Genomic DNA, 143,334 nt, shown 5'->3' on the forward strand with positions numbered 1-143,334 from the left:
TTTGTGTGTTTCCACAGGGAGAACAGCAGCCAATTTGGATTTCAGAGAGATTAACTAAAACAATTTCTACAGATCGAAAAGAAGATGATTTGACTCAAATCTATAACAGCTGATATCCAGAACTCCAGCTTGGCCATTCTTACATCTGCGACAGTGATTAACCAGGATGCTTTTTTCAATATCTATTTTATTATTGCATTTTTCCACATCATAAGGTTCTATTTTTATTTTTGAGCTCATACAAACCTAGGTTAATGTTTTTCTGATCAGTTTTATTTTTTGAGTGTGGAGTTTTTAAACATTGCAATGGAGATTTCACCTAGGTAAAGCTACAAGGCCTTTATTATTGTCTTATGTGTTGTACTCTTGTGTTTTGTGTTGTATGTCTGTGTGTGCGTATGTCCATATTTCATATATGAGGAGCGCTCATGAAAAAATGGATCCGGATTATTTAATTTTTATTCACGTGATTTAAATGGCTTAATTTAAATTAGGTAAACAGCTGTTAAGGATTGTTTTTAAAGGTGGTTAACAGATCTGTTTGTTTACTAATTTAAATCAGGTAAACAGCTGTTAAGGATTGTTTTTAAAGGAAGTTAACAGATCTGTTTGTTTACTTTCACCTTTCCTTTTCATTATATTTAATAATTCTTTTCAGGATAATGAATTTTTAACAACATTGCCAGAATTTCTGTCTTTATCCCAGTGCCAGTGAAGACAAAGATAAAACCAAACTACAGCTTCTATGATAGCTATCACAGTAAACTGTATAAACTGATGCATCAATGAATATAACTCAACAAGTAATGCTCAATCAAGGAGTCAACTTACTTTGGGAGGAAACGGACTTTGGGAGGAGACGGACATATTGATAGATTCCTCCACTTTGAACTGCTTGCAGAACTTGCCTGGGCTATGTAACTATCGTTTGGTGCAGCGAATTGTGGTAACGCTGGCATATCTTTGCTGATGGTGTCACCAGTGATGCAATTTTTATTTCCTTGTCAGCACACCCCATGTTAATTGTGGTATTGCTGGCATATCTTTGCTGATGGTGTCACCAGTGATGCAATTTTTCCAAAGGAGCCGTCAATTGGCTTGGTGTCGTGGCATTTCTGTATCCTCCTCCCTTCTGCTAGTAATGGTCTAAAATTTGTGGGCCAATGGCTATATGGTGGACTGGTAGTCAGTGACGGGTATGATCCAATTGCAGTTGTATCAACCTAAGACAGGAGGCCGATGCCTAAAGTTCAGTTTTCCAATGACGGGTAAGAACCATATGTTGAATTGGACAACCTACCAGGCATGGTCCTTAAGCCACATTAACCTCACTCCCCCACTGGCACCAAGGTCAAATTTGGGGGCCAACAGAGGTGAGGCAAAGAACCTCACCCCCCTACTGGTGCATAGACCTATCCACAAGTATGGCTGTATGCTGGACCGGTAGTCAGTGACAGGTATGGTCCAGTTGCAGTGGTATCAACCTAAGACAGGAGGCTGACGCCTAAAGGTCAGTTTTCCAATGACGGGTAAGAACTATATGTTGAACTGGACAACCTACCAGGCATGGTCCTTAAGCCACATTACTTGTTGTTTAATTAATCAGAAGGGGGGAGATGCTGGGAGCCATTAGCCAAGTAGGTATGACAATTTCCTTGCCAGCGTACCACATGTTGCTTAGTGGAAGGACTCCTGTAAGGTGACCTTGCTCAAGGACCAGGGCGGATCCGTGTTTAGGGCGTTCCCGGTTTAGGACAACCTGGGTTTAGGGCATTCCCGGTTTAGGAAGGTTATTCCTTCTGGGAATAGGGTGTATCCTGCTGCCTGAGTTCCCCTTGAGTTCTCAAGGGATTCAGACAGTATTTTTGGGAGACAGTGGATTTGGGCAGAGAATGTGGATTTCCCCAGAATGTGTTTGTAGATGGCTGGTGTGATATCGGGAATAAATAATTGCTGTTTGAATCTACAAAGCTGTGAGTGGCTCGTGATTTGTGCCCAGCCAGACTGCGGCAAACCAGGAGCTGGGTTTTGCCAAGTGATCCCAGTGCCCAAAACCCCTTTATAGTCTTTCCTGGCTGGAAGCCTTTCTGCTCTTGCTTTGTTGCTGTTCAGAGAAAGGGTCTGATTGGCTGGGTATAGGTATTGGCTGTGAGTACTAATTCTTCACATTAAACTAGGTATTGAAGGATGAATTGAAGTATGCTAAAGGACATAGGGAAGAACATTACAGGTAAGAAAACCATTTGTGACCTAACAATGAAATTTGTGTCTTCTCAGAATCACACAACCACACTATGCCAGGTGCTTTTCTAATCATGTCATTCAATGTCCACAAAACTTTCAAAAATAGTGGCATATTTTGGGCAACTGTTTGCATTGTTCTACAAAAATGCTAAAGGCTCCTATAAAGAATTCAAAATAAGAATTCAAACTATAGTATACCACAGAATACTGCAAAATGGGCGAAAGGGTGGGAATCTTGCCAAAACCCAGTGCCCCAAACACCAGAATTAACATTAGGTAGTATCATTTCTCAGGCCTTTTTAGTCACATAGATTGGAGGGTGAATTAAAAAGCAAGGGTGGGTAGAAAAAATGAAAAAAAATTGATTAAAATGGGGTTAAATGTGGGCTGGGTTTGTGGCTCACTGGGAGAGTGCTTGCCCAGTGCACACGAGGTGCTGGGTTATATCATCAACACCACATAAAAATAAATCATAAAATAATGGCGAAAGTTATAAAAAAGTTATTAAATATAAAAATAAACCATTTTCACTTTAATTTAAGGAAAAAAAAAGAAAATCAGTAAAAGAGAAGTAATTGATACCATGACATATTTACTTTGTGACCAAAGTGCTTGTTAGATATAAGAATACGCTAATATTGTGATTAACAATGTGTCTCAAAAGTTAAAAAATAACATTAAATAAATCTCAGAAGGAGGCTCAGTGCTATGTGCCCCTAAGTTCAAATCCTTGTACAAAAACAAAGAAAGAAAAAGAAAAAATGTGGTTCCTTTTTCTTATGTTACATATTGCAATTTTAGCATTCATTTTTACCTATTGTGGAGGCTGTGAAAAGTCAGTCTCTCACACATATGTTCATGCCCACACCTGACATTTTGCTGTCAGGCTATTGTTTTATGTCAAGGTCTATACTTTACCTGCCACCTCACTTTAATTGGATTTTTTTTTTAAATCCTAGGTTTCTCTGGAGGCAGTGTTCATCTTCAGTCCTTGGACCCTGGCTTCTTCCTTCTATGTTCATTTAGATTCAAGGCTTTTTTGGAGAAGACCCACTTCAAAATTGAGAACAGTAAGGCGTGCTTAAAATCACTTTCCCAATGGTCCATCAGTGCAGGAACTGATATTGGGACCAGTGTTAGCCTGTTGTGGAACAGTTTTCAGGAGAGTCATGAGAGCCCTAAGATTTTGGACTTGAGTGTTAGCATCAAAAGAAAAGATACTAACTCTCTGAGAACATTCTGTCCCAAGTGAGAGATCCTGGAGATGACTCAGGCCTAACTCTGCCCCAAGGGCTCAGATTTGGTAAAGTCGAGGTTTTGTGTTGTACTTTCTTTTCATCCCAGAGACCTGAATAATAATTGGTGACAAAGATGGCTGGTTCTCTTATCTTACATTATTCCTGTACCTGAGGACAATGAACAGAAAGTAAAATAAGGGAGAAAAATCAATGCATCTGTCTTTTGACTACTAGAAAAATATACCCATCAAATACTGAAAAAGATTTCCTTTTACTTGAAAATCAAAAAAGCCCAGTGGTTGGTATTTTGGGTTGCTATGGTTATCCAGCTATGCCATCATGCCCCAGAACACTTTCTGGTTTTCATTCTGCCATCCATTCAATACAGCAATCAGGGGAAAGGGAAGAAGAAAAAACAAAGATCTAAGAGGCCCAGTGGCTTCCACTGATATCTCACTGGCCATGGCCAGCACAGAATCATAGAGACCGCTACCTGCAAAGAATATTGGGGGATACATTTGTTTTTCACTTTTAGTTTGGGTTTGGTTCTGTTTTTGTTTGTGGGGACTGAATCTAAGATTCCTTAAACACTCAACAACCATCCCCAACCCTTTTTGTAGTTTAGAGAGAGTGTCTCTAAGATTTTTAGGGCCTCACTACATTGCTGAAGCTGTCCTTAGACTTGTGAGCCTCCTGCCTCAGCCTCTATAGTCACTGGGATTATAGGCATGTGCCACCAGGCCTGCCTGGCTTTTTTTTTTTACATGCTGAAGTTGGATCCTGTGGGAGGCCATCCTTACATGTGATTTGAGTTACCTCCCTGGCTGGGTGAAAGGCACTTAAAAACAGCCTGTGTTCAAAACCCTTCCCTATGCTTTCCCAGGTCCGAGGGCTTGTCCCTGTAGAGGTATGCCTGGCCACTGACCTGAGGACCCAATTCCCGGCCATGACCTTGGGATGCCACCCACCCTTATCCTTTATTGGATGAAAATTTTCCCTTGAATTTTTTGTTCCCCAATAAAAGCTCACTCCCTGGCATGCTTTCCCTCTCTTGCTAGTCTCTTTTATAAACCTCGCCACCACATTAGGTGGCTGAAGGTGAGAGCTAGAAGAAGCTATCTTGGAGCTGTGTTAAAGTAATGAGAGCCTGTTTCTTTAATTTAAAACTCACTAGCAATTTCTTATGCACCAAATCTTCTTTCATGACGCTTGCGCTGGTCGCGTGGCAGAGGAACCCAGAGCCAGGCACATGTGAAACACTCGTTTTACTACTGAACTGTACTTTCAGCACTAAACCTGTCATTTTGAATTATTAGAAATCCATTTTATAAAATATAAGGTCCCAGTAGAATGAATTAGAGATACCTGCACCTGGACCTTAACAGCCAGTTGTGCTTGGGTGACTTAGTGAAGGCCCAGTGCATAGTCACACGGTGGCATGAAAGAACTGGCATCAAGTGAGGAATGGGTCCTCATGGGCTGTTAAAGGAGAAGTGCTGGATAGTTGGTCAGGCTGAGATATTGTTTTTTCATATGTGTTAGGATGGGTATCCCAGGTGCAGAAGGTACACAGCGTGAGTGCATTTGGGTGGTTACCCACTGAGATACATCACCCGTTTTTTACATATTTTTTTCTTTGTTGATAGACCTTTATTTTGTTTATTTATATGTGGTTTTGAGAATCAAACACAGTGCCTCACACATGCCATACAATTCAATTGTGCTACCACTGAACCACAGGCCCAGCCTCATCCACAGCTCCTCTTATTTATTTATTTATTTGATTTGGCCCTTCTGGGATTGAATTCTTGGATATTCCACCACTGAGCAACAGCACCAGCCTCATTTTGTATTTTATTTAGAGTCTCACTAATTTTATTAGTTCATCACCATTGTTGAGGCTGAGTATGAAATCATGATCCTTCTGCCTCAGTCTCCTGAGCCACTGGGATTACAGGTGTGTGCCACTGTGTCTGGATCCCTTTTTCTTTCTTGTTTCTTTTTTTTTGTTGTTGTTGTTATTTTGATACAGGGTTAAATTGTTTCTCAGGACCTCAACAAGTTAATGAGGCTGGCTTTGAACTCTTAATAATCCTGAGAATGATAGGACTGTACCACTGAGCCAACTCTAATACAATTTTTAAAGTTATTTATTCCATGGTAATAAGGATCTATTTAAACTTACAATACAAAAACATACATAAAATATATTCACTTCTTATAAATAAATTTAGAAGAATTAGCATATGCCATTTTTATAAAAATAGATGTCCCAAAACTTACTCCCATTGACCAATTGTGACCCATAAAATCTTGAAAACATATAGATATTTGATTTATATATTTTATTCTTTTTCCAGGTTTATTATTGTAGACAAGTTCAAAACACTGAATGAGTGAATGCAGAGAATTATGCCAATTTCCCAAATTATTAATTGAGGATAATATTTTATTTTTCCTAGTAATGACATTTATTTTCCCACAAATATTGCATGTGGCATCTATGTGTTGAAGCTAAAAAGTTGATGATACAGAAACTGAAAACTGAAATGCTTCCCAGATTTATGATAAGAATGAGAAAGAGACTGATTGTGTGTAAGGAGTGCCAAAAACAGTTAAGACCAGAAAGCAACTCTTAGGTTTTAAAACACAATAAGGCGATTGCATTCTATAATATGTTCTTAAATCAAAATAGCCAGAGATATGCAGGTTTCAAAGAATAATAATTTTAATGAGATGAAAATTACCCTGATCTAATAATTACACACTATATACACATGTTCATTTACAATAATGGCTCTCATATCCAAGTACAAATAATAGATTCCAGTTAAAAATTAAAATAAACAGAAATCAACTCTTTGATATTTTAACCAATATCTACATCACCTCAGATTTTAAAATGGTATCCTATGTTCATAAATGTTTCACTATTTTGGGTTCTCTTACTGTCATGTCTTTTATATCTAAAAGGTCTAAAGAGTCATGGAACGATTTAGCCTCATCCACATGGTTTTCTGATAACTGCTATTTTTTTCAAACCTTGTTTACACTTTCTTATATTATTTTATTTTTTATGTGGTGTTGAGTATTGAACACAGTTTCTCACATGTGCTAGGCAAGCACTCTACCACTGAGCCACAATCTTAGCCCTGATGACTGGTATTTTTTAATATGTGGCTTGAAACAATTTAAAATACATACCTACTATATCAGACACTTGACTTAAAACACAACATGCCTTGTATAGAAAATATTTCATCAGATTAACATCAAATTTTCTGTATCAATTTTATGTGTGGTTTCTTTACTGAAGAAATACAGTGCTTCCTTCAAGCAGATGAATATTGGGATTTTATGGAATTTCATCATTTAGGCTTGGGTCAAATTCCTGTTGTTTAATCAAAATCCTTACAATGGAATGACTTTGAGTTTATCTGAACTGTAACTTTAATTACCACCTTTATTCCAGATGACTTAGGAGAAGAAAATAATGATATATTTCTACTGATATTCAATAGCTGGACTTTGGTCACTTAAGATATTTTTTTCTGGTCATGATAATAACATATATGCAAGGTTGATAGCTACATTGGGGATTCAAAGACAGGCCTAAAATACAGCCAAAGAGCTTTCTACACATATTGCTAGAATATTTTAACATTATGAAAACAATTTGAAGGAACAGCATATGTAGCCATGATTAAAAGAAAAGATTTAAATCTATTAAATCACATATATGAGGAACTGCATATTTAAAATATAATGGCCATTATTAACCCACTTGAATCTAATGTATGAAATATGATATGTCAAGAGCTTTGTAATGTTTTGAACAACCAATTAAAAAAATAAAAAATATAACGGCCAGCATTTCTACTGAGGACTTTTTATATCAGAAATCCATTCATATTTGATACTTGTTCTTCTTTCATTCACAATAGCTCTATAATATATGTAATATGACTCCTTATATGTCATAAAAGATGATCAGATTTAGCATCAAGGTAACATTTTAACTCAATAATAAGATCATAAATATAAATTTAAAAAAAATCATCTTAGAGGGCATGCTTTTCAGTGTCATATTAGATGATATATTAAAGGCATTAGGTATGGTAATAAATGTTAAAAGACAGCACTAAAAAATACATCTATGTGCACACCTACTACATTAAGATGCACTTTTGAGAAGGTTGCAATTCTTTACTTTTGTGCAACACTTCCATTTCCATTCACTGAAAATTGTAGAGTTTTCAATATATTCCTACTGCTTAATCAAGAAGAGAAAGATGAAATCAAAGTAACACACTACCCCAGAAAACTTCAAGATGAGATTATGCCAAGAACTATTTTGATAACATATGGTAATTCTGAATCTATGTAAAGTGGGAGCACTGCTACCATTACATGATCCAGACATAATTTGGTAATAATATTGGAATTGCACCTGGAGGATATTAGAGGGACTTGATAACTGAAGTGAGAAAAATGTGCGTTGGGTGAATCCACATATATTCCTGGTAATAGGATAGGAAGATGACACTATTTGAAACAAAGGCTTCTGCTTCATTTTCTCCTAAGATATATACTATTAATATGGAATATGAAAAAAAATATTAAAAAGATCAACAAACTATATTATTTTATTAGTTAAGAAAACATTTTCCTCTGAAGTTTATCTTGAGATTTCAGCTAACACCATAATTTTCTTCTGCAACTTCACATTCCTTTTCTAGCACAAGATCTAGCCCAAGAACTTTACCATTGGTATCTTGGCCCTAAAACCTCTAGGGAAGCTGATAATTATAAGGTTCATAGTTATAGATGTTTTTGTCTCAGAATTTTGGAGATGACATCAAGTAAAAATTAATAATCTACTTTGACAGGTTTTTTGGGGGTGCTTCTCCATTTATACCACCTGCAAACTGAGTGTTCTCTATGATATCACCTTCAGCCCCAGAAGTTCCTGCTTGGCAAAGTTCAACCATCAATTCTCACATCAGAGCCTGTAATTCCTTGTTCCCTGTGGGTTTTCTACATGTTCTTGAATGCTTGATTCTCATTCTCTTCTACTGCCATCATCAATGTGACCTAACATGATCTTATATATATTACTGTATGCTGAAAAATTGTATGAATGTATTACATTCTAAGGCATTTATTTTCAATATTGGGGGTGTTCCTGGAAGTCTTTTTTTCTAAATCTCATGTCTTCAGGTCTTTCTAAAAGTTAATAAATAGATAAAACTCTAACTAAAAAATAAATGATTCTATCACTATTAATACATGAACATTAAAATAAATAAACAATATTTAAAACTCTCATCCCATAGGTATAAGGACTTAGATTACATAGATCAATTTGTTGGAAGACACAAACCACCAAAATGTATTGTATCCTTGGTGATTTTTTACTGGGATGAAATTATTGGTTTTAGCATTGGACTCTTACCAAGCCATGGGTTCATTTAGGGTAGGACACTGCTGTTTTCTTCTGTAACCATGACATGGTATCAATCATATGTAAAAAGAAAAAATATCAGAAATAGGAAATGGTTCTCTCAGGGAAAAAAAAAGAAATTACAAGCACATTGTGATAGTGCAGAGAATATCCAAAATGTGGCCTCTGTATACAGGGCATCTACAGAAAGCATGAACTTGTATACCTGCTGGGAGAAAGAAAAATGTTGCAACCCTCCAGCGAATTGGGCTTTATAATTTGAAAGTATAAAAAAAATAGCAATTGATAAAGCACTATTTCTTGCAGGACTGAACATTGAATGTACATTTGCAATAATGTAAAATAGATTCCCAGAGCTATTCAATACAGAAATATTGTTAAGAAATGCCATTCAGAAATAGCCCTAATTCATTTGTTTAGTTCCAATTTTGGTCTATCTATACCATGGAAAGTAAAGATTTTTGCATATGTGGAGTGTTTTTCAGGTTACTTCATTGAGTGAAAAATAAGGGGCAGACAGGATATACAGGAGCACTCCCTTTTGGGTAAGAAAGAAATTTACATAATAACATATCATTGTTATTGCATCCTACCAGAACAAGAAACAGTAAGAATATATACTAGAAACAATTAAATCAGTTGTTCATGAAAGGTAATGGTTAAAGTTTAGTGGGCACAGAATATAGGTGAGTCTTCAGTGTATTTTAACATGGGTTTATATTTGAACCACATAAACAAAAAAACATGTTCAAAACATAGAATTAAATCAAAAGACAAAAATCAAGCCCAACAGACAAAGAGTTTTGTAAGAACTGGCATGGGGGCTGCCAAGCCCCCAGGAGGAAGAGGAGGAGGCGTAGAAGCAGGGCAGGGTGGGGGGACACTTGGACCCTCCTCACACCTCAGACACTCACCGGGGACTCTCCCAGCACTCGGGGCCCATCACCCACATGCAGGGCACCCTTACGGCCGTTTCTCTCCACCAAGACCCTAATCCAAGAGCCCAGGGCTATGGATTCCTTGCTCCTGTGAGGAAGAGGCTGAGTGAGCAGGCTGTGGGCTCTGCCTACCCATTGAGTGACAATGTCAGGAGCCCCAATCTTTCCCCTGTCCAGTCCCAGGCTTCCAGGCCCTCCCTGTGGGCAGCCCAGGACAGAGCCCCCAGCCCTCATGCTTGCCCACCTGATGACTGCTGCCCCTTTGCCCAGGTCATAGCGGAATTCCAGGTGCTGGTCATGCAGGGCCAGTGACACGAAGTCCCCTTTGCCATCTGTCTTTTGCCCATTGTACAGGAGCAAACCACTGGGTCCTCGGGCCAAGAACACCACCTCGAGGGCCATCTTCTCCCTGGGTCACGTGGGTCAGGGTGTCTCACTGCCCCTTCCCTACAGGCTGCCTCCCCTCCTCTGCCTCACCTACCCTACTGACCCCAGATCTCTTTCAAAGGTGTGCAAGCCTCTCAGCTCCAGGTAGGAAAAGCCATGGAAGTCCGCCAGGAAGGGCTGGGCACTACCATCCATCTCAGACACTGCAGAGGGAGGACAGGGCTCACTCAGGCCGTGTACCCCACTGTTCTGCCTAACTCGACAGAAACCCACAGGACCCAAATCCCAACTCTTCCTGGACCCGAAGACTGGGCCACAATTCAAACTGAACATTTGACCCTGACTTCTTGTCCCCTCCCGACAGCCTGGTGCCCCTACCTGTCTGGCAGAGCGTGCCTCTACGTCCTGCGGGGCACTCGCACTTGGCCCTGCCCTTGGGTAGCACGTGGCAGGGGGCTGCACCGTGGCAGGGGTTCGGCTGGCAGGGGCTCTTCTCTTCTGTACAGGTTGGGCCTGGAGGGAGATGGAGATGAGTTCCAAGAAGGCAGGCCCCCTGACACCTGGTTCCTAGCCCTCACCCAGATCCCAACCTGCCCTCACCAAAGCGGCCAGGTGGACACTGGCAGTGAAACATGTCGTCTCCCAGGGCCTGGCATGGTGCCCCACCATGGCAGGGGCTGGGCATGCAGGGGTGCTCTCCACACTCTCCCACACTGGAGCTGCGGGACACAACCCCTTGCCAGGGGCCCAGCTCCAGGCGCTGATTGTTGACATCCAGCAGGCGGATGCAGCCCTTCAGGCCCATGCCAATGAAGGTCCACTCATGGGCCCTGCCACAGGAAGGGGTCAGAGTAAGCTCAGGCAGAGGCCTCCTTCTCACGGCCAGAGTCACAGGGGTACAGTTAGGGTCAGAAGTCAGAGCTGCTCCATCCCATCACCCTTTAGACAAAGCGGCCAGTCCCACAAAGAGGACCAACCAGAGGGTGGGGCCGAGGTTAAGGGTTAGGACTGGAGGTAAGGGTCAGCCCAGGCCCGCCTCACTCTGGCACCAAAGGAAAGCCACCCAGATGAGATAGGGAAGGACCAGGAGCCCCAGCTGAGCTCAGGGTCCTAGCCACACTCACACCATTCTTCTGATCCTATTTGCTATCCAATGGAGGTTGCTCTGGTGGAGTCCCAGGCAAGATCAAGGTCAGAGACCCAGTTTGATGCACGCTCCACCCTCTTGCTTACACATCAGCCTGGTCCTCTGGGACTCCGCCCACAAAGAGGTCGGTATCTAGGTTGAGGCCATCTGTGCCACTGGGGCTCTCGCCCAGAACTGGGGTCTCGCCATCCACAGACAGTGTGCCTTGGCGCCAATGCCGTGATAGTTCTAGGCGGTGCCACCGGCCTGGTTCCACAGGTACTGATCTGGTCAGTATTGCTGGTCCAGAACCTGTGTCAAACCTGGAGACCCAAGCAGGTGCTTACAGCACTGGCCTGGCTCCATCCACAGTCTGGTCAGGAACCACCCACAAATTCCTCCCTGGAAGGTCCTGGCCCCACCCACTGAGCATTAGCCCTGCCCACCCACCAGACAGGCAGGAGGCCCCGCCCTCTCTGCACCTGAGCTGCACGCGCCCACCGAGCAGCAGCGCCAGTGCCAGAAAGTCCTTGCCACGTGCGTTGCCATTGTATAGCAGCAGTCCCTGAGGCTACAGGGATCAGAATTCCAGCGCCAGGCGCAGCGTGTGATATGCACAGAGGGTGGGGAAGGCCAGAAAGGAGGTACCCCCAAAGGCAGGAAAAGAGACAGAGGGGCGTAGCACTGCAGGGGATAGGGAGGGTGAGCTGGAAGAGTACCCAGGACCCTGCCCCTACCACCTCCTCCTGGTGGCTTATCTCTGCCCTCCCTCCTTGCCCCCATCAGCCTCCCTGTCCTTCCAGAGAGGTGGACAGAAGCGCCTACCGTCCTCACAGAAGGTGCCTCCCCTGCCTGCCGGGCAGCTGCAGGTGAAGCCCCTGCCAGAGTCCTGGTCCTGGCAGGTATCCCCATGCAGGCAGGGTTGAGAATCACAGGACCTTGGGTGCTGCTTGGGACTGGGGAGCAAAGGCCGGTGTCCAGCCACATGGCTGGGAGCTGTGGTGGGGGGCCGGTGTGTGTGTTGGGGGGCCGTGGTCCTTCCAATGGGCCTGCTGGTGTGACTGGGGTGGACCTGAGGGGTCACGGAGGAAGGTGGTTGGCCCACAGTGGTAGCTCTGGCTGTGGCCACTGCAATGGTGGCTCCTATGGTGGCTCCCATGAAGAATGCAGGAAACCAGTCTGTGGGGCAGGGAGTGGTTAGGGTCTGCAAGGAGCAGGGGGCGGGGCAGTGGAGGATGGGAACAGACAAGGAGGCCCGGCCTGGTGCTCACCAAAGTCCATGAACCGCACGTGCTCTTGCAGAGGCCTCCTCAACACCAGGGCCTGGCGCCTGGAGGCCTGGATCTGCCGAAGCAGGGCCCGGCCCATGTCAGGTGCCCTGAAGGCTGTGGCTGGGGAAGAGGGGGTACTGAGCATGGCCTGGCGCTGTGCGGCCCCTACCCATCACCTCCTGGGAGAGACTTAGCGCGGGTATCTCACTGGGGTCAAAGTGCACATCCACAGTGGCACGGACTGATCTGCCAGGCCCCAGGTCCCGCAGGTGGACACCCCGGAAGTCCTTTTTGACGTCTGAGTTCCGGAAAAGGTTGTCCAGCTGTGGGCAGGGAGTGAGTGAGGATACTGGGCACCGCTCAACGCACTGAAATCAGTCCCCTTACACTGTGGGGTTCCTGCCCTGGCCCCCTCTGGGTCTGACCTGGGGGGACGCCCCCACTTACAGTGCTCTCGATGCTCCTGGCTGTCTCCCCAAACAGCTCTGACTTGGGGTCGGCCATTTTGGGTGTGTAGAACAGCTCTTGCCCCTCAACCCCCTCCAGCTCCAGCACGCCCTGGTACGCCTTGGTGGCTGTGGGAGAAGGGGCGGTGAGGCCCTGCCTGGTACCGGCCTGGTGCAGGCCCCTGGAGCAAGCCACATAGGGTACAGGGGCAGGTGGATGTTAGTCAGATGGTCATGAGGTTAGTGACCAGGGCTGGCGTCAGTTACCAGGCAGACTCCTCAGAGCAGTTGCCCCAGGCTTGCTTGCAAGGAGAGAGACGGGTTAGGTACACGGTCCTGGGCACGCACAAGTGTTAGGGCTGAGACCACACGTGTGCACATGGGTGCTGGATCCCCAAGATCTCATACACATTTGAGACCAAAGACCATAAAACCTGGACCCACCTGCTGCCAGCGGGTAGGAGCAGCACCCATGGCTGCCCAGGCTGCTCCTCAAGCTCCACCTGCCCTGCCACCCACTCACCAGGACAGTTGGAGCCCTCTGCGTCCAGTGAAGGTGTCTTGCCATCCGAATAGCAGCCCAAAGGTGAGTTGTAGCAGGAGGCTCTCTCAATGGGTGGTCCAGGTGTCACCACGCTGCTGTCCATGGAGAGTTCCAGTCCTAGGGATGCGCAGTCTGAGTCCAGCCACAGGTGGGAGCCTCTCTGGGCCCTGCCCCAACAAGCCCCTGCTCACTCCCCAGGCCTGTCCCATGTCCCAGAGCACCTGCTCACTCCCCAGGCCTGTCCCATGTCCCTGAGCTCCTGCTCACCTTCCAGGCCTGCCCCACACCCCAGAGCCCTGCTCACCCCAGGCCCACCCACATCCCCGAGCCCCTGCTCACCCCAGGCCCACCCACGTCCCCGAGCCCCTGCTCACCCCCAGAGCCCCCCCACTGGCCTCCTGGTCCCCACTTAGTTCCTCATCGCCACTCCCATCAGTGCTGCCAGATTCTCCAAAGGCAGACGCGGAGAGACTGGTTGCAGTGGAGGTTTCTATGAGGGGCATGGTCAGCGCGGGCCGACCTTTGGTCTTGGGGAGGCTGGCTGTGGTCCGAGGTCGTAAGGTGGGTGGAGGGGTGGGCCGGCTCTGGGGGTACTGCTGAGAGCCAGGGGGAGGGCACTGGGTGGAGGCAGCAGAGGCTCACTTGGCAAGTGCCCCAGGGCTGTCATGGCCCTGGGGGTTGGGTGAGCGCCAGGAACAGCAGCCTCTGTAAGGAGAGGGAAGCTGGTCCTGGAGTCGGGGAGGGCAAGGCCCTCCTGTCAGTGCTGGGTGGTGGCTCCCAGACCCTACCCTGGCACGGGCCGAGGCTCTGGGTGAAGATGTCCAAGCCCTGGCAGCAGGTGATGGTCTTCAGTTGGCACTCGCTGCCGTAGGTGATGCCATCTGATCCACAGACCTGAGGCGCAAGCCAAGGGCACTCAGGCGGTTCCCCCACCCACTGCCTTTCACACTCTCCACCCTCACCTTGCTCACCTTGGTGGCACTGGCCTCTGGGCAGGAGAGGGCTTGGCAGATGCAGTGGGCAGAACCTGCCTCTTCCACACAGGAAGCGCCAAACTCACAGTGCATCTCCGCACAGGTCACCAGTGCTGAGGGATCTGGGGTGGACAAAGAATCTCCACCAGCTCAGGCTGTCCCTCTGCACAGCAAACCCCAGGCCAGCCCAGATCTTGTCCTCACCTGCCTCACAGCCGGTGGGGCCCAGGGTGTGGCCATCAGGACACTGCCCACACTTGGGACCAGCAACGCCTGGCTTACAGGAGCACAGCCCAATCATCTGCTCATAGTCATCCCGCACAGCGCCCCGGGGGTCACAGCTGCAGGCTGCGGGGAGGGGAGCCTGAGTCTGTACCTAGACAGTCTTCTCCACCTGCTGCAGAGCCTGCCAGGTGCAGTGCAGGCCAGGGCCTGAGCACAGGGATGGGGGTGGACAGGCAGGAGGACTTGACTGACAGCCAGCCCTGGGGCCCTGTCACTCACGAGTACAGCCGCTCCGGCTGTCAGTGACAATGCCACGGAAGTTCCAGAAACCAAGCTCACATCGGTCGCACTTGAGGCCGCCCACGCCTGGCCGGCAAGAGCACTGGCCTGTGGCTGGGTCACAGGAGCCGTGCGGGTTGCACTGGCAAGTGCCTGCAAGGGAAGGGGAGGGACAGGGTCAGCACAGTCACACAGCTGTGCCAGGCCAGGGGTGAGGGTACTCAGATACTCACTGGGGCAACCGGCCAGGCCCACACCCCGGGCAGCAGTGACATTATCCTGGCAGCATCCGTAGGGGGTCTGGGCACAGTGAGCAGGGGCTGCAGGCAGCAGTGGGGCCAAGGTGAGGCCTGCAGAGAGGGGTGTGGGGTCAGACTTGAGGCAGTGCTTATGCCCACCCCTCTGCCTCAACCTCCTCCACACCACCACTCAGCCTGACACCATGCCCCTCAGGTCTGGAATCTGAGGCTAAGGCCCTGGGTGAGGCCACCACAATCATACAAGGACATGCAAGTGCCACATGTAGGACCCAGCACACAGGAAACATACAGGGCCACATACACACAGAATACCCAAAGTCACGGACACAGCCTGTGTGTACACAGAGCTATGGACACACAGATAAGTGTAAAGGCAGCACACACACATGAAGACGGACATGCACTCACATTCCTCCAAACCATGCACATTTATATACAACTGTACAGACACATCTGTGAACGTGCATGAGCATACCGTGAGCACTCGTGTGTGACATGTGGCATTTACAGACCACTGTCAGTTCCTGCCCAGAAGAGCAAAAGGGCCCAGAAGGTGCCCTGTGGTTTCCTGCTGCCTCCTGCATAGAAGCCTGGCCTGACCTGCAGTAGGTAGTTGGCATACACTTGCTTTTATGAGGCAGGATCTCACTGCATGGCTCAGGCTGGGCTCAAACTCACAATCCTCCTGCCCACCCTCCTGAGTGTGGTGCATACTTTGACAGACGGGCTTGTGTCCACAGTGCACGTATCAGTGCTTTATACTCAGAAGAACACACAAGACCACAAGCCTACCACAGCACACATGGATGCCCATGTGCCCACACCAGTGCAGGCATACACCTTTGAATATGCACACACAGAAGTGCAGAGGCTGCTGCACAAGCCTACAAGAATGTGCCCCGGCCCACTCACCACGGCAGGGTCCCTGAGCTGCGACGTACAACTCTCCTTGAGACTCGCACCTGGCCCTCTTCAGGTCACACTCACTGCCATAGGTGACCCCATCTGAGCCGCACACCTGGAGGGTGGGGTCAGCATGGGCAGCCTTGGCCCCTTCCTCACTGCCCCCCTACAGCTGGGGGAGGTGGGGGCTCACGGGTCTCCTGAGAACACCCTGGCAGCTGAAATCGCAGGCGCATGGTCCATCCTCTGAGTCCTCATCCCACACCCCGCCACGCTACCAGCAGAGTTCCTGCTCACACTCGCTGTCCTCCCCAGAGCCGGAGCCTCCTGAGCCACATTCAGCTGTGGGGAAGAAGGGCAGTTCACCCACAGGTTCTCCCCTGAGGCTGGTGCCCCACAGCTCAGGCAGCTGCCCAAGCCTACCCTGCTCACAGGGCCCTGCCCGGGCTTCCTCAAGCTGTATCTGCTACTGGCAGGCAGCCTCCCGTAGCTCACATGCACTGCGGTAGGTGACACCATCGCTGCCACACACGGGGCCAGGCGGGGGGCACTCACAACGAGGACACACACACACTGCCCAGCTGAGCACACAGCCCCAAAGGCACACACTGTGTCTCCACAGGTCTCTGAAACATATGGAGCCAGCAGGGGTCAGCAGACCCAGCCGGAGAGTGGTGGGACCCTAGCCCGCTGGCCCCCATGGCCCCACTCACGACAGTGTCCAGCTGATGCCACATGCAGGCTTATCTGGTGCGTGCAGGTGTGGACATGCAGCTCACACTCGCTGGCATACGTGTACCCATCAGAACCGCACACGGGTTGGGCTGAGGCCACACACACAGAGGGGCACACACAGCGCCCGGTCTCGGCCTCACACAGGGCTCCAAAACGGCACTGCCCGCATCGGTCTGGGAAGGGGGCTCTGTCACCACTGTGTCAGGAAGGCCATACCCCCGAGGCCTGCTTGTCCACTACTGACCACAGGGTCCTCTGCGGGCCACCCAGATATCCCGCCCAAGGGCACAGGCCATGGCCTCCAGCTCGCAGGTGCTGCCATAGGTGACGCCGTCACTGCCGCACACGGGGTCGTAGGCGCCTGCACACGCCTGCTGGCACTCGCACGCAGCCTCCCCGTTCTTCACCGCGCACGTCGCCTCGAATGCACACTGCACCCCACGGCACGGGGACGGAGCCTGGTCTGGGAAGGACAGGGCACTCAGCCCACCTGCTACCCCCCATACTGGGAAGAGCCCCCAGCCCCACGCAGCAGGCCCTCTCCCAGGGTGGGGTGGTCAAGGAAGAGCTAGATGTGCAGGACATAGCAAAGAAAGGGACAGACACACGACAGAGGCAGATGGGGACACAGGAGCCTCCTGACTGCCCACAACAGGCCACTGACCCCGACCACCAGCAGCCCTGGGACACCCATGCATGTCGGGGCTCTCTCCAGGCTAAGAGGAGTCTGCACCCCAGAGTCACACCCAGGGCTGCACAGGGAGGAGGTGTCTGTCCACTTGCTCTGAGAACCACAAGGCCAGGCAGTAGCGAGCCATGCCCCCCAGCCGCACAAGGGGCAGACCTCGGGCTGTGGGCTCCTGGTGGGCAGGCGCGGCACCTCATCCTGCCAGCAGGTCAGGCTGGAAGACACAAGAGGAGGAGCCGAGAGGGAAGGACTGAGGAGAAGACAGACGCAGAAAGACAGACCAGAGAGATGGACAGAGGATTGACCCAGATGGTCACAGGGTCACTGCAGCCCTGGTCCCCATGGGACATGCTGGCCACTTCCCAGCTGCCTCCACCCTCCAATGGCTCCTTGAAATCAACTGAGATCCTGCCTCTGAAGGGGCTGGTGACAGTCATGTCCCAAGAGTGAGGGACCCCGCCGCTGTATCCACTTCCTGCCCACCAAAGCTATCTGTACCCTCAGGCAGAACAGAGACGGGTGGGCAGACAGACTAGAGGACCTGCAGCCTGGACTTGCACAGCCAAGTGCAGGCCCATCTCTGACCGCCTCCCCACATATCCAGGCACCCTCTCGCAGCCTCTACCGTCCACACCCTGCACCCTCCCAGGGGACCCACCCTGGCCCAAGACCCTGGGAGGTGGGTGCCAAGGAATGAAGATGGCATGTGATGGTGGGCAAGGACTGATGGCGGGGACCACAGGGTGCTCACCACACAAGCCCTGGTGCCTGGGAGGGATGGCTCACTGCTGCCGGCACTCAGCCTGCTGGCGCCAATAGTCGTTGTCATACGTGTGCCCATCCTGGGCACACACCGGTCTGTAGGCCCCATCACAGGTGACACGGTCATAGGAACAGCGGGGTCGGCCACGGCGGGACAGGCAAATGGCACTGAACTGGCAGGTCCCGGAGCACTGGTCTGGGGGTGGGCAAGGAGATCAGAGAGGCCAGAACCACACCAGCACCTCCACAGCAGGGACCCGACGGACATGAAGGCAGGGGACACACTGTGTGCAGGGGAAGCAGCCCACCTCCAGGCTGGCACTGGCCAGAGCGCACTTTCTGGAGGAGCAGACCGCAGATAGCCCCTGAGTGGCCCATGACGCAGTCGTTTGCATAGGTGACCCCATCATCCCCACACACAGGCAAATGCCAGGGAGGGCAGGTCTCTGGGCGCAGGAGCATCTCTGGACGGCGAGTGCGTGGGTTCACACGGCAGACGCGGTTCGTGTCAGCATGGGCTCCCTGGCAGGGGTCTGGGGGTGGACAGGCAAGAGTCAGGGTTATTGCCTGCACGCCCAAAGAGAGGAGCCCCACATGGGGTGGACACTCACCACAGGGACCGTCGAACTTCCTAAAGATGTTCTCCTGGCATGCACATGCCTGGCACAGCAGCTGGCATTCACCGGGGTAGTCCATACCATCACTGCCACACACGGTGCCCTCCGGGGCCCTGCGGCAGGTCGTGGGACACAGGCAGGAGGCGGTCTGCCCATTGGCGGAGGGTACACAGGTACTGCCGAAGCTGCAGGTCACATTGGAGCAGGGGTCCCGGGAACCTGTGGATAGCAGGGTGGGGTCACCCTGGCTGTCTGTCCACCTCCAACACCTGGCCCACCCCCCCGCCCACGCTGGGCACACTCCCTTACCACAGGGTCCGCGGCGGAGCAGGCGGATTCGCCACTGCAGGCGGCACTGTGCACGCTGCAGCTCGCACTCGTTGCTATAGGTGGAGGCATCTGAGCCGCACACTGGCGCCACGACAGCAGGACAGGCGCTCTTCTTGCACACGCAGGAGGCCTGGCCTGGATCCTCTGCACTGGGCTCACAGACCGCGCCAAAGCCACACAGCATTCCCCTGCAAACTGAGGTCGGGCACAGGAAGGGGTTGTTGAAGCCAGGTCCCAGGGCTGGGCACTGCTGCAACCCTCACAGGCACATCCACACCCGGGTGTGCAAGCATGTTCAAGCCCACGCATGGCCACAAGTGTCACGGACACTCTATTGTGCATGTTCACTGGGCCTGGCCCCCTGGATGGCTCCCCTGCCAACCCAGGGACCTTTCCTCATTGGAGAACACTCTCTATACCCTCTACCAGGGGAGAGGGGCCTCCTGTCCCCATAACAGGACAAGCCACCCACTCCCATCCCACCTCAGCAGATTCCCCAACACACAACAGGAGAGGACCCCAGGCCAAGTCCGAAGCAAGCAGTTGAGGGCCCACTCTGCCCAAAGCCCTCTCCCACATCAGCCCCAGAGTCCATCTGGTTACCCCCATGCAGGCCAGGCTCATCCCAACTCAGGCCGTAAGTTTCTGGGGCCTCATCTGGGAATGCCTGGGTGTTCCCCATGCCTGACCCGGCCTCTTGGCAGCTCCTAGCCTTCTCCCACAGCCCCTCCCAGGGCAGCTGCTCTGCAGAGCCTCACACAGCTGTTGGCACAGCTGGGCCTGTCATCGGAGTCTGCCACTTCAGCCCTTAGTTCTGCAGACAGCAGGGTGCAGCACACGCCCCATCACCATTAGGCCTCCACTGCGTCCCACTGTGTGGGCACAGGGAAAGGCTGGCCCTCTGTCACAGTGTACAAACGAAGAGAGCACGGGGAAACTGAAACCCAGAGTCATTAGGGATAGCCCCAAGTAGCCACCCTGAGCCCAGCACTGGGACTGGGGATAGGTTGGCTCCTTAGGTCAGTGTACCCATGGGGGAGGTGGGTCCATTAGGGATTGCAGCTGCCTGGATCTAATAAATGTTTAATCTGGCTCAATTATCATTAATAAGTCATGGTGTCAGGGCTCCCATCAACTCCCGCAGGTGGTGGAAATGTAGCAGAAGACCCCTCCCCATCTCCTAGGAGAGGTGCATAGCCCAGGAGCTAGAGCCAGCTGTTGCCATTCCAACAGCCCACCCCAGGCTTCCACCTGCCTGACCCAACCCTGGAAAGCTGAAAAAACAGAGGCCACAGCCTGCCTCCCCTGCCCCCACCCATGTTCCCATTCCCCCCACCTCACTATGCCTCAGTGTCCCTTTCTGTGAATGGGACAGTAGGACCTGCTTCCAAATGACTGCAAAGCTCAAGAGGCACCGGGCACAAGCACCAAGTGGAGGATGAGCTACACCTACAATAATGGATGGTCACCACTGGCCTCCTCTCTGTCCTGGCTCAATCTGGCTCAATCTATGTCTGCCAGTGTCCCCTCTTCATGCCAGGATGTAAGCTCCCTCCATTTCCCCTTCTCTCTCCTAGTGACACATCCCTCTTTCTTGCCCAGGTTCCTTGTGACTCCCAAGCCAAGTCCAATAGGCCCATGCTAATGCCCAGCGGTGCTCTTAGGCTTCAGCTGGACCTGCTGATCAAGGTCTCCAGGGTTGAACCCCAGGGTCAAGGGCCCAGTCACCTCCCTGCCCCTGGGCTCCTTAGCTTCTGCTATCTGTGCCCTGGGCTTTCCCTCTCTCTGCACAGGGTCACCTGAGCCACCAGCTCTCTCCCAAGGTCCTGACCCCACAGCAGGGAAGAGCTGTTCTTGGGGAGCAGCACACTCCTCCCCACCACAACCTGGTTCTCACTCCACAGTCCATCAATGTTTCCACTATAAAGCCACAGTTAAGAGCACACCATGCTGGTCCCTACTTCTGTCCCCTGCCAGGACAAAGTAACTTCTCTTTTTCCTTGGTTTAAGGTACTGGGGATGGAACCCAGAGATACTTAGGCATTTTCACATTTCTTATTTTTGAGACAGTCTTGGTGAGCTGCCCAGGCTAGCCTTGAACTTGTGACCCTACCAAACTCCCCATAGCAGCTGGATCACATGTGTGACCAGCAGCTGGTCAGAGCAAAGTAACTTCTCAAGTTAATTCAGGAATCCCCACTTTCAGGATGGGCCCCACTTTGTCCCATGCTTAGGCTGGGAGAGGGGCTACTCCCTGGTTCCCTGTTGGTACCTATAGCATGACTGCCCCTTTATGTGTCTCCCTGGCCCATGGGACCAGGAGATCGGGAGGGCTGAAGATAAGTTTCTTGATTAAACTTTCTTGAATCATAAACACAAAGACGACCCACCCCCCCCACAGGGCCACCAGCAAGCACACACACAGGCACACCTGCGCACAGGTGCAGGCAGGGCCTGCCACAGCAGCCAGGCCCTCCTAGATGACCCACCGCCACACAGGCCCACCAGCAAGCACACACACAGCAGCCAGGCCCTCCTAGACGACCCACCCCTCCACAGGCTCACCAGCAAGCACACACACAGACACACCTGCGCACAGGTGCAGGCAGGGCCTGCCACAGCAGCCAGGCCCTCCTAGATGACCAACCCCCCCACAGGCACACCAGCAAGCACACACACAGGCACACATGCGCACAGGTGCAGACAAGGCCTGCCACAGCAGCCAGGCCCTCCTAGATGACCCACCCCTCCACAGGCTCACCAGCAAGCACACACACAGCAGCCAGGCCCTCCTAGACGACCCACCCTCCACAGGCTCACCAGCAAGCACACACACAGGCACACCTGCGCACAGGTGCAGGCAGGGCCTGCCACAGCAGCCAGGCCCTCCTAGATGACCCACCCCTCCACAGGCTCACCAGCAAGCACACACACAGCAGCCAGGCCCCTTTAGACGACCCACCCTCCACAGGCTCACCAGCAAGCACACACACAGGCACACCTGCTCACAGGTGCAGGCAGGGCCTGCCACAGCAGCCAGGCCCTCCTAGGCATACTCCTTCACACACATAATGCCCCTCCTCAAGCCCACTCAGCAGAAGAGGAAACTGAGGGCAGAGGTCTCCTGAAAGTCACTACTAAGGAATGGAAGAGCTGGACTCAAGACACACCTGCTGCTCGTGACCCCTCATAAATTCAGGTGACATGGTTCCCTAGTGGGTCACCTCTGGGGACCCCACCATGCATGCCCTGCTCAGTCCCCAGTGGAAGCCTCTCCCTGGCCACTGAGCGTCCCACCGGAGCCCCCTCTCGCTGCAGTGCGGAGGTGGAAGGACTTTTTATAGCCACAGATGCCACTGATATATTTAAATCTCCTCCTGGTCTAGGGTGGGCTGGGGGATGGAACCACTGCCCAGAGCCCTGCTTGTGGCCACATGTGTGTCCTGATGGCTAGGGTGTGCACAGGGACTCAAGTGGGCAGCTTCGGGGAGGGTGGGTTAAATCGAGGGACTCAGGAGAGAGGCTGTAGACACTCAGGGCTCAGCCCCAGCCCAGTGCAGATTGGCTTCCTCCTTAGTCACCCCACTGGAGGACATGGAACCTTCCTGGAAGATGTGGGACCTGTCTGGGTCACAGCCTCCTGCCCCAGGCCAGAAGGGGGACAGTGGTCTGAGACAAATGGGATGTACCCACATCCACTTACCCCCTCAGCCACTGGTCCCCTCATTACATGCAAATACCAAGGGTCACATACCATGAAGGGGTGCTGCATTGCTCTGACCCCAAGGCTCCTGTGTCTCAGGAGAAGGACTGCAATCCCCCAGAAAGAGATACCTCAGAGGCCACAGACTCCCCTCCCACAGCCCAGGTGGGGCTCGGACCTCTGAGGGGCCTTCAGGTCTGGTGGGAGCAGTGTGAGGAGGGGCATTGCTGTCAGAGACATGGGTTGCCCAGCAGAGCCCAGGATGTGTGTCCCCACAGCCACTATCACCCATTCCTACTGCCCCACCCTAAATGCTGTCCAGCCCTGGGACTCTGGTACATTTAAAAATACGCCTGTGATACCAGCTACTTGGGAGGCTGAGGCAGGAGGATTACAAGTTCAAAGCCAGTCTCAGAAATTTAGTGAGACCCTGTCTCAAAATAAAAAGTAAAAAGAGGGTGGAGCAAGGGCTGGGACTCAGTGGTAGGGCCTTGGGTTTGATCCCCAGCATCACAAGGGAAAAAAAAAAGAAAGCAGTCAATAACCCTGCAGCTTCCAGGAATAAAGAACAGCGGGTCACAGGTCACTCTGTTTTCTCTCTTTTTATTGAGAGAAACCCGCGGGCCGGGGTTCACGGGGCCGGGAGAGGGGGTGCTGTGCCGAGGTCGCGGTGTGGAGTCGGGGGAAGCGGGGAGAAGCCCCGCGTCCAGGGCCTGGCCGCGGGTCGTGGTCCGGGGAGGGGGCACGGGCGCGTGCGGGCTCCGCGGAGGTCTTCTTTGGGGCCGCGCTGCTCCATCCCGGCGCGGACCCCGGCGGGCGCGAGGCCCCGGCCCGGCTCGCAGGCCTGCGCTCACAGGTGCGTGTCCTCCTCGAACACGTCCGAGTCCTCGGGGTCCCGCTTGCCCCCCATAAGCGCGCTGCAGCTCCCCGGGCCTTCAGGCTCGGCTGCTTCTGCATCTCCGACTGGCTGTCGCTGGCCACGTCCAGCGTGGGGTTGTCGTGGCAGCCGTTCTCTATGAAGCCCAGCTCCTCGCCGTGCGACTGCAGCGGTGGGAGAGGGCGCTGGGCGAGGGCGCTGGGCGCGGGCTTCGCTCCCCGGCCCGCCCAACTGCCCCGGGGCTTAGTAAGACCCAACGGGGCACCCCCAGGGGACCCCCTGAAGCTGGCATGCTCCCACTTTTCTGGTCCCACCCTGAGCTCCTGAATGACCCTTCGCACTAGGACACCCTGTCGCCCCCTGGGCTCGTGCGATCCCTTCCAACAGCCTTTGCAAGTCAAAGTCAAAACGCGCACTTCGGTGGGCTTGGAGCCGGGCCTTGCTCTTGGGAAACCTCCGCTTGGCGCCTGCGCAGGGCCGGCCCAGGGCCTGGCTCTGCCACGGACCCTGCAGAGGCCCAGGTGGGACCCCGAGGATGAGGACACATCCCCTTCCCGCAGTGCCCGTGCGGTCCTCGGCACAGCCCTCTGCACCTGGGACACCACCACACCATGCCTAAGGCGCGGGCACTGCGTCTGGTCCTTCTCCACCGGCTCCGGGGCCCAGCCCCGTCCCGTCCCTGTCCCCGGGGCTCACCACGTGCTTGAGCTTGGGCAGCCGGCGCTGCCAGCAGTTGTAGAGCAGGCCGAGCACGATGATGACGAAGCAGATGACCCCGATGATCACCAGCACCACAAAGAGCGTCCCGTAGTCACTGCGCACCTGGGTGGCCCGCGCCTGGCAGCTACTTGTCGTGGAGTAGTTCTGAATGCCAATCTAGGGGGGGAGGGGCCGGGTCCGTGGCTCAGGACCTGGGGGGGCTGCTGGAGCTTGGGACTGGGCTGGGGACAGGCACCTGGGCTCGGTGGGGACTGGGGGCTACAGGCTCCCACCTTGCAGCGGGCGCGGGGGATTCTGGTATGTTCTGGTCATTATGGGCCAGCTTCACTTCCCTGGGACAGTGCTGGGTGCTTTGGGTAGTTCCTGCTGCTGGAGTGTCACTGATGACACGGTGACAAGCACGCAGCTGGTGGTTTGTCCCGGGCCTGTCCTGTCTGCCAAGAGGCTGCTGTGCCCTGGGGCTGAGCCCCGAGGGCAGTGACGCCAGGTGGCTGTGTGGCAGGCCTGGGTGCACCACCGGGTCTTTAGTTCTTTGCTGGGAGCCATCAGCCAAGTAGGTATGACAAATTCCTTGCCAGCTTACTCCCATGCTGTCTAGTGGAAGGACTTCTGAAAGGTGACCTTGCTCAAGGACCAGGGCAGGATCCGTGTTTAGGGTGTTCCCCCTTTAGAATAGGGCAGTTTAGCATAATAGAAGAGTAGGGTGTTTCCCCTTTAGAATAGGGCAGTTTAGCATAATAGGAGAGTAGGGTGTTTCCCCTTTAGAATAGGGCGGTTTAGTATAATAGGAGATTAGGGTGTTCCTCTTTTGGAATAGGGCGTATCCTGCTGCTGAGTTCCTCTTGAGTGCTTAGGGTCAGACAGTATATTTTGGGAGACAGAAGCCCATGCGGAGTGGATTTGGGAGAGAGTGGATCAGGGCAGAGTGTGGATTTGGGAAGAGAACGTGGATTCCCCCAGAACGTGTTTGTAGACGGCCGGTGTGAGTTCGGGAATAAAGAATTGCTGTTTGAATCTACAAGCTGTGTGGAGACTCGTGATTTGTGCCCAGCCGAGAGACTGCGGCATCTGGTGGCTCGTACGCGGAACGCCTGAAGCTTGGGGGTAAGTGAAATTGCTCGCCCCTGAAGGAGAGCAAAAGAATGGGTGACCATTTCAAAAAACAATGTGTTCTTCTTCTGATTTATTTTGTTTTTCTTTCAAGCTGCCTATCCCTTGAAATTTCTCAGGCAAACTGGAAAAAATGGTTGACTAAAGGTTTGAAGTTTGTCGGCCCTGAGGAAGAGAAAATTGATACAACGATTTTTTATTCCGTTTTTGCTTCATTCAATTTCAGTTTTGTTTTGTGTTACCTTATTGGGTTGTGTTATCTTTATAGTAGATTAAAACAAACTGAAAAGATGTTAAGTAAATTGTTAGAGGTTCAGAACATGGAGAAAGACGTTTTAGATCAAGCAAAAGAGAAGGTCTCTCGAGCTAGTCAGACAGAGGAAGAAAATTTAAAGGAAAAGGGGTTGTTAGGAAAAAGGCCACAACAGGAGCCTGTTACTAACTCCGTTTTATCACAAGAGAGTTTAATTCAACCAACAGCCCCACCGATAGAGACAGCTGAGTGGCCCTCAAACCCCGTAGTTGATAAATGGGATCCTGAGACAGGACCTCAAAGATTAGCATGCCCTGTACTTGAACAGGTAGGAGGGCAGCGAATTCACTGTGCTTTAGATTTTAAAACAGTGAAGCAGTTAAAGGAGGCTGTAACAACCTATGGTCCCCAAGCTCCCTTCACGGTGAGCATGGTCGAGTCCATTACTAACTTGGACATGACGCCAGCAGATTGGGCTAGCATGTGTAAATCTGTGCTAAATGGAGGACAATATTTGTTATGGAAGGTTGCCAATGAGGAATTTTGTGCAGAGACAGCTAGGAGAAATGCAGCAGCCGGTTACCCTCAAAGAAATCTAGAAATGTTGCCAGGAAAAGGACCTTATGAGGGTCAGCGGCAACAAATTGAATATGATCCTGCTATATATGCACATTTGCTGCAGACGCAGTTAGGGCATGGAAGACTTTACAAGGACATGGAGATTTACAAGGTCAGCTATCTAAGGTAATACAGAGAGCTAATGAACCTTACGCTGACTTTGTAGATAGGCTAATTCAAACGGCTGCCAAAATTTTTGGGGATACGGAACAAGCAATGCCATTAATAAAACAACTGGCTTATGACCAAGCTAATCGTTGCTGCAGATTCAGGACTGGCTCCTATCTTATCTAATAGGATTTTGATCTTGAGATCTATTCCTTGAAGCAGTTTTGCCACTTGACAAAAATCTCAAGGGCTGGAAGGACCAATTCTGTTCCTAGAACTTCCTTAGGATTCATTCAACACTGGGAAAAAGTTAATTAAAAAAGCATTTCCCTTCTAATTGCACTAAGATCTGCAGAATTGATTGTAGCTCTACTACAAGGTCTGACCTAAAGAGAACTTGTAAATGGTGTAGAGTGATGGGTATGGCTCATGGTGTAGAGTGATGGGTGTGGCTCAGTATCAGAGTGTATAGGAAAGGAAGCTTTGACATCATCCGGTCAGCTAGGCCCACAAACTGTGTTTAAAAGGTGTTCAGTCTCTCCTGTACCTAGCACTATAAACTGAGGACTCATGAACATCTGAGCAGTTCTGTGCTTGGAGCCACCATTTGACAAAAATGGCTCCATTTTTCCATTCCGTGGTTTTCTTAAAATAGTTTAGTGTTTTATAGTCTCTTAATAGTAAAGTAGTGTTGCTTTCTAAGCTATAACAGCTGACTTTATTCTTCTACTCTGAACAATCTTGCCTTGTTTGAGTGTATATAATATATATAAAGGGAGCCTTAATGGATTTGTTTTCATAATTTAATATTTTTTGTATTTGCTCTTGTATAATTGTTTTTAATGGAAAGTATTACAGAATTGAGGGTGGAAATCATAGAACCAAAGTTATTCTTAATAAAAATCACCACGTGCTTGGACCATGCAGCTGTGTTTGTCTGATCTGTTTAAGGTGAATGTCCAGAACGGGATGCGGCTATATTCAATTCAGAGATCAGAAGGTAGTTCCAGGGTCTCCCTTGGTGACCATGGTCTTTGACAGCCTTCCCTGCAAATGTCCTGTCATCTGCATTTATACAGGCTGGGAATTTGTATGTCAAATAAGTTCATGCTAAGTCCTGCAAGGAAAGATTGAGCATTTTAGGTAGCTTGACAGGACCAATGGAGAAGCATTTTGAGAAGGGCCAGTTTTTAGTGCTTGTGAGCTAGTATAATTGTGATTCTGAAAATTTTTTTTTCTTACACAGATTAATGTTTTCATCAAAGAAGTTATTTTGGAAAACTATTTCATGATTGCATTATCCTCTTGTTTAAAATAGTTTGGAGGCTCAGGTCCCTTTATTTGATAATTGTGCTTTTATGATTTTATTTTTCAACCATAAATTAATTATTCAAGTGTTCAGTTACCCAACTTCTAGTGTCTCTGGACTAATTTTTCATTCGTTTGTTTGGTTTCTTTGTTTTTTCAAAGCCTACTTAGCAGAGTAGATCTGCTATCTCTAAGGTATATCATGAGCCCTAAAACCCATGCAGAATATGGATTCCAGAAATGATTTGAACAGTAGCTTCAAGGTTTTACATGGTGACAGTTTTGAAACCGTTTTGCTGGACTAATGTATGTGTGTTTTACAATAGTAATATATTTGAAAGAAGACGGGCCAATAAAGTGTTAAGTGAGTTTTAACATACTACATGCTGTAGTATATCTAAAAGAAGCATTAAAACATTAGTCTTACATTTACTTTAAGAAATGAACTTATTTTATTTCTAGGGTCTTGAGAGTAAATAAAAGCTTTATGTGCTATCCTTTTAAATCATAATTTCTATTTTCTTTTTTCCACCTGAGCAAATTAGTCTGATTATCAACTGGAAGTGTTTTGAGGGTCTCCCTATTTTGCCCCTTGATTTTCTGGAATGATAGTAATTCCCAGTGAAAGTAGTAAAAAGGGCTGTTAGATTTTTATTGAAGATATGTTCATTGCTCCTGGGGTTTGTGCACCCAGGTTCCCAATGTATATATGCATTAATATTTATTTTTATCTGTACTTATTGAATCATGAGCAATATCCTTAATGCCAACCCAGTTCTTCTCCCTCTCCTTCTTTCCATATTTATAGCTCTTTTCTCCAGCAGTGAAAACCTGGTTGCCAGCCTCCTCCTCATAGCTAATGATTTTTCCTCAGTCCCCTGTGTGTGACTTTTCCTCAGACACCTTGCTCACTCTGGCCTTGCCTAGTGGTTTTTCAACTGAATTAAGGAAAAAGAATGGAAACAACAATTTTTCTTGAGCTTTTAAACATGTGTTATAAATTTAATTAACTGAGTTGCCTCAAACAACCTCAACTACAACTACAGGTTTAGTATGGCTGATTGGGACCTTTCAAACTCCTTAAACAGTATACAACCCATGCTTAAATACAATTAGCACATTTTAAACTTACGTAAATTTGTTTCTAAAGCCAAGTCTATGTCAATTATTTTTGCATATTAAAAAATGACTTTTATACTACTATGGCCATTTTACTTTCATGTCTTCCTAGGAACATAGTTAAACACAACTTCCTGGACTTGTACAAATCTTATCAAGCCTAAAGGGAAAGGGATGCCTGCTTAGACCACATGAAGGAGCAAGATCTGGGTTGTTGACTGATTCTTACTTAGACCTGGATCCTGGCTGGACAGTCCAAGTTCATTGAACCATAAGTTAAGGCCTTGGACCAAGTCTTTTATATAATTAGCTCTTATTTGCTTTGTCATGGGAATTTTACTACCTCCCCATTTATTTTACTTTAAATTTTCAAAACTTGGTGTTCTTCCCAGAAATGGTGTGTGTTTTCACTTAACATGACCAATATTACCTACTCATCGTCAGCCTTTATGATATATAGGCCTTTTTTGTTACCATTATTGAAAACTTATGTATGGCCTTATTGATGTTCCATATAATTAGTAGGATCACTTTGAGATTTTGTGTATGAAAATATGTGTGGAGAATTATTTTCTTCAAGATATTTGGCTGTTTATTACCTTGGACATGCTGTTGGATTTTCTTCATCATTGTATATGATCTACTGGATTCCTTTTCTACTTAGTTATTATGTGTCTCCACTCTTGGTAATCAGTCGTCTTCTTGTACTATATATTTCTGGTTTCTTTATCTTGACTGTAAACTTTCCATATTCATAAATAGAAACAAACACATTCTTCCACTTTTAAAGAAAAGATATATTTTTCATAGAATGAACAAAATACACATACCTGTGAATATTCCCTTAAATTCCCTTTAATCGTCCTCGTTTTGTATTATTACCACCTTTTCTCCTGTGAGTATTAGTACAAATCTGTGACTCTTTGTAGGCTGGCTCAACTTCTTACTTTAATTTCCCTCTCCTTTTGTAGATTTTCAGAATATTTCAATTTAGCCAGAGAAAGTGCTTGAAGCTTATTATGTCTTTGTTTTCTGTTTATTTATAAAACATTGCTTTTAACATTTCTAGCAACATCCTTGCTTTTTGTTATATAGGATGTTTTGAACCATCCTCATTTTTCTTTTCTCTGACATGTTACATAGGACCTGTGCCCATCAAAGAGTCCTGGTTCCTTTCAGTGGAGAACAGAAATACACCTCAAAGTCTGTCATGAGGGGTGCACAAAAGAATTTATAGTGGACAAGTATCCCTGCAATTTTAATAGTGACAGAATGAGAGAACATGAAATTACCCTGGCTTTTCCCATTTTAAACCTTTGTTTTTCTGTGTTATTTTTCTTTACATGAACCAGAAGATTTTTCTTTACATTAATGAAGATTAGCCAAGATGTTCTCTTTGAAAATAAGAATCAGGAAAGGGGACCTGCTTGCCCAGATACCCAAATGCACTTTCCAAGCAATAGTGACTTAACTGGCCCTAGACTGACCCAGGTTGGTCAATGGAGCAGAGTTTATAGTCCCCCCCCAAAACATTGATTTGCCCATTGAAATTACTATGATTGAGGTAAAATTTTACTTCAAATTAGGAAAGAATAAATTTAATGAAAAGTTTGGGGGCAATTGGAACCATATATTCTTCTACTTAACACCATATTGAAGAATAATTCTCAAATTTATTAGTGTTCAACACAAAAATAACACTATAGACATATTCAAAGAAATATAAAAATACTTTTATAATCTTGGGAGTGGGAGAAACTTACTAAGCAAGACATCTAACCCCAAATTTATAATGAAGAAAACTATGAAAATTTAAATTTATAAAAATAGAAAATGGACCAGGTATAATGGTGCACAACTGTGATCCCACCTATCAGCAAACTAAGGCAAGAGGATCACAAGTTCAAAGCCAGTCTCCACAACTTAGTGAGACTGCCTCAAAATAAAAAAGGGCTGAGGATGCAGCTCAGTGGTAAAGCACTCCTGGGTTCAATCCCCAGAACCTGAAAAAAATTACATAACAGACTAAGATATATTTCATATATGTTAGCAAGTGAATTACAAATGGATTACACACAGATTATCTATTAATGTCAATAAATGAACAGAATTTATGCACAGGAAGTTTACAAATGAATAAAATGGTCCAGTGGCATTTGAAGAGATGCTCAGTGTCACCAGCATTAGTGAATGCAAATTAAAATAACAGTGAGTAATTTTGTACAAATACTCACAAGGCAAAAAATAAACACACAGTTGTGTAGGGTTTTTGTTTAGTGTGCTACTAAAGATTGAACACAGGGGTGTTCTACCACTGAGCTACACAGACAAGGTCTGCCCAGGCTGGTCTCAAATTTGTGATCCTCCTGCCTTAGCCTCCCAAATAACTGGGATTACAGGTATACATCACCGCTCCCAGAAATACATAGTTTGATAATAGCTATTAGTGATGTTATGGAGATATGGGTATTATTTTTCATATATATTATAAATATATATTTATATCTTCAGCAAGAGTACAAATTAGTAAAGCCAATTTGAAAGTGCAAATGTCTTAGTATCCCTTAAGATGGACATAATAAAAAAGACAGTCAAAAACAGGTATTGATGAGAGTGTGAAGAAATTCAAGCATTGTTGCATTACTGGTGACAATGTAAAAGGGGCAGCTACTCTGGAAAAGTTTAGCCGTTTTTTTAAAAGTTAAATATAGATTTACCACAAAACCCAGCACTTCTAAGTATATACTCAAGAGAAATGAAAACACACAGATTTGTGCATACAAATGGTCATAATAGGAATATTCATAATAGCTAAGATGTGGAAACAACCCAAATGTCTATCAATTGATAAATGGAAAAGCAAACTATGGTATATCCATATAGTAGAATATTACTCAGTTACAAAAAGGAATGGAATGCTGATAGATTCTAAAATAAGGGTAAATCTCCAAATCTGCAAGTAAGAGGAGGCAAACAAAGGACCACATGATATATAGTTACATTTTCTTTGTAACATCTGGAATGTGAAGACAAACCATTTGATGGCCTAGTTGGCTGTAATGGATGATTGCAAGGTTTCTTTTTCAGGGTGATGGAAATGATTTAAAATTGTGATGGTTGTAAGACTCTTTAAACATATGAGTAATCTGCCTGGGCATAGTGCCACACACCTGTTATCCCAGTGGCTTAGGAGACTGAGGCAGGAGGATTGCAAGCTTAAAGACAGCCTCAGAAACTTGGCAAGGTCCTAAGCAACTTAGCAAGACCTATCTCAAAATAAATATAAATAAGTAAAAATAAAGTGCTGAGAATGTAGCTTAGTGGTTAAGTGGCACTGGCTTCAATCTGTGGTACAAAAGCAAAAACAATCATATGAACAATAGTATTAATATGAACAATATTAATATCTACTTAATGGGTAATTTTATTGTGAGTTATACCTCAGTAAAACATTTAAACGTATGGATATATTTGACACAATTACAGTTCTAGCAATTTGTCCTTCAGAATGATGTATGTTTATATACCTTGTTGTTCAAAGATATTTGTAGCAGCTCTCATAATTTCTGTTATGAGACAATCCCCATCCAGTAGTATTTTACTAAATTAAATATAATACCTATCCCCTTTAACAAACTATAATACATGTCTTTCAATATATTATTCTTTATATAGAAATTTGGATTTGAAGTTCTACTGTTCTATAAAAAAGGCTATAGAACAATACATGTAGTATAATCCCATTTACATGAAAAAGTCTGAAAGTATATTTGGCCACACATCTATTAAAAGTGTTTAGAAATCGGCCTGAAACCTTACCTATCCAGTTAGTAGTAGTTACTTTCTGGGAAAGGAAACTGTTTGGGCTCAGAAACAAAGGAGGCTTCCATGTTTAATCTGCTATTTTTATATTTTGAGGCTTTGTGCAATGAGAATGAGCCACTAGTGTTCAAAAAGACAGACACAAAGAAGAACCTAACTGTAAGTATGCTTAATACAAAAGTATCTCTTAAAATTTAAATGTATTCATTTTATAGTATTTGCTCACAAAGTGCATATGTAAGTTCACTATGGAGATAGAATTTTACTACAATAGAATGCTTCAGTGTTCAGAAACCCCAGACACCATAACTGATGAAGTCAAAGGGGGAAAGGGACCCAGTGAAAGAATAAAGAGAAGTTCAGTCTTCAGAATGGCAGTAAGGAAGGTTTTGACCCTTCGTCACCCCCAGTTGACGGTTACCTTGATTGTGAATTGACTGGATCAAGACACTTAGAAAGTTGGTAAAGACACTTCTGCATGCATCTGTGAGTGTTTCCAGACACGATTGCATGTGCATCGCTGGACTGAGGGAGACCCATGCTGAATGTGGACAGCACCGTCCATTTGGCTGGAGACTCAGAAGGAAGAAAAAGCAGAAGCGGGAAGCAGGCTCACGCAGGCCCAGTAGGCTCTCCGTTTCTTCATTGCTGTTATTGCCTGTGGATATCAGACTCTGGCTCCTTCAACCGTTAAATGTGGACTCTCACCAGCGACCCTTCAGCCTCAGACTGGGCTGCACCATTGGTCCCTCTTGTTCTGCAGCTCCAGCTATTTGGGACTAAACAGCTACTGGTTTCCTGGGCTCTCCGGCTTGCAGACAGCCATTGTGGGACTATCCAGCCTCTGATCGCATGAGCCAAGACAATAAATTCCTTTTTATAATTACGTACAAGTTGTGTTGGTTCTGTTCCATAGATCCCTAAGACTCCCTTCAGAGTGGAGCAGAGAGTGAGTGAGCCAAGGTTTCTTGAGAGAGATCCAAGGGACATAGGTTTTGCTTGAAGACAGCTTTGTCCTTTACATTTTTCTACTGCTACTGGAATTTCAGGTAATGTGCTTACAGTCCTCTGGGTCTTCTGCTGCTGTTTTTATTGGCTGGAGTCAAGGTGATTGAGAATGTGAGGAAACTGGTACTTGGTGTACAGGGCTTTCGGGGAGCTCCTGATTGGCCAATCAAGGTCTTGCTGGAAGATGTGCTTCCTGGTAGGTGGTTAAATTTCTGTTTGCCTTTTTCCTTGATTCCAGGTGGAGTCTTCGTTATATTACTGAGTACATTTCTTCTGCCCTGTCTGGCTGCATACTTGAGACTTAAGCTTGGAAAAGGAGCTAGCCAAGAATTTGGAAACTGCTGACTCTAGGCCCTTTCTGAAGCCTAGAAGAAGCTATCCCTCAATAGAATTAGCAGCAATGAATCTTAAGTAGCCACCTCCCCTATTCTGACTCCTATGTGGAAGCTTGACATATGTTCCCACTCATGTCTCTTAGGTCACTTGTTCATAGTTATTTTTTGTTCAAGAGGTTTCAGGGAGTCATTGCACCTGTACCGGATAGGTGTCAACAAAAAAGAAAGCAGCAGGATTAAAACCATCTACAGCCAGGCGCAGTGGTGCATGCCTGTGATCCCAGTGGCTGGGGGTGGGTACTAAGGCAGGAGGATGGCAAGTTCAAAGACAGCCTCAGCAAATTAGCAAGACTCTAAACAACCCAGCGAGACCCTGTTTATAAAAAAAATATGTAAAAGGAATGGGGGTGTGGTCAGCAATTAAGTACCCCTGGGTTCAATCCCCAGTACCAAAACAAAACAAAACAAAACCTACAACCTTGCAGGAGGGGACTGTCTTACTTAATGAACCATGAAGCAGAATTGGGGTTCAGAGCTAGTTCCTGGAGAGCCAACAGACAACCCAGGATGTGAACCAGAAAAACATTCACTGTGTAACCTCAAATGAGCCAAGAGGATTCTCTGGCAATGGCAAGTTGCCTTGAATTTGCTCAGGTGGTACTCTGCTATCTGGAAGGAGGGTCTGTATATTTTCTCAATTTTTTTCTCAAAGATAAGCAGCCCAGTCAATTAATTACAAGTACTTGCTACATATGTTAACAAGATATCTTGCGAGGAGCTGGTTCTAGTCCTTGTGGTATTCATAATCTTGTTCAGAGGTAAGGTGTTGCATGTGGTGTAATAAAAATAATAAGCGTTAAATAAAATGCCATATGAACACTTAGAAGATAGTACCTATAGGAGCAAATTAAGAAAAGAAAACGCACACAGTAAATCAAATGGTTTTATTGCTGAATAGATGCTCTCATAAATGCTCTATGAGAGAAGTGTAGAAATTAATGGTTCAAATATTTTAGGTTAAATGTGAATTTTATTTCACCTTGATCTATCTAACTCTTCTCTCTCTCTCTCTCTCTCTCTCTCTCTCTCTCTCTCTCTCTCTGATTTCCCTGGTTTTCAAAAGTTAAGACTAGACACTTTCAAAACCCAGGATCTTATGAGTACCAAGAAGAGGAGACTGGGTAGTGGAGAGAGGGGAGATGGCAGAGAAGCCTTACAAGGCAGCTTGAAGTGTTGCTAGGTAACATCTGTCATTTATTTTCAAAGAACCTTCCTGAAGTGCTTGAGGCTTTGGGCAAGTTTAGATTTGTTTCCTAGCAGTGAAATCTGCAGAACTGTGTGGTTTGCTCTGGTGCAGTCAGTGATAACCAAATGGCAGGCTGTCTTTAGACACCTGTCAAAGGGTACATGTCACAAGAAAGAATGAGGCTCAGGGGAAGCAGGTATCTCATGTCCAAGCTGTTTGTCCTCTTTTGTCACAATGCTTTGTGTTGAGACTCCAGTGCTGAGCAAAATCATATGCAGTTTCTGTCTTTTGGGAGCTTCAAGTCAAGAGAGGAGACAAACATCATTCAAAGAATCACACTGATGGTTAGGCACAGTGGTGCATGCCTGTAATCCCAGCAGTTCAGGAAGCTGAGGCAGGAGGATGACAAGTACAAAACCTGCTTCAGCACCTTAGTGAGGTCCTGAGCAACTCAGCAAGACCCTCTCTCAAAAATAAAAAATAAAAAGGGCTGGGGACGTGGCTCAGTGATTGAGACCTGTGGGTTCAATTCTCGGTACCAAAAAAAAAAAGAAAAGAAAGAATTATAAAATGAGAAAATGAGAGTGGTACAAAATGTGAAGGGCAAGATGGTATGAGGACAGGGGCCTGTGTCTCCCACTCAGATGATTGATAATGATGATCAGAGAAACAACCACACCCCCCTTGCACAAGCTCCATGTGCCAGGCCCTGGGCTCAGTGTTCACTCAGGATCTAATTCACCTCTCCGCCCTCCTCAGGGACTACTTACATTTCTGGGGGAGAAGATCTTGGCTTGAATAATTTACGTTGGTGGGCTACAATTCCCTCTTCTACAGGAGAATCATGCCCTCATCCACCCAGAGGGTCTTCATCCACCCATACAGTCTTTCTATAAGTTGGAAAGATGGGAATCACTGTTGACCCAGCCTCCCCCATATCAGCTAATCACCCTGCTCTGTGCGCTTTACCTCCTAAATATCTACTGAATTTCTGTGCCCCCTGCCTGATCCAATTACCATCTCAAGAGTGAGACTCTTCATGGCCTCCTGCTCCCTTTTGTCTCCATCAGATCTGTATTCTTCAGAGAAGCCAAAGTGATCTTTGGCAAAGGATTTGACCATGTCTCTTCCTTCTTTGAAGACTTCACATTGATTTAAGGGTAAAAACCAAACTCCTAGGCCCTGCACTCTTGGGCCCCTGCCTCTGTCTCCCAACTCCTCTCATACCTCTGCTCCTTGCTTTCCTTGTTCTAGACCCACTGGCCTCCTTTGTGCCTCAGGGCCTTTGCACCTACCCATTGCCTTTCCTGAAAAGCTCTTATTCTCCCTTCTATGCTTAACTCATATTGGGCCCTTAGGGCCTAACTTCTCCTTTCATAATTGTGAAAAACAGATCAAATTACTCTCATGACAGTTTCATTTCTTTCCAACATTAGGTAAATTGATCCATTTCATAATTAATCTATCACATACATGCTGTATGTCTGTCTTGTTTGCTGCATGATTCTCAATTCAGGATTTGGCACATAGTAGGCACTCAAAAAGTCTTTGTTGAATTAAGAGAAATTTTCAGAGCTCACATTGTGAACATCTGGCAGAACTAATGTGAACCCATTTTGACTATTATCAAAGCTTATGCTTAATCTCTGCACCCTACTATTGTGACCCATGCCACCACCATGTTAATGTCTTAACATGTCAGAGCTGAAGCATGCTTCAGAGTGAATGTGTACAGATGGAGCTTCCTCCTTCTCTTTCACAGAACATTGTGCAGCAGCCATGTCTCCATGTAACTTGGTTACTTGCTCCCTGTCCTCACGTGTGCTACTTCTGAACTGAGTTGAAAAAAGCTCTAGTGTTAAAAATCAAAAGATATTCAAGAAAATTATTTTTAGAAAAAAAGATTAAAAAGAATGGAATATAGAGGCTGGCTGAGTTTTCATTTATTTGACATGGAAAGAACAGAAAGCAATTTGTGAAACAGTTTCAGCAAATCATTCAGCCAGAACATGACATCCATCATCAAGTATGAGATAGGACTGGAAGGAAAATACAAAAGATGATTTACTGTGGTGTCAAGTTAGGTGAGGAAAGCACACAATGCTAAGTTCATGAGGTTAGGGAGGTTTGTCTTTGCTCACAGCCATGTCCCCAGTCCTGGAACATTGCTAGTCATTTAACAGATGCGCAGAAAAGACATGACAAATAAATGGATGAAAATGTGATTTCAAAAGTCTATAAACTAGTGAGGATGTGCCAGGTTGTGCTACAGTAACAAATAAGTACAGAATAAAAGTGGATTAACACAACTTATGTTCATGTCCTGCTCTGCAAGTCCACCAAGGGCTGAGGAAACTTCCTAGACAGCTGCCCTCTGCATGCACTCTGACACCAACACAATGTAACAGGTGTAGAGAGGGCTGGGGAGTCAACCACTGGAAGTGATCCCCATCACTGGGTAAAGTAAGTCATAGGGCCATGCCTACTTCCAAGGGCCAGGGAAGTAAAACATTCTCACTCTCTCAGCAAGGAATAAACCTGACATTAGTGAACACAGTAATACTCACCACAACAGATATACAGATATTGGAGTGCATTGGGCTATTTGCTTCTCCAAAACCGCATCTTTTCGCCATTATTTTAACGACCTCACTTGTGACTTTGAGATTTTTCTTAAACATGTGGACTTCTATATTTTTCTGTGCAGAAGATTGTTTTTAACTCAAAGTCCAGCAATTCATTTCTTACATATCAAAATTTTTCTCTAAGACAATTTTAGTGATGTAAATTTTAGAAGGATATTTACAGAGATTTCTCTGAATGAGCATTCACTGTACAACTGTCTCTCCATATCTGCAGTTCTGTGTCCTTGGACTCAGCCCACCATAGATGGCAAATATTTGAGGAAAAAATTGTATCTGTACTGAACATGTACAGACTTTTCCCTCATTCCCTTAATAACACAGCAGAACAACTCAGCATTTGTATTATATTAGGCATTATGGTTAATCCAGACATGCTTTAAAGCATACAGGAGGCTGTGTGTAGGTTAAGTGCAAATGCTGCACCATTTTACCTAAGGAATTTGGGCTTCTACAGATTTTTCTGGGAACCAATCCTCTATGGATACCAAGGGACAACTCTATACCCTCCCTTTCTACCCCGGTATCTCTTTTGTTGCCTTCCCCTCCCCCAGGCCCCCTTTTATTCTTTTTTTTCAACTGAAGCCTGAGAAACTAGTGGCTGGCTGGGCTGGATGGGCAGCACTCCAGGTAATCTGGGGTTTGGGATTGACACTTGGTCTTCCAGTGGCAGCATCATCATCTTCTCTTAGAGGATCATCTAGGGCAGTTTTTTGCCAAGTGGCTTCAATAAAAGTATAGGATGTGATCAACAAATGTATTTCCCACCAAAAAAGCAGGAAGAGGAACTTATTAAAGGTAGTTTATTGTTGATCATCTACAGTCCACCCTGCTTTCCTTTAGATTCTGTGGCTTACAAAAATCAATTTTTACAAAAGCTATATATTTTTCAAAGCACACTGCAGGATCTTTAATATTGGGAAATCAGAGTCAAGAGGAAAGACAATTCTGTATTGAACCTGATGTTTTACCTTCACATACTCTCCAAAAATTGTTTTTACTGTGAACAAATTTTTAAAATGTAGTTTTCTCCATCTTGGTTAGACTGCAGCTGGCTGAGTTCACTGGATCATGATTTGCCATGATCAATGAATTGACTTAAAGTATTGAGGAGGTGAATTTGTAGTATTGAGTTCTAGCTGGAAAAAAAAATCTTTTTTTTCCTTTGTTGTGCTATATTGTTCCCTCAAAGAAAGTGAATCTCAGTCCTGGGAATTGACTTCTTTTGAAAAGGATGGGGTGGGGTGAGGGCGGGGGCTTCTTTCTGCAGTGCAAAATATCTATAGTCTTTAATTGTCTCAGCAAAGCCAAAGCAATTCAGGGGGACACATCAGGTATTAAGGGCACACATAATCCTTAAAAGTAAATTGTGGAGGCCCTGGCAATACCCATTTTTGCATTGTGAAATTACCCCAAAGCTTGCCACCTACTTACTGTGTTTTGGGAGACACCAGCCTGAGATCTCAGAACTCTCCCCAAGTTCTCTGTGGGTGCCATGGGCTGGGCTGTGCTCACTGCCCCTCACTCTTCTTCCCTTAGGACCATGAGGCCCCTGAGTACCCTCAAAGAAGCCAAAACCCAGGCAGCAAGGGTGGACCCAAAGGCAAGTCAGGCCAACAAACCCAGCCAACTAGAAGCGACTGGACAGAAAGCTCATGGGCAGGACTGAATAGCACAAAACCAAGTGCACATGGTTTCCCTTTCTAGTCCACAATTTCCTTCTTAGGCACAGAGTTTAATTCACAGTAAAGCCCAGGAGTCTCTCAATTCAGGCTCTTTATTCTCTCTCAGCTGTAAGTCCCAGGGTGAGTCCCCTCTCCCCTCATTCTCAGCACGATTCATGAATTTTCCTCCCTCTCTTCCTCACTCTTCCTGTCTCTCCTTCTTACATAGTGGGGACAAAAGACATGTATGTGTCCTAAGGGCTGATCTGACATTGGCGCTCACCAGGCAAGCTCTGTTTTTGGCATACAGCAGAGAGAGACTGAGCAGACACAGAGACCCCGGCGAAGCCCACAAGGAGCAGTGAAGAGCCGTGGGTACAGGGATCAAGAGGTGACCCACCCCTTCCCCTCCCTAGGGTGGGCTCCCATTTTATTTTACATGAACCAACATTTATTGAGCATCCGCTGTGTGCTGGGCAGCATGAGGACGAAAACTGTGGGACAGAAGCCCCATCCTCGGAGGCCCACAGGTGAACAAGGTCCTTGGTGGCTAAGAGCTTCCTTGTATTTTGACCTTGACAAAAATGGGTATGAAAAAGTGTTGTGGGGTCCACGCAAGTGTGGCTGATATTTTTATAAGAGAATATGAAGGGAATTCATATTCTCCAATTGTGAGAAATTACCATAATGCTGTCGGTCACAGCTCCATATGGACAAATCTGGACACTGCTCTTGGGATTACATGCACACACACACACACACGCACACACAGAAACACACAGTGAATTATTTTGTTCAAGAGCAAAACACAGTAAGGCAAAGGCAACACTCAACTCCAGGTTGTCTGTGGCTTCCTTTCTCTGGTCACTGCCTTGGGAGGTATTTGTTGCTGCTCTCCTTCAACAATGAATGACTGTGTGTGTGTGTGTGTGTGTGTGTGTGTGTGTGTGTGTGTGAGAGAGAGAGAGAGAGAGAGAGAGAGAGAGAGAGAGAGAGAGAAGGGGCTACTTTCTATAACAAAGGTCAATGGACTTCACATTGGATTTTAGTGGAAAATTGAGTGGACGGTGGAGTGAGTTCAGGAGCTCAGGCTCTAGAATCAGAGAACTTGGATTCAATCTTATACCACCAGGGTCTGCCTTTATGATCATGGAAAAGTGAATTCTTTGACCTCAGTTTCTTCATCTGCAAAATGGCTATAATGGTACATCTGCCCCACTGTGTGGTAAGAGTTAAAGGAGTTAATCCACGTAAAACACTTAATGAACAGTCGTGGTTATTGTTGTTTTTTATACTCGTCTGTATGTTGTTTCTGTCGTGCTCAAGCCAGTCAAGGCTCCAGTCACTGGAACTTTGTGTGGGCAGAACGGCCACAGAGCTATGCTGCTCAGGGGAGCCACACACAGAGTGAGGGAGATTCTGGGCACGGACACTGCCACTTGGTGTGATCTGAAGCCATAACGTCTGCCTATCCCCAAGTTCCTCTTCTGAAAGCCTCTAACATTCATTTTTTAAATCCCAACCACCATTTCTCTATGTTAAAGTTCCATGATGCCATTGCCTGGGGAGAGAAGACACATGTCCCTGTCACCACGTGACAGAGACACCTTGATGCATTCCTGAGCCGTGGGTGCAGCCGGAAAAAGCCCTTTTGGTGTGAGAAGGGAGGAGACCAGGCTGGGAAGTCAATATGGAGACACGAGGAGCCTGGCACAGGAGCGTGGACACTGGCGGGTAGTTTGGAAGTGAAGCATGTGGGTGCTGGAGGTTGGTGTTTGGAGCAGGACACCTGGTACATACTGGGTCCCCAATAAGCATTAGCTATTCAGTGAGGTCCTGGAAAGAGGGAGCCTGGGAGCATGTGTGGCCTGCCACCAGTGTGCCTAGGACAGGGAGTCAGAGGGCCAGGAAGGAGGGCCTAGTGGATGTGCTAGTAGATGTACCCATCACAGAGGCCCAGAGGAAGCCAGTGTCTCTGCCACACCTTAATTGGGAAGAACCAAGCCCTGGCTCAGAGGCTTCTAGAAATCCAGGCTTCCCCAGAGGGACTTCTTCAGTGACACAGAGAGGCAGCCAAAGCCAGCCTCTGAGAGGACAAGGGAGCACATTTCCCTTTCCTGTTTCCCAGCCTGCTGTGACAGGAGGAAAGTTGGTGACACAAGGACCCTGCAATTTGGGATTTGATCCTTCTCTCGGATGTTTAAATCCTACATGATTTAAGTATTAAATAATTTTGATGCTTAAGTAATGCAATCCAGCCCTGTTGTGGCCTAGACAGAATCTCAGTGAAGGGCTGTGACAGCTGCTCCCAGCAGAGTCCCTAAAAATGATGCTCAGTGCTGCCATCTAGTGTGCATCATGGACCTTTAAACTTTTAAATTAGAATTGTATCCATTTATTAATTTATTGTTGTTTATGCTGTTTTTATTATTGGCTCTATTAGTCTTAGACTTTCCCTCCATGACCTCAGTCTTCTGTTGTTAATTTGAGTCGTTAATAGTAAATACTATGTTTAAACCTGTCAGTTTGGCATGACAGGTTTCTGCACCCAGAGTAGAAAGTCCCCTTTTCCAGTCCCAGTGCTGCTTCTCATTGTGGGGCAGTGGGGAAGTCACTGAGTCTCCTGGTGTCCAGTTTCCCTCATCTGTAAAATAGCCTACTATCTTCTTCCTGTCCACATCCGGGTACTGTTGTGAGAATTCCAGGGCCTCCATCCATCCATCCATCCATGCATGCATCCATCCATCCAGCAAATGAGCAGGCCCTGAGTTCCAGCAAGTGAGGAGGTCAAGGCTTCTGGCATCAGAGGCATTCTGTAGAGGAAATCTCTCTCTCTCTCTCTCTCTCTCTCTCTCTCTCTCTCTTTCACACACACACACACACACACACACACACACACACACACACAGCGCAGGGCAAAGCATTGACTAATGAATGGAAGGCTCCTTTCCTGTCTTTCTCCTTTCATCAGATGACAGTTCTTTCCTGAATCACAGATCTGAGCATATCACCATCTTGCTCAGAAACCTCCCACATCCCTATAATAAAACCCAACTATCCTATCATGGAAGCTGTGGTCCCAGACTGGCCAGCTTCCTCCAGCTGCTGAGGGTCTTCTGCAGAAGCAGCTGGTAAGCTTTGCCATGCACCCAGTATTATACTAAGTGCTTACCTGTTAATTTTCACAACCACCTTACGAACTGTTCCTGTTATTACTCTATGGGGAAACCAAGGCAGAGAGAAGTAAAGGAACATATCACCAAAGGCCACATGGCTAGTAAATGGTGGCCCTAGACCTCAGACTGAGGCCCACTGTCCATGGCACCCACCCCTCCCCAGAGCCCAGCGCCATGCTGCTCCACCCCTGGGCTCCACAGCTGTCCTGATGGGATCTCGCCAATTGCCCATGGCCAGCTCAAACATCCTCCACACTGCTGTCACCTGTCACCACGTGACAGAGACAATATGCTGCTCTCCTGTTCCCCACCCTAGAAGACCCCCTCACGTGTGCCATCCCTGTCTCATACGTGTGCTCCCGTTGACACACAGCGAGGGTCTCGCAAACCTCCGCAGCAGTCGCACTAGATAAGGGTCTGCTGAATGGAGTGAATCAACAGCGTTGGAGGAAATGCTCCGAAACCTCGAGGCATCAGAGAATCAGAAGCCAGCAGAAGCTTTGAAAGGTTCTTTTAAAATGAAGACAGATTTAGAACATGAAGCACTCATTGTGACCAAGCAATTTCTTCTTGTTGATTTTAGGCCACTTTCCACATGAACTCACTACGTGAGGAAATATACGTTTCTGCCTTTTAACCGGGGGTTATTACACGGGGAAAAGTTCCCATTATCTTCCTGAGAAAGAGATTTAAAACTGTCTTTGCACAATCTTTGCACAAAGGCAAGTTTGTCACATTGTAAAGAGTTTTGGAAAGCATCAATCAAGTGACTGCAGCCTGGGACAATCTTTCCAGGTAATGGAACCTGGCTTAGGAGTCAGGACCTTGGTTTGGGCTGGGACTCTGGCCCTTGCCAGCTGTGTGACCTTCTCAGCATACAAAAGGATTTCTGAAGTCCCTTCTAATCCCAGAGTCCTTACATTCAGATCTTGGCTCTGCAGCCTCATTTTTTAGAGGTATTTAATCGATATAATAAATCCATGCCTATAAATTGGAACTAGTCTGAATTTTCAGAAAATTATGGCCATCACAGAGAAATATTAACATCAGTTGCTCAGGCAATTTAAAATCTAATAAATGCAGAGAAGAACAAAGGAGGCTAGTGTTGCCCAGTTAAACAAGATGGTTCCCTAGCATAGTGGTGGCCAGTGCTCCTTTTAGAAGATGAGTTCTGTAAGTGAGGTCTGAAACCGTCTTCTTCTTGGGATGGTAAACTGAGACTTATGCAGTCTACAACCTTAGAAACTGCATTTCTTGTTCTCTAAGGAAGGCTGCTTCCGTTTCTCTGGTGCTCACTTGCTCTTATTTCTGGGCAGATCTATCTCACCAGCCCTGTGACCTTCCAGAACAAGAGGTCCAGACTCCACAATTAATAAAAAATTGCTTCATATGAAATCATTTGTAGTCAGGAAGGAAGTATAACATAAAAACCAACATTTTCTTAAATAACATTACATACTTCAAATAAATGGAACAGTGGTCAAAATAACTTAAATGTTCAGAAATAGTTTCAATGGTAAGTTCTACCATTGGTCAAGAGAAAACAATTCCAGTTTCACACAAATGATTCTTAAGAATAGCAAGAAAGGGAATGTTCTCCAAACTCAAGTTACAAAGCTTTCAACATCGTGATTCCAGAACCTACTAAAGATAGTAAGAGACAAGAAAATTTTGGCCAATAGTTCTATAGTTATGGATATAAAAAATCTGTACAATATATGGGCAGGCCAAATCCAGCAGCATAGCCAAGGGACAGTACATCAGAATCAAGTTTATTTCTTCCATTAATGCAAAGCTGACTTAAGCACTAATTAATGTAAATTTTAAACATTAACTAATGTAAGTTTCTTAATTATAAGATTAAGGGGAAATATGTGATTACTTTAATGAATACAGAAAATGGTAAAATTGAATATCATTTATAATTTTAAAAATTCTTCTAAAGCTAGAATTCCTTAACATGGTAAAGTAAAACAAAACAAAAATCCTGCCATGGACATTCTCAATGGTGAAAAAGTGAAAATGTTTCTTTTGCAATGAATAATAATGTAAGGGCTATCTCAATTTTTATTCATCATTGAACTAAAGGTTCTAATACAGTAAAGCAAGAAAAATAAAAGAATTTTAAAATTATATATTATTACTTTAAATCATATATTGTTAACAAATATTATTGGTTAATTTACTTTTATTTTTATTGTGATATAATATTTGTTCATCTTTATGGGGTACATTGATACATGATACACTTTCATCTCTTCAAACATTATCATTTTTACATGTTGGGAATTTTAAATGTAGAAACAAGATTGCTATTATTTGCAGATGCCATGATTGAATATATGAGAAATCCAAAAGAATCTGTAGAAAACTTATTAGATTGAATGAAAAATTTATCAAGATTATGTATGTAATATCAACATATAAAAACTTTTTGGGGCTGGGGATGTGGCTCAAGCGGTAGCGCGCTCGCCTAGCATGCACAGGGAGCTGGGTTCGATCCTCAGCACCACATAAAAATAAAATAAAGATGTTGTGTCCACCGAAAACTGAAAAATAAATATTAAAAAATTCTCTCTCTCTCTCTAAAACAAAACCTTTTGTCTTTTTTATATACTTTATGAAGATTTAGAAAATGAAATTGAGATGGCTTTTTGTTGTGAACCTAAAACTGCTGTAAAAATAAAGTTCATAAACTTTTTAAAACATGCCATTTAGAATAGCATAAACTAAATGTTGAATAATGTTAATAATGTTGAATAAATGGAAACAGAGTTGAGCAATGTTTTCCAGAAGTGGTGAGGAGGAGTAAATGGGAGAAGTAGGTCAAGGTATACAGATTATAGGTAGGTAGCATCAAGAATAGACACCTCATGTACAGAGTGAAGACTGGAATTAATAATAGTGTGTTATGTACCAAATATTTGCTAAGAGAGTAGAATTTAGATGTTCTTATTATAACCACAGGAAAGGGGATAGGCATGTAAATTTGTTTGTAGTAATCATTTCTCTATGCATGATATATATCAAAACCTCATTCTGTACACCTTGAATACATACAGTTCAAATAAATAAAACATATGGAATGAGTAACAATGTTAAATGAAGTAGCCTCATAAAGACATTATAAAGGTTGTATAAATGCTAAGATTCTGCATTCTGTAATTGCTTCTCCCTGCATTTCAAAGCATTTGATTAAGTTCATGTGCAAAATTTTCCAGGCAATAAAGCATAATGAAAAGTTAAAAAGGAGCATAACACAAACATTCTAAAAGTTCTATTATTCTCTATCCTTATTGAAAATAGGGGAAAAAATCCTAAATAAATGGAGAAATATATTATGCTCATGGGGTAGAAAATATTCTTCAAATTGACTAATTTATTCAAAGGAATCCCAAGAGGGTGTGTGTGTGTGTGTGTGTGTGTGTGTGTGTGTGTATGACTTGATAAGCAGAGTTTAATTTATATGTAAGGACAAAGGGCTAAGTACAATCAAGAAGATGCCTAGGAAGGCTAGCTCCACCAGATATTAAGATGTGGCATAAAATTATAGCTAATATGTATGTATATCAAAATATACTCTATCATATATACAAATTTTCCTGAGAAAGTTTTCATATATATGTATATATCTTTTATGTATACACACATATATCTTTTTATGTGTGTGTATATATATATGAAAAAAGTTCATAAAATTTTTAAAAGATACCATTTAGAATAGCATAAAAATTCTTAAAAGTATTATTAATGTTGAATAAATGGAAACAGAGTTGAGCAATTGCAAATAATAGTAATCTTGTTTCTCCCTTTAAATTTTCCAACATGTAAAAATGATAATGTTTGAAGAGATGGAAGTGCTTATTAACCTAATTTGTTTAACCCACATTACATACATGTGTTAAATTATCATAATGTGCCCCATAAAGATGAACAAATATTATATCACAATAAAAAATAAAAGTAAATTAACCAATATATATTGGTTAATAATATATTATTTAAATTATATATATATATATATATATATATATATATATATATATATATATATATGAAAAAATCTGTCTCAGGAGAAAATATTATAATAAAGATTATAATAAAGATGACATTTTAATAAATGATGCTAAAATGATCCTTATCCAGATAGGAAAAATAAAGCAGGATCCTACCTCAAATCATATATAGAAATCAATTCCAGGAGGATTAAAGAAACTAAATAGCAAAGCAAAAGTATAAAGCATCTTGAAAGCATATTTTTTGTGACTTTGGAATAAGGAAGCCTGCTTAAGACATTTCCTGTGACCCTTACAAAGGGGAAAGAGTGACTCCTACTGGGCTCAGGATGCAGTCACTGTCCTGGGGTTAGGAAGGAGGGGCCTCAGGGAGAGGGACACAAGAGATTTGTGAGTCACTCTAATGCTCTCTCTACCTGGGTGGTGGTTGCCTAAGTGTTTGCTTTAGTATCATTTACGGTGTTGACAGATGTTGTAAACACTCTTCAGTAGTCTGAATTATTTCACATTACTATTTTTTTAAAATGGACAACTTCCAGTGCAACCCTATGATTTGTGTTTGGAGTAGCAAGAAAAACCTTGGTCATCTGGGAAGTAGACAGTGACATGTACTGCGAGGAGAGGAAGCCAGGCTGGGTCAAAGAAGCCAACCATGAGTGTTCTTGGAGGAAGGACATCTGCTGTTACTGAGGACAGTGCTCTCTCCTATGGCTCTGCTGGAAGATCCTGCCTGTAGGCCTGTGCTCTCAAGGGGGACCAACAACTGCACCAAGGGACAAGGGTGAGACAATTAGTGTTCATTAATATCACAGAAATAGGTTTAGATTAGATTTTCCTTACCTATTTATTATTAAAATCTCTAGCATTGGCTGTAGTTAATCAGCAGGATGGAGAATGCCTTTTACCATGTTTAGCATGATAAATCCAAGCCCCCTCATCTTTTTTCACTGGTCCCATAGCATGAGGCCAAAAGAGTATAATCAACTCCTTCTGGAAAACTTCATTTGCAATTGCCTTAGAAATCAGATTTTTGTAAAAGCTACACAAGTGGAGAAAAGAGAGAGGAGAGCTTTAGGCAGTCACAATTTCTTTTGGCTCTCTCTCTCTCTCTCTCTCTCTCTCTCTCTCTCTCTCTCTCGTACTGGGGATTGAAACCAGCGTGCTTTACCACTGAGCCACATACCCACCTATTTTTTATTTTTTATTTGAGACAGGGTGTCACTAAGTTGCTTAAGACCTCCTTAAATTACTGAGGTTGACCTTGAACTTGCCTTACTCCTGCCTCAGCCTTCAGAACCACCGGGATCACAGGCATTTACCACCATTCCCAGCCCTAAACTCTCATGTCTGATTGCCACAGTCTGGCTGGGCACAATTCAGGAGCCACTTGTCAAAAGAAACGAACTTTATTTTTAGAACCACACACCAAACCACGCAGCTCCTCAGGAAAAACCTTCAGAGCCCAACTGCCACCACCGGCTTCCCATAAGCCTCTCCACCTCCCACATTCCTCCTCCTCTTGAGGCTGATTGGCTGGGTCGTGTGGGTGGAGCCAAAAAAGTCCCCCAATGAGAAGCTCCGTGGTCTGAAAGGGCGGGAAAACAGCCCAATGAGCATCACCGCAGAGGAGCCAATCAGTTGGCAGCTAGAAGTTTGCTGGGGCTGCTGTGAGCCAATCATCAGCTGGCAGCTGGAAGTTTGCTGGCAGCTGGAAGTTTGCTGGCAGCTGGAAGTTTGCTGGGGCCCCTTCGCCTGTGGCTCTCAACATCTGATTAACATGTTTAAAACATTTTTCTGCCTTTGAGTGCAATGAGGCACTGGAAGGTACAGTCTGGCAGTTGAAAGCTTCTTTGCTCTTTGAGGAAGGACTTTGGGATGCACCTGCTAGAAATGTGGAAGCAAAGCCTTCACTGACCATTGCATAAGAGGAAAACCCATCTCGGGGGATCCTAGATCTCCGTCAATCAAGAGTTGAGGTTCAATCACACTCTCCATAAGTGATTATACCATTCTTTTAATAGAAAGAATGGGTTTCTTTGAAAAGAGTATCAAGTGAGACAGATAATAAATGTTAAATAAAAATTAAATTCATTCCAATAACAGAGTCTATAATTTAAGTTCCCCCAGACACTGCTCATGCCTCCTGAATTTTACAGCCCTAGGACCTGGCACAGTGCCCAGCAGCAGCTCCTAGCAGGGGCCCACTTCATCATGTTAAATGAGATGAATGCTAGGCTGGGTGTCTGGGTTTTGATTACTGGTATGCCCCAAGCACACTTTCAGGATCTCTGAAAGATACTTTTCTTTAGCTTGCTATTCTGTGAATTTTGAATGGGAAAGACTAACCACTGTACAAAGCACTGAAGTGATCAATGAACTTTGGTTGGGTGTGTGATATTAAGATCCTAAAGTGTGAAGATCCTGTTGATACGTGAAATGAAAAGTTGAGTTGTGCTAATTAAGGTAAAAGAGCACAACAGATATTTTTTCCCCACAGGATTTATTTAAAGGAAATGTACGTATAACGGATGAGTTTGGATGGGCCATCAAGGTAACTAAATAGAGATCCTGTAACATGAGGCTCCAAAAGCTTGCACTGGATCTGCAGGGGTAAGAGAAACACCCGCCTGAGGGTTGTAAGAATAAATTCCTATGGCAGGAGCATAAAGGAAAACCAGCATCTCTCCATAGAGACAGCATTTCTCAACTACTAACATCCATTATATTAAACCACAGAAATTGGAATTTAAGACAACACACAGCCAGTAAGAAATGGTTTGTAAGGTAAATGATTCTGGAGCTTTCTGCCCACATTCCAATCTACTGGGTGAAGCCGTCAGGCACAGATACCTGCTCAGAGGTACATGAAGTTAAGGGCCAGGGTCCTTTCCTGCTGAAGTTGTAGCTCTTCCTGGGTTGCCTGGGAACTTCCTTGGCTTCTGAAATGTCCAAGTGCCCCGAAGTGACATCTTTGCTGCCCCACAATACCCATCAGAGCAAGATCCAAGTACATCAGTGAGTGAAGTTCTCCTGTATAAGAAGTGAGCTTACTTCCTTCCTTTCTTCTGCTCTTGTTTTGATTTATAAATTATGTTTGACAGAATCTTCTGGGACATTCATGCTTGAATCTACAAGCATTTGATAAAAAACCCTAGCAACCTAGAAAATCATCAGTCATCTTTCGAATGACATGTGCCAATCAGCTCTTCCCCTTTTACTAGAAATCAGTCTTCCAGCCAGAGAAAGTGTCAGGGAGCAAACCAGAGGGAGCATGACCATGGGATTACTTTCCAAGCTTGAGTGAAGTGCTGCAGAGAGTGGAGGCTGTGGGAGATAATGACTTTTCCAAGCAAGCAGATGGGGAGTCAAGTTCTAGGTCACTCATGCCATCATTTAAGGCACACTTGAGTGCACATTATGGGCCAGATTCTTTTATAGGCATTGGTGATCTACCCATAGAAAGACAAACTTCAATGTCTTCTTTGAACTTGCAAATAGAGAGACATAGTCATGGACAAAGTGAATGAATCACCATATTTTGTTGATTCTGGGAAGCACAGTATTTTACTTTAGCAACTCTGGGATTGGGATGCTTTCTCTAATCAGGGCCTTCTATCTTTAGGTAGTTATTGTTTTGACTTAGCAGATGTGATAAAAGTTGTTCACTTCAATCCAGTTATATTTACTGTTGGTTATATATTATAGGATTTAATCTGCTATTTAAAATGTCTTCAAAAAGATTCCCTAATGATCCAGCATTTAAAAACATGTTATTGTGGACACAGCAAGGCATGGAAATGAAGTAGATATTCATTACTGGGACATTATTGACCACAATTTCATATTTTCCTGTAAACCAGCAATGTTTAGGCACCATAATAAAGGAAGACACCCCAAGTGGATGAATCTGTGTCATGTCTTATGACTGAGCAAAGTTTGCACAAGTATTGCTTATCATACCAAGGATTTCCACAGAAAGCAGGAAAAGTCTCTGGAAATCTCCCCTGTTAGTAAAAGAAACATTTAAGGTGTGACTCAACATTAAGGCCATGACTCAGATTGGCAGCATTTCTCGTTGCAACAGTGTGCCCTAAAACACACTTCTGGCACAAAATATGGCATATTAAATGTTGGAAGAATTGTGGAGGAAATGAAACAGGGGGGGCTGTAGGGAGCAGGGTGAAATATTCAATGGTGTGGTCCTGGAGAGGCTCCCCCAGCAGGTGACATATGAGCAAATACCAGGAAGAAGTCAAACTTCCTTCCAGGGGGATTGTTCCAGGAAGAGTGACTTTTAAAGAATTACTTAAAGGTGTACTCCAACCAAACCAAACAATTTAGAGCTTTCACGTAGATGTAAATTCCATGAGGACAAAGGTGACAAAGCTTGTTATTGTAGATCTCCACATGGGCACATCCTAGCACTCAGTCAATATTGGGGTAATAAATGAATGAACTTAAAAAGGGAAAGAAATACTGTGTTTTGTAGTAAGCCATGAAACTACCAACACTGAATGTTAAGCTTAATGAAATTTGTGATGTTTAATACATGTTTGAAGGATTTTAAAAAATAAGCATCATACGTCATTAAGGAATTACAAATTGCAACAATGACATACCACTATGCACCTATTAGAATCACCCAAATCAAAACATTGATGACATTAAATGTTGGTACGGGTGAGAAGCAATGGGAACTCTGGTTTGCTGCTGGAGGGAATAGAAAATGGTTTAGTCACTTTGAAGCATGGCTTGATAGTTTCCCTCAAAACTAAGCAAACTCTTACCATGTGACTCAGCATTCATGCTTATTTTGGTTTAGATCTAAAATGTCTCCCAAAGGCCATGTGCTAAAGACAGTCCCCACTGGTGGTGCTATTGGCAGGCGGTGGAAGCTTTGGGGAGGGGGGGTTACTTGAAGGAAGCAGGTCCCTGGGAGCATGCTCATGAAGGGTATTGGGACTCTGGTCCCTTTACCAATCCCTTTTGCCTGCCTCTCTTAGATTCCTGGATGCTGAGAGGTAAGCAGCTTTGCTTCACCATGTGCTCCACACCATGTTGTTTAGCCTTACCACTGGCCCAGAGACACCAGAGCCAAGTGATCCTGGATTGAGACTATGAACCAAAATAAACCTTCCCTCCTTTAAAGTCATTTTTCTCAACTATTTTGTAACAGCATCAGAAAGCCAATTAACACAACACAGTACTCTTTGGCATTTACTCAAATGAATTAAAAACTTAAGCTCACTCAAAAACCTGCACATTGATGTTTATAGATGCTTTATTTATAATTGCTACAACTTGAAAGCAATTCAGATGTCATTCAGTAGGTGAGTGAAAGACATATACTATATAAATAAACGGTGGCACATCCTGATGATGGAATAAAAAGAAATAGCAGGGGAGTGAAGTGGGGGGGTATGGGAGCAGGAAGGATAGAAGAATGAATCAGACATGATTACCCTGTGTACATATATGATTACATGACTGGTGTGATTCTACATCGTGTAAAACCAGAAGAATGAAAAGTTATACTCCCTTTATGTATGATGTATCAAAAGGCATTCTACTGTCATATATCACTAATTAGAACAATTTTTTTTAAAAAAGAAATGAGATATTAGGTCCTAAGAAGACATGGAGGAATAGAGTTACTTTGGATTAGGTAGAGGGGAGTAAAGGGATGGGGCATGGGGGTAGGAAGGATAATAGAATGAAGTGGACATTTTTACCCTATGTATGTATAAGACTACATGACTGGTGTGATCCTACATCATGTGCAACCAGAAGAATGAGAGATTACACTCCATTTATGTATGATGTGTCAAAGTGCATTCTACTGTCATGTATGACTAATTAGAAAAACAAATAAAGACATGGAGGAACCTTAAATGCCTGTTGCTAAGTAAAAGAAGCCAGTCTAGAAAGGCTACATACTGCATGATTCCAACCATATGACATTTTGCAAAAGACAAAGTTATGGAGATGGCAAAATACCAGCGGCTGTCAGGATTTAGAGAGGGGGAGGGATGAATATGTGGAATTTAGAGGATTTTAGGGTGGTGGAGCTATTCTAAAAGATACTATAATGGCACAAGTTAAGACACACAGAATATACTACTCTAAGAGTGAACTCTAGGGTGAACTTTGAGTGATAGTAACATGTAAGCGCAGGTTTGTGGATTATAATAAATGTATTGCTTTGGTGGGGGATGTTGGCAGGGAAGGCTGTGCATGTGGGGACCTGGGGTGGAGAGGAAATCTTGGTACTTTCTGCTTTGTTTGCTATGAACCTACACTGCTGTAACATGTAAAGCCTATTAAGAAAATGAAAACTATACACTGGAAAAAGCCCCACAATAATAATTATAATCTTGAAACTAAATTTACCATTAATTTAACAAAGCTTTCAGAGTAGAGCGACTATTAACAGGAGGGGGTATAAAAGTATCTCATCCTGCTTGACTTGGGGAAGAGGGAGGTTAGAAGTGCTATTCAATTATTGATGTTGCAAAAAATATGGTGTTTAATTAAACTTCGTTAAAATTTTAAGTAAAATTCTGGTAGAATAGGAGTAGGATATATAATTCCAAAAAGAGTATAAAAAAGAAGAAAGAAAATTTAATGAACCCCATATATGTTTGGAAAGGAAAGGGAAAACACTGAGAAAATCTACATAGAAAATAAAGAGGTATTGGAAACATGGAAAGTACCAGGGCAAACGTGGATTTCCCTATGAAGGGACAGGGTGGCTCTGGGTGAGGTGAGGAAGCAGGAGAGGGCTGAAGGGAGCTCCCCTTGGGGCTCTGTGGTCTGGGACAGGCTGGCAGGAAAGTCTCCTTGAGTGAGGAGGGAGCTTACAGATAGGGTCTTTTGGTGACCTGAGCCCTCCTCACAAGGGCAGCCCCATGGGCAACCAGCTGCTCAGGAAGTGACAAAATTTGCTTCGTTCACATCCCACTCACTTTTCTGCTTGTGTGACCTTCCGGATGCGGTTTAGAGATAGGATGTGACTAGTATCAGTTACTGTTCTCCTTTCTATTTGATGTGGCACATGCAGGGCACCTGGAGTACCTATACCCTCTAGGCCCTCTGGACCACATGAGGGACTCTGAAGGTAAATGTCCCCTTTGCTGGCCAGCATGCACCCTGCATGGAGCTGAGAGGAGGACCAGGCCCCGGGGCATTTATGGAAGTTTTCCGAGTATCCCTTGCTAATTGCATCTTTGACTCATTCTTGCTTCCAATTGTTCTCCTTCCCAAGGAGGCTCTCTTGCTCAGGATGAATCATCAGCCAATCAGCCCTAATCAAATTTTCCATCACTAATCCCATTTATTTCAGACCAACCAGAAATTTCTCAAAGTTTCAGAATTTTGCTATTTCTTAGCACCATTTTCTTTGCTTACTCTTATGTTCTTGAGTAATTTTGGTGGAAGATTGCGAGGAAGGGCATGTATGTGGCAATCTGAAGGTGATTCTAGAAGGAAAATTCCAAAATAGTAGCCTTATCATAATAAGTTCATTCTGATCACTTTGAGAATGGAAACACTTCTCTTGGTATATCGAGTCTATTTTGATGCATTTGCTAAGAAATGAAGCCCGTCCTTTAAGCATAACAAACTTCCTTTCCCAGGACCTTCGAATGACTCTGGTCACACTCTGATAGAGTGTGATCTACTATGCTGAATAACAATAACAGAAGATGATTCTGAGGCCAAACTGGAACTAAAACTTGAATGGTGGTATTTCCACCCCCTTTTCCAATGATGACATCCATCATAATCGTATATGATAATAATTCATCAGGTGTTCCCCAGAACACGCAAACCCCTCTCTCATCTTCCCTCCCGGGTGCATCTCTACTCCACCGTTGCAGGGCTGGAAGAACACAATAATCACACAGCTCACACCTGCTATTCCCTCAGGTCTCTGCGCAGATGTTCCTTCCTCGGAGGACCATTCCTGAGCCCTGTCTGCCCACTCGTTTCTCTCTTCCTCTTTCCTGGTTTTGTCTGCATTTCTCAGTGCTTACCACTCCCTGATATTGTATTAGGTATTTGTTAGTCTTTCCCCTCAAAAGGGATAAACTCCAAAAGGGCAGGGCCTTGGATCACTAATTTCTCTCACCATAGCCCCTAGAGCAGCGTCTGGTGACACTCTGTGAGTGTGCAGACCTGGTTCACTTACAATTCTCTGTGAGAGCACAGAACAGGGACCAGTCAAGCTGGGTTCGCTTAGCCACTTCCACACCACTTCTTGTGGTGCCAGGCTCACAAAGCAACGTCCTTATAAATCCTAGTAGTTTTTCATTACTGAATCCATTGCATAGTGATAAATCAACATTCTGGTTAACAAATCGGCCCTCTATGATATTGAATTACAAAACCTGGAGATGTCCCCATGTTAGAAGTCTAATCCTGCCATCAGTCTTCTCCGTGTCTGGGGTATCTCTCTGCGTATAACCCTTTGTTTGTGAGCACAGAGCCCTGATCTACCAGCTGGACAATCATTCAGAGGTAATAAGGCAATACAGCAGTTCCCAGTGGCTGTGTTTGCTGGGCTCTGTGCTCAGCTGACATGTTTTATTAATCACAGCAATCCTTCTCTGCCGTTCTGTTATTTTCCAGTGTGATTAATGGTAAGCGTATGGATGAAGGGAGCTTTACAATAGTAAATGATCACTTAAGTTATGCTTTGACTACCTCCAGCTGCCTATCCAAGCAGAAACGAACTGCTCAAGGTGGAAAGTAATTGCTGCATGTAGAATTTAAGTCCAAGAACTGTCAAAGGCTTTGAGGAGGCGTGAGGACCCCTGACCTGCAGACCTTCCACAGAGTCTGGGAGTGGTCAGGGCCAGAGATCTCATCAGCCTTTTTGGTGACCAGCGTGTAGGTGCTGCTGTCATGGAAAGTCGTCCAGGGAAGGTGTGTGGGCCAAAGAAAATAAAAGGTGAGAATGAAAAAGGAGAGAAGAGAAAAGGCAGAGAGGAGAAAAAGAAATGAAGTTAAATTCGTTGGGAAGGAAAGGAACATCCCAATCATAGATTTTTTGCCCTCTGACTGCCAGCCAAGGCCTTCTACCTGGAACACTTAGTAATGAAGGTGAGAGTCTATTCTTACTCTGTCTCACTTCTGGAGACAACCCTATAGAGACCAATAGAGGATAGCCAGTAAGTGGTTTGATGCTGGCCAAATTGCCCAGAGGAACAGGAATTCACTGTGTTGATACCAGTCTTTTTGAGGCTTCTGAGTGTACAGCAAAGGTGGTACCAACAGGCAGATGGAATAAAACACTGGTTGCTGCTCCCACATCTCTTGTTTTTCAAGAGAAATTCAGAGTTCTGACGTTGTTGAGAAGCCAGAGTCTTCCCTGGCTTCCAGAATGACTACTGGGGTATTTTACAGACCTCATAATGCCAGCTGCCACATTGGCATAGAACATGAGTATAGATTAACACTAGTTCAAAGCCAACGTTTTGATAAAAACTATATTAAAAGAAAAATCCCTTCTCTCTTTGGAGCATTTCATGATTCCCTCTTGGATTTGTGTTTCCTGTTGGCACCCCAACTGCATGCAATGATAACTGATGGGGTATTATCATATATGATCATGATGGATGTCGTCATCAGAGAAGAGGGTGGGAATACCACAATTCAAGTTTTAGCTCCAGTTTGGCCTTAGAATTGTCTGCCGTCGTTGTGTTATTCAGCATATTAGATCATACTCTACCATCAGCAGCGAAAGCTTTGCAAGCTTCATTTTATATGTTGGCATCAAAGATAACATTTTCATGCTCCCCTGGCCCCTTAGCCAACAGTAATGACTCAGACAAATAACAATGAGATCAGATTTAAAAAGAGGACAACAAGGGGACCTGATTAGAGGCAAGAAAAGAGGAGATTGTATAGAGGAAAAAATGTGAGCTTAGGGATCCAAAAGCCAAGATCCCTACTCGGTAGCTATATGAACTTGGGCTAGTTACCTACCTTCTAGAAACCTCAATTTTTTAAGTCAAGAGCCTCTCTCATAGGTGTACTCATGAAATCTCTTAAAATCTCAGAATCTGACCTTGCATATTCTAAATGCACAATAACTAATTGTAATTTGGTGGCTATTACTATTTCCCCTAGTTCAGGGATTAATGGGAAAAAAATTGTAACTCAAACAAAATTGACTCCATATCTACTCTGGTTGGTAGGATTCTCACAAAATGTAGCTTATTCCTTCTAGAGCCTGTGACTGTAATCAGTGCAGTGGCCCTCCCTGCCCCTCAATGCATCTTGCTTGCCGTCACTTGTTAGTATTTGAAAATGATCATCTCCCCCATGTTACTTCCTGTCCCCTCTTCCTAACAAAGGTCTCTAAATCTGTGTTACTGAGCTCTTCATTGATGTGACCAAAATACCTGCCATGAACAACTTAAAGAAGAAAGGCTTTCTCTTGGCTCCCAGTTTCAGAGGTTCCAGTCTATGGTCAGCTGGCTCCATTGCTTTAGGACAGAACATCCTCTACCAGAGGTGGTAGAGGACAGCTGTTTATCTCATGACAGTGAGAGAGAGAGAGAGAGAGAGAGAGAGAGAGAGAGAGAAATTTTGAGATTGAAAGGGGGAAAGGCTCAGAACAAGGTGAAGTCGCACACCCAGTGACTTACTTCCTCCAATCATGCCCCACTGCCTACACCCAGGGTGGTCCATTCAGCTATCAACGGATTAATCAGAGCCCTCATGACCAATCACTTCCCCAAAGCCCCACTTCTGAACCTTACTGCACTGGCGATCATGACACAGCACGTGAGTTTTGGGGGGAACATTCCAAACCATTATAAGATCTTCTCATCAGGGCCCCTGAAGTCACCTGTTTTGGTTCCCTGTAATTTCATAGTTCTCAGCTTCAGGAGAGACTCCAGTCAGATGGAGTCGCGTTCAGTAGGGCTCATAGAGCCTTTCACCCCCATTGCACTACTAGTCTTGCTCTTGCTCTCTCGACTCAGGCACTACTATTTATTTTTGAATGCTCAACCCTGCAGCTGTTCTGTGAATCCTTGGATCAGATACAGCTCCTCAGCCCTTCCACGGTGGTCAAATCCTGGGCATAGCTCTCTGGTTGCACATATTTTGTGGTCCCCTGGGTGGCTGTTTATATATCTCTGTGTCTGACTAGATGGTGAGGTTTCTGAGGGGTTTAGACCACATCTTTCTCATCTTGGTGGCTGCTGTAATTTAAACCCCAAGTGTCTCCTAAAGGACTAGGTAGCAAGGGCTTGGTCCCCAGCAGGGTGCCATTGGGAGGTGGTAAAACCTTAAGAGATAGGGTCTAGGGAAAGGTCTACAGGTTATTGGAGGTGTGCCCTTGAAGGGGTCAGTAGGACCCCAGCCCCTTTCCCTTTCTCCCTGCTTGGCTACGAGGTGAATACTTTGGCTCTACTAGATGCTCCTGCCATCAGGTGCTGCCTTGCTACAGGCCCCAAAGCAACGGGGCCAACAAATCATGGACTGAAACCTCCAAAACTGTGAGCTAAAATTAACCATTTCTCTTTATAATTTGATTATCTCAGACCAGGCCTGGAGGCACACTCCTGTAATCCCAGTGACTTGAGAGGCTGAAGAGGGAGAGTCATATGTTTAAGGCCAGCCTCATCTCCTTAGGGAGACCCTGTCTCAAAATGAAAAAAAAAAAAAGAAAAAATGAAAAAGGCTGGGTGTGTAACTCAGTGGTAAAGCGTCTCTGAGTTCAACCCCACTACCCACCTCCAAAGAAGTGGATTATCTCAGTTATTTGTTATGGTCAGGGAAGATGATTAATGCTGTGGCCTCTGTGCCAGGACCAAGGATCCAATAACAGAAGGTACTTGGCAAATTAGCTGAATGAATCAAGAAATGATAATCAACATCACAGAGCAGAAATTGCTGCAGCTTTATGTGCTAACCTCTGTCCCATCTATGCCCTATAGGAAACATGACTTCAGCAAGGCTGAGCAGGACCAGTGCTTTCTGGGCCCCTTCTTGCTCAGAGTTTTCCCCTCCCTTTCGCCTGTCTATATCCTTCTTCTCTGTAGTTTGGAGCCTAGTCAAGTGCCTGTAATATGAGATTTTTCTCCATCAATGTTTGTGGGATCCTACAAATGAAAGATAGATATGAAATCTCCTCATTACTCATCAGGGATCTAATTACTACTGGTATTTACTTATCTTTTCCTATCTTTGACTTCCTGGAATTAATTTTAGTACCTATTCAAGGGCCAAACATTTCATAGGTGTCTAATAAATATTTTTGGGGCTGCATAAGATTTTCCTTCAGTCTTCTTTAATTTTGTGTGTTATGGTCTATATTTTGCCATTCTCAAAAATATTCAAACTTATCCCAGAAGTAAAAAATACAATGAAATAAAATAAACTGCTCACTTTACAATGTAAATAGAGTTTTTCTCACAGAAACAGTGTTCTAATAATCATAGGCAAATGATAAACGTGTAAGAAAAGAGTGGTGGTGGATGGCAGAAGAAGTAGCTCAACACTAGAGGACCCTCTCTCCATGTGATCAGGTGGCCCTGCCAGGGATCCTTGCCAGTTTCCGTGGCTTCTGACTTGGAACAAAAAGTGAGGAGCAAAGGAAATTTGAACCAGCACATTCTTTGTGGCAGTGCAAATTAGATCTTATATATCAGGCCTGTGTCGCTGAGGCCCTGGCTCAGCCCCAAATGGAATACTATTTTCTCTCTCAAATCCTAGTCCTAGTTTCATTTTGTTCTATTTCTATCTGGCTTTTGAATAAACCATGTGACTGCGTTCAAATCCTTTTATCTCATCCCCATCTGGGTGGCAATCTGGGTTGGTACCGAAATATCTCTGTGGGATAAGAGCAAGCAATGGAGTCCCCACTACCCCTCAGAGGGACACGAGAGATTCGGAAATAACTCAAGGATCACAAGGTTCTGCAGCTCAGCCTGAGCTTTCCTCAAAGGTCAGGGCTCCCTGCAGCCACAGAACACTTCTCATTATTCACACGTGGCCAGCAGGTGCCAAAGAGGGACCTAGGTAGGCTCCATCCCTTTCCCACCAAGACTCAAAGACTTGAAGGCAAAGAAGTTTGTAGAGGGACCCCTGAAAGGGACAAAGTTTGTTTTTAAAATGAGAAAATTTCTTTTATGGAAGGAAACAAAGAATAATAGAAAGATGAAACAGGAAGGCAAAATTCCCTTCTGTCTTGGTGGTGATGGAGGAGGGAAGAAGGAGACAGAGGGCGACAGGTTCTTCAATGGCCTCCCTGTTCCTGATGGCTTAATCCTCTGTGAGCCCCTGGAAGTAGCACTGCACCTGACTCCCTCTCTATTTATGCCATGGGGACTTCCATCCCCTTACCCTGAAGGCACCTATCCTTTGGCACCCTTTGTGACCCAGATGGCGCTTGTAGGCAACGCGGGCCACTCAGCAGGGTTCAGAGTGCAAGAGGCTGGTGGTGGCCTTGGAAGGAGGCCCAGGTGATTTAAGAATTCAGGGGTCTAGAAGCAGGGGCATGAGCTACGGGGGTTGGGGTTCCCCTCTGACATTGGGTGCTTCTCTCTCCATGATGAAATCAGCTGGAGAAGGACCAGCTCAGAGCCCAGGGCAGGGGCTGGTGGCCTAGGTGGAAGTGAGGTGATAAGCGTTCCCAAGGAGTCCACTCCCATTTCCTTTGTCTTCTGATTCCATGTCCGTTGCTCCTTGGGTTACAGCCTTTCTAGCTCAGGCCAAGAATCTCCTGTGGCAACCTAACCAAAGTTGCTTTATCTCACATCCAGTGGCTGTGTTCTTAAGGATTTTTGCCAAATCCAATTGCACTGGACTTGACACAAACTATTTAGCAAAGATTTGAACTGGAGAATTCTTGGTCAATCAGAGTCAACTTCTGATGGAGAATCTGGACTAGTTTGGAAGTGGCAGAAAACTATCCCCAAATTATCAGTGCAGTCTGACATTTATCACTTGGGCCTTGACAAGTGGTTTACCCCCACAGCTGAGGTCACACACATTTGGGGGTCCTGACAGAAGCCTTTGCATGGGGTTGTACAATCAAAAGTCATATGACAACTTGGCCCTTTGGCTGGGAGAGCGGAGAGTCCCAGGAACAGAGGGGTGGGGGTACTGGGACATTTCCTTGTGTTGGGAACAGCATTCTAGAAATTTCTGACACATTCGTGTCAGAAGCTATAGGTCAGAATATGGATGATGTTCATTTGCCACTCTAGAATTTGGCTAAAAGTTTTGGCAGATTTTTAGCTGGCCACAAATTGGGAGGAGGTAAATGCATTTATCATGTTATTGGAAAACCTGGGCCCACCCAGAGAAGTGAAAGAAGTTGGCGAAATTCCTTAGCTGACTCTTACTGCCTTTATTTTCTCTACAGGGACACATCTCAGAGGCCGGCATGATCTCCAGATCAGTGAGCAGGAACACCTGTTAGTTGCTAGTGGCTTGAAACTTTGGGGAGTAAAAGCTCAAAACCTGACAAGATCATTCTTGTAAATTTAGGGATAGGCAATGTGCCCCCTCAGACCCTGAGTGTCATTTGACTTGTTTTGTTATGAAAACCCACAACCTCCTATGAGGGGCACAGAGTTTGAAGTGGAATCCAATTAACCTTTAGCAGTGTTTCAGCTGGGAAATGGAAAGCACATTTGTCCACCTAATTCTGCCATTGTCACTATACTAATAGATGATAGCACATTGAGGGACCTAGTAGTCGTTGCATTTTTATAGGTTGGCAATTAACTTCATTTTTATAGCAGACAGGAAGGCTGGGATGTAGAAGGAGGTTCTCCATCACAGCTTCTCTTCCTTCTGAGTTGGAGTGTGTTTGTTCTGCAGGTACCTGCAAAGCCCCCCTTGTTCTCTGTTGGAGTGAATACAGCAAAACAGCAATCAGACTCAAGGGACAATGTAGGTTTCACAAAGCTGCAATCACTTTTCTATAGGAAATGCATTTCCATGGGGAAGGTGTAAACCCTCTCTTGTGCCAGTAATTTAGAAACACAGATTTCGTGGGGCTGGAGATGTGGCTCAAGCGGTAGCGTGCTCGCCTGGCATGCGTGCGGCCCGGGTTCGATCCTCAGCACCACATACAGACAAAGATGTTGTGTCCGCCAAATACTAAAGGATGAATATTGAAATTCTCTCTCCCTCTCTCTCCTTTCTCTCACTCTTTCTTTAAAAAAAACAACCCACAGATTTCTTGAAGGTTAGGATGTTCTGATTATAAATTGCTCTATAGAAAATTAACCCTAAACTTTGGTAGCTTAAAATAATAATAATCATTTATGGTCATTGTATAATTTGCAAGGGCTGTCATAATAAGCTACCATAGCCTGAGTGGCTTAAATAAGAGAAATTATTTTCCCTCACAGTTCCAAAAGTTGGAAGTCTGAGATCATGGTGTCAAGAGAGTTGATTTCTCCTGCAGACATTCCTCTAAACAAATGGTCATCTTCTCCTGTGTCTTTAATCTCCCTCCTTTTCTGATGAGGACATGGGTCATTGGGGGGTAAGGGCTTTTTTTGGTACTTGGGATTGAACTCAGTGTCATTCAACCACTGAGCCACATCCCCAGCCCTATTTTGTGTTTTATTTAGAGACAGAGTCTCACTGAGTTGCTTATCACCTTGGTTTTGCTAAAGCTGGCTTTGTACAAGAGATCCTCCTGCCTCAGCTTCCTGAGCCACTGGGATTACAGGCGTATGCCACGACGCCCTGCTAAGGGCTTTGATATATGAATTTTCAGGGGGACACAATCCTTAATAATTAGGACTCTACAGTTTGGATGGAGGTCAGCAGGGAAGGCTCATTTGTGCTCCACAATATTTGGGAGCTCGGCTGAGGTATAGAGCAGGGAGGCTAGAGGAGCTGAGAGTCTCCAGTATCTCTCTCTGTGTGTCTAGCTCTGGCTCCAAAGTGCTCCTGGTCTTTCCTGGTGCTGTCTCCAGCATTGACTGCTCCAAGGTAGCAGGACTTCTACCATGCTGGGTCAGAGACTCAAGAAACTTAGGTAGAAGCTGCCAGGCCCTTTGAGATCCAGCCTCAGAAGCCATCATTGCCAATCCCCCATTTCTCTATGGGCACACAGGGCCAGCCATAGTCAGCAGAGTGCAGCTCTAGCAAGGGTGTGAACACAGGGGGTCTGGATAACCGGGGTCCATCTTGCAGGCTGACTACCACAGGGGAGAACGTGGGCCTGACTCCCAGGGCTGACGGGACACATCTGTGCATGGTGCTGATTCCAAGCCATTCTGTGATAATGCTGTGGCTTCCTCACCTCACTTTTCACCTCAGGCCATCTCTCCACCTCCAAAGATGACCTTGTTACTATCAGAGGTCCTTGGTTCTGAAAGGCAATATGCTTAAAGTGAGACCTACACCAAAGTGACTGGGACCCGGGAACAGAGAATTCAGAGCCATGGCATGCATGCGGGACTCTGCAACCATTCCGTGCTAGTCCAGGGTGAGAGGAGTACAGAAGCTGAGACTAGGAGTTAAGAAATGTCCATTGCAATTGGACAACCATTTAAGGCTGTCAAATGTGACATTTAAATATGTGTTTTTTGTATGCATTTGTTATTTTGTTTTGCTCAGTGATTCATTTTTATTGTCTTTCACAGAAGCGTCTATCTATAATTGATAGCAAATAGAAACTGTGGGTCTATCACAATAGACAGCTTGGGAAGCCCTAATTTAGGGGGCTCAATGGCCAGGGGCACAACAATATGATTGTATTTACTGTCATTGACTATGCATTCAAAACAGGTAAGAGGATAAATTTTATGTTACATATAGTTTACCATTCTCAAAAAAAAAAAAAAAAAAAAAAAAAGACACCTGCAAAAAAGTCACGGAATCTGTGCTTCCTCCTTTTTGTCTTTCTCACTGCCCCAGCAGCCTCCCTCGTATTCTCTTGCTTGGTTTACTGAGTCGTTTCTGCTCCAGCCTCCACCCCTGCCTTCTCCACTGGCTTCTGGCCTTTGCCGTCTTATCTGGGCTCTTTCTGCTACACACCTCAAGTCTCACTTGCTGTGAGTGGCTCAGACACATGCTGCTCTCCAGCTACTGTAACTGTTTCAGTCAGTTTGGCCAAAATTTCTAGAACAACCATGGCATGCTGGGCACAGTGCTAGTCCAGGGTTGCAGAGACGGTTTCTTCTGTCTTGAGGCTCTGGGTCTACAACATAGACCTGTAAATGGAGAATTTCAACATGATTAGTGAAGAACTGAGGAGGGGAGGAGGAGAATCAAGACAGAGTTCTAAGATGGGACCTTCACAGCCTCGTGGAGTTAGCCAGGCAAGCAACTAGGGAAGAACCTGCTGGCACGGGGCTGGTGCTGAGTGAAGGCAAGGTGTGGCCACACGGTGCTGATAGGCTGTTTGGATGCTGGAGTGAAAGGGTTGGTCCACCTTGGTTGGTGGACCAACAGGTTGATCCGGAGCAGCTAGGGCTGTTTGAGGACAAGTAGCCCATGAAGGGTTTCTGGAAGGGATAGGAATCAGTTTTGCTTTTCTACCTATTGCTCTGGGGTTGAGTGCAGGGGCAGGTGGTCTTGGAGGGAGGCCCAGGAGCAGGGGAATCTGTTGAGAGATTCTGCAAGGGCCCAGGGATTCTAAAGGGCTGAATTAGGGCAGTGGTCACAGCAACAGGGAAAAGGGGAGGATCCGAGGAGTGGTTCAGAGTTGAAGTCGGCAGGGCTTGTCTGCTGGTTGCAGGGGAAGTGTAGTTGGTATGTGTGTGGGGGACGCGGGGCCAGTTCTAATTGGGTGCCATTTTACCCATGTCCAGCCCAGTGGTCCTCTGTTGGTTTGTCCCACCATACTGCTGTCTTCTCAAGCCCCATCCTTTTCCTGGCAGGGTCCCTTTGGTCCAGGCTGCTTCATTCTGTCTTAGTCTGCCCTTTCTGCCCCTCCGCCAGCACCTCCCCTCTGCATGACACATGTCCTAATGCAACAGCAAAGTGAGGCTAATAAAAATCTCCCATAACATACACTCTTCACCCAAGGTCCCAGTAATTTACCCATCTGGAGATTTTTAATGTATAATTATGTGTGCCTGTACATGTAAATAAGATTTTTTTTTTTTGAGAGGAAAATTCATTCAAGTTTTTGGTTTGGGTTCGGGTCACATTGTGAGTGGGGGAGTTCATTGATCCTTTTTAAAGTCATCATTTTATTCTGTAATAACTTTAGATTTACAGCAAAGTTGCAAAGCTAGTGCAGAGAGTTCCTGTATATCCATGACCCATTTCAGTTTCCTCTAATGCTATTTATGTTACTGTGGGACACTTTTCCAAACCACAGAATCAATCTTGGTGCATCACTGTTAACCAAACTCCAGGCTTTCCTTTTACTTTTACTGTCCTTTTCTGGTCCAGGAACTAATCCAGGGTCCCACAGTGTGCTCTGTCACTATGATTGGTTCTTAGTTTCCTCTTGTCTGTGACTGGTCCCTATTCTTCTGATTTCTCATGACCTTGACAGTTTTAAAGACTAGGACTTCTGCGCCTAGCTTGATGACAGTTGTCACTTAAGCAGTCACCTGTGAAAGTCTTAGGTACCAAGAGAATTGAGGACAATTATAGCATCGGTTGAACTCAAGATCATGACGAAGCTCGGGTACGCGTGGCTGTGTTCCCCGTGGTCACATGACCACACAGAGTGTGAGGCATTCAGTCAGACTGGCTTCCAGCTCCGGCTTCTCCATGAGCCACTCTGTAATTTAGAACAATTTAAAAAATCTTTCGGGTCCATTTTCTTCTCTCTAAAATAGGACTGGTATAACCTTTGAGTGCCTGTGAACTGGGGGAATCACTATCTGAATTGGGAGAACGTTTTTCATTCTCCATCCCTGCAGTATGGGAAGGATCTCTAGGGCAGAGATTTCCTTAATATTCCTTCCTATTGCTGCCCAGATATTTGCCTTTTCTTATCTTTAAAACAGATGCCCCTCATGTAATCTATATAACACAGTCTCTCTGAGTATTTTGCCTTCACATCCCCACTAAGTGACATAAAGAATCTCCGTGGTTTTTAGTATCTTCAGATGACTTGGGATGTAAAGGAGAATCCCAAGAACCAAGTGTCTATTGGACTGTGACAAGATGACAGGATCTCTCAAGAGGAAATCAAAAGTATCCCCCAGGACCAATATTTCTGAATAGAGTGAAGGTTCTGGAGGAAAGCTAATGTACCTTGAATCTTCCCCGATCATTTTCTCCCAGTCTTGCTATACCCAGGATAGGGGCTGCAGTGGTGGACCTGAGATGAATGCATGAGGAGAAATGCATGTTCTTGGGGACGTCTTGGTCAGAAGTCCATAAGGATATGGACATCCAAGGCACGGTTTCCACCATGTCCAGCTGACACCCATCCACAAAGTCTCCTTGGAAGACTGGAACCAGATCAGTTTCAATCTGTAAATCACCTCAGGATTCCAGAGGTCTCCAGATCTGGGGGCATCCTGGCATGGAAACCCCACTTGGCAGGGTTTTCAGGAGGTTTTAAATGAGCCTTGCTATGTTTATAGAAAGACCTGGAACCTCATAAGTAATAAACCAAAGTTCTTTCCTCTCCCTTTATGCTTTTTTGTTTGTGGTTTTAAAATCATTCCTTTAAAAAGTAGAGATTTTTTAAAATAGTCTTTTCCCTGCCCTAGCTATTTCAGAGAGTTTATTTTAGGTTTAGGCACAGTTTACAGCTCTATATAATAGAAGAACCAATGAACTACAGTTTAAAGGAGGTTAAGGCAACAATGTTCACCCCAGAGGTACCTGAAAATCCACATGTGAAAGTCCTTTCCCTGGTTACAGCAGCTGCTTTCTTTTAGTTGCATGAAAACAAGTCACAAGCAGGTGAGTAAAGCGGTTCCTGGAGAAACGATAAAGTCCACAAGGAAAGATGTCACCGGGTCATTCTTCTGACTGCCAACCCAAAAGAATAAACCCTGCAGTGTGCCCCGAATTCAAAGCCTGGCTTTGGGGAAATAAAGATTTATGATCTGGGTATAAATGGTGATGAATCGCTTGGCAGTACGCGTTTTCTGGCACAGCCTGTCAAAAGTAACGAGCCATCGTCCGTTCCAGAGTTCATCTGGTTGTAAGTGTTCTCTATAAAAATGGAATACAGTGGAACACAATTTGTCTGAGTATTTGTACAACTCTCCTCCAATTACTGTGCTTCTGTCCCTGTCACCACTGGAAAATAAATGGGCTGATAATTACAGCCTCGGATACACTCTTGTGGCCTGCATTTCCCTGAGCTTCACCAGCTTGTGTGTCTAATGGGGTCACATTATGAGTCATGACTCAATTTTATTGTCTCTTACCAATGCTCCCTGGCCCCTCTGCTCCCCTCGGTGACCTCCATTTCAGTGCAGAGTTCTCCCTGTGAATCTAAGGGTCTCCCTGGGGGAGGCCTTAGGTGCCCTTGAGTATGTCAGCTCCTTGGAGTACTGTCCCTGCTGTGGGTATGCAGGGTCTCCCTGGCCATATTGGATGTCCCGCCATTTTTGCTGGGCCTTCTTGTCTTCAATTGATATCACATCTTTCTCTGGGCACGGAGCCTAATTCACTGAGGTCCTCCTGGTGACTAAGTCACATGGTGGTCTGTGGCAAGATGAGGGGAAACCAGCCCCTCTCACTGTGTCCCTCTGTGTTGTGTGTGCATGCAGTGTGTGTTTGTGTGTGTGGTCGGGGACACTTGCACCATGAAGTTCTGTGCATATTTCACAGAGCGACCTTCTTGTTTTTACTCATAACTTTCTTTCTCTCTTGGACACAAGTAGGAGTTTGTGTGCCTTCCCAACCTCTCCTGTTTGCCAGGCACGGCTCCTCCTTCCCTAGTGGACTCTCTCCCAGGAAATGATTCAGTTCCCAGTGCACATCGTGTCTGTCCCACCCACGCATCAGACAACTTCAACAAACATAAATCCCAGATGAGCTCCAGCTGGGACTTGCATTACGTGTTCCTCTTAATAAAATATCTGCAGACCTTTTGCAGAGGTTTTCACAATTACCCATGAATCCCTTCTTGGAAGGTGGAGGAATGAGTTGTGTGGAAACTGGGGCATTGTGGCACTTCTCCTGGGCTCATTTTTGGGCATGCTTAACTATTCACACCAGCCCATTACCCCGACTGTATTTTCAGTCTGTACACTAGACAGCTGACCCTCATCTGTCTTTTTATTTTTATTATTGTTCTAATTAGATATATATAAGAATGGAATGCACTTTGAGACTTCATACATACATGGACTATAACTTCTCATTCTTCTGGTTGTACATGATGTAGAGTTATACAGGTCATGTGATCATATACACACATAGGGTAATAATGTCCAATTCATTCTACTATCATTCCTACCCCATGGTTCCCTCCCCCCCTTTCACTCCCCTCTGTCTAATCCAAAGCATCTCTTTTCTTCCCTAGCCCATCCCCACTTATTGTTAATTAACAATCCTCATATCAGAGAAAACATTTGGCCTTTGGTTCTATATACTAAGTATAATATTCTCCAGTTCCATCCATTTACTGGAAAATGCCATAATTTCATTCTTCTTTAAGGTTGAGTAATATTTCATTGTGTGTGTGTGTGTGTGTGTGTGTGTGTGTGTGTGTGTGTAATTGTGAGATACTCTTTATCCATTCATTTGAATTTCTTTATTCATTCATCTGTTGAAGGGCACCAAAGTTAGTTCCATAATTTAGCTATTGTCAATTGTGCTGCTATAAATATTGATGTGGCTTTGTCACTGTAGTAGGCTGATTTTAAGTCCTTTGGATATACACTGAGGAGTGGGATAGCTGGGTCAAATGGTGGTTCCATTCCAAGTTTTCTGAGGAATCTCCATACTGCCTTCCATAATGGTTGCACCAATTTGCAGTCCTATTAGGCATGTGTGAGTGCCCCATTTGTTTTTAAATTCAAGTGGCTCTATTAGGAGTGGTATCTCTTAAGGAAGCCACTATGAGTTGTCACAGATGTCATGTTCTAGAGGGAGTTCTGAGAAAATGTAAGAATGGAATACCTATTTGACATCCTCTGATTTACATTGTTTTTTTTCAACTTTATTATTTATGTAACTTCAAAAGAAGGCCTTGTTTTTTTTTAAAAAAAAAAATGATGGATTAGGGAAGTTGAGTGGGGGAAATTCATGAAGTTTAAACACTGAAACCAGAATATCTTTCTTGTAATCTTCAGTAGCCTTTCCTGGAAATAAACTTGAAGCAGACTAAAGATGGAGAAGGCATTAGCACGAGTAGAAACTGATACCTGTTTCCTTCTAGAGTTTGGGCACCATTCCAGGGTTTTGATTCTCACTGTCTGTCTTCCTCCATGATGACTTCATATCACACCACTGGTTTTCACGAGCCATGAAGGACACAAGTCCAGGTCACAGATGGCTGGTTACAGTGAGTAATGCTTCCAAGTTCCAAGATCTCATTCTGGGAGTATGATTGATAGATGGGTAGGGAAGACTGCATTTAACCTTTCCAGTGGTTACTGTGGAACCAGATAACCCAAGCCAAGACTGAAAAAAAAAAAAGGGCGGCGAGTGAAGCATGTTGTACTAATAGCAACGAGGATTTGGGGGAAAAAATCCCAATATCCCATGAAATTTTTCCAGCGTTCTCTTAAAGCATATAAAACAAAACAAAAAAAAAACTAGAAAGAAAAGGAGCATGAGACTTTGAGTGAATAAATATTATAAATTGACTAGCTAAACAACATTTAAATAGAGGTACTTGGGTAAGAAGCTATTGTTAATGTTGGATGTCCCTAATTTATTCATAGGCATTTAAAAAACCAACATGAGAAAAATCTATGTTTTCACATACTTTGAGTTTCTTTTGTTGAATAGGAAGAGGTATCTTCACTCTTTTTTAAAAAAGGAATCTGTTTATTGCTTTTTAAAGACTTTTTTTTCTAATTTTAAGATAATATACACTTATGACAGAAAATAGAAGAAAATAAACATTGCTTGTAATTTTATCACCACCTCACAATTACGTTTTGTTTTTTTATAGTGTCTTTTCTCTTCATGTATAGTTTAAAGGTTATATTCCACTGTCAATGCAGTGGTAGAGCACTCAGGTTCAATCCCCAGTGAGATACACACACACACACACACACACACACACACACACACACACACACCACAGAGAGATTATAAGTTGTCTTTTTTCTTTGAATTCTTTTTACTATCATTTCAATGATTAAATTTTTAACTTACTCTCTGACTTCTCAAAGTCTAATTTGAAGGGGTACTGCTATGATTCAAATGTGTCCTTGAAAAGTTCATATGTTAGAAACTTAATCCCAAATGTATATATGAATGGTTTTTGGAGGTAGGACCTATGGGAGGTAATTAGGATTAGAGGAAGTCATGAGGGTGGCTCCCAGATGGCTTAGTGGCTTTGTAAGAAGAGGAAGAAAACCTGAGCAAGCATGTGCTTGCTCTGTCTCACCATGGTTGTCCTCTGCCATGTAATGATACTGCAATAAGTTTCTCCCAAGATGGTAGGCAGACACTGGCCCCATGGTCTTGGACCTCCCATCCTCCAGAACCACGAGCCAGATAAGCTATTTTTTATAAATTGTCTGGTCTCAGGTATTTTGCTATAGCAGAAAATGGACTAAGATGGGTACTTTCAAGTCTTTTGGAATAATACAAGGTCATTACAATATTTTTTTCTGAATTTGACTCCTTTTCCAAATCCCATACGATCATTGCTGAGTATTTTAATTCTCTCTATATTTTATATCTCATTTTTTTAAATAGCCAGAAGTTATTCATATTCACTCACATAATTACCCTTTTCAAATGCTTCCTTCTTCCCACAATTGTGAAATCTAACTGGGAAAAAGAAGAATTCTTAATATTTCTTATAGTCCCAATCAGTTAATGATAAATTCTCTGCTCTCATTTGCTTGAAATATTTTTATCTTCCCTTAATTCTTAATGGCTACTTTCACTGGATATAGTTCGAAGTTATTGTGTTTTCTTGATTTCAAATTCTCTGTTAAAATCTTGATCTTGTGGGCTGGGGATGTGGCTCAAGCGGTAGCGCGCTCGCCTGGCATGCGTGCAGCCCGGGTTCGATCCTCAGCACCACATACAAACAAAGATGTTGTGTCTGCCAATAACTAAAAAATAAATATTAAAAAATTCTCTCTCTCTCTCTCTCTAAAAAAAAAAAAATCTTGATCTTGTGTTCATCTCCTTGAACATTCTTACCATAAAGTCTGTGTCTGATAATGACAATATCTAGAATCCTGTAGGTAGATTCTCTGTTATTTCTGCTTTTTTCCCCATTTATGTTGCCTTATATATTCACATACTAGGTTATTTTTGTTTGTGAATTTGTAAAATCGTTTTTAGAATATGAGGCCTAGGATTTTGATCTTCCTCTGCTAGTGCCTGGGTGGCACTAACCATGTGAAGTTTTCTTGATACCATTTCAGGGATGGAGATAATTCAGTTGGGCTGCCGTCCCTAGAAGGTTACTATACCTACCAGTTACTTTACTTCTCAGATGAAGCACTTTAAACTCTTAATCCACAGAAAGAGACATGAGCCCGATGTCTCAGCCAAGAGCAGCATCCATCATCTGGCTATGACTTTAGAAAATGGCAAACACTTGTAAAGGGAATCAGTCCTCAGTATCAGTTGGTTTCCTTGGACCTCTGTCCTCCCCCACATCCTGGTCCTTGTCCCCAGCATCTTGTTATCTCTTAGAAGCCTCCATGCAAATGTTTCATATTTTATTAAAATTTCTAGGTGTCCTTAGTGAGAAAGGTGCTCTTGGATTTCTTAGTCTGCCGTGACTCTACATATTAGCAACGTTTCGAGGTGGGTGTCCTTACCTGTCTTCATCCATCTTTCCCTGCCTCTGCTAAGACCTTTCTCTGTTCATCTTTCCCCCTCATACACCTTTACAACTTCTTCTTACACTAGTGCTACTTCTGTTCTCACCTTATGCGTTTTTTCTTTGAGCTAGACACAAACCAATTATAGTACATGAGTTATTTAAATTAAATCATGCCTCATAATAACCCTGAGAGGTAGTTACTCTCACTACCATTCCCATTTTAAGGTGATAAAACAGATCAACATAGTTGCAGTTGTAGCCCTGCAAGGGGCTACATAGAAAGTAATTTATCAGAGCAGAGATTCAAGCCTGTCTCACTCAAACCCCACAGATCCCAGCTATGATGTTGTTCTTTACTGCTTTGGTATTTCTTCTGCTACTTTTTTCTTCTTATCTGTTTGTAAACACATTCTATATTTACCCTGCCTTTGAATCTTTAAAAATTATTTCCTTTAGATAAACTCTGTTTTTAAAAAGTTTCCTGTCAATGACAAAATTTTAAAATGACTAATATTTGCTTCCTTTCATTTGTCATTGATTTTCAGCAGTTGGCCTGTAATGTGCCTTAGTATGTATTGCTCAGCTAGTAAGAACTCAACCTGCGTCAAACGTTACTTCCTTTAGACTTCATATCTGTAGAAATTCAGAATTTGGTCAACAACGCCTTTCATTAGTTTTGGAAATTTCCAAGCCATTATCTCTTCAGATGTTCATTAGGTCCTAATGTGAGTCATACAGATCTTAGACTTTTGATGTTTTTCCTTCTATCTCTCACAGTCCTCTCTCTTTTTCTTTTTTGTCTTCTGTGTTTCAGTTTGGATAAGCTCTGTGGACTTGTTTTTGGGTTTATTATCCTTTCTTCTGTTATTCCTAACCTATTGAACCCACTCGGTAATTGAGCTGGGCCAGGGCGGGGTTGGTTTCTGATGGCAGTATATCTTGTGTTATAAGATATCCTTCTTCCATCAGGATCTGAGCCCAGGCCCTGGGAAGTTGTGGCCATCTCTGTCACTTTTTCTAGCCTAGTCCCCAGCCTGATACACAGTTGTGGCAGCTGCTGTTGCTATGTGCACACACACTCACACTCACCATGAGAAAAAATAGTGAGAGGAGACAATTAGCTTTGCCCTTGGGAATCCTACAGATTGCCTCTATCATGCCAGTTCCTGCAATTCTTCATAGGCTGATGGTTTCTCCATATGCCAAAGTGTCTCACTGTGGCCAGCCAGATTCTCTACCTGCCCATTCCAAGCCTTAGCAGCTGTCCCAAGGAGGAAAGTGGCTACAGGCCTCTGCTCAACTATTAAGAACTCAACCTGCTTCAAACGTTACCTCCTTCTGACTTCATATCTGTAGAAATTTAAAAAAAAATAAGTGATTTTAATTTATCCATGTTTCCTTTTAGCCTCTCTAGTAGTCATATAAGTTTAATGGGACCTTTCACATCCTATCTAGAGGCAAGAAACCTATGCGTACTCTTCTCGATTCCCAAATACCCAATTCCCCCTACACTGCACTCGGCAACTATTTCTACCATAGATATAGTTTCCTTGAAGCTATACAGTTTCACCACCGATATGTTCCCTTGAAACTGTGGTTACCACTGGTCTAACTGTCCAGAGGGTTGTTCCAGGTGGGCATCTTATATATTTGACATCCTTAGCTACTCCCTTCTATAATCTCTTTTCTAATTTGCTTTAAGGAGAAAAAACTCTGTGCTGATTGGTCTGGCTGCTTCGCTAGTCACTCACAGGCTTTAATATTTTGTTTGTTTTACCATTGCCCTGTCTTTGACCATCTCAATTTCTTGCTTAAATCTGTGTTTAAAAATCCTTTCTGTTTGGGTGGTGGGGGGATAGTCATAGAGTCTAATGAAGGTTATGGATCCTCTTCCTGGAGACACACAGACACACACAGACACACAGACACACACACACACACACACACACACACACACACACACAGTTTTGTACATTGTTTAAAAGGGCTCAGTGCTGTCTTGAATTCCTCACTGCTAAAGTTTGAGTATGGTTCGTCCACCTGAACTCCTGCAGGAGTTTAATCCCCAGAGTTTTATGTTAACAGTATTGAGAGGGCAGAAACTCAACTACAGTGTTTAGAAATTGGCATTAGAAAATGTGTAGGTTTGATTAGGCCATTAAGGTGGCATGCTGGTGACTTTGTAAGAATAGGGACAGAGACTAGACACACAGATAGGCCTGCTGTCCTGCCATGATGTGAGGTAGCCAAGGCTGCTCCCCCAGAGCCTGCACCATGCTTTTTTGATCCAGCCTCCAAAACTAAGCCCATTTTATTGCTTTACTCCAAATAATTTATCATCTTATATCTTGGATTTCAAGTTTTTCTCTTGCCTTAAAATCAATCCTAGTGAAATCCTGTGCTTTCTTTGAGGAGAGGGTACTGGAGATGGAACCCAGGAATACTCTACCACTGAACTATATCCCCAGCCCTTTTTATTTTGAGACAGTGCCTCGCTAAGTTGCTGAGCCTGGCTGTGACCTTGCAGTCCTCCTGCCTTCACCTCCTGAGTCACTGGCATCACTGGGGTCACTGGGATTACAGGTGTGGACCACCATGCTAGGCTGAAATAACTGTTCATGATGGCTTATGTCTTGGTCAGGTCTGCTCCAAGTGGTGGGGGAAATTTCTGGCAGGGCTGGCATGTTGCAGTCTCTGGTTTATTTAGGAGAAAACATCAAGCAACAACACAGATTAACCAAAGCAGAAAAATGTGGGACCAAAGCCACAGCTGCATTATCAAAGCCAGTGCTGGCTGGTTTCAGTTCCTGTGCACTCCAGATCCTTAACATCCCTCTGCCTTGCTTTCCTGCGCCCACAGCCACATTTGACCTTCAGTCTGATGGGAAAGGATCCTGACCTCTGGAAGGAGGCATGTCAGCTCAAGTCTGCATTGCTTTCTATCCTCGGGGGCAGCACGGGACATTTCTTAGAAAACCACACTGGTGGTATCTGAGCCATGATTTCAGAAACTTCACAAATGTTAGGGCCCTTGAGTTCAGAACAGCCCTTGAATTTAATGTAGGCCAGCCTGACTTCGACCTGGTGGAATAGCAGGTGGACAAAATGCCAACAGAAATGGAGAGATAAAAGTTAAAGGGACTGGGTCTTTTCTCCTGCTCACTTTTATTTAACCACAGGTGTCTAGCTGCAAATGACCAAACAGAAGCTGAGGCTTAGGAGGGTGGACAGAGAAGCCCAGCCATGCCTGGAAAGTCCAGTGGGACAATGTTCCTATGTTCAGTGGTCATGCCAGCCATACTTTGCTGTCCATGGGGACTGAGGTGTGTTCCTGGCCTCTGGCAAGTGCTTACTTGCCTGCAGCAAGATTGGAGGTTGTTGGGGCATGCTGTGCAGGTGGGGCCTATGCAGTTCTGCCCTGTGAGTCTGTCCCTCCTGTCCAGGACAGGCACCTTGGAATCTTCTCTATGTCCTGCTTTCTGACTTGTTCTCCACTAGTCCCTTACTAATTGTTAGCTGACTTGTTTAATCTGTGTTAGGGACAGGTCTACAGACAATGTCATCATTTGTCTAGTTCTCAACTTCTGCTCTTGTCCCATAGCCAAGCACAGAATTCTACCAGGCCTGAGGATTGATTCCCCCTGCTTCCTCCTTCCCTACCCGCTCCCTTCTTTCCTCCTCAAAATCCATGGAACTCCTAAGACATATCAGGCACAGTGCTCCATGCTAGGGAAGAAGTAAGCGAATACTTCTTACTACTTGGAATTTACATTCTAAGGGGAGAGGCTGGTCACAAAATGGGGGGAAATGGAGGCATCGGTGTAGGGTGGTCAGGAGAGGGCCCTTTAATAAGGCCCCAGGAGTGAGCTAAGGGGTGGGGCAGTGAGGGAGACAGCTGGGGTTCATCCTCAGGGAGAATGCTCTAGATGGAGGCCTGAGGCAGAGCATTCTGGGAGGAGTGAGGCCCTGCAAAACAGCTGTGGATCAAGAGGAGGGGGCAGTGGGAGAAGCTCAGGAGGTCAGAGGAGCAGCATTGGAGCCCCTGAAGAAGTTTGAATTGTACTGCTCCAGGAAGAAACACACTGGAGAAGATGCAGACAAGACCGAGACAGGACCCAGTTGTGTTTAATGGCTCTTCATGGCTGCTGGATGGAGAAGAACCAGCCCGGCAAGGACTGCAGCAGGGAGGTCAGCTTCTCAGTCTGGCAGCTCCCATCACTCTGGAGATCGGCGTCCAGGGCCCCTGGCTCATCCTCATGATTATAAGTGTTTTCATCCAAACCCTGATTCTCCTTTATTCTCCAGGTCGTGGGGACTGTCCCAGCCCCACTGCCTTGAGACCTGTGCCTGTACACCCTAGTTTGCCAAACTGCCTAAAGCCCCAGTGCTTCCTTTTCCTGCCCAGGGAGGGACTGTGTGATCTCAGGTGCCAGCGTCCTCCCTGCTTTCCAGATAAACTCTGTGCAGGGAGCTGGGAATCAGAGCTGGATAGGACAGACACAGTTCCTGTCCTTGGGGAGCTGGCAATCTGGTAGGGACAGACAGAACATCAAAACAGCAAGGAGACTAACGTGCACACAGCAGAAACCAATAAATGCTTCAATGACATACTATGTACGTTCTGGGAAGGACCAAAGTATACAGCATTATATATATATATATATATATATATATATATATATATGTGTGTGTGTGTGTGTGTGTGTGTGTGTGTGTGTGTGTGTGTGTGTGTTTGTGTATATATATATATATATATATATATATATATATATATATATATATATAGAGAGAGAGAGAGAGAGAGAGAGAGAGAGAATTTAGAATCCCATTTGTGGGAGCTGGCAAGTCCGAGATTTGCAGGGCATACCAGAAGGCTGAAGTGTCAGGCAGGATTTGATGCTGCAGTCTTGAGGGGGAATTCCTTTTTCAGAAAACCTCAGTCTTTGCATTTAAGCACTCGAAATGGTTGAATGAGGCTCACCCACATTATGGAGGTCATCTAGCTGCTTTACTCAAAGTCAACTGATTATAAATGCAAATCACATCTAAAAAGTATCTTCACAGAAACATCTAGACTGTTTGACTAAAAACTGAATACTAACCTGCTGGGAGCCATCAGCCAAGTAGGTATGACAAATTCCTTGCCAGCTTACTCCCATGCTGTCTAGTGGAAGGACTTCTGAAAGGTGACCTTGCTCAAGGACCAGGGCAGGATCCGTGTTTAGGGTGTTCCCCCTTTAGAATAGGGCAGTTTAGCATAATAGGAGAGTAGGGTGTTTCCCCTTTAGAATAGGGCGGTTTAGTATAATAGGAGATTAGGGTGTTCCTCTTTTGGAATAGGGCGTATCCTGCTGCTGAGTTCCTCTTGAGTGCTTAGGGTCAGACAGTATATTTTGGGAGACAGAAGCCCATGCGGAGTGGATTTGGGAGAGAGTGGATTAGGGCAGAGTGTGGATTTGGGAAGAGAACGTGGATTCCCCCAGAACGTGTTTGTAGACGGCCGGTGTGAGTTCGGGAATAAAGAATTGCTGTTTGAATCTACAAGCTGTGTGGAGACTCGTGATTTGTGCCCAGCCAGAGACTGCGGCATTTGGTGGCTCGTACGCGGAACGTCTGAAACTTGGGGGTAAGTGAAATTGCTCGCCCCTGAGGGAAGGCGAGAGAATGGGTGACCATTTCAAAAAACAATGTGTTCTCCTTTTGATTTATTTTGTTTTTCTTTCAAGCTGCCTATCCCTAGAAATTTCTCAGGCAAACTGGAAAAAATGGTTGACTAAAGGTTTGAAGTTTGTCGGCCCTGAGGAAGAGAAAATTGATACAACGATTTTTTATTCTGTTTTTGCTTCATTCAGTTTCGGTTTTGTTTTGTGTTATCTTATTGGGTTGCGTTATCTTTATAGTAGATTAAAACAAACTGAAAAGATGTTAAGTAAATTGTTAGAGGTTCAGAACATGGTGAAAGACATTTTAGATCAAGCAAAAGAGAAGGTCTCTCCAGCTAGTCAGAGAGAAGGAAGAAAATTTAAAGGAAAAGGGGTTGTTAGGAAAAAGGCCACACCAGGAGGCTGCTACTAACTCCGTTTTATCACAAGAGGGTTTAATTCAACCAACAGCCCCACCGATAGAGACAGCTGAGTGGCCCTCAAACCCTGTAGTTGATAAATGGGATCCTGAGACAGGACCTCAAAGATTAGCATGCCCTGTACTTGAACAGGCAGGAGGGCAGCGAATTCACCGTGCTTTAGATTTTAAAACAGTGAAGCAGTTAAAGGAGGCTGTAACAACCTATGGTCCCCAAGCTCCCTTCACGGTGAGCATGGTCGAGTCCATTACTAACTTGGACATGACGCCAGCAGATTGGGCTAGCATGTGTAAATCTGTGCTAAATGGAGGACAATATTTGTTATGGAAGGTTGCCAATGAGGAATTTTGTGCAGAGACAGCTAGGCGAAATGCAGCAGCCGGTTACCCTCAAAGAAATCTAGAAATGCTGCTAGGGAAAGGACCTTATGAGGGTCAGCGGCAACAAATTGAATATGATCCTGCTATATATGCACAAATTGCTGCAGACGCAGTTAGGGCATGGAAGACTTTACAAGGACATGGAGATTTACAAGGTCAGCTATCTAAGGTAATACAGAGAGCTAATGAACCTTACGCTGACTTTGTAGATAGGCTAATTCAAACGGCTGCCAAAATATTTGGGGATACGGAACAAGCAATGCCATTAATAAAACAACTGGCTTATGACCAAGCAAATCGTTGCTGCAGAGAGGTCCTTAGACCATGGAGACATGAAGATTTAAACACATATATTAAATTATGTAGAGATATTAATGAACAAGGGCAAGTCTTGGCAGCTGCAGTACAACAGGTTTTAGATGCCAGGCCAAAAACATGCTATGATTGTGAACAAACAGGACATTTTAAAAGGAGTTGCCCCATAGGAGGAGGGTTTAACAAAACTAGGTATCAAAGAAATAGAATACCGGGTATTTGCCCACGATGCCGTAGAGGGAGACATTGGGCTAATGAATGCCGTTCTCAAACTACCATAGAGGGTACTCCCTTATCAAAAAACGGACAAGGACCAGGTATTTACCCACGATATCATGGAGAAAGGCATCAGGCTCCATTGCCAAAAAACGGACAGCCGGGCCCAATGCTCCGGGGCCCACAACCACAAATATACGGGGCAGTGGAGGAACCCAGCAACACCATCAGAGTAGTGCCCAGGACACATTGTCCATTAAATCCCTCATCAGACAAACCCGAGGGAGCGCAGGGTTGGACATCTGCGCCTCTGCCAGAGCAGTACTAACTCCAGAGATGGGAGTTCAAATCATTCCCACAGGAATAAAAGGACCTCTTCCCCAAGGGACAGTAGGCTTATTATTGGGACGTAGTTCATCTACATTAAAAGGACTTATGATAAGTCCTGGGGTAATTGATCCCGATTATGTAGGTGAAATAAAAATTATAGCTAGTTCTCCAAGAGGTATATCAGTAATTTCACCTGGAGACAGAATAGCACAGTTGTTAATAATACCCAGCCTACATAATAAATTTCCTAGTCATAGTGTAAAAAGAGGTTCCAGGGGATTAGGCTCCACAGGTGTAGATTGGGCTATGTTGTCTTTAAATTTAGATTCTCGCCCAATGTTAAAACTAAATATTCAAGGACACGACTTTAATGGGCTACTGGACACAGGTGCAGACCTTAGCATCATATCTAGTAAGGAATGGCCAAAACATTGGCCATTACAACAAGCCACTCAAATGCTTCGAGGCCTAGGAGTGGCGACTAATCCCCATAGAAGTGCAATGATATTAGATTGGAAGGATCCTGAAGGTTGTGAGGGAACTATACAGCCCTATGTATTGGATCATCTTCCTATAAATTTATGGGGACGAGATGTCCTAGATCAATTAGGTTTGACATTAACAAATAACATCAATCCTAATGCGCCCACTACTAGGGCTAGACAAGGTTTTAGGAAAGAAAAAAGATTAGGAAAACAAGGACAAGGTATAGTAGCACCAATTCAAATAGATCAAGGAACAGACAGACATGGGTTGGATTTTCAGAAAGGGCCACTGAGACAATCAAAATTACTTGGAAATCAGAAAGACCAGTGTGGGTTCCTCAGTGGCCCCTGACTAAAGAAAAGATACAAGTAGCCCATGATCTGGTCAAACAACAATTAGCGGAAGGACATATACAACCTTCCATATCTCCCCATAATACTCCCATCTTTGTCATTAAAAAGAAATCTGGTAAATGGAGATTATTGCAGGATTTAAGAGCCATTAATAATGAGATGGTTATTATGGGACCTGCTCAATCAGGGATTCCTCAATTGTCTGCTTTGCCAAAAACCTGGCATGTTTTAGCCATAGATATTAAAGATTGTTTTTTTTCAATTCCAATTCATCCCGAGGATAGTCCACATTTTGCATTTACTATCCCTGCATTAAATCATGAAGGTCCTGATCAGAGATATGAATGGAAAGTACTCCCTCAAGGGATGGCTAACAGTCCAACTATGTGTCAAATATATGTTAATAAAGCAATCCAGCCACTTAGAAATCAAAATCCTGAACTACAAATATTTCACTATATGAATGATGTATTATTGGCACATAAAGATAAAAACATATTGCTGGAATGTTATGCCACACTTACAAACTTATTAAAAAATTATAATCTAGAGATAGCAATAGATAAAGTACAATTAAATTTTCCAATTAATTATTTAGGAGTTCTATTATCCTCAACCATGGTCCGTCCACCAAAAGTTCAAATACGAGTAGATCAACTCAAGTCACTTAACGACTTTCAAAAGTTATTGGGAGACATAAATTGGATAAGGCCTTATCTAGGCATACCAACAGGAGAGTTGGGACGTTTATTTGATATTCTAAAAGGTCCATCAGATCCAAACTCACCCCGCATGTTAACGCCTGAAGCAAGAAAGGCATTGAAAATTATTGAAACATATATGGAAAATATACATTTGGATAGAATTGATATAAGTTTGCCTTTATTATTTATTGTACTACCAACAAAAAATATTCCTACAGGAGTATTTTGGCAAGAAGGTCCATTATTGTGGATACATTTATCTTATTCTCCTAACACTATTCTTACTAGATATCCTGAGGCTGTAGGACAATTAATACTCAAAGGAATAAAAGCAGCGAAGGGAGTGTTTGGAATTTCTCCCAATAAAATTATTACTCCATACACTATGGATCAAATTGATGAGTTAGCTAATGAGTTAAATACTTGGGCAATAATCATGTGTAAATCTAATGTTTCATTTGATAATCACTTACCATCTAATCCTTTGTTGTCTTTTTGGTCTAAGCATCCTGTAGTTTTTCCAAAAATGACAAGAAAAACCCCTATCATGAATCCTCCAAATATATTCACTGATGGGTCAAATAATGGTACAGCAGCAGTAGTTACCCCTGATCAAACTTTTACATTTTTAGTACCCAAACAATCAGCTCAAAAGGTAGAGCTTAATGCAGTATTACAAGCCTTTTTAATGTTTAAAGATTCTGTATTTAATTTATTTTCTGATAGTCAGTATGTAGTTAATGCTATAGTATCTCTTGAAGATGCTGGTAGGATTTCCCCTTCTTCTACTGTTTTCTCTTTGGTTTCCACTATACAAAGTCTAATCTGGGACAGAAAAGATCCATTCTTTATAGGACATATTAGAGCACATACAGGATTGCCTGGAGCCCTTAGTTTGGGCAATGATTTAGCAGATAAAACTACACATGACATACATATTTTCTCTACACTAGAAGAAGCTACGAATTTTCATAAAAAATTCCATGTTAATGCTAATACTTTACAAAAGCGTTTTAAAATAACTAAGGAACAAGCCAGACATATAATAAAACAATGTCAAAATTGTGTGACCTTTTTACCACAAGTTAATCTTGGAGTCAATCCTAGAGGACTGATACCTAACCATATTTGGCAGATGGACGTCACACACTTCTCTGGGTGTGAGGTCACTTGCCTATCGAGTGTGTGTCACCCAGAGGGTGCCCTGTTTAATCCTGACAGCCTGGGGGTGGGGAGCACCAAGGACTAAGTGACAGCACCCAGGTCTGGCCCCGAGTGAGCACTGTGTTTACCGAGATAAAACACCAGCACAGAAACAGGGTCCCCTTGCATGTGACAGATAAGGATGTGGCCCAGGGTCACGCGTTCATATCTACTGTCACACATTGCAGAGCTCAAGAATGAAGGGGACTGACAACACGTCATTGGGTTCCACGAGAGCGGGGTGAGGAATGCAGGGTGCTGCCCTTCGGGGAAGTAGGTAAGGAGACCAGGGACCTCGGCTTCCCGGGGCTGGTCCAGCAACTGCGGAGAGGCTGCCGTCTGTCCTTCCACCCAGGTCTCCCCAGGAGGCCCCAGGCATTCGGCACCCAAGATGGCAGTCCATGTCTGGCACCCCAGGTCCCCAGCAGGAGGAGCAATGGCGGCTGGCCATTTGGAGGTACTGGGCTGGTGGCTCCTGAGGCATACCCAGGTTTCCAGAACATTCTTGAGGTTTCTAGAACCTGTCATGCTCCCTCCTCCAGGTGCTACAGGGGTCCTGCTGTTTCCTGTTTGACCCCCACCTCCTCTTCTCCAGGACCTCCCCTGACTCCCCCTCTCTCCAGGACCCCAGGCCCCTTGCCAAGGGCCTGGTTGGGAAGGGCCCACAGGCTCACCCCGCCCAGAGCCCCATCTGTTTGGGCTTCCTTGACCCACGGGCTGTGGGGCCCCCCAGGGAAGTCTGCATGTCCCCAGAGCTTGAGGGACAGATGGGAGCGAGCTCAGGAGCAGCTCGGGGATCCAAGTCCCTGTACCCTTACCTCCTCCAGGCTCCTGCGGATGTCACCCAGCATGGAGAGGACATCTTGAGTGGGCACCACCCTGGGAGGAGAAAGGCCCCCATCAGCATGGCCATGACCCCTGCGGCCCCTCCGGGGGTCGCGAGACCTACACCCCCTCTGGGACCACTGGCCTGAGCCCCTTCAGCCCCACTTTTGGGCTCTAATGACACCCAGATCCTCGGGGCGCACAGGCGCAAGCACGCACCACCAGCTCCTGCAGAAAGGGGCGCCCCCTGTCTGCGTCCTGGGCTCCCTGTCGGCCCAGCTGACCCAGTGGGTGACCAGGTAACAGGTGTGGCCGGACGTCACCTCTGCAGCCCCTCCTTCCCCTCCCTCCCGCCACACCTGGGAGTCCCCACCTGGGCTGGAACGGGTGTCCTTGCGCCCTGCCCCTGCGCCCTCCACCTTTGCCCCCAAACCCAAGCTTATGGGGTGGCCTGGAGCCTGCGACCAGGAGGGGTGCTGTCCTGGGGACCCAGGGCCCAGGCCGCCCGCCCGCCATCCTCACCCTGCTCTCCCACCAGCGCCATGAGCAGGTGCTGCTGCTTGTCGCTGGGCTTGCTCAGGGAGATGTGCCAGTCCCCGTGACGGCCGCTGCGGTGGCGGGGCAGCACCTCCTCCACCAGGGCCACCAGCTGGAGCCCTCGGTGGCGCCGAAACACCTCCTGCAAGGTCAGAGGCTCGCTCAGGGAGGGACAGACCCATGTCACCCTGCGCTCCGTGGCCAAAGGCTGAGAAAGACACTCGGGCTCCTCTGGGGACCACCTGTGAGCCAGAGCCGGGCTGCGGGGTGGGACAGGAGGACGCTGTCCCTTCTGCTCTGGCCGCTCTAGGTGAGGAAGGGGTGGGGCCGCCTCTCTAGCCCCCAGTGGAGCTGGGAGAACAGGGGACAGGTGGCTACTCCTCGGGCCTGGGGTCAAAGCATAATGGGGTCTGGCATGGGGTACAGAGAGGGTTGGGGACCGTAAGGACGCACATCAGTACAGCCACTGGAGGAGCGGTGACAGGGCTCGTCTCCTGCCCACCACAGCAGCAATGCGGCCCCCAGGATCTGGGGAGAGGTGGCCTGTCTCCCCTCTGCCACCAGAGATCTGGCCCGCGGTGGTAATGAAAAGAGCCACCACATGCTCTTATGCTGGTGTCTTCAAGAGAGAGGGCCCAGTGGCCCCTGGAACTGGGGACAGGGCGGAGATGCTGGAGGTTGGAGTTCTGCCCACTGGGCGCTCTGCACAGCTGTCCCTGTCCTTGACCAGGCCCAGGCACGGTCACGCCATGTGAAATGAAAACTAGGGTCTGGTCCTAAAGAGGAACCCGGTGGCAGGGGCCCAGGCTGGGGCTGGAGGCCTCTTGGCACACAGATCACCAAGTCACATCGGGGAAGAGACCCTTCTTTGGTCCCAGGGCCACTAGGCCCTCCAGCTCCTCTTCTTTCTGGATGTGCAAAGTAGCTACATCCACGTTCCCAACCTCTAAAGTCGGCCGCCCCCCTCGGGTCGCTCAGCTCGCCCTTGGGTGCCCTGCCACGGACAGGTCAGCCAGGGCTGCTGGCGAGGCAGAGCCACTCCCCCGGCCACCCAAAGGGAGCCCCGGTCAGCCCTCGACTCTAAGCCACCAAAGGTGACAGAAGTGCTGCCTTTCAAGAGTGGGACAACTCCCTTCTCAATATGGGTGCCCAGAGCCAATGGTAAGGAAGCCTTTGGGTGCAGTAGCTGTCATTCCAGCGACTCAGGAGGCTGAGGCAGGAGGATCGCAAGTTGGAGGCCAGCCTCTACAACTTAGCAAGGCCCTGAGCAACTCAGCGAGACCCTGTCTCTAAATAAGATATAAAAAGGGGCTGGGGACAGGGCTCAGGGGTCGAGGGCCCCTAAATTCAATCCCTGATATGTTTAAAAAAGGGAGAAAATGAAAGACCCCTTAGAAACCTTAAAATGCAAAAAGCATTCTGTCTCCCTCCCTCCCAGTCTGTTTTGTCCTTGTTTGTGGGTTTGTAGCATTGACGGGGCTGATGGTCCTGGGGTCAGGCTGGCCCTGGGACCCCGGCCTGCTCTGTGCATGCGCTGGCCGGCCACTCACACAGTCCACGTTCTCGGTCATGTTCAGGATGATGTAGTTCTTCCCCGCCAGGTTGCTCCAGTCCTTGCAGATGACCTGGACCAGGAGACGGAAAGAGGGTGGCCGCAGTAAGAAGGTGTCCTGGGGGACAGAGACCTGACACCCTGTGGGAAGCCGGAAGACACCGGCTGCTGCGGGTCTGCGGAGCCAAGTGGAACGGGCGACCTCTACAAGGTGACAGGCCACTGGTTCTGCCCAGGAGCCACAAACCCAGGTGGCTTCAGAGACCCACTGAGGGCACCTCAGAGAAAAGGGGAACTGTCCCTGGGGCCAGGCTGCGGGGCCCTGTTCAGAGACTGGGGGCAGGTAGCCGGGTCTGTGGGTCACAGGCAGACCCTATCCTGGTGTGGCTGTGACATGTCCCCAGAGCCCCCTTGGGACGATGTAGGAAGGTCCAGAGGAGGAGTGAGGGGTGTGAGACCTGAACCCCAGCACTGAATGGCTCCCTGGGGGTCCCCTGGTGGCCCCTGGTGGGGTGTGGGGAGGAGGTGGCCCTGGGGCCGTGGCTTGGGGTCTCTATTTGTCCCTGGAGCGTAGAGTCCCTGCTCCCTGGTCCCCATGGGAGCTGCTCCCTCCCCACACTCCTCCTCCATGATGTCCTGCCTCCCCTCGGCCCAGGAGTGGGGCCGCCATCTGTGGACTAGGACCTGGGACATCCTGGGCCCCACGTCCACTGTCCTGCTCTGCAGTTGTGCTGGAGGGATCTTAAGTCACAGCAGCAAAAAAGCTGCCTACAACAGACCCATGCTGGGCACGCCTGTCATCCCAGTGACTCAGGAGGCTGAGGCAGGAGGATCACAGTTAGAGGCCAGCCTCAGCCAAAGTGGGGCTCTAAGCAACTCAGGTAACCCTGTCTCTAAATAAAATGCAAAACAGGGTTGGAGAGGGGCTCAGGGGTCCTGGCCCTGGGTTCAATCCCTGGTCCCCCCACCACAAACCTGGCCCCTTCCTTCCCTTCTGGAAACTGTGGGTGTGTGTTGGAGGCCGGGGGTGGAGGGGCGCAGGCCAGCCACCTGCTGCGCTTCTCCTAGGAGCAACACCAGAGGCCACGGCGCAGCAGTAGCCTCCTGAACAGTGGAAACCAGGAGGGGCCACCAAGCCTCTCCCAAGGTCTTTGCGCTCGAGTGTGGCACACGCCCCAGGTTGGGCCGTGAGGAGTGGCGATGTCCCAGGCTTCCCTGGGGCTCTGGGGACAGCCCCACCTGACAGGCTCTGCCCCACTGCACCAGCCGGGGTGACGGGGAGGCCCACAGGGTGCGGCCGAGGCCCATGCGCCCCTCACCTGTGTGGAGTCCCAGGGGGTCCTGGAGGGCGCTGCGGCCACCGGGCCCTCCTGTGGCTGCTGGCTGGGAGTGTCTGGCCCCAGGGTGGCAGGGGAAGGGGTCGGCTCCGAGTCTTGGGGGGCTGGTGGGAAAGAGGCTGAGGTCCTAGGGTCGTGGTGACCCTCGCCTGGGGCTCTGGTTGCAGGGGACGGAGCCAGGGGCGGCAGGTCCCCGGGCCGGCCAGCCAAGTCGGGGGCCCCCACAGTGGCGTCTTCACAGGGTCCTGGAGGGACCTCGAACTCTACTCCGAGTCCCGCCACTGGCAGCATGGTGGCTGTGTCCTCCTGGCTGGGCAAGTCCTGGTCCCCCAGGGTCACCGTGCGTGGGGTGACAGAGGGTGGCGACAGGCTGGGCTCCGCACTGCTCTCCGCGTCCACGCCCGATGACGCCTGGTCCCCAGAGTCCTCCTGCCGGGGTCTGGTGGCCCCCGGAGCCTGGCTGCTGCTGCCCCTGGGAGGAGAGTCTGGCGCCTGCGTGGTGGCCTCCGCCTGGGGTCCGCTCACAGGAAGCAGCTGTTCTTCCTCCTCCTTCTCCTCCTCCTCCTTCTCCCTCTCCTCCTCCTCTTCCTCCTCTTCCTCCTCCTCCTCCTCCTCCTCCTCCTTCTCTTCCTCCTCCAGGGGCATGTGCCAGGGAGGCTCCACCAGGTTCATCTTGGGCAAGGACGAGGGGAGTCCCAGAAGGTCCTGGGGCTGGTCAGCGTCCTCCAGGGAACCCGACTTCCCCGTTAAGTCCGGGAAGACGTAGTCTAGAGACAGGAAAAGTGCGTTGGCTTCTTCAAACCCGGACTTACTGGGATCCACTGGGCAGGGCTGAGCGACAGGAAAGAGCTATCACCTGCCTACAGGGACAGGGACGCATCAGTCTTGGTCATGTGGGGCGAGAGTGGGAAATGAGGCTGGGGAGGAGGGCAGGGTGAACACAGAACACAGGGGTCTGGCTCTTGGTTTTTTTAGTCCCAGGGATTGAATCCAGGGGCCCTCGACCCCTGAGCCATGTCCCCAGCCATTTTTACATTTTATTGAGAGACAGGGTCTCCCTGAGTTGCTCGGGGTCTTGCTAAGCTGCTGAGGCTGGCCTCCACCTTGTGATCCTCCTGCCCCAGCCTCCCAAGCAGCTAAGTGATATCCTGACTCTTAATAAAACATAAAAAAGGTATGGAGACGTGGCTCAGTGGTTAAGTACCCCTGAGTTCAATCTCTGGTACCAAAAAAAAAAAAAAAAGAAAAAAAAGGAAAACATCTTAATATTTTCAGATTCAATATGAAATTATACCCATAAAACAAATACATAAAAGGATAAAAATTCTTTACTTCAATATAAGTAAGAACTTTATAATAGATCGATTCAAAAATAAAATTCAGTGCATAGCTGGGTGCTGTGGTGCACACCTGTGACTTGGGAGGCTGAGGCAGGAGGATCACAAGGTGGAGGCCAGCCTCAGCCACTTAGCAAGGCCCTGAGCAACTCAGTGAGACCCTGTCTCTAAGTAAAATATAACAAGGGCTGGGGACAGGGCTCAGGGGTAGGGTGGTGGCCAGGCATGTGGAAGGCCCTAGGATCCATCCTTAGCACTGGGGGAGAGACAGACAGCCAGCCAGCCAGCCACACAGACTGACATGAAGGGAGGGATGAAGGGAGGGAGGAGGAAGGAAGGGTCCGTTACACTGTGAGATCTCATGTCTGAAGGTCCCTGGGACAGCAATGTAGGTGACAGCAATCGCGATGACCAGAAAAACCTCAGGAGAGGCCCCTGCGGGAGAATCGGGGCCCCTGTTGGGGGCTGGTGACAGAAGCAGCCAGCCCTGGCTCGTGGGGGGCACGCGGGCACTGACAGAGTTGGGGACCTTCCAGAAGAGCCCGGCTCAGTCGACAGACTGGACCAGGCGTGTGGAGGGTGTGCTCCCCGCTGACCCCACGAAGCTGGGGAGATCCTGGAGGCCAGCACCCCCCACAGCTCAGTTGGAGGCCGAGTTTTCCGAAGCTGGACGCCCCCACCCCCGGCCACCTTCCAGTGTCTGGCTCCTCCTCTAACCTCGTTGGTGGCACTGGTCATGCTATTGACATCAGTACCTGGCCATGGGGGGACTCAGCCACTAACTGACCTGTCCACACTTCTGTAAGCCCCTTAACCCCTCTGGCTTGGGGTTTGGGGCAAATCACATGGGAATGTCGCGATCCATGATTCCTAAGGTCCTAACGCCTGTATCTTAAGTGTTGGAGGGTCCTGGTAAGTGTGTTCTCTCCATTGGTGACACTAAACCCCTAGCTCTGCAGCTGGGAGGCTGAGGCAGGAGGATCGCAAGTTGGAGGCCAGCCTCAGCCATTTAGCAAGACCCTGTCTCAAAACACAAAATGAAAGAGCTAAGGACGTGGGCTGGTGGCAAAGTGCCCCTTGGTTCAGTTCACGTCACCATAAGAAGAAAAGGCCAGAATTGTCCTGGATGTGGAACAGAGAGTCCCACTACTATGATGCACTGATAAAGAAGACAAATATACACCCCAAAGGTGCTGCCTCCAGGAACCCACTTCCTCCAGCCACAGCCCGCCTCCAGCTGCTGAGGCTGGCCTCCAACCTACGATCCTCCTGCCTCAGCCCCCAGATTGCTGGGATGAGAGGCGTGCCCTGTGCTGGCGAGGCGGGATGCAGAGCGGGCTCCCGGCCTCCAGGATGGCCACCCTCTCACAGATGACCTTTGGCACCAGCTGAAGGCCTATTTTATAGACACGTTTGCCACAAGGGACAGAAACCCTCAGAGAGACGCCAACATGCAGCATTCATGACTCTGCGAGATGGGATTATGGGTAAATTTATTTTCTTCTTTTATTTGCACTTAATTTTTGGGGGGGCACCAGGGATTGAACCCAGGGGTGCTTAACCCCTGAGGCCCGTCCCCAGCCCTTTTTATATTCTATTTGGAGACAGGGTCTCACTGAGTTGCTTAGGGCCTCGCTAAGTGGCTGAGGCTGGCCTCCACCTTGCGATCCTCCTGCCTCAGCCTCCCGAGCTACTGGGATCACAGGGGTGCACCACCCCATGCCTGGCTGCATTTAATTTTTTTTAATCTGCTCTGTATTACCAGCATAAAATAAAAATTGTAGGGCTTGCTTTTTCTCCAGTGTGTGGGTAAAAGGGATTCCTTGGATGCTCCTGTCACTTGGCTCTACAGGTATCTGCCCATCGCTCCTGGTGATCGTCCCCAGTAAGTGTGCGATGGCCCAGAGCTGGGGACCATCCCTCACAGACACAGTCCAAAGAGGGTCTGCTGTGCCCAGAGCATCTCCAGGTCTGGCAGACGGCCGTCCTGATGATCTGGTGCCTCCAGACTTCACTACAGAGGGGGAGGACTGAAGCCCTCTGAAGCCAATGACTTCACACAGAAGAAAGGGCAGCCGACCTTGAAGCGGAAACCTCAGGCTTGGGACTTCGCTCTGCCTCTGTGTGATTCAGTGTCACTTTAAAATCTCTGTAACCCAGTGTCCTTAGCTACAACCGAGATATTAATCACGCCTGCTTTTACAGCTTTTGTAGATCTGCTCTGACATTTTAAAAAAGAAAAATTCACTCCCAAATGATGTGCCAAGCAGGGCGCAGGGGCACATGCCTGTTTATCCCGGCAGCTCAGGAGGCTGAGGCAGGAGGATCGCTAGGTGGAGGCCAGCCTCAGCAACTCAGTGAGGCTGTAAGCAACTGAGCGAGACCCTGTCTCTAAATAAAATCCAAAATAGGGCTGGGGATGGGGGTCAGGGGTTCAGCACCCCTGGAACCAAAAAAATAATTTAAAAAAGGGGGGCTCTGTCAGTTTTTCTGCAGGGTCGCATGGGGCTGGCGTGGAGGAGTGTGCAGACCTGAGATGAGGAACAGACCAGCCACGGGGAGGCCTCCAGATGGCGACATGGCTCAGATTCAAGGAATGACAGTGACTCTCCTCAGGAGACCTGGGGCAGCCCACGGAGATCAGCAGACCCAGGGAGGTAGCGGGGCTCCCGAGCGCCCCCCTGCGGCCTCATGAGGAAGGACGAGGCGCAGCGGCCTCTCCCACCGGGACTCCCAGACCCGGGAGGGAAACTGCTTAATAGTCCTTCCACACGGGTCCACGTGGTGACAGGTCTCAGTGGGAGAGGGCAATGAGATCCCACCTTACACCATGCGCCATAATCAATTACGGTAGATTAGAGGAAGAAGGAAGGGAGTAGTGCATATTTCAGTGATGCAAAGACTCGTCATAAAGCAAAGAAAAACAGGCAAAAATGTTTAGAAACATCTAGAAAGAAAGACACTGTCAAGCTTAAAAGATGAGTGTGTCAAATATTACCCATAATGCAAATGAAAGTAGTTGGCCGGCGCAGTGGTGCACGCCTGTCATCCCAGCAGCCCGGGAGGATGAGGCAGGAGGATCGCCAGGTGGAGGGCAGCCTCAGCAACTTAGCAAGGCCCTGAGCAACTCAGTGAGACCCTCTCTCTAAATAAAATCCAAAATAGGCCTGGGGATGGGGGTCAGGGGTTAAGCACCCCTGGGTTCAATCCCTGGTACCAGAAAAAAAAAAGTAGGGAACACAATATAGGGCCTCACTGAATAAAGAGTGGTTAGTATTAAAGAAGCACAGACTCCTGCGGACTTGGCTTTGGTGTCCCGCGGACGGCACTGTGGTGAACCTCGGTGGGGGTCACAGGGGGTGCTGGCAGGGGCCCGTGGAAGTGCTACCTGCGGTGGGCCCCAGGTCGAGGCTGGAGGCGTTGAGCTCCTCCTCCTCCCAGAAGTACTGAGGCGGCTGCAGGATCCGGGACTCCTCGCTCTCGTAGCTGGGGAAGCCCGAGCCGGGGGCCCCCAGGCCGGCTCCCAGGCCCATGGACTCACTGGGCTCCTCCCTGTCCATCGGCTCCAGGCCGGTGGGCAGCAGCAGGTCCAGCAGAGAGGTGGACGTGAGGCCCTCGGGGCCAGGCTCATCGGTCCCGGCTGCATGGGAACCCAGGGACACTCCTGTGCGGACACAAAGGCCGGACGTTAGGAGAGGCCAAGGGCGGCCCTGGGGCGCTTGACCCCTCAGCCACCGCGCAGCCCTTTTTGTTTTTTATTTAAAGTCAGGGTCTCGCTGAGTTGCTCGGGGCCTCGCTAAGCTGCTGAGGCTGGCCTCCACTCGCGATCCTCCTGCCTCAGCCTCCCAGGCCACTGGGATTAGATTTTTGTCTCTAACCATCACCTGTCACAAAGAAGATGCCAGAGGCCGGGGATTTCGATGACATCTCTGAATACCCAAGGGCTGCCCGAGGATTCTAAGATGCCATCTTCATTTCAAAAAAGGACCAATTGCTCAGACCTCCATGTGACAGTGGCTAAGGGGGGATAGAGGGAAATGGTAGGGGACAGAGGACTCAGTTGACTTGGCCCCCTCTGGGCTGGGCACGGTGGCACACGCCTGTATACCCAGCTGATCTGGAGGCTGAGGCAGGAGGATTGCAAGTTGGAGGCCAGCCTCAGCCAGTCAGCAAGACCCTGTCTCAAAATAATAATTAAAATGGTCGGGGATGTGGCTTAGTGGTAAAGTGCCTCTGGGTTCAATCCTCAGTACAAGAAAAAAAAATCTAATATTATTGGGATCATGTGCTAAATGCTTTGCAAACAGTGTCTGAATTTTGACCTCCACCGCCACCTTATGGGGTGGTAGATCCTGAGACCGCGACTGGCCCCGAAAGAAACAGGACCATTCAGACTGTTCTACCAGAAACTAGGGATCCCAGGGGTTGAGGGGTCTCTGCACCCTGCAGACCCATCACAGCACCAAGAAGGACCCCCCCCCAAGGGCAGCGCCTGGCCCCGCGGTGGGAGAGATGCCAGGGGAGGAGTCAGGAGCAGAGTTTCCAAGACAGAAAACGACAGGTTGACTGAGTAAAGAAGGTCACTGAGAGCCCACGTGGCTTCAGAGCAAGCGCCGGGGTGACAGGTAGAAACGTGGGACAGAGGCCACATGCAGTGGTGCACACCTGTCATCCTGGTGGCTCAGGAGGCTGAGGCAGGAGGATCCCAAGGTGGAGGCCAGCCTCAGCAACTAAGTGAGGCCCTAAGCACCTCAGTGAGACCCTGTCTTTAAGTGAATAATAAAAAGGGCTGGGGACGGGGCTCAGGGGTTAAAGGCCCCTGGGTTCCATCCCTGGGACCAAATCATCATCATCGTCATCGTCATCCACGGGCCTTGAGCTCCAGGAGGCCAAGTCACAGCTGCAGGGAGGCCCTGGGTCGAGGCTGGGAGTTGGGGAGGCAGTGACCTTGCTCCCCCAGTGCCTGCTCTGTGGCCGTTCCCTGCCCAGAAGGCTTCCGGTGCTCGGGGACACCACGGTCAAGGTCTACGGTGCCACTTCCAGGTGGGCTTGGCTCCGAGCACCGGACCCCGCGTCCACACCAGGGACTCAGATGCAGAGCCAGGCGCCTGGGTGGGGTGGTTCTCAGAGCCGAGGTCCTCAGAGCCCCAGAGCTACAGCCACCGATGTGGGTCCACCTTCCTTGGACAGTCCTCTGTCCCTAGGTATGGGTGGCACTGTGGCTGAGACCGGAGGTGCCCCCAGGGGTCCATGTGTGAGATGGTGCAGGAAGGCTGAGAGGTGACTGGGTTCCGTGGCCAGAGGTGGGGACGAGTCAGTGGGTTCATCTGGGGATGAGCCAGGAACAGCTGCAGGCTGGGGGGAAGCTGGGGAAGGAGGCCAGGCCGGGGCGAGGCTGGGGAAGGAGGCCCCCAGGAACGTGCGTCTGAGGTCTGTTTTCTTCCTGGGGAGCAGGGCTCTCTCTGCCTCCTGGTGGCCATGTCCTGAGCTGCTGTCCTCCTCCACCCCCTTCTGCCATGATGTCCTGCGTCACCTGAGGCCCAGGGCTGTGGAGTCCGCCGACCACAAACTGAACCTCTAAAACCAGACTCCAAGTAAGCTCTCCTCCCCGCAGTGGGTCTGGCCAGGGCTTTTGGTGACGTGAGGATGGAGCAGCCTGACGCACGTGGACTTCGGTCCTCCGATCCTTTCTACCCAGGCCTCTCAGGACCTTCCCTTCCGACCCCCTCCGCCATCGCTGGGGGGCCTGGCTGCTGTCGTGGGGCTCCCCAGCCCTGGAAAGACCACAACAGGCAGACGGGAGAGGGACAGGGTGTCACCTGCCGCCACAAAACCTGCCTCATTAGAGTCCCCCCATTCCTGTGGTAGACACAGTGCCCAGCCCTGGACCCCCGATGACCTCTGGGGACACGGCTCCCCAGCACGACCTGAAGCCCCCCTTGAACTTGACCTGCGGCCTCTCTGAGCCCCTGGCCGAGGGGAGGGAGGTGGCCTTTCCAAGGGCAGACTCAGAGGGTTCTGTGACACTCCATGGTCCCAGGGCTTTGGGCCGGGCTAGCGGGGCTGGCCCTGCAGAGTGACCTCCCACGGAAAACACGGCCACTGGTCCCAGCGTCCCAGCTAAGGCAAGGACGAGCCACTGCCCAACTCAAACTGGAAGGAGTCCCCCAAATCCCAAGAACCCCTGGCTGAGGGCCACCTGCACTGCCCTCCTGCAGATGCAAGGGTGGACACAGGTGTTGTCCTGCGCCGGGGCCTTTGGAACCACAGGGCAAGGGGGAAAATGGGGGGCTTGTTAAACAGAAGGGCGAGACCCCACCCTGGAGCCGGAGTCCAGGGGTCACACCTAGGAACAGCTGCGCTGAGCCACTAAATTTGGGGGTGATTTGTTACACAGAACTAGCTGACGGATACAGCCAGAGAATCATAACGGAGTTCTCCTTGCAGATCCGAGTGAGGCCTGAGTGGTGACTGCCTTCTGTCATCCACCCACCCACCTATCTGTCCCCCACCCATCCATGCACCCACTCGTCCATTGACAGAGACCTCACAGCAACAGGGTCGCAGCAGGTGCTGACGTGCCCTGGACACTAGGGATGGAGCAAAGTTCAAAGGCACCTAGTGGATGTTTGATGATGGTCTCTTGAGCTCAGACAGGCATCCTCTGGCTTTGCCCCACCTGAACGCAAAAGCCAAGCCGTCCAGAGGACCACGGCAGCAGGGCATAGTGGCACATGCTGTCATCCCAGCAGCTTGGGAGGCTGAGGCAGGAGGATCGCAAAGTGGAGGCCAGCCTCAACCAAACCGAGGCCCTGAGCAACTCAGTGAGACCCTCTGTCTAAATAAAATAGAAAACAGGGCTGAGGACAGGGCTCCGGGGTCAAGGGCCCCTGGTAGGAAAAGAGGAAGAAGGAAGAGGAGGAGTAGGAGAGGCTTTGGACACATTTCCGGCCTCCTGGCCTCTACAGGAGTTCTTTTAGCACCTCCCCAAAAAACTCACGGCTCCTCCAACCCCCCTCGGCTTTGGTGGTGTGTATGAATCACCTGCCACTCTGGGCTTGGGCTCTGGGCTGTGGATGGGGTCTGCAGGCCTCGCCTGTCCCTAGACCGCACTTTGAGTAACAAAGCTCAGAGAAATCTGAAATGCAAATGAGGCTCCAAGACCACGACAACGCAGGCCAGACTCTTTAAAGTGGCAGGGACTCCTCACCCTGGGTCTCCCTCCCTCTCTCTGCTCTCCGCAGCCCCTCTCTGAGCTGCAGATGAGCCGAGCTTCTAGCAATTTCCTGGACCCCACAGTCTGGGAGCCTCCTGGATCTTGATACACGCTGCCCGCCACCTTTCTCCTGGCGAATCCGGCCTTCTGCCTGCAGCCTCAGCGCCTGACAGCCTTCGCTGGAGGCTCCCCTGGGTGGGTGGCCCGCCTCTGTCCACACACCACCCTGAACAAGGTCCTGTCCTCCAGGTGTCCCTTGGCACTTGGAATTCCAGGGCCTGCCACAGTTCCTGGCACAGGATAGGGCTGGGTCCAGAGATAAGGACCAGACCCAACCTCTGGGTTCACAGTCGAAACCACTAAGGCCTCCTGGGGTCCAGGTCAAATGGCAAGTGAACAGGAGACCTGTTATTAGCACGTTTTCCCCACAAAAATGTCTTACAGGAGCTGGGCCTGGTGGCACTTGCCTGTAATCTTGGAGGCTCAGGAGGCTGAGGCCAGAGGATCACAAGTTGGGGAGGCTGAGGCTGGAGGATCGCAAGTTGGGGAGGCTGAGGCCGGAGGATCGCAAGTTGGGGAGGCTGAGGCCGGAGGATCACAAGTTGGAGGCCAGCCAATTTGTATTAGACGGTCAGCTACACAGAGCCACCTGTCATTCTGAGCTTCTATGATTCCGGGCCAAGCAGCGTGCGAGGCCCTCTCAGGAGACAAAAGATGACAACGATCTCTGTCCTCAGTTAAATTACCAGATTTTTTTGTTTTTGGTATCGGGGATTGAATCCAGGGGCCCTCGACCCCTGAGCCCCGTCCCCAGCCCTATTTTGTATTTTATTTAGAGACAGGGTCTCCCTGAGTGGCTTGAGCCTCGCTTTTGCTGAGACTGGCCTCTAACTCACGATCCTCCTGCCTCAGCCTCCGGAGCTGCTGGGATGACAGGGTGGGTCACAAGTCACCAGCTGTGATAATAACCCTCTTTTGCAGGGGATACATCTCCACGGTTGAGTAACATGGATGGCAAGGAACGAAACTATAAGAGACAGATCAGGAAAATCTCATTAGTGCATTTGGGGAACAACAAAAAAAGTCATTTAATGAGAAATGTTGGTGATGATTAAACAATGCACATTTTGCATGTTCCCGGTGGCCCTGAGCGACCAAAGGTGGAGAGGCTGCAGTTCATCTTTAGCTACGCACTCCAGCATGTCGGAAAAGCTCACTTCAGCCTTGTTTAAATAAAAGGTAACTTCTTCTTTTTTAAATGTTTTTTTTTTTTCAAATATTGTTTAGTTGTGGTTGGACACAATACCTTTATTTATCTTCATGTGATGCTGAGGATCAAACCCAGGGCCTCCCACATGCTAGGCAAACGCTCTACCCCTGAGCCCCCGCCCCAACCCCGACTTATTCTTCTCAAGCATCCTGGAATTCACCCGCTAAAACAACCTCTGAGTTCAGGTTCAGTGGCACACACCTGTCATCCCCAGCAACGAGGGAGACCAAGGCAGGAGGATCACAATTGGAGGCCAGCCTCAGCCACTTAGCGAGGCCCTGAGCAATTCAGGGAGACCCTGTCTCTAAATAAAATGCAAAATAGGGCTGGGGATGGGGCTCAGGGGTCGAGGATCCCCCAGATCAATCCCCAGTACCCCCCAATTATTAATTTAAAATAATAAAAAACCACGGAAGGTTGGGATATGAGTTGCCTCCTGAAATCTCCAAGTGTCTCTGTCACATCTCAATGAAGTGTGGTGGAGAGGATGCTGATCCCATTTAGGCTGTGGTCCGGCTGCGCAGAAGCACCTACAACTCCCCCAAACTCCTCCTGTCCTGAGCAGAGGAACCCTGTTTACCACCTCTCAGGTGACAGCCTCCATTCTCTGACCCTCTTTCAGCCAGTCAAGCCCCAAGTTCCTCTCCTGATGGTCTGATAGGAATTATTATTATTTAGTTTTTTGCAGTATTATCAATTGAACCCAGGTGTCCTCGACCACTGAGCTTCATCCCCAGCCCTATTTTTTTTTTTAAATTTTGAGACAGGGTCTTGCTAAGTGGCTGAGGCTGGCCTCCAATTTGCGATCCTCCTGCCTCAGCCTCCCGAGTCACTGGGATTGCAGATATGTGACACCACACCCAGGTGGCACTGTGAAATCCTGTTGAAAAAAGGAACCTGGTATTCTCCTGGTCTTTCATCCCTTTTTCAGTAAACAGTTCCATTTTCTTTTTTTTATTATTATTATTTTTTAGTTGTAGTTGGACACAATACCTTTATTTTATATATTTATTTTTGTGTGATGCTGAGGATCAAACCCAGGGCCTTGCACATGCCAGGCGAGCGCTCTACAGCTGAGCCACAACCCCAGCCCAGTTTCATTTTCTTGAACTTATTTTTCCTTACAATGACTGTTTCATCTTTATATAGACCTTGATATTTTCAAAAGCTTTGGCAATCCGTAATTATTTAGGTAATTACTAGAGGCTCCTCCTTTTTCAAACTCGCCTACCATGAGATGACACCAAAATAGGGGCAGAGAACACCATTCTGCTGTTCATTTTGTGCCTAATAATTAATCTGCCTTGTTGGGTACACGGGCACACATCTGTAATCCCCGCAACTTAGTTGGGAGGCTGAGGCAGGAGGATTGCAAATTGGAGGCCAGCCTCAGCTACTTAGCAAGACCCTAAGCAGCTCAGTGAGACCCTGTCTCTAAACAAAACATAAAAAAGGCTGAGGACGGGGCTCAGGGGTTAAGGACGCCCTGGGTTCAATCCCTGGTACTAAAATAATAATAATAATAACAATAGTCATAATAATATAATACCTGCTTTAGTTGAGATCGCACCTGACTTAAAATTGCAGAATCACACTCTTTGCGTGACTGATTAGTATTTCCCTCTAGCACCTGCGATGTGTCACTTCATCATTCCGGGGACAGAAGGTGAGAGAAGAAGGAAGACAGGGGTGGAGAATGGGGGTATTAACCCAAACTCAGAAACAAAAAAAAAGGCCCATAAGAGAGGCTGAGGAATTAGAGGCTGAAAACACAAAGACACCCACACCCCAGGGCCCAGGCTGCACAGTGGGGTCTCCCCTGTCCACCTCGGTGCCTGCAACCTTGCAGCCGGGCCCTGTGGGACTTCCACCATCAGGGACACGCCCACCTCCCCGTGATTGGCAGCTTTGAAATCCAGATCCTCCCCAAGGCCTGGGCTCGCACCAGCCTGGAAGGTGGCCAGCGGCATCTGTCACGCAGCCCTCACAGCCTGGCGTCAGCCACAACAGAGACGGTCGGGTACTATCACCCAGCCTCACTCACACACCTCCACGACTGCCTGCAGGACCCACCACGGTGCCTGTCGGGCCCGGAGGACAGGGAGCATGCGACAGGGAGCAGGCGACAGGGAGCAGGCGACAGGGGAGGAGGGGACAGGCTTTTTTTTTTCTTTTGGTCCCAAGGACTGAGCCCAGAGGCACCAGACCCCTGAGCCTTGTCCCCAGCCCTTTTTTAGACTTTATTGAGCGACAGGGTCTCGCTGAGTGGCTCAGGGCCTCGCTAAGGGGGCTGAGGCTGGCCTCCACCTGGCGATCCTCCTGCCTCAGCCTCCAGAGCCGCTGGGGGTCACAGGCGGCAGTGCCCACTGGAAGGAAGGCCCCCGGGGCCATCGAGGGAGCCCTGCCACCGTGCACACCCCCTGCCAGCACCTTCGCCTGGCCGCAGAGCAAGGAAGGTCCCCCCCTCTGGGGCTGACCACGTGGCCTTTCAGACACGTCCTGATGTGACCCAGCTCTGCAGACCGGCTCCTGTCCCTTGCTGAACCGCTGGCCCCCGCCAGCTGCCAGCGCCCGGGCGTCCCTTCCTCACACCGCGCATCCGTGGTGTCCCGCCCCGCTGTCACCCGCCCACCCCGTCGTGCCCTGGGAGGCTATGGATGGGGACCCCCCGCCGTGGCCATGTCAGTGTCACCCCTGCCCGTGGGCTGGAGGACAGCGCTCGTGGGGCCTGCAGCCCCCCCACGCCCGCCCCGGGGATCCTCGCGAGTGGCCCCCCGCGTCCCGGCGTGAATGTCGCCGCGCGCTCCTGCAGCCCGTGCACGCGCACACACGCCCCTCGGCCGCAACACGCGCACCTGTCACCTCCCGGGCGGGCGGCGCTCGGAGCGCTACGGGGGGGGGGGGGTCGCCGGAGGGGCGGGGACCCGGGGACACCGGCGTGTGTCACCGCACGCCCACCCCGCGCCGGCCACCGCAGCCGCTGGGGGGGGGGTCGCCGTGGCCGCCCACGCCCTGTCCCCAGCGCGGGGAGGGCGGCCCGGGGGGACACAAGCGGCCTCGGCCCCGCGGCGCCTTTGTTGGCTGCCCGCGTCGCCGTCCCGCCCCGCCGGCGCCCGCGCTCACCCTTGGCCAACAGCAGCAGCAGCGGCGGCAGCAACAGTGGCGGCAGCCGGGCGACCCGCAGCAGCCGGCCCACGGTGCAGCCGTAGCCGCCAGCAGCCGTAGCGGCGCAGCGCGCGGGCCTGCGTCAGGGAACCGCGCTGGCGCGGCCCCGCGTCAGGGAACCGCGCTGGCGCGGCCCCGCGTCAGGGAACCGCGCTGGCGCGGGCCCGCGTCAGGGAACCGCGCTGGCGCGGGCCCGCGTCAGCGAACTGCGCTGGCGGCGGCGGCGGCAGCGGCGCGCGCTCTCCTCATTGGCCCGCGCGGCTGTCACTCACGCCTGGCCCCACCCGGCCGCGTGCCGCGGGCGCCCCCAGCCAAGACGAGGTGGGTGCACGGGCGGCCGCCCCCCCTCCGCAGCGCCCCCGCGTCGGAGCGGCCAATCAGCGCCCGAGGAGGCTTCGGGGGGCGGGGCCTCGACGGCTGGATCCCGGGCCTCGCACCTCGCCTGGCAGCTGAGCGTGCGCTGCTGCTGCTTCTGCTGCTGCTGCTGCTGCTGCTGCGCTGGGTGCTCTGGGCAGGGGGACCTGGGGGGGTCCGGTCAGCACTAAAGAGAAGCTGGCACTGATGACAACGTGCAGGTGACCACCCATCCCGGGCTCTTGGATTGGGAGGACTCTGGGCCAAGGCCACAGCCAAGGACCAGACTTAGAGCCCAGAGGTTGAGTTTGCTTCTATTTTGGGGGGGGGGGAGTGAGTGGGTTCCAGGAATGGAACCCAGGGGTGCTCACCCTCTGAGCCCTGTCCCCAGCCCCTTTTTCTATTTTATTTAGAGACAGGGTCTCCCTGAGTTGCTTAGGGCCTTGCTAAGTGGCTGAGGCTGGCCTCCACCTTGCGATCCTCCTGTCTCGGCCTCCTGAGTCGCTGGGATGACAGGCGTGCCCCACCTTGTGTCAAATGGGCTTGTGAAATGTGTCCTCAGCCCTCCCCGCGGTGTGTATCACGGGAGATGATCTCACACGAGTCTTGCAGGATAAATCCTGGGGAGAAATAGGATTGGCAGGAGCAGAGGTATAGAGGAGAGTGGGTTTCAGTCAAAGGAAGGGATGTGGGCATAAGGTGGCATCACATGACAGTGGAGGACACCTGTGTTGTGAGTATCAGGAGGCTCAAGGGACAGAAGGGAAAGAGAAACGACATTCTTGGTTATTCTGGACCAAGTAAGTAGACCCTTCTCCAGTTTCATCCATTTATCATCAAATGCCATTGTTTCATTCTTCTTGATGGCTGAGTAATATTCCACTGTGTATATGGACCACATTTTCTTTATCCATCCACCTATTGAAGGGCATCTAGGTTGGTTCCACAGTTTAGGTAGAAAAAAGTGGCAATGGATGGCAAGATGAAAACAGAGACCGTAAAATGAGAATTTACGCAGTAAAAAAGACATTCTTATAATTTAATTCATAGAACTCTATGTCTTCTTTTACCCTGGGGTCGACTTCAAACTCCGTGGCCCAGATGATTTGGTGGATCCTAGGCAGGTAGGCGAAGATCAGATAGTACAGGATCTCCAATGTCAGCATGACAAGTTTGGACGGGACCCAGAAGCAATTCATGTTTCCACTGGGGCATGATGGTGCACGCCTGTCATCCCAGTGGCTCAGGAGGCTGAGGCGGGAGGATCACAAGGTGGAGGCCAGCCTCAGCAACTTAGCAGAGCCTTAAAAAACTTCGCAAGACCCTGTCTCAAAATACAAAAGGAGAAGGGCTGGGGACGGGGCTCGGTGGTTAAGCACCCCTGGGTTCAATCCCTGGTACCAAAAAAAAAAGAAAAAAAAAAAGGGGTCATCTTCCACTCCTGTGGCTGGACCTGCTGTGGGGTGTCCCTGGTTGTGGGTTCCTATGTGAACATGGGAAAGGGACGACCATTCATTCCCCTGTCTCTCCCAGTCCCCTCCCCTCCCATGTGTCTCATCCAGTGAATTGCTATTCTCTGCCCCCCTATTGTCAGTGTCCCCATATCAGAGGGGACACTCAGCCTTTGTTTTTGGGGGACTGGCTTATTTCACTCAGCGTGATCGTCCCCAGCTCCATCCATTGACCAGCAAATGCCATCATTTCATTCTTTTTGATGGCTGAGTAATATTCCACTGTGTATATGGACCCCAGTTTCTTTACCCATCCACCTGTTGAAGGGCACCTAGGTTGGCTCCACAGCTTAGCTATTGTGAACTGAGCTGCTATAAACACTGATGTGGCTGTGTCCCTGTCGTGTGCGGATTTCAAGTCCTTTGGGTATAAACTGAGGAGTGGGGAGGCTGGGTCCCATTCCCAGTTTTCTGAGGAATCTCTACCCTGCTGTCCAGTTCCTGGGAATGACAGGAACACCCCCCCCCCAAACAAAACAAAACAAAAAAAAAAACAGTACAGCCAGATTAGCCTGTGGATCTGAAATGGTGATTGCTTGAAAAATAAAAAGCAAAAGAGATTGAATTGATGGAAGAGGAAATCATGATCCAAAATGCATGTTTCTAAACGACTCCAGGGTTAAAGAGCACATCATAATTTAAATTCAGTTGTGTTGAGAAATTCATGAAAAGAACATTGCTCACAAGGAACCATGAAATACGGCCAGGCACGCGCCCTGTCATCCCAGTGGCTTGGGAGGCTGAGACAGGAGGATCGCAAGGTAGAGGCCAGCCTCAACAACTCAGCAGAGAGACCCTGTCTCTAAATAAAATATAAAAAGGGCTAGGGACAGGGCTCAGGGATGAAGCTCCCCGAGTTCCATCCCTGGGAACAAAAAAAGTAGGAAAAAATAAAAGAGCAGAGGCCAATAGATACCAAGGTTTCGATTTTATTCAACTTTATTAAAAATCTGAACTACAGAAAGAAAAAATTATGTACAAAGCATTGTGGGAACATAACCCGGGACAAGAATCCTATTAATTAATACAGGAGTAAAAGTGGTGAACAATCCATGTGCCCTGTGGCAGATTCCTCATGTCCCGCTGGGGGACAGAAGCCACACTATCACAGGAATCATAAGCACTCAAGTAGGAGCTGTGAGTCCTTCTACAACAGGACAGAATTCCAGGAAAATATCTGCAGACAGGAGGTACCACGGGTAGGAACCTAAGCAGTCAAAGGCGCCCACTTAAAAAGTCTAACGGGCGCTGTGGCACATGCCCAGTATCTCAGCGACTCGGGAGGCTGAGGCAGGAGGATCTCAAGGTGGAGGCCAGCCTCAGCAAAAGGCACTAAGCGACTGTGACCACCTCTAAATAAAATACCCAATCGGGCTGGGGATGCCACTGAGTGGTCGAGGGCTCCCCGAGTCCCATCCCTGGTACCCCCCACCCCCTAAAAAGTGTTCCTGAAGCAAAAAAGCGAGGCCAGAAAAATAAATACCACCGGGGACGCTAGACATCCCGCCGCCAACCCCAACCCTAACCCCCTGAGTCTCCCAGGAGTTTGGGTTTCACGTGCACAAAGTGACTGAGCGCTTGGTCTGATTTCCCCTGAATACGGTGTGTCATCGGGGAGTCCCTCTCCGGGTGGGCCCCAGGGGGCGGCCCTCAGAACTGCTGCAAGATCAATTTCCGCTTCACGTCGAGGCTGAACTTGTTCATCCTGAAAAGGTCACTGTCGTAGAAGGCAGAGAGGTTGTGGATGTTGATCTGCCGAGCCTAACAGGGGGGACAAAGGACAAGTGTGCGAGTCAGTGGACTTAACGGGCCCCGGAGGAGGCGATGTCCAGAATCCTCGCAGCCCGGGAGGCTGAGGCAGGAGGATCGTGAGTTGGAGGCCAGCCTCAACCAACTTCCGGCTGTCGCTCGAGGCCCATCCGCCAAGCCCCTGAGGATGACGGACGGCTCCCCAGGGAGCCAAGCCCCGGCCCCGACCTCCCACGGGAGCCCATACCTTGTCCACCAAGTCCTTCTCAGGCACTTCGATGGTGTCCTGCTGGGCTCCAAAGCGGTTATGCTGATAGGTCACCTGCTCGGCCACCAACTGCTTCAATATGAAGAGCAGCAGCTCGTTGTTGTCGCGCTGGAAGGAAAGATAGTGGGCAAAGGTCTGCAGGAGGAAGGACAGGTCAGACACCACCCAGCGGGGACCATTTTGGGTCCGCCCCACCTCGGCTCCCAACAGCCAGGTGAGGGGCAGGGCCACACCCAGGTGGGACACCCACCCCCGCCAGTCCCCGGCTCTGCTCTTTTGAGACAGTCTTGCTCAGTTTCTTAGGGTCTCGCTAAATTGTAGAGGCTGGCCTCCACCTTGGGATCCTCCTGCCTCAGCCTCCTAAGCATGTGGGAGGCAGACCAGAGCCCCCAGGCCTGCTTCCCAGAGCTGGCCCTCCCGGCCACGCTGCACGGGGGGTCCCCCGGGTGGGACGGCACCCACCTTCCTCATGCTGCACATCACGCTGAACTTCTGCGTGTCGATGAAGCTCTCCAGCATCACGCGGATGGCCATGTTGACGTCGTCCTCGATCACGTAGTTCCGCAGGTGGATGCGCGCGTGGGCCTCGGCCATGCGGATCATGGACTCAATGTGCCGCACGGTGATGGGGATGCTGCCCGTGGCCTGCAAGGGGGGGGAGGACAGGGCAGGCTCAGCGAGGGCGGAAGGAGCTGCCCAGTGAGCTCAGGGCCTCTTCCAACCGCAAACCGGTCCACTCCAGGGGCCGCTGTGCCTCCCGCTTGGTGCTAACGTTGGGCACCCGGGGGGACGGACCCCAGGATGCTGCCACCCCAGAGCCCCGTCCCCAGCCCCTTTTATTTTTTTATTTAGAGGCAGGCTCTTGCTGAGGGGCTGAGGCCGGCCTCCACCTTGCGATCCTCCTGCCTCAGCCTCCCGAGCCGGCGCGCACACAGCGGCGGCCCAAGTGCTCACCATGGACTTCTTCCTCAGGTTGCTGTACATCTTGGCCACCTTGTCCTGGTCCATCTGGTTGAGCTTGGGGTGCACCTTCTCCTTGGCGTAGATGATGTATTTCTTGAGTACTTCTTGGGGCAGCGGCTTCACACCGTACGTGTTGGGCATGGCGGGCTCTGGAGTGCTGCCGTTGACCAGGCCCCCGTCCTCCTTGTTGCTGGGGTGATGACGCACGTGGCTGCCCACCACGAAGCGGGCCAGCATCTCGTCCTACGGCAGCGGGGACAGGCCCTGAGCCTGGTGGGTCACACACATCCTGCCCACCGTGTTTAATTAATTGGTCCCAGGGATGGAACCCAGGGGCGCCTACCCCCTGAGTCCCGTCCCCAGCTCCTTCTGTATTTTATTTAGAGACAGGGTCTCGCCGAGTTACTCAGGGTTTTGCTCAGTGGCTGAGGCTGGCCTCCACTTTGCGATCCTCCTGCCTCAGCCTCCTGAACCACTGGGATGTGACGGCGTGGGCCATCTGCTCTTATATTGTCTCCAGGCCGTTTTCAGAGCCCAGAACACGATGCTAAACCTGACAAAGTCTTCCCAGAGCTCACTGCCTGGTGAGAGAGAAGCTATCAACACATTCCAAGTGGGACACAGTGCCACACCCCTATAGGGCCAGCTGCACAAAAGTGCTATGGCCCAGGAGTGTGGGGTCAGCCTGGCCAGCACAGCAAGTCCCCGTTTCAGAACAAAAGATGACACGGCACCAGCCTGTCATCTAGCAATTTGGGAGGCTGAGGCAGGAGGATCGCAAGGTGGAGGCAAGCCTCAGCCACTTAGCGAGGCCCTGAGCAACTCAGCGAGACCCTGTCTCTCAATAAAATAGAAAAAGGGCTGGGGACGAGGCTCCATGGTCAAGGGCCCCTGGTATTGAGGTGGCTAGGGAGGCAGATGATCAGGGAGGGACCAGGGTGGAAAGCCAGATGACCAACCCCAGGGACAGCAGCCCCTGGACGAGAGGGACAGGAGCAGAGAGGAGCAGGGGACACAGGAACAGGCAGAGGACCGTGAAGGGCACTGGGGAGGGGGAGGAGATGCGAAGGAAGGAGACTTCAGGACAACTTGGGGACAAGGGGACAAGGCTGGGCCTCAGGCCGTGCCCGTAAGGTGCGGCGGTCCTGACCCAAGAGACCTCCTCTGCACTCTCTGCCCAGCGCAGCGCTGTCCCATGGCACCCAGGAAACCTGCTCTACACTCCCTGCCAAGCAAAGTGCCCTCGCATGGCCCCGGGAGACCTCCGCTGCACTCCCTGCCCAGCCCAGTGCTGTCCCAAGGCCACAGGTGACCTCCTCTGCACTATCTGCCCTGCCCAGTGCTGCCCCATGGCCCCCAGGAGACCTCCTCTGTACTCTCTGCCGATCCCAGTGCTGTCCCATGGCCCACGGAGACCTCCTCTATACTCTCTGCCCAGCCCAGTGCTGTCCCATGGCCCCCAGGAGACCTGCTCTGCACACCATAACCAGCCCAGGGCTGTCCCATGCCCCCAGAGACCTCCTCTGAACTCCCTGACCAGCCCAGCTTGTCCCATGGATCCCAGGAGACCTGCCTTGTACTACCTGCCCAGCCCATGGCCCCGAGGAGACCTCCTCTGCACTCCCTGCCCAGCCCAGTGCTGTCCCATGGCCCACAGGAGACCTCCTCTGCACTCCCTGCGCAGCCCTGTGCTGTCCCATGGCGCCCAGGAGACCTTCACTGCACTCCCTGCCCAGCCCAGTGCTGTTCCATGACCACAAAGACCTACTCTGCACTCCGTGCCCATCCCAGCGCTGCCCGTGGAACGCAGGAGACATACCTTGTACTCCCTGGCCAGCCCAGTGCTATCCCATGGCCCCCAGGAGACCTCGTCTGCACTCCCTGCACAGCCCAGTGCTGTCCCATGGCCCCCAGGAGACCTCCTCTGCACTCCCTGCCCACCCTAGTGGTGACCCATGACCCCAGGTGACCTTCTGTGAACTCCCTGCCCAGGCCAGTGCTGTCCCAAGGCCCCAGGAGACCTTCTCTGCACTCTCTATCCAGCCCATGGCCCCATGAGACCTCCTCTAAACTCCCTGCACAGCCCAGTGCTGTCCCATGGCTCAAAGGTGACCTTCACTGCACTCCCTGCCCAGCCCAGTGCTGTCCCATGGCCCCCAGGAGATTTCCTCTGAACTCCCTGCCCAGCCAGGTCCTTTCCCATGGCTTATTTGGAGACCTCCTCTACACTCCCTGCCCAGCCCATTGCTGTCCCATGGCACGCAAGAGACCTCCTCTGTACTCTCTGCCAAGCCCAGTGTTGTCCATGGGCCCCAGGAGACCTCCTCTGCACTCCCTGCCCATCCCAGTGCTGTCCCATGGCCGCCAGGAGACCTCCTCTGCACTCCCTGCCCTGCCCAGTGCTGTCCCATGGGCCCCAGGAGACCTCCTATGTACTCTCTGCCCAGCCCAGTGCTGTCCCATGGCCGCCAGGAGGCCTCCTCTGTATTCCGTGCCCAGCCCAGTGCTGTACCGTGGCCCCCAGGAGACCTCCTCTGCACTCCCTTCCCAGCCCAGTGCTGTCCAATGGACCCCAGGAGACATCCTCTGTACTTTCTGCCCAGCCCAGTGCTGTCCCATGGCGCCCAGGTGACTTTCACTGCACTCCCTGCCAGCCCAGTGCTGTCCTGTGGCCCCCAGGTGATTTCCTCTGCACTCCCTGCCCAGCCCAGTCCTTTCCCAAGGCTTATTTGGAGACCTCCTCTGCACTCCCTGCCCACCACAGTACTGTCCCATGGCCCCCAGACAACCTCCTCTGTACTCTCTGCCGAGCCCAGTGCTGTCCCATGGACCCCAGGAGACCTCCCCTGCACTCCCTGCCCAGCCCAGTGCTGTGACATGGCCCCCAGGAGACCTCCTCTGCATTCCGTGCCCATCCCAGCGCTGTCCCATGGCACCCAGGAGATCTGCCTTTTACTCCGTGGCCACCACAGTGCTGTCCCATGGCCGCCAGGAGACCTCCTCTGCACTCGCTGCCCAGCCAAGTGCTGTACCATGGCCCCCAGGAGACGTCCTCTGTACTCTCTGCCCAGCCCAGTGCTGTCCCATGGCCACCAGGAGACTTCCTCAAAACTCCCTGCCCAGTCAAGTGCTGTCCCGTGGCCCCCAGAAGACCTCCTCTGCACTCACTGCCCAACCCAGTGCTGTCCCATGGAACCCAGGAGACCTCCTATGTACTCGCTGCTCAGCCCAGTGCTGTCCCATGGCCCCCAGGAGACCTCCTCTGCACTCCCTGCCCATCCCAGTGCTGTCCCATGGCCCTTAGGAGACCTCCTCTGTACTCTCTGCCCAGCCCAGTGCTGTCCCATGGCCCCCAGGAGACCTCCTTTGCCCTTCCTGCACACTCCAGTGCTCTCCCATGGCCCCCAGCAGAGCTTCTCTGCACTCCAGGCCCAACCCAGTGCTGTCCCGTGGCCCCCAGGAGATCTCCTCTGCACTCCCTGCCCAGCCTAGTGCTGTCCCATGGCCGCCAGGAGACCTCCTCTGTACTCTCTGCCCAGCCCAGTGCTGTCCCATGGCTGCCAGGAGACCTCTTCTGCACTCCCTGCCCAGCCCAGTGCTGTCCCGTGGCCCCCAGAAGACCTCCTCTGCACTCCATTCCCAGCCCAGTTCTGTCGCATGGACCCCAGGAGACCTCCTCTGTACTCTCTGCTCAGACCAGTGCTGTCCCGTGGCCCCCAGGAGACCTCCCCTGTACTCTCTGCCGAGCCCAGTGCTGTCCCCGTGGCCCCCAGGAGACCTCCCCTATACTCTCTGCCCAGGCCACTGCTGTCCCATGGCCCCCAGGAGACCTCCTCTGCACTCCCTGACCAGCCCAGTGCTGTCCCATGGCGCCCAGGTGACCTTCACTGCACTCCCTGCCCAGCCCAGTGCTGTCCCGTGGACCCCAGGAGATTTCCTCTGCACTCCCGGCCCAGCCGGGTCCTTTCCCATGACTTATCTGGAGACCTCCTCTGCACTCCCTACCCAGCCCATTGCTGTTCCATGGCTCCCAAGAGACCTCCTCTGTACTCTCTGCCCAGACCAGTGCTGTCCCATGGCCCCCAGGAGACCTCCTCTGCACTCCCTGCCCATCCCAGTGCTGTTCCATGGCCCGCAAAGACTTACTCTGCACTCCGTGCCCATCCCAGCGCTGCCCGTGGCACGCAGGAGAAGTACCTTGTACTCCCTGGCCAGCCCAGTGGGGTCCCATGGCCCCCAGGAGACCTCGTCTGCACTCCCTGCACAGCCCAGTGCTGTCCCATGGCCCCCAGGAGACCTCCTCTGCACTCCGTGCCCATCCTAGTGGTGACCCATGACCCCAGGTGACCTGTGCACTCCCTGCCCAGCCCAGTGCTGTCCCAAGGCCCCCAGGAGACCTTCTCTGCACTCTCTACCCAGCCCATGGGTGACCCATGACCCCAGGTGACCTTCTTTGTTCTCTCTGCACAGCCCAGTGGTGACCAATGACCCCCAGGAGACTTTCTCTGGACACTCTTCGCAGCGCAGTAGTGACCGATAACCCCACGGGACCTTCTGTGAACTCCCTGCCCAGCCCAGTGCTGTGCCATGGCCCTCAGGAGACCTCCTCTGTACTCTCTGCCCAGCCCAGTGCTGTCCAAGGCCCCCAGAAGATCTCCTCTACACTCTCTGCCCAGCCCAGTGCTGTACCATGGCCCCCAGGAGACCTCTGCACTCCCTGCCCAGCCCAGTTCTGTCCCATGGCCCCCAGAAGACCTCCTCTGCACTCCCTGCCCAGCCCAGTGCTGTCCCATGGCCCCCAGACAACCTCCTCTGCACTCCCTGCCCAGCATAGTGCTGTCCCATGGCCCCCAGGAGACCTCCTCTACAATCCCTGCCCAGCCCAGTGCTGTCCCGTGGCCCCCAAGAGACCTCCTCTGTACTCTCTGCCCAGCCCAGTGCTATCCACGGCCACTAGGAGACCTCCTCTGCTCTCCCTGCCCATCAAGTGCTGTCCCATGGCTCATTTGGAGACGTCCTCTGCACTCCCTGCCCATCCCAGCGCTGTCCCATGGCACCCAAGAGACCTGCCTTGTACTCCCTGGCCAGCCGAGTGCTGTCCCATGGCTGCCAGGAGACCTCCTCTGCACTACCTGCGCAGCCCAGTGCTGTCCCATGGCCCTGAGGAGACCTCCTCCGTACTCTCTGCCCAGCCCAGTGCTGTCCCATGGCCCCATGAGACCTCCTCTGAACTCCCTGCCCAGCCCAGTGCTATCCCATGGCGCCCAGGTGACCTTAACTGCACTCCCTGCGCAGGCCAGTGCTGTCCCGTGGCCCCCAGGAGATTTCCTCTGCACTCCCTGCCCAGCCAGGTCCTTTCCCATGGTTTATTTGGAGACCTCCTCTGTACTCTCTGCCAAGCCCAGTGCTGTCCCATGGCCCCCAGGAGACCTCCTAAGCACTCCCTGCCCATCCCAGTGCTGTCCCATGGCTCATGTGGAGAACTCGTCTGCACTCCCTGCCCATCCCAGCGCTGTCCCATGGCACCCAGGAGACCTACCTTGTACTCCCTGGCCACCCCAGTGCAGTCCCATGGTCGCCAGGAGACCTCCTCTGCATTCCTTGACCGGCCCAGTGCTGTCCCATAACCCCCAGGAGACCTTCTCTGTAATCTCTGCCCAGCCCAGTTCTGTCCCATGGCCGCCAGGAGGCCTCCTCTGCATTCCGTGCCCAGCCCAGTGCTGTACCATGGCCCCCAGAAGACCACCTCTGCACTCCCTTCCCAGCCCAGTGCTGTCCCATGGACCCCAGGAGACATCCTCTGTACTTTCTGCTCAGCCCAGTGCTGTCACATGGCGCCCAGGAGACCTTCACTGCACTCCCTGCCCAGCCCAGTGCTGTCCTGTGGCCCCCAGGTGATTTCCTCTGCACTCCCTGCCCAGCCCAGTCCTTTCCCAAGGCTTATTTGGAGACCTCCTCTGCACTCCCTGCCCAGCCCAGTGCTGTCCCATGGCCCCCAGACAACCTCCTCTGTACTCTCTGTAGAGCCCAGTGCTGTCCCATGGACCCCAGGAGACCTCCTCTGCACTCCCTGCCAGCCCAGTGCTGTGCCATGTCGCCCAGCAGACCTTCACTGCACTGCACTCCCTGCCCAGCCCAGTGCTGTCCCATGGACCCCAGGAGACCTCCTCTGTACTCTCTGCTCAGCCCAGTGCTGTCCCATGGCCCCCGGAAGATCTGCCTTGTACTCCCTGCCCAGTCCAGTGCTATCCCATGGACCCCAGGAGACCTCCTCTGCACTCCCTGCCCAGCCCAGTGCTGTCCCATGGCTCATTTGGAGACCTCCTCTGAACTCCCTGCCCAGCCCCGTGCTATCCCTTGGCTCATTTGGAGACCTCCTCTGCACTCCCTCCCCAGCCCAGTGCTGTCCCATGGCCGCCAGGAGACCTCCTCAGAACTCCCTGCCCAGCCAAGTGCTGTCCCGTGGCCCCCAGAAGACTTCCTCTGCAATCCATGCCCAGCCCAGTGCTGTCCCATGGACCCCAGGAGACCTCCTCTGTACTCGCTGCTCAGCCCAGTGCAGTCCCATGGCCACCAGGAGACCTCCTCAGAACTCCCTGCCCAGGCCAATACTGTCCCGGGGCCCTCAAAAGACCTCCTCTGTATTCTCTGCCCAGGCCAGTGCTGTCCCTTGGCACCCAGGCGACCTGCCTTGTACTCCCTGGCCACCCCAGTGCAGTCCCATGGCTGCCAGGAGACCTCCTTTGCACTCCCTGCCCTGCCCAGAGCTGTCCCATGGCCCCCAGGAGACGTCCTCTGTAATCTCTGCCAAGCCCAGTGCTGTCCCATGGCTGCAAGGAAGCCTCCTCTTCACTCCGTGCCCAGTCCACTGCTGTCGAGTGGCCCCCAGAAGACCTCCTCTGCACTCCCTTCCCAGCCCAGTGCTGTCCAATGGCCCCAAGAAGATCTCCTCTGCACTCTCTGCCCAGCCCAGTGCTGTACCATGGCCCCCAGGAGTCCTCGTCTGCACTCCCTGCCCAGCCCAGTGCTGTCCCATGGCCCACAGACAACCTCCTCTGCACTCCCTACCCAGCCCAGTGCTGTCCCATGGCCCCCAGGAGACCTCTTCTGCACTCCCTGCGCAGACCAGTGCTGCCCCATGGCCCCTAGGAGACCTCCTCTGAACTCCCTGCCCTGCCAAGTGCTGTCCCATGGCCGCCAGGAGACCTGCTCTGAACTCACTGCCCAGCCCAGTGCTGTCCCATGGCCCCCAAGAGACCTCCTCTGCACTCCCTGCGCAGCCCAGTGCTGTCCCATGGCCCCAAGGAGACCTCCTCTGCACTCCCTGCCCATCCCAGTGCTGTCCCATGGCTCATGTGGAGAACTCCTCTGCACTCCCTGCCCATGCCAGCGCTGTCCCATGGCACCCAGGCGACCTGCCTTGTACTCCCTGGCCACCCGAGTGCAGTCCCATGGCTTCCAGGAGACCTCCTTTGCACTCCGTGCTTTGCCCAGAGCTGTCCCATGTCCCCCAGGAGACGTCCTCTGTAATCTCTGCCAAGTCTAGTGCTGTACCATGGCCTCCAGGAGACCACCTCTGCACTCCGTACCCAGCCAACTGCTTTCGCGTGGCCCCCAGAAGACCTCCTCTGCACTCCCTTCCCAACCAGGTGCTGTCCAATGGCCCCCAGAAGTTCTCCTCTGCACTCTCTGCCCAGCCCAGTGCTGTACCATGCCCCCAGGAGACCACCTCTGCACTCACTGCCCAGCCAAGTGCTGTCCCATGGCCCCAATAAGACCTCCTCTGCACTCCCTGCCGAGCCCAGTGCTGTCCCGTGGCCCGCAGACAACCTCCTCTGCACTCCATGCCCAGCCCAGTGCTGTCCCATGGCTGCCAGGAGACCTCTTCTGCACTCCCTTCCCAGCCCAGAGCTGTCCCCTGGCCCCCAGAAGACCTCCTCTGCACTCCCTTCCCAGCCCAGTGTTGTCGCATGGACCCCAGGAGACCTCCTCTGTACTCTCTGCTCAGACCAGTGGTGTCCCATGGCCCCCTGGAGATCTCCTCTGCACTTCCAGCCCAGCCCAGTGCTGTACCATGGCTCCAAGGAGACCTGCCTGGTACTCCCTACCCAGCCCAGTGCTGTCCCATGGCTCCCAGGAGACCTCCTCTGCACTCCCTGCCCAGCCCAGTGCTGTCCCATGGCTCATTTAGAGACCTCCTCTACACTCCCTGGCCAGCCTTGTGCTGTCCCTTGGCTCATTTGGAGACCTCCTCTGTACTCCCTGCCCAGCCCAGTGCTGTCCCATGGCCCACAGGAGACTTCCTCTCAACACTCTGCCCAGCCCAGTGCAGTCCCTTGGCCCCCAGGAGACCTCCTCTGCACTCCCTGCCCAGCCCAGTGCTGTCCCAAGGACCCCAGGAGACCTTCTCTGCACTCTCTGCCCAGCCCAGTGGTGACCCATGACCCCAGGTGACCTACTGTGCACTCTCTGCCCAGCCCAGTGGTGACCCGTGACCCCAGGAGAACTCTGCACTCTCTACCGATCCCAGCGGTGACCCATGACCCCAGGTGACCTTCTGTGCACTCCCTGCCCAGCCCAGTGCTGTAACATGGCCCTAAGGAGACCTCCTCTGTACTCTCTACCCAGCCCAGGGCTGTCCCATGGCCCCCAGGAGACCTCATCTGCACTCTCTGCCCAGCGCAGTGCTGTCCATGGCACCCAGGAGACCTGCTCTGCATTCGCTGCCAAGCAATGTGCCGTCCCATGGGCCCGGAAGACCTCCGCTGCACTCCCTGCCCAGCCCAGTGCTGTCCCATGGCCCCCAGGAGACATCCTCTGCACTCCCTGCGCAGCCCAGTGCTGTCCCATGGCCACAGGTGACCTACTCTGCACTCCCTGCCCTGGCCAGTGCTGCCCCCATGGCCCCCAGGAGACCTCCACTGTACTCTCTGCCGAGCCCAGTGTTGTCCCATGGCCCCCAGGAGACCTCCCCTATACTCTCTACCCAGCCCAGTGCTGTCCCATGGCCCCCAGGAGATCTCCTCTACACTCCCTGACCAGCCCAGTGCTGTCCCATGCCCCCAGAAACCTTCTCTGCACTCCCTGCCAATCCCAGCTTGGCCCATGGATCCCAGGAGACCAGCCTTGTACTACCTGCCCAGCCCAGTGCTGTCCCATGGCCCCCAGGAGACCTCCTCTACACTCCCTGCCCAGCCCAGTGCTGTCCCATGGCCCCCAGGAGACCTCCTCTGCTCTCTCTGCCCAGCCCAGTGCTGTCCCATGGTGCCCAGGAGACCTGCACTGCACTCCCTGCCCAGCCCAGGGCTGTTCCATGGCCCCCAAAAACCTACTCTGCACTCCGTGCCCATCCCAGCGCTGCCCGTGGCACGCAGGAGACGTACCTTGTACTCCCTGGCCAGCCCAGTGCTGTCTCATGGCCCCCAGGAGACCTCGTCTGCATTCCCTGCACAGCCCAGTGCTCTCCCATGGCCCCCAGGAGACCTCCTCTGCACTCCCGGCCCACCCTAGAGGTGACCCATGACCCCAGGTGACCTTCTGTGCACTCCCTGCCCAGCCCAGTGCTGTCCCAAGGCCCCCAGGAAACCTTCTCTGCACTCTCTACCCAGCCCACGGGTGACCCATGACCCCAGGTGACCTTCTGTGTACTCTCTGCAAAGCCCAGTGGTGACCAATGACCCCCAGGAAACTTTCTCTGCACATTCTTCGCAGCGCAGCAGTGACCCATGACCCCAGGGGACTTTCTGTGCATTCCCTGCCCAGCCCAGTGCTGTGCCATGGCCCTCAGGAGACCTCCTCTATACTCTCTGCCCAGCCCAGTGCTGTCCCATGGCTGCCAGGAGACCTCTTCTGCACTCCCTGCCCAGCCCAGTGCTGTCCCGTGGCCCCCAGAAGACCTCCTCTGCACTCCCTTCCCAGCCCAGTGCTGTCCCATGGACCACAGGAGACCTCCTCTGTACTCTCTGCTCAGACCAGTGCTGTTCCATGGCCCCCAGGAGACCTCTTCTGCACTCCCAGCCCAGCCCAGTGTTGTACCATGGCCCCAAGGAGACCTGCCTGGTACTCCCTACCCAGCCCAGTGCTGTCCCATGGCTCCCAGGAGACCTCCTCTGCACTCCCTGCCCAGCCCAGTGCTGTCCCATGGCTCATTTGGAGACCTCCTCTACACTCCCTGCCCAGCCCCGTGATGTCCCTTGGCTCATTTGGAGACCTCCTCTGTACTCCCTGCCCAGCCCAGTGTTGTCCCATGGCCCACAGGAGACCTCCTCTCAACACTCTGCCCAGCCCAGTGCAGTCCCATGGCCCACAGGAGACCTCCTCTGCACTCCCTGCCCAGCCCAGTGCTGTCCCAAGGCCACCAGGAGACCTTCTCTGCACTGTCTACCCAGCCCAGTGGTGACCCATGATCCCAGGTGACCTTCTGTGCACTCTCTGCCCAGCCCAGTGGTGACCAGTGACCCCAGGTGACCTTCTGTGCACTCTCTGCCCAGTCCAGTGGTGACCCATGACCCCCAGGAGAACTTCTCTGCACTCTCTACCTATCCCAGTGGTGACCCATGACCCCAGGTGACCTTCTGTGCACTCCCTGCCCAGGCCAGTGCTGTAACATGGTCCTCAGGAGACCTCCTCTGTACTCTCTACCCAGCCCAGTGCTGTCCCATGGCCCCCAGGAGACCTCATCTGCACACTCTGCCCAGCGCAGTGCTGTTCCATGGCACCCAGGAGACCTGCTCTGCCCTCCCTTCCAAGCAAAGTGCCGTCCCATGGCCCTGGGAGACCTAAGCTGCACTCCATGCCCAGCCCACTGCTGTCCCATGGCCCCCAGGAGACCTCCTCTGCACTCCCTGCGCAGCCCAGTGCTGCCCCGTGGCCCCCAGGAGACCTAATCTGTACTCTCTGCCGAGCCCAGTGCTGTCTCCGTGGCCCCCAGGAGACCTCCCCTATACTCTCTGCCAAGCCCAGTGTTATCCCATGGCCCCCAGGAGACCTCCTCTGCACTCCCTGACCAGCCCAATGCTGTCACATGCCCGCAGAGACCTCCTCTGCACTCCCTGCCCATCCCAGCTTGTCCCATGGATCCCAGGAGACCTGCCTTGTACTACCTGCCCAGGCCAGTGCTGTCCCATGGCCACCAGGAGACCTCCTCTGCACTCCCTGCCCAGCCCAGTGCTGTCCCATGGCCCCCAGGAGACCTCCTCTGTACTCTCTGCCCATCCCAGTGCTGTCCCGTGGCCCCTAGGAGATTTCCGCTGCACTCCCTGCCCAGCCAGGTCCTTTCCCATGGCTTATTTGGAGACCTCCTCTGCACTCACTGCCCAGCCCATTGCTGTCCCATAGCCCCAAACACCTCCTCTGTACACTCTGCCCAGGCCAGTGCTGTCCCATGGCCCCCAGGAGACCTCCTCTGCACTCCCTGCCCATCCCAGTGCTGTTCCATGGCTCATGTGGAGAACTCCTCTGCACTCCCTGCCCATCCCAGCGCTGTCCCATGGCACCCAGGCAACCGGTCTTGTACTCCCTGGCCGCCCCAGTGCAGTCCCATGGCCCCCCGGAGACCGCCTCTGTAATCTCTGCCAAGCCCAGTGCTGTCCCATGGCTGCCAGGAGGCCTCGTCTTCACTCCGTGCCCAGTCTACTGCTGTCGCGTGGCCCCAGAGGACCTCATCTGCACTCCCTTCCCAGCCCAGTGCTGTCCAATGGCCCCAAGAAGATCTCCTCTGCACTCTCTGCCCAGCCCAGTGCTGTACCATTGCCCCCAGGAGACCACCTCTGCACTCGCTGCCCAGCCAAGTGCTGTCCAATGGCCCCCAGAAGACCTCCTCTGCACTCCCTGCCCAGCCCAGTGCTGTCCCATGGCCCGCACACAACCTCCTCTGCACTCCCTGCCCAGCCCAGTGCTGTCCCATGGCCCCAAGGAGACCTCCTCTGCACTCCCTGCCCATCCCAGTGCTGTCCCATGGCTCATGTGGAGAACACCTCTGCACTCCCTGCCCATCCCAGCGCTGTCCCATTGCACCCAGGCGACCAGCCTTGTAATCCCTGGCCACCCCAGTGCAGTCCCATGGCTGCCAGGAGACCTCCTTTGCACTCCCTGCCCTGCCAAGAGCTGTCCCATGGCCCCCAGAAGATCTCCTCTGCACTCTCTGCCCAGCCCAGTGCTGTACCATGGCGTCCAGGAGACCACCTCTGCACTCCCTGCCCAACCAAGTGCTGTCCCATGGTCCCAAAAAGACCTCCTCTGCACTCCCTGCCGAGCCCAGTGCTGTCCCATGGCCCGCAGACAACCTCCTCTGCACTCCATGCCCAGCCCAGTGCTGTCCCATGGCCCCCAGGAGACCTCCTCTGCACTCCCTGCGCAGACCAGTGCTGTCCCATGGCCCCTAGGAGACCTCCTCTGCACTCCCTGCCCTGCCCAGTGCTGTCCCATGGCCGCCAGGAGACCTCCTCTGAACTCCCTGCCCAGCCCAGTGTTGTCCCATGGCCCCGAGGAGACCTCCTCTGCACTCCCTGCGCAGCCCAGTGCTGTCCCATGGCCACCAAGTGACCTCCTCTGCACTCCCTGCCCTGCCCAGTGCTGTCCCATGGCCCCAGGAAACCTCCTCTGAACTCTCTGCGGAGCCCAGTGCTGTCCCATGGCCCCCAGGTGACTTCCCTTGTACTCTCTGCCCAGCCCAGTGCTGTCCCATGGCCCCCAAGAGACCTCCTCTGCACTCCCTGCCCAGCCCAGTGCTGTCCCATGGTGCCCAGGAGACCTTCACTGCACTCCCTGCCCACCCCAGTGCTGTGCCATGGCCTCCAGAGACCTCCTCTGCACTCCGTTCCCATTCCAGCGCTGTCCCATCGCATCCAGAAGATCTGCCTTGTACTCCGTGGCCACCACAGTGCTGTCCCATGGCCTCCAGGAGACCTCCTCTGTACTCGCTGCCCAGCCCAGTGCTGTCCCATGGCGGCCAAAAGACCTCCTCAGAACTCCCTGCCCAGCCCAGTACTGTCCCGTGGCCCCCAAAAAGACCTCCTCTGTATTCTCTGCCCACCCCAGTGCTGTCACATGGCGCCCAGGTGACCTTCACTGCACTCCCTGCACAGCCCAGTGCTGTCCCGTGGCCCCCAGGAGATTTCCTCTGCACTCCCGGACCAGCCAGGTCCTTTCCCATGACTTATCTGGAGACCTCCTCTGCACTCCCTGCCCAGCCCATTGCTGTACCATGGCCCCCAAGAGACCTCCTCTGTACTCTCTGCCCACATCAGTGCTGTCCCATGGCCCCAAGGAGACTTCCTCTACACTCCCTACCCATCCCAGTGCTGTCCCATGGCTCATTTGGAGACCTCCTCTGCACTCCCTGCCCATCCCAGCGCTGTCCTATGGCACCCAGGCAACCTGCCTTGTACTTCCAAGCCACCCCAGTGCAGTCCCTTGTCTGCCAGGAGACCTCCTCTGCACTCCCTGCCCTGCACAGTGCTGTCCCATGGCCCCCAGGAGACCTCCTCTGCACTCCCTGCCCATCCCAGTGTTGTCCCATGGCTCATTTGGAGACCTCCTCTGCACTCCCTGCCCATCCCAGCGCTGTCCCATGGCACCCAGGAGACATGCCTTGTACTCCCTGGCCAGCCCAGTGCTGTCCCATGATCGCCAGGAGACCTCCTCTGCACTCCCTGCCCAGCCCAGTGCTGTCCCATGGCCCTCAGGAGACCTCCTCTGTACACTATGCCCAGCCCAGTGCTGTCCCATGGCCCCCAGGAGACGTCCTTTGCTCTCCCTTCGCAGCTGAGTGCTGTCCCATGGCCCTCAGGAGACCATCTCTGCACTCCAGGCCCAGCCCAGTGCTGTCCCCTTGCCCCCAGGAGATCTCCTCTGCACTCCCTGCCCAGCCCAGTGCATTCCCATGGCTTATTTGGAGACCTCCTCTGCACTCCCTGCCCAGCCTAGTGCTGTCCCATGGCCCCAAGAGACCTCCTCTGTACTCTCTGCCCAGCCCAGTGCTGTCCCATGGTCCGCCGGAGACCTCCTCTGCACTACCTGCCCATCCCAATGCTGTCGAATGACTCTTGTGGAGACCTCCTCTGAACTCCCTGCCCAGCCCAGTGCTGTCCCATGGCCCCCAGGAGACGTCCTCTGCACTCCCTGCCCAGCCCAGTGTGTCCCATGGCTCATTTGGAAACATTCTCTGCACTCCGTGCCCAGCCCAGTGCTGTCCCATGGCTCATTTGGAACCTTCCTCTGCACTCCCTGCCCAGCCCAGTGCTGTCCCATGACGCCCAAGAGACCACCTCTGTACACTCTAGCCAGCTCAGTGCAGTCCGATGACCTCCAGGAGACCTCCTCTGCACACTCTGCCCAGTCCAGTGGTGACCCATGACACCCAGGAGACCTTCTCTGCACTCTCTACCAATCCCAGTGTTGACCCATGACCCCAGGTGACCTTCTGTGCAATCCCTGCCCAGCCCAGTGCTGTCATATGGCCCTCAGGAGACCTCCTCTACACTCTCTGCCCAGCCCAGTGCTGTCCCATGGCCCCAAGGAGACCTCCTCTACACTCTCTGCCCATCCCAGTGCTGTCCCATGGCACCCAGGAGACCTGCTCTGCACTCCCTGCCCAGCCCAGTGCTGTCCCATGGAACCAGGAGACCTCCTCTGCACTTCCTGCCCAGGCCAGTGCTGTCCCATGGCCCCCAGAAGACCTCCTCTGCACTCCCTGCCCAGCCCAGTGCTGTCCCATGGCCCCCAAGGAGACCTCCTCTGCACTCCCTGTGCAGCCCAGTGCTGTCCCATGGCCACAGATGACCTGCTCAGCACTCCCTGCCCTGCCCAGTGCTGTTCCATGGCCCCGAGGAGACCTCCTCTGTACTCTCTGCCGAGCCCAGTGCTGTCCCATGGACCCCGGAGACCTCCGCTGTACTCTCTGCCAAGTCGAGTGCTGTCCCATGTCCCCCAGGAGACTTCCTCTGCCTCCATGCCCAGCCCAGTGCTGTTCCATGGCGCCCAGGAGACCTTCACTGCACTCCCTGCCCAGACCAGTGCTGTGCCATGGCCCCCAGAGACCTCCTCTGCACTCCGTGCCCATCCCAGCGCTGTCCCATGGCCCCCAGGAGACCTCCTGTGTACACTCTGCAGAGCCCAGCGCCGTCCAATGGCCGCCAGGAGACCTCCTCTGTACTCCCTGCCCAGCCCAGTGCTGTCCCGTGGGCCCCAGAAGACCACCTCTGCACTCCCTGCCCAGCCCAGTGCTGTCCCATGGACCCCAGGCGACCTCCGCTGTACTCTCTGCTCAGCCCAGTGCTTTCCCATGGGCCCCAGGAGACCTCCTCTTAACTCCCTGCCAGCCCAGTGCTGTCCCATGGCCCCCAAGAGACCTCCTCTGTACTCTCTGCCCCGCCCAGTGCTGTCCATGGCCCCCAGGAGACCTCATCTGCACTCCCTGCCCATCCCAGTGCTGTCTCATGGTTCATTTGGAACGTGATCTGCACTTCCTGCCCATCCCAGCGCTGTCCCATGGCACCCAAGAGACCAGCCTTGTACTCCCTGGCCAGACGAGTGCTGTCCTATGGCCGCCAGGAGACCTCCTCTGCACTCCCTGCCCAGCCCAGTGCTGTCCCATGGCACTGAGGAGACCTCCTCTGTACTATCTGCCCAGCCCAGTGCTATCCCATAGCGCCCAGGTGACCTTCACTGCACTCCCTGCCCAGCCCAGTGCTGTCCAGTGGCCCCAGGAGATTTCCTCTGCACTCCCTCCCCAGCCCAGTCCTTTCCCAAGGCTTATTTGGAGACCTCCTCTGCACTCCCTGCCCAGCCCAGTGCTGTCCCATGGCCCCCAGACAACCTCCTCTGTACTCTCTGCCGAGCCCAGTGCTGTCACATGGCCCCCAGGAGACCTCCTCTGAACTCCCTGCCCAGCCCAGTGCTGTGCCATGGCCACCAGAGACATCCTCTGCACTCCGTGCCCATCCCGCGCTGTCCCATGGCACCCAGGAGATCTGCCTTGTACCCCGTGGCCACCACAGTGCTGTCCCATGGCCGCGAGGAGACCTCCTCTGCACTTGCTGCCCAGCCAAGTGCTGTCCCATGGCCCCCAGGAGACATCCTCTGTACTCTATGCCCAGCCCAGTGCTGTCCCATGGCCGCCAGGAGACCTCCTGAGAAATCCCTGCCCAGCCAAGTGCTGTCCCGTGGCCCCCAGAAGACCTCCTCTGCACTCCCTGCCCAGCCTAGTGCTGTCCCATGGACCCCAGGAGACTTCCTCTGTACAAGCTGCTTAGCCCAGTGCTGTCCCATCGCCCCCAGGAGACCTCCTCTGTACTCGCTGCCCAGCCCAGTGCTGTCCCATGGCTGCCGAGAGACCTCCTCAGAACTCCCTGCCCAGGCCAGTACTGTCCCGTGGCCCCCAAATGACCTCCTCTGTATTCTCTGCCCAGCCCAGTGCTGACCCATGGCCCCCAGGAGACCTCATGTGTACTCTCTGCCCAGCCCAGCGCCGTCCAATGGCCGCCAGGAGACCTCCTCTGTACTCCCTGCCCAGACCAGTGCTGACCCGTGGCCTCCAGAAGACCTCCTCTGCACTCCCTGCCCAGCCCAGTGCTGTCCCATGGCCCCCAGTAGACATCCTCTGAACTCCCTGCCAGCCCAGTGCTGTCCCATGGCCCCCAAGGGACCTCCTCGGTACTCTCTGCCCCGCCCAGTGCTGTCCATGGCACCCAGAAGACCTCCTCAGGACTCCCTGCCCATCCCAGTGCTGTCCCAGGGCTCATTTGGAGACTTGCTCTGCACTCTCTGCCCATCCCAGCGCTGTCCCAGGGCACCCAAGAGACCTGCCTTGTACTCCCTGGCCAGCCGAGTGCTGTCCCATGGCCGCCAGGAGACCTCCTCTGCACTCCCTGCCCAGCCCAGTGCTGTCCCATGGCCCTGAGGAGACCTCCTCTGTACTCTCTGCCCAGCCCAGTGCTGTCCCATGGCCCCATGAGACCTCCTGTGCACTCCCTGCCCAGCCCAGTGCTATCCCATAGCGCCCAGGTGACCTTCACTGCACTCCCTGCCCAGCCCAGTGATGTCCCGTGGCCCCAGGAGATTTCCTCTGTACTCCCTGCCGAGCCCAGTCCTTTCCCAAGGCTTATTTGGAGACTTCCTCTGCACTCCCTGCCCAGCCCAGTGCTGTCCCATGGCCCCCAGGAGACATCCTCTGTCCTCTATGCCCAGCCCAGTGCTGTCCCATGGCCGCCAGGAGACCTCCTCAGAACTCCCTGCCCAGCCAAGTGCTGCCCCGTGGCCCCCAGAAGACCTCCTCTGCACTCCCTGCCCAGCCTAGTGCTGTACCATGGACCCCAGGAGACCTCCTCTGTACTCGCTGCTTAGCCCAGTCCTGTCCCATGGCCCCCAGGAGACCTCCTCTGTACTCTCTGCCCAGCCCTGTGCTGTCCCATGGCCGCCAGGAGACCTCCTCAGAACTCCCTGCCAAGCCCAATACTGTCCCGGGGCCCCCAAAAGACATCCTCTGTCCTCTCTGCCCAGCCCAGTGCTGTCCCTTGGCGCCCATGTGACCTTCACTGCACTCCCTGCCCAGCCCAGTGGTGTCCCGTGGTCCCCAGGAGATTTCCTCTGCACTCCCTGCCCAGCCAGGTCCTTTCCCATGGCTTATTTGGAGACCTCCTCTGCACTCCGTGTCCAGCCCAGTGAAGTCCCATGGCCTCAAGAGACCTCCTCTGTACTCTCTTCCCAGCCCAGTGCTGTCCCATGGCCCCCAGGAGACCTCCTCTGCACTCCCTGCCCATCCCAGTGCTGTCCCATGGCTCATGTGGAGAACTCCTCTGCACTCCCTTCCCATCCCAGCGCTGTCCCATGGCACCCAGGCGACCTGCCTTGTACTCCCTGGCCACCCCAGTGCAGTCCCATGGCCGCCAGGAGACCTCCTCTGTACTCTCTGCCCATCCCAGTGCTGTCCCATGGCTGCCAGGAGGCCTCCTCTTCACTCCGTGCCCAGCCCACTGCTGTCCCGTGGCCCCCAGAAGACCTCCTCTGCACTCCCTGCCCAGACCAGTGCTGTCCCATGGACCCCAGGAGACCTCCTCTGTACTCTCTGCTCAGCCCAGTGCTGTCCCATGGCCCCCAGGAGACCTCCTCTGTACTCCCTGCCCAGCCCAGTGCTGTCCCATGGCCCCCAGAAGACCTGCCTTGTACTCCCTGCCCAGTCCAGTGCTGTCCCATGGACCCCAGGAGACCTCCTCTGCACCCCCTGCCCAGCCCAGTGCTGTCCCATGGCTCATTGGAGACCTCCTCTGAACTCCCTGCCCAGCCCCGAGCTGTCCCTTGGCTCATTTGGAGACCTCCTCTGCACTCCCTGCCCAGCCCAGTGCTGTCCCATGGCCCCCAGAAGACCTCCCTTCTACTCCCTGCCAGCCCAGTGCTGTTCCATGGCAACCAGGACACCGCCTCTGTACTCCCTTCTCAGCCCAGTGCTGTCCCATGGCCCCCAGAAAACCTCCTCTGCACTCCCTCCCCAGCCCAGTGCTGTCCCATGGCGCCCAGGTGACCTTCACTGCACTCCCTGCCCAGCCCAGTGCTGTCCCGTGGCCCCCAGGAGATTTCCTCTGCACTCCCTGCCCAGCCCAGTCCTTTCCCATGGCTTATTTGGAGACCTCCTCTGCACTCCCTGCCCAGCCCAGTGCTATCCCATGGCACCCAGGTGACCTTCACTGCAATCCCTGCCCAGCCCAGTGATGTCCCGTGGCCCCCAGGAGATTTCCTCTGCTCTCCCTTCCAGCCAGGTCCTTTCCCATGGCTTATTTGGAGACCTCCTCTACACTCCCTGCCCAGCCCATTGCTGTCCCATGGCCCGCAAGAAACCTCCTCTGTACTCTCTGCCAAGCCCAGTGCTGTCCCATGGCCCCCAGGAGACCTCCTCTGCACTCCCTGCGCATCCCAGTGCTGTCCCATGGCTCATGTGGAGAACTCCTCTGCACTCCCAGCCCATCTCAGCACTGTCCCATGGCACCCAGGAGACCTACCTTGTACTCCCTGGCCACATCAGTGCAGTCCCATGGTCGCCAGGAGACCTCCTCTGCACTCCCTGACCTGCGCAGTGCTGTCCCATGGACCCCAGGAGAACTCCTCTGTACTCTCTGCCCAGCCCAGTGCTGTCCCATGGCCGCCAGGAGGCCTCCTCTGCACTCCGTGCCCAGCCCAGTGCTGTACCGTGGCCCCCAGAAGACCTCCTCTGCACTCCCTTCCCAGCCCATTGCTGTCCCATGGACCCCAGGAGACATCCTCTGTACTTTCTGCTGAGCCCAGTGCTGTCCCATGGCGCCCAGGTGACCTTCACTGCACTCCCTGCCCAGCCCAGTGCTGTCCTGTGGCCCCCAGGTGATTTCCTCTGCACTCCCTGCCCAGCACAGTCCTTTCCCATGGCTTATTATTATATGGCCCCCAGAGACCTCCTCTGCACTCCGTGCCCATCCCAGCTCTGTCCCATGGCCCCCAGGAGACCTCCTCTGTACTCTCTGCCCAGCTCAGCATCGTCCAATAGCCGCCAGGAGACCTCGTCTGAACTCCCTGCCCAGCCCAGTTCTGTCCCTTGGCCCCCAGAAACTTCCTGTGCACTCCCTGCCCAGCCCAGTGCTGTCCCATGGACCCTAGGAGACCTCCGCTGTACTCTCTGCTCATCCCAGTGCTGTCCCATGGCCCCCAGGAGACCTCCTCTGCACTCCCTGCCAGCCCAGTGCTGTCCCATGGCCCCCAGAAGACCTGCCTTCCACTCCCTGCCCAGCCCAGTGCTGTCCCGTGGCCCCCAGGAGATTTCCTCTGCTCTCCCTGCCCAGCACAGTCCTTTCCCATGGCTTATTTGGAGACCTCCTCTGCACTCCCTGCCCAGCCCAGTGCTGTCCCATGGCCCCCAAGAGACGTCCTCGGTACTCTCTGCCCAGCCCAGTGCTGTCCATGGCCCCCAGGAGACCTCCTCTGCACTCCCTGCCCATCTCATTGCTGTCCCATGGCTCATTTGGAGACCTCCTCTGCACTCCCTGCCCGTACCAGCTTGTTCCATGGCCCCCAGGAGACCTGCCTTGTACTCCCTGGCTAGCCGAGTGCTTTCCTATGGCCGCCAGGAGACCTCCTCTGCACTCCCTGCCCAGCCCAGTGCTGTCCCATGGCCCCCAAGAGACCTCCTCTGTACTCTCTGCTCAGCCCAGTGCTGTCCATGGCCCCAGGAGACCTCCTCTGCACTCCCTGCCCATCCCAGTGGCCTAGATCCCAAATAGTCTTGGGGACATGGAACCAAGACTGGGGTTTAGGAGCAGAGGCTGTTAAGGATGAGATGAGATGAAGAGTCCAAGGCAAAGACCTGGGTAGAGCCAGGAGATGGGAATAGGGTTGGGGGTGCCCAGGCGACAGATCACAGGGTGGGCATGGGTCAGAAGCTGGGAATGAGGCCTGGGGAACAAAGAGCAAGGGGTGAAGGAGGGTGCTGGGGTGGGAAGGAGCAGGGTGTGGGTTGGGCCCTGTGGGCAGGTTACCTGCTTCAGCGGCAACAGCATGAACTCCTCGGTCTTGGCCACGTCCACAAAGTGCTGCAGCACATACCTGTGTGCTGCCTTGAGCAGGTCACTGCAGGAGTGCGTATAGGCAAAGCCCTGGATGCCCAGGCAGTTGGAGGGGTCCAGCTGACTCAGCAGGAACTTGCAGCAGGCATCCCGGACGCCGTTCAGCTGCAGCAGGCTGGCAGCTGGGAGCAACGTCTGTGGAACATGGAGATGGGGTCTGGTGGGAGGTGCCCAGGCTGTGAAAGTAACTGGAGAGTTTGGGGAGAGGCCTGTGAGGGGCCAGGGCATGGGGAGACCTGGCAGGAGGCATACTGCCTCACCTGTACGTTGCCCTCGCCTACTACAATCTCAGCTGTATATGCAAACTGCACCAGTTGGTCCAAGGCCTGAGGGTCAATGTCATGCAGTGTCACATGAGTCTGGTGCCTCTCACTCATCTCATCTGTGGGGACAGTAGTCAGGCTGGTACCTGACCCGGGAGAGCTGCAGAGAGCCCCCAAGTGCCACCCAGACTGTGGTACTTGCTTGTGAACATGGCATGGAAGTAGGGGCTACAGGAGGCCAGCACCACCTTGTGTGCACGGATCTCCTTGGCGGCCACATGCAGGATGATGTCACATAGGAGGCCACGCTGCCGCATTGGGCTCATGGCTACGAAGGCATCATGGTAGTGCCGCTTGGAGTTGTGGGCCACACTGTGGCCCTCGCGGCTCAGTAGCTGCATGGCACCTTCCATGGGGGCCTGCCTGGGCCACGCTCGCTCTGCCTCTGGGCTGCAGGTGGGCAGGGCCAGGTCAGGGTTAGCCCTGTAGGGGGCTGCTCACCCACCTCCTCTGTACCACCAGACTTCTGGGTATGGCCAGGGCAGCCAAGTCAGCCATCTGTCCAGCAGTCCAGTGGCCATAACGTCTGCATCAAGGCCCACCTAGTAATGCTGCCCGCCTGGAGCAAGACCTCCCCTCCTGTACAGGGAGCTACCCTGGAGCCAGACCAGACTCTCTTCTAAGCCTACTCCCACTGGGGGATCATCCAGACACTGCTGCCCTTGACTGTCCAGCTTCCTCTGCCCACCTCCCTTCTCAGCTACTAAGTTCACCCATCTCTTGTTCCCCTTGAGAGACAGGTATCCTCGACCCTTCTAAGGATAGGGCTCCTGCCTTGCCAGCCACCCTTCCCATCCCTCAGCAGTACTGGGAATGTGGGAGGTGTACGCAGGGAACCGGCCAATGCCTGCTTTAAAGCAGACCCCTGGCCCCCGGTACAGCAGGTGGACCTCCCGTTGTGGAGGAATTCAAGGGCAGGCAAGGGGCTTAGGGCCTCTCTTTCCTGGCCCCCCCGCAGCACTCAGGACTTCCCAGAACCGCTGCCGTGGCCGAAGGACCGAGGGGCTCGGACTTCACACGACCCAGGCCTGTGGCAGCCTCTCGGGCAACGCCATTCTCCCGAGTCCCCCGGTCCCTCCGTCGGTCCTCGGCGCCGCCCGCTCTCCGCCCTACTCACGCCGGCGGCTGCGGCGGCGGCGCCTCGGGCCCGGGCCCCAGGCTGCCGTTCTCCGGGCTCTGCGTCCTGCCGGCTGGGTGCTCGCCGCGGCAGCATCAGCTCAACCACCGAACTGCCGCCGCGAAGGGCGCAGGACAAAAGAGAGCGACTGCTGGAAGGAGGCTCAGCAGCGGTGGCCCCTCAGCGTCGCGCGCCTCCCCGGCTGCAGACAAGGTTTCTCGGCGCCGCCCGCCCCATTTCTCGCGCTCCCACCTGAAGCCATGAGGGTGCGAACGGCGCCCTCCCGCCTGGAAGCCACCAGCTACGCAGCGGAGAATCGCAGAGCCAGCCACAGGGCGGGGCTCGGCCGGGGGCGGGGCCGACCCGGAGGTAGTGCTGTAGCGCAAGGCTTTCTGGGGCCGGAAGTGTGGCGCACTCGGCGGGCTCGGCGTCATGGCGGAGGCGAGGAGCCGCAGGAGGTAAGTCTGCCGTGTTCCTTGCGGGAGCCTGTGCTCTGGCCTGTCCTCACCTCTTTCGAAGGCTGGGGCTAGTGGGCTGGTGCCTTGTGACCCTCCATGACCCGCAGGCGCCTGGCGGAGCTGACTGTGGACGAATTCCTGGCCTCAGGCTTGGACTCTGAGTCCGAGTCCGAGTCCGAGGGCTCCCCGGAGGCGGCGACGCGGGAGCGGGAGTCACGCGGATGTGGAGCTGTGCGGCGTCTGGAGCCCGTCAGGGGCCCCGCGGCACGGTAAGCCGGCGCGCCTGGGTGGCTTGCTGTGCCAGCCTTCCTCCGGGTGGGGCAGGCGTTGGCGGTTGACGCAGAGTTGCGTTTCTGACCCGGTAGAGTTCGGTGTGGGGCGGACCCTTCTGTAGCGCGCAGGGGGCGGTTAGGAACCACGCGAGGGGCCGGAGGGAGCGTTGAGCGGAGAGTTATGTTTTCTGAAAACTTAACATTGTGGGAAACCTCCTGTTTGTTGTTGATGGCTGCTGTGCAGGTAGCAGAATAACCTTGTGGTCTCTCTGAGGAGGCCCACAAGTGGCTATGTGGACAAGAAGCCAACCTCCTGCTGGTTTTTCACTGGCTTACTGACTCCTGCCTTCTCAGTAGGCATAAAGGCAGTGCCTCTGAGCACAAGGACCAGCTCTCTCCGCTGAAGGAAAAAGATCCAGAATTCTACAAGTTCTTGCAAGACAATGACCAGAGCCTGCTAAATTTAGTGACGCAGACAGCTCTAAGGAGGAAGAGGAGCAGTTTCACTCCTTGCCAGGTGCACTGGAGGTGAGGACAGCACAGGCCTGTCCATCAGGGCACCTGTGGCTTCTACACCCTCCCCCAGCATGACTCTTCTGTATCTGGTGTAGGAAGCAAGCAAAGATGATGGAGGAGAGGATGGGGACAGAGTCCCTGGAGGACCTCAGCGGAAGAAGAATGAGTCTGTTCCTGTGACCCTGGCCATGATGGAGAAATGGAAGCAGTCTGCAAAGGTGAGAAGAAGGAGTGTGGTCTGAGCAGCTGGACCCCGCCATGTGACAGCACTGGACTGGGAAGGGAGAACACAGGAGGTCTCCTGAGGGCCATGGGACAACACTGGGCTGGGCAGGGAGTACAGAGGAGGTCTCCTGGGGGCCATGGGACAGCACTGGGCTGGGCAGGGAGTGCACAGGATGTCTCCTGGGGGCCATGGGACAGCACTGGGCTGGGCAGGGAGTGCACAGGAGGTCTCCTGGGGGCCATGGGACAGGACTGGGCTGGGTAGGGAGTGCAGAGGAGGTCTCCTGCAGGCCATGGGTAAGCACTGGGCTGGGCAGAGAGTACAGAGGAGGTCTCCTGAAGGCCATGGGACAGCACTGGGCTGGGCAGGGGGTGCACAGAAGGTCACCTGGGTTCATGGGTCACCACTGGGCTGGGTAGAGAGTACAGGGAAGGTCTCCTGGGGGTCATGGGACAGCACTGGGCTGGGCAGGGAGTGCACAGAAGGTCACCTGGGGTCATGGGTCATTACTGGGCTGGGCAGGGAGTGCAGAGGAGGTCTCCTGGGGGCCATGGAACAGCACTGGGCTGGGCAGGGAGTGCAGAGGAGGTCTCCTGGGGGCCATGGAAGAGCACTGGGCTGGGCAGGGAGTACAAGGCAGGTCTCCTGGGGGCCATGGGACAGCGCTGGAATGCGCAGGAAGTGCAGAGGAGGTCTCCAGGGGACCATGGGACAGCACTGGTCTGGGCAGAGAGTACAGAGGAGGTCTCCTGGGAGCCATGGGGAAGCACTGGGCTGGGCAGGGAGTGCAGAGGAGGTTGTCTGGGGGCCATGGGACAGCACTGGGCTGGGCAGGGAATGCACAGAAGGTCACCTGGGGTCATGGGTCACGACTGGGCTGGGCAGGGAGTGCAGAGGTCTCCTGGGGGCCATGGGACAAAACTAGGCGCAGCAGGCAGTGCAGAGGAGGTCTCCAAATGAGCCATGGGACAGCACTGGGCTGTGCAGGGAGTACAAGGCAGGTCCCATGGGGGCCATGGGACAGCGCTGGGCTGGGCAGGGAGTGCAGAGGAGGTCTCCTGGGGGCCATGGGACTGCACTGGGCTGGGCAGGGAGTGTACAGAAGGTCACCTGGGGTCATGGGTCACCACTGGGCTAGGTAGAGAGTGCAGAGAAGGTCTCCTGGGGGTCATGGGTCACCACTGGGCTGGGCTGAGAGTGCATAGAAGGTCATTGGTGTCATGGGTCACTACTGAGCTGGGTAGAGAGTGCAGAGAAGGTCTCCTGGGGGCCATGGGACAGCACTGGGCTGGGCAGGGAGTGCAGAGGAGGTCTCCTGGGGGGCATGGGACAGCACTGGGCTGGGCAGGGAGTACAAGGCAGGTCTCCTGGGGGCGATGGGACAGCTCTGTGTTGGGCAGGGAGGACAGAGGAGGTCTACTGGAGGGCATGGTACTGCACTGGGCTGGGCAGAGTGTACAGAGGTGGTCTCCTGGGGGCCATGGGAGAGCACTGGTCTGGGCAGGGAGTGCAGAGGAGGTTTCCAAATGAGCCATGGGAGAGCACTGGGCTGGGTAGAGAGTGCAGAGGAGATCTCCTGGGGGCCATGGGACAGCACTGGGCTGGACAGGAAGTAGAAGGCAGGTCTCCTGGGGGCCATGGGACAGCGCTGGGATGGGCAGGGAGTGCAGAGGAGGTCTCCTGGGGGCCATGGGACTGAACTGGGCTGGGCAGAGTGTAGAGAGGAGGTCTTCTGTGGGCAATGGGACAGCACTGGGCTTGGCAGGGAGTGCAGAGCAGGTCTCCAAATGAGCCAAGGGACACCACTGGACTGGGCAGGGAGTGAACAGAAGGTCACCTGGGGTTATGGGTAACCACTGGGCTGAGCAGGGAGTGCAGAGGAGGTCTCCTGGGGGCCATGGGACAGAACTGGGCTGGGTAGGGAGTGCAGAGGAGGTCTCCAAATGAGCCAAGGGACAACACGGGGCTGGGCAGGGAGTGTAGAGGAGGTCTCCAAATGAGGCATGGGACAGCACTGGGCTCGGCAGGGAGTGCAGAGGAGGTCTCCTTGGGGCCATGTGATAGCACTGGGCTGGGCATGGAGTACAAGACAGATCTCCTGGGGGCCATGGTACAGCACTGGGCTGGGCAGGGAGTGCAGAGGAGGTCTCCTGGGGGCCATGGGACAGCACTGGTCTAAGCAGACAGTACAGAGGAGGTCTCCGGGGGTCCGTGGGACAGCACTGGGTTGGGCAGGGAGTGCAGAGGAGGTCTTCTGGGGGCCATGGGACAGCACTGGGCTGAGCAGGGAGTGCAGAGGAGGTCTCCTGGCGGCCATGGGATAGCACTGGGGTGGCCAGGGAGTACAAGGCAGGTCTCCTGGGGGCCATGGGACAGAACTGGGCTGGGGAGGGAGTGCAGAGGAGGTCTCCAAATGAGCCAAGGGACAACACGGGGCTGGGCAGGGAGTGTAGAGGAGGTCGCCAAATGAGCCATGGGACAGCACTGGGCTCGGCAGGGAGTGCAGAGGAGGTCTCCTTGGGGCCATGGGATAGCACTGGGCTGGGCATGGAGTACAAGGCAGATCTCCTGGGGGCCATGGTACAGCACTGGGCTGGGCAGGGAGTACAGAGGTCTCCTGGGGGCCATGGGACAGCACTGGTCTAAGCAGATAATACAGAGGAGGTCTCCTAGGGTCCCTGGGACAGCACCGGGCTGGGCAGGGAGTGCAGAGGAGGTTTTCTGGGGGCCACGGTACAGCACTGGGCTGGGCACGGAGTGCAGAGGAGGCCTCCTGGCGGCCATGGGACAGCACTGGGCTTGGCAGAGACTACAGAGGAGGTCTCTTGTGGGCCATGGGACAGCAATGGGCTGGCCAGGGAGTGTAGAGGAGGTCTCCAAATAAGCCATGGGAAAGGACCTGGCTGGGCAGGGAGTACAGAGGAAATCTCCTGGGGGCCACGGGACAGCACTGGGCTGGGCAGCGAGTGCAGTGAAGGTCACCTGGGCGCCATGGGATAGCACTGGGCTGGGCAGGGAGTGCAGAGGAGGTCTCATGGGGCCATGTGACAGCACTGGGCTGGGCAGACAGTACCGAGGAGGTCTCCTCAGGGCCATGGGACAGCACTGGGCTGGGCAGGGAGTGCAGAGGAGGTCTCTTGGCGGCCATGGGACAGCACTCGGCTGGCCAGGGAGTACAAGGCAGGTCTCTTGGGTGCCATGGGACAGCGCTGGGATGGGCAGGAAGTGCAGAGGAAATCTCCAAATGAGCCATGGGACAGCACTGGGATGGGCAGGGAGTGCAGAGGAGGTCTCCTGGGGGCCATGGACAGCACTGGGTTGAGCAGAGAGTACAGAGGAGGTCTCTTGGGGGCCATGACACGGCACTGGGCTGGGCAGGGAGTGCAGAGGAGGTCTCCAAATAAGCCATGGGAAAGGACTGGGCTGGGCAGGGAGTGCAGAGGAAATCTCCTGGGGGCCACGGGACAGCACTGGGCTGGGCAGGGAGTGCAGTGAAAGTCACCTGGGTGCCATGGGACAGCACTGGGCTGGGCAGGGAGTGCAGAGGAGGTTTCCTGGGGGCCATGGCACAGCCTGGGCTGAGCAGGGAGTACAGATGCGGTGTCCTGGTTGCCATGGGACAGCACTGGGCTGGCAGTGAGTAGAAGGTAGGTCTCCTGGGGGCCATGGGGCAGCACTGGGCTGGGCAGGGAGTGCAGAGAAGGTCTCCAAATGAACCAAGGGACAGCTCGGGTTGGGCAGGGAGTTCAGAGGAGGTCTCCAAATGAGCCATGTGACAGCACTAGGCTGGGCAGGGAGTGCAGAGGAGTTCTCCTGGGGTCTATGGGACAGCACTGGACTGGGCAGGGAGTACAAGGCAGGTCTTCTGGGGGCCATGGGACAGCACTGGGCTGGGCAGGGAGTGCAGAGGAGGTCTCCTGGGGGCTATGGGACAGCACTGGGCTGAGCAGAGAGTACAGAGGAGGTCTCTTGGGGTCCATGGGACAGCACTGGGCTGGGCAGGTAGTGCAGTGAAGGTCACCTGGGCGCCATGGGACAGCACTGGGCTGAGCAGAGAGTACAGAGGAGGTCTCCTGGGGTCCATGGGACAGCACTGGGCTGGGAAGGGAGTGCAGAGGAGGTCTTCTGGGGGCCACGGGACAGCAGTGGGCTGGGCACGGAGTCAAGAGGAGGCCTCCTGGCAGCCATGGGACAGCACTGGGCTGGCCAGAGAGTACAGAGGAGGTCTCCTGGGGGCCATGGGACACCTCTGGGCAGGGCAGGGAGTGCAAAGGAGGTCTCCTGGCGGCCATGGTACTCCACTGGGGTGGCCAGAGAGTACAAGGCAGGTTGCCTGGGTGCCATGGGACAGCGCTGGGATGGGCAGGGAGTGCAGAGGAGGTGTCCTGGGGGCCATGGACAGCACTGGGTTGAGCAGACAGTACAGAGGAGGTCTCTTGGGGGCCATGGGACAGCACTGGGCTGAGCAGGGAGTGCAGAGGAGGTCTCCAAATAAGCCATGGGAAAGAACTGGGCTGGGCAGGGAGTGCAGAGGAAATCTCCTGGGGGCCACGGACAGCACTGGGCTTGGCAGAGAGTACAGAGGAGTCTCTTGCGGGCCATAGGACAGCACTGGGCTGGGCAGGGAGTGCAGAGGAGGTCTCCTGGGGTCCATGGGACAGCACTGGACTGGGCAGGGAGTACAAGGCAGGTCTTCTGGGGGCCATGGGACAGCACTGGGCTTGGCAGGGAGTGCAGAGGAGGTTTCCTGGGGGCCATGGGACAGCACTGGGCTGAGCAGGGAGTACAGAGGCGGTGTCCTGGTTGCCATGGGACAGCACTGGGCTGGCAGGGAGTAGAAGGTAGGTCTCCTGGGGGCCATGGGACAGCACTGGGCTGGGCAGGGAGTGCAGAGGAGGTCTCCAAATGAACCAAGGGACAGCTTGGGTTGGGCAGAGAGTTCAGAGGAGGTCTCCAAGTGAGCCATGTGACAGCACTGGGCTGGGCAGGGAGTGCAGAGGAGGTCTCCTGTGGTCCATGGGACAGCACTGGACTGGGCAGGGAGTACAAGGCAGTCTTCTGGGGGCCAAGGGACAGCACTGGGCTGGGCAGGGAGTGCAGAGCAGGTCTCCGGGGTGCCATGGGACAGCACTGGGCTTGGAGGAGAGTGCAGAGGACGTCTCCTGGGGCTATGGGACCGCACTGGGCTGGGTCAAGAATACAGAGGAGGTCTCCTGAGGGCCATGTGACAGCACTGGGCTGGGCAGGGAGTGAACAGAAGGTCACCTAGGGTCATGGGTCACCACTGGGATGGGTAGAGAGTGAAGATAAGGTCCCCTGGGGGTCATGGTTCACCACTGGGCTGTGCAGAGAGTGCACAGAAGGTCACCTGGGGTCATGGGTCACCATTGGGCTGGGTAGAGAGTGCAGGGAAGGTCTCCTGGGGGCCTTGGGACAGCACTGGGCTGGACAGGGAGTGCACAGAATGTCACCTGAGTTCATGGGTCACCACTGGGCTGGGCAGAGAGTGCAGAGCAGGTCTCCACATGAGCCATGGGAGAGCACTGGGATGGGCAGGGAGTGCAGAGGAGGTCTTCTGGGGCCATGGGACAGCACTGGGCTGGGCTGAGAGTGCACAGAAGGTCTTGGTGTCATGGGTCACTACTGGGCTGGGTAGAGAGTGCAGAGAAGGTCACATGGGGGCCATGGGACAGCCCTGGGCTAGGCAGGGAGTGCAGAGGAGGTCTCCTGGGGGGCATGGGACAGCACTTGGCTGGGCAGGGAGTTCAGAGGACGTCTCATGGGGTCCATGGGACAGCACTGGACTGGGCAGGGAGTACAAGGCAGGTCTTCTGGGGGCCATGGGACAGCACTGGGCTGGGCAGGGAGTGCAGAGGAGGTCTCCTGGCAGCCATGGGACAGCACTGGGCTTGGCAGAGATTACAGAGGAGGTCTCCTGGGTGCCATGGGACAGCGCTGGGATGGGCAGGGAGTGCAGAGGAGTTTTGCTGAGGGCCATGGGACAGCACCGGGCTGGGCAGAGAGTACAGAGGAGGTCTGTTGGAGGCCATGGGACAGCACTAGGCTGGGCAGGGAGTGCAGAGGAGGTCTCCAAATGAGCCATGGGAAAGCACTGGGCTGGGCAGGGAGTGCAGAGGAGATCTCCTGGGGGCAACGGGACAGCACTGGGCTGGGCCTGGAGTGCAGAGAAGGTCTCCTGAGGGCCATGGGACAGCACTGGGCTGCGCAGGGAGAGCAAAGGAGGTCTCCTGGGGGCCATGGGACAGCACTGGGCTGGGCATAGAGTACAGAGGAGGTCTCCTGAGGGCCATGGGACAGCACTGGGCTGGGCTGGGATTGCAGAGGAGGTCTCCTGGCGGACATGGGACAGCACTGGGCTGGCCAGGGAGTACAAGGCAGGTTGCCTGGTTGCCATGGGACAGCGCTGGGATGGGCAGGGAGTGCAGAGGAGGTCTCCTGGGGGCCATGGACAGCACTGGGTTGAGCAGAGTTTACAGAGGAGGTCTCTTGGGGGCCATGGGACAGCACTGGGCTGGGCAGGGAGTGCAGAGGAGGTCTCCAAATAAGCCATGGGAAAGGACTGGGCTGGGCAGGGAGTGCAGAGGAAATCTCCTGGGGCCACGGGACAGCACTGGGCTGGGCAGGGAGTGCAGTGAAGGTCACCTGGGTGCCATGGGACAGCACTGGGCTGGGCAGGGTGTGCAGAGGAGGTTTCCTGGGGGCCATGGGACAGCACTGGGCTGAGCAGGGAGTACAGAGGCGGTGTCCTGGTTGCCATGCGACAGCACTGGGCTGGCAGGGAGTAGAAGGTAGGTCTCCTGGGGGCCATGGGACAGCACTGGGCTGGGCAGGGAGTGCAGAGGAGGTCTCCAAATGAACCAAGGGACAGCTCGGGTTGGGCAGAGAGTTCAGAGGAGGTCTCCAAATGAGCCATGTGACAGCACTGGGCTGGGCAGGGAGTGCAGAGGAGGTCTCCTGGGGTCCATGGGACAGCACTGGACTGGGCAGGGAGTACAAGGCAGGTCGTCAGGGGACCATGGGACAGCACTGGGCTGGGCAGGGAGTGCAGAGGAGGTGTCCTGGGGGCCATGGGACAGCACTGGGCTGAGCAGAGAGTACAGAGGAAGTCTCCTGGGGTCCATGGGACAGCACTGGGCTGGGCAGGGAGTGCAGTGAAGGTCACCTGCGCGCCATGGGACAGCACTGGGCTGAGCAGAGAGTACAGAGGAGGTCTCCTGGGGTCCATGGGACAGCACTGGGCTGGGAAGGGAGTGCAGAGGTGGTCTTCTGGGGGCCACGGGACAGCAGTGGGCTGGGCACGGAGTGAAGAGGAGTCCTCCTGGCAGCCATGGGACAGCACTGGGCTGGGCAGGGGGTACACAGGAGGTCTCATGGGGCCATGGGACAGCTCTGGGCAGGGCAGGGAGTGCAGAGTTCTCCTGGCGGCCATGGGACTCCACTGAGGTGGCCAGGGAGTACAAGGCAGGTTGCCTGGGTGCCATGGGACAGCGCTGGGATGGGCAGGGAGTGCAGACGAGTTCTCCACATGAGCCATGGGACAGCATTGGGATGGGCAGGGTGTGCAGAGGAGGTCTCCTGGGGGCCATGGGACAGCACTGGGCTGGGCAGAGAGTACAGAGGAGGTCTTTTGGGGGCCCCGGGACAGTATTGGGTTTGGCAGGGAGTTCTGAGGAGGTCTCCTGGCGGCCATGGGACAGCACAGGTCTGGGCAGAGAGTACAGAGGAGGTCTCCTGGGGGCCATGGGACAGCACTGGGCTGGGCAGGGAGTGCAGAGGAGGTCTCCTGGGCGCCATGGGACAGCACTGGGCTCGGCAGGGAGTGCAGAGGAGGTCTCCTGGGGGCCATGGGACAGCACTGGGCTGGGCAGGGAGTGCAGAGGAGGTTGTCTGGGGGCCATGGGACAGCACTGGGCTGGGCAGGGAGTGCAGAGGAGGTCTCCTGGGGGCCATGGCACCGCACTGGGCTGGACAGAGAGTGCAGAGGAGATCTTCTGGGGGCCATTGGACAGCACTGGGCTGGGCAGAGAGTACAGAGGAGGTCTCCTGAGGGCCAAGGCACAGCACTAGGCTGGGCAGGGAGTGCACAGAAGGTCCCCTGGGGTCATGGGTCACTACTGGGGTGGGTAGGGAGTGCAGAGGAGGTCTCCTGGGGGACTTGGGCAGCACTGGGCTGGGCATTGACTGCACAGAAGGTCACCTGGGGTCATGGGTCACCACTGGGGTGGGTGGGGAGTGCAGAGGAGGTCTCCTGGGCGCCATGGGACAGCACTGGGCTGGGCAGGGAGTGCAGAGGAGGTCTCCTGGGGGCCATGGGACAGCACTGGGCAGGACAGGGAGTGCAGAGGAGGTAACCTGTGGCCATGGGGCAACACTGTGCTGCGCAGGGAGTGCAGTGGAGGTCTCCTGAGGGCCATGGGACAGCACTGGGCTGGGTAGGGAGTGCAGAGGAGGTCTCCTGGGGGCCTTGGGACAGCACTGGGCTCTGCAGGAAGTGCAGAGGAGGTCTCCTGGGGGCCATGGGACAGCACTGGGCTGGGCAGAGAGTACAAGGGAGGTCTCCTGGGGGCCATGGGACAGCACTGGGCTCGGCAGAGTGTACAGAGGAGGTTTCCTGGGACATGGGACAGCACTGGGGTGGTCACGGGGTACAAGGCAGATCTCCTTGATGCCATTTGACAGCGCTGGAATCGACACGGAGTGCAGAGGAGTTTTCTGGGGGCCATGGCACAGCACTGGGCTGTGCAGGGTGTGCAGTGAAGGTCTCCTGGGCACCATGGGACAGCACTGGGCTGGGCAGGGAGTGCAGAGGAGGTCTCCTGGGGACATGGGACAGCACTGGGCTGGGCAGAGAGTACAAGGGAGGTCTCCTGGGGGCCATGGGACAGCACTGGGCTCGGCAGAGAGTACAGAGGAGGTTTCTTGGGGCCATGAGACAGCACTGGGCAGGGCAGGGAGTGCAGAGGAGGTCACCTAGTGGCCATGGGAGAGCACTGGGCTGCGCAGGGAGTGCAGAGGAGGTCTCCTGGGGGCCGTGGGACAGCACTGGGCTGGGCAGGGAGTTCAGAGGAGGTCTCCTGGCGGCCATGGGACAGCACAGGGCAGGGCAGGGAGTGCAGAAGTGGTCTGCTAGGGACCATGGGACAGCACTGGTCTGCGCAGGGAGTGCAGAGGAGGTCACCTGGGGGCCATGGGCCAGCACTGGGCTGGGCTGGGAGTGCAGAGGAGGTCTCCTGGGGGGCATGGGACAGCACTTGGCTGGGCAGGGAGTTCAGAGGACGTCTCATGGGGTCCATGGGACAGCACTGGACTGGGCAGGGAGTACAAGGCAGGTCTTCTGGGGGCCATGGGACAGCACTGGGCTGGGCAGGGAGTGCAGAGGAGGTCTCCTGGCAGCCATGGGACAGCACTGGGCTTGGCAGAGATTACAGAGGAGGTCTCCTGGGGGCCATGGGACAGCTCTGGGCAGGGCAGGGAGTGCAGAGGAGGTCTCCTGGCGGCCATGGGACTGCACTGGGGTTGCCAGGGAGTACAAGGCAGGTCTCCTGGGTGCCATGGGACAGCGCTGGGATGGGCAGGGAGTTCAGAGGAGGTCTCCTGGCGGCCATGGGACAGCACAGGGCAGGGCAGGGAGTGCAGAATTGGTCTGCTAGGGACCATGGGACAGCACTGGTCTGCACAGGGAGTGCAGAGGAGGTCACCTGGGGGCCATGGGCCAGCACTGGGCTGGGCTGGGAGTGCAGAGGAGGTCTCCTGGGGGGCATGGGACAGCACTGGGCTGGGCAGGGAGTGCAGAGGAGGTCTCCTGGGAGCCATGGGACAGCACTGGGCTGGCCAGGGAGTACAAGGTACGTCTCCTGCGTGCCACGGGTAGCGCTGGGATGGGCACGGAGTGCAGAGTAGGTCTTTGGGTGCCATGGAACAGCACTGGGCTGGGCAGGGATTGCAGTTTAGGTCTCCTGGGCACCAAGGGACAGCACTGGGCTGGGCAGGGAGTGCAGAGGAGGTCTCCTGGGGGCCATGGGACAGCACTGGGCTTGGCAGAGAGTACAGAGGAGGTCGCCTGGGGGCCATGGGACAGCACTGGGCAGGGCAGGGAGGCAGAGCAGGTAACCTGTGGCCATAGGGCAACACTGGGCTGCGCAGGGAGTGCAGAGGAGGTCTCCTGAGGGCCATGGGACAGCACTGGGCTGGGCAGGGAGTGCAGAGGAGGTCTCCTGGGGGTCTTGGGACAGCACTGGGCTCTGCCGGAAGAGAAGAGGAGGTCTTCTGGGGCCATGGGAAACCACTGGGCTTGGCAGGGAGTGCAGAGCAGGTCTCCGGGGTGCCATGGGACAGCACTGGGCTTGGAGGAGAGTGCAGAGGACGTCTCCTGGGGCCATGGGACCGCACTGGGCTGGGTCAAGAATACAGAGGAGGTCTCCTGAGGGCCATGTGACAGCACTGGGCTGGGCAGGGAGTGCACAGAAGGTCACCTAGGGTCATGGGTCAGCACTGGGATGGGTAGAGAGTGAAGATAAGGTCTCCTGGGGGTCATGGTTCACCACTGGGCTGTGCAGAGAGTGCACAGAAGGTCACCTGGGGTCATGGGTCACCATTGGGCTGGGTAGAGAGTGCAGAGAAGGTCTCCTGGGGGCCTTGGGACAGCACTGGGCTGGGCAGGGAGTGCACAGAATGTCACCTGAGTTCATGGGTCACCACTAGGCTGGGCAGAGATTGCAGAGCAGGTCTCCACATGAGCCATGGGACAGCACTGGGATGGGCAGGGAGTGCAGAGGAGGTCTTCTGGGGCCATGGGACAGCACTGGGCTGGGCTGAGAGTGCACAGAAGGTCTTGGTGTCATGGGTCACTACTGGGCTGGGTAGAGAGTGCAGAGAAGGTGAACTGGGGGCCATGGGACAGCACTGGGCTGGGCAGGGAGTGCAGAGGAGGTCTCCTGGGGGGCATGGGACAGCACTTGGCTGGGCAGGAAGTTCAGAGGACGTCTCATGGGGTCCATGGGACAGCACTGGACTGGGCAGGGAGTACAAGGCAGGTCTTCTGGGGGCCATGGGACAGCACTGGGCTGGGCAGGGAGTGCAGAGGAGGTCTCCTGGGGGCTATGGGACAGCACTGGGCTGAGCAGAGAGTACAGAGGAGGTCTCTTGGGGTCCATGGGACAGCACTGGGCTGGGCAGGGAGTGCAGTGAAGGTCACCTGGGCGCCATGGGACAGCACTGGGCTGAGCAGAGAGTACTGAGGAGGTCTCCTGGGGTCCATGGGACAGCACTGGGCTGGGAAGGGAGTGCAGAGGAGGTCTTCTGAGGGCCACGGGACAGCAGTGGGCTTGGCACGGAGTGAAGAGGAGGCCTCCTGGCAGCCATGAGACAGCACTGGGCTGGCCAGAGAGTACAGAGGAGGTCTCCTGGGGGCCATGGGACAGCTCTGGGCAGGGCAGGGAGTGCAGAGGAGGTCTCCTGGCGACCATGGGACTCCACTGGGGTGGCCAGGGAGTACAAGGCAGGTTGCCTGGGTGCCATGGTATAGCGCTGGGATGGGCAGGGAGTGCAGAGGAGGTCTCCTGGGGGCCATGGACAGCACTGGGTTGAGCAGAGAGTACAGAGGAGGTCTCTTGGGGGCCATGGGACAGCACTGGGCTGGGCAGGGAGTGCAGAGGAGGTCTCCAAATAAGCCATGGGAAAGGACTGGGCTGGGCAGGGAGTGCAGAGGAAATCTCCTGGGGGCCACGGGACAGCACTGGGCTTGGCAGAGAGTACAGAGGAGTCTCTTACGTGCCATGGGACAGCACTAGGCTGGGCAGGGTGTGCAGAGGAGGTTTCCTGGGGGCCATGGGACAGCACTGGGCTGAGCAGGGAGTACAGAGGCGGTGTCCTGGTTGCCATTGGACAGCACTGGGTTGGCAGGGAGTAGAAGGTAGGTCTCCTGGGGGCCATGGGACAGCACTGGGCTGGGCAGGGAGTGCAGAGGAGGTCTCCAAATGAACCAAGGGACAGCTCGGGTTGGGCAGGGAGTTCAGAGGAGGTCTCCAAATGAGCCATGTGACAGCACTGGGCTGGGCAGGGAGTGCAGAGGAGGTCTCCTGGGGTCCATGGGACAGCACTGGACTGGGCAGGGAGTACAAGGCAGGTCTTCTGGGGGCCATGGGACAGCACTGGGCTGGGCAGGGAGTGCAGAGGAGGTGTCCTGGGGACATGGGACAGCACTGGGCTGAGCAGAGAGTACAGAGGAGGTCTCCTGGTGTCCATGGGACAGCACTGGGCTGGGCAGGGAGTGCAGTGAAGGTCACCTGCGCGCCATGGGACAGCACTGGGCTGAGCAGAGAGTACAGAGGAGGTCTCTTGGGGTCTATGGGACAGCACTGGGCTGGGCAGGGAGTGCAGAGGAGGTCTCCTGGCAGCCATGGGACAGCACTGGGCTTGGCAGAGATTACAGAGGAGGTCTCCTGGGGGCCATGGTACAGCACCTGGCTGGACAGAGAGTGCAGAGGAGATCTTCTGGGGGCCATGGGACAGCACTGGGCTGGCCAGGGAGTACAAGGTACATCTCCTGCGTGCCACGGGTAGCGCTGGGATGGGCTCAGAGTGCAGAGTAGGTCTTTGGTGGCCATGGAACAGCACTGGGCTGGGCAGGGAGTCCAGAGGAGGTCTCCTGGGCGCCATAGGACAGCACTGGGCTCGGCAGGGAGTGCAGAGGAGGTCTCCTGGGGGCCATGGGACAGCACTGGGCTGGGCAGGGAGTGCAGAGGAGGTTGTCTGGGGGCCATGGGACAGCACTGGGCTGGGCAGAGAGTACAGAGGAGGTCTCCTGAGGGCCAAGGCACAGCACTAGGCTGGGCAGGGAGTGCACAGAAGGTCCCCTGGGGTCATGGGTCACTACTGGGGTGGGTAGGGAGTGCAGAGGAGGTCTCCTGGGGGACTTGGGCAGCACTGGGCTGGGCATTGACTGCACAGAAGGTCACCTGGGGTCATGGGTCACCACTGGGGTGGGTAGGGAGTGCAGAGGAGGTCTCCTGGGGGCCATGGGACAGCACTGGGCTGTGCAGGGAGTGCAGAGGAGGTCTCCTGGGGGCCATGGGACAGCACTGGGCTGGCCAGGGAGTACAAGGTACGTCTCCTGCGTGCCACGGGTAGCGCTGGGATGGGCACGGAGTGCAGAGTAGGTCTTTGGGGGCCATGGAACAGCACTGGGCTGGGCAGGGATTGCAGTTTAGGTCTCCTGGGCACCATGGGACAGCACTGGGCTGGCCAGGGAGTGCAGAGGAGGTATCCTGGGGGCCATGGGGCAGCACTGGGCTGGGCAGAGAGTACAGGGGAGGTCTCCTGGGGGCCATGGGACAGCTCTGGGCTTGGCAGAGAGTACAGAGGAGGTCAACTGGGGGACATGGGACAGCACTGGGCAGGGCAGGGAGTGCAGAGCAGGTAACCTGTGGTAATGGGGCAACACTGGGCTGCTCTGGGAGTGCAGAGGAGGTCTCCTGAGGGCCATGGGACAGCACTGCGCTGGGCAGGAAGTGCAGAGGAAGTCTCCTGGGGGGCCTTGGGACAGCACTGGGCTCTGCAGGAAGAGAAGAGAAGGTCTTCTGGGGCCATGGGAAAGCACTGGGTTTGGCAGGGAGTGCAGAGCAGGTCTCCGGGGTGCCATGGGACAGCACTGGGCTTGGAGGAGAGTGAAGAGGACGTCTCCTGGGGCCATGGGACCACACTGGGCTTGGTCAAGAATACAGAGGAGGTCTCCTGAGGGCCATGTGACAGCACTGGGCTGGGCAGGGAGTGCACAGAAGGTCACCTAGGGTCATGGGTCACCACTGGGTTGGGTAGAGAGTGAAGATAAGGTCTCCTGGGGGTCATGGGTCACCACTGGGCTGTGCAGAGAGTGCATAGAAGGTCACCTGGGGTCATGGGTCACCATTGGGCTGGGTAGAGAGTGCAGAGAAGGTCTCCTGGGGGCCTTGGGACAGCACTGGGCTGGGCAGGGAGTGCACAGAATGTCACCTGAGTTCATGGGTCACCACTGGGCTGGGCAGAGAGTGCAGAGCAGGTCTCCACATGAGCCATGGGACAGCACTGGGATGGGCAGGGAGTGCAGAGGAGGTCTTCTGGGGCCATGGGACAGCACTGGGCTGGGCTGAGAGTGCACAGAAGGTCTTGGTGTCATGGGTCACTACTGGGCTTGGTAGAGAGTGCAGAGAAGGTCACCTGGGGGCCATGGGACAGCACTGGGCTGGGCAGGGAGTTCAGAGGACGTCTCATGGGGTCCATGGGACAGCACTGGACTGGGCAGGGAGTACAAGGCAGGTGTTCTGGGGTCCATGGGACAGCACTGGGCTGGGCAGGGAGTGCAGAGGAGGTCTCCTGGCAGCCATGGGACAGCACTGGGCTTGGCAGAGATTACAGATGAGGTCTCCTGGGGGCCATGGTACAGGACCTGGCTGGACAGAGAGTGCAGAGGAGATGTTCTTGGGGCCATGGGACAGCACTGGGCTGGCCAGGGAGTACAAGGTACATCTCCTGCGTGCCACGGGTAGCGCTGGGATGGGCTCAGAGTGCAGAGTAGGTCTTTGGTGGCCATGGAACAGCACTGGGCTGGGCAGGGAGTGCAGAGGAGGTCTCCTGGGCGCCATAGGACAGCACTGGGCTGGCAGGGAGTGCAGAGGAGGTCTCCTGGGGGCCATGGGACAGCACTGGGCTCGGCAGAGTGTACAGAGGAGGTTTCCTGGGACATGGGACAGCACTGGGGTGGTCACGGGGTACAAGGCAGATCTCCTTGATGCCATTTGACAGCGCTGGAATCGACACGGAGTGCAGAGGAGGTTTCTGGGGGCCATGGCACAGCACTGGGCTGTGCAGGGTGTGCAGTGAAGGTCTCCTGGGCACCATGGGACAGCACTGGGCTGGGCAGGGAGTGCAGAGGAGGTCTCCTGGGGACATGGGACAGCACTGGGCTGGGCAGAGAGTACAAGGGAGGTCTCCTGGGGGCCATGGGACAGCACTGGGCTCGGCAGAGAGTACAGAGGAGGTTTCTTGGGGCCATGAGACAGCACTGGGCAGGGCAGGGAGTGCAGAGCAGGTCACCTGGTGGCCATGGGAGAGCACTGGGCTGCGCAGGGAGTGCAGAGGAGGTCTCCTGGGGGCCGTGGGACAGCACTGGGCTGGGCAGGGAGTTCAGAGGAGGTCTCCTGGCGGCCATGGGACAGCACAGGGCAGGGCAGGGAGTGCAGAAGTGGTCTGCTAGGGACCATGGGACAGCACTGGTCTGCGCAGGGAGTGCAGAGGAGGTCACCTGGGGGCCATGGGCCAGCACTGGGCTGGGCTGGGAGTGCAGAGGAGGTCTCCTGGGGGGCATGGGACAGCACTTGGCTGGGCAGGGAGTTCAGAGGACGTCTCATGGGGTCCATGGGACAGCACTGGACTGGGCAGGGAGTACAAGGCAGGTCTTCTGGGGGCCATGGGACAGCACTGGGCTGGGCAGGGAGTGCAGAGGAGGTCTCCTGGCAGCCATGGGACAGCACTGGGCTTGGCAGAGATTACAGAGGAGGTCTCCTGGGGGCCATGGGACAGCTCTGGGCAGGGCAGGGAGTGCAGAGGAGGTCTCCTGGCGGCCATGGGACTGCACTGGGGTTGCCAGGGAGT

At 51.8% G+C, this 143,334-nt stretch overlaps 1 protein-coding gene and 1 pseudogene across 1 annotated transcript; both read right to left on the minus strand.

The window, feature by feature from the left end:
• Positions 1–9,848: 9,848 nt before the first annotated feature.
• On the minus strand, positions 9,849–20,113 carry LOC143385947 (agrin-like). Its single transcript, XM_077107898.1, is given in 30 exon segments — positions 9,849–9,972; positions 10,129–10,293; positions 10,375–10,474; positions 10,650–10,784; positions 10,872–11,101; positions 11,505–11,720; positions 11,880–12,081; positions 12,223–12,576; positions 12,669–12,788; positions 12,877–12,991; positions 13,116–13,243; positions 13,638–13,775; positions 14,023–14,247; positions 14,250–14,363; positions 14,447–14,552; positions 14,630–14,754; positions 14,837–14,980; positions 15,137–15,289; positions 15,370–15,486; positions 16,309–16,414; positions 16,493–16,641; positions 16,723–16,870; positions 16,873–16,925; positions 17,013–17,207; positions 17,279–17,497; positions 18,474–18,680; positions 18,793–19,017; positions 19,096–19,320; positions 19,411–19,626; positions 19,987–20,113. Coding segments are annotated over 30 exon segments (4,881 nt in total).
• Positions 20,114–23,984: 3,871 nt separating this feature from the next.
• LOC143639864 (podocalyxin-like protein 2) lies at positions 23,985–91,271 on the minus strand (annotated as a pseudogene).
• Positions 91,272–143,334: the final 52,063 nt, after the last annotated feature.

This window comes from Callospermophilus lateralis, assembly GCF_048772815.1.
Source record: "Callospermophilus lateralis isolate mCalLat2 chromosome 11 unlocalized genomic scaffold, mCalLat2.hap1 SUPER_11_unloc_1, whole genome shotgun sequence".
Taxonomy (NCBI): domain Eukaryota; kingdom Metazoa; phylum Chordata; class Mammalia; order Rodentia; family Sciuridae; genus Callospermophilus; species Callospermophilus lateralis.